At 53.3% G+C, this 121,896-nt stretch overlaps 1 protein-coding gene across 1 annotated transcript; it reads right to left on the bottom strand.

Annotated features, from left to right (window-relative positions):
* Positions 1–4,172: 4,172 nt before the first annotated feature.
* Positions 4,173–65,683, bottom strand: FOXP4 (forkhead box P4). Its single transcript, XM_083878442.1, has 17 exons — positions 63,968–65,683; positions 43,723–43,936; positions 33,199–33,288; positions 25,086–25,208; positions 23,334–23,420; positions 18,021–18,168; positions 17,113–17,317; positions 16,755–16,859; positions 13,904–13,991; positions 12,295–12,378; positions 11,323–11,524; positions 11,147–11,223; positions 10,928–11,029; positions 6,652–6,773; positions 6,487–6,553; positions 6,004–6,170; positions 4,173–5,027 (listed from the first exon to the last, which is right to left on the bottom strand). The coding sequence occupies exons 2-17, from the start codon at positions 43,918–43,920 to the stop codon at positions 4,883–4,885; spliced, it is 2,010 nt and encodes a 669-aa protein (XP_083734568.1). The 5' UTR covers positions 43,921–43,936; positions 63,968–65,683; the 3' UTR covers positions 4,173–4,882.
* Between the last annotated feature and the right edge of the window lie 56,213 nt (positions 65,684–121,896).

The raw sequence follows: 121,896 nt of genomic DNA, 5'->3' as shown, positions 1-121,896 counted from the left end.
GGAGGGGACACAAAGTACCTGGGCTCAGGTGGGACCTGCAGAGGTGACCAGGCTGAGAAAAGGGAATTAAATTTACCCCTGAGTAGCAAACTTGGGCACGTTTCCCTTTTTGGAATCGTGGAATTCCCTGGGTTTGGGGATAGGGGGAAAAAAAAATATAAAAAAAGGCATCACCTGGAGCCACTGGGCTTTTCCAAACCTGTGCATTAAGGGAAAAGAAAACTCCCCTCTCCTTTATATTTATATATTTATTTTTATATATATAATATATAGGGAGTGCTCCTGGGAGCCGGGATGGGGCCAGGGAATGTCAGGAATTTTGGGGAATTTTTGGGAATTTTTTGGGAATTTTTTTGGGGGAATTTTTGGAGTAGAGGGGAAGGAGTTGGGGGTTCCTCATGGGTTTGGGGGTGATGGGGATTTTGGGTGAATCTGTGAGGCTTTGGGATGAATTTTGGGGGGTGTTTGTACCTCTGGAAAAGCTTAAAAATAAAAATCACACCCCGAGAAAGTGGAAAAAAAAAAAAGGGAGAGGAGGAAGGGAAGGAAAAGGGTCAGGAATGGGAAAATTAGGGAGCAGCTATTGAATCCCCCCCCCCAAAAAAAAAAAAAAAAAAAAAAAAATCAGTGAGGGGGATGAAAAACAGGGCTGGAAAAAAGGGATAATAATTCCCAAAATCCTGGATGGAGGCAGAGGTTCCCTGTGGAGGGTCAGGGGTGGCCAAATATCCCAAAATCCGGCCGGTCCAGCCCTTCCTGCTCCTCCTCCCCAGGAGTAAAGCAGCAATAGGTGATAAAACCCCCGCGGTGGCTGTAAACTTGTTCCAACAATGATTTAAATTAAAGAGTGGGGGGACAAAGGGAAAAAATGGTAAAAAAATAGGGGGGAAAGGGAAAAAAAAAAAAAAAGAAAAATGGGAAAAAGAAAAATGGAAAAAAAAAGAAAGAGAAAAAGGAAAGAGGGAAAAAGTGCAATCAAGAAAAATGGAGGAAAAAGGAAGGAAAAAAAAAAGAAAAAATAGGAGGAAAAGAAAAGAGAAAAGAGAAAAAAGAAAAAAGAGAAAAGATAAAAAGAGAAAAGAGAAAAGGGAAAAGAGAAAAGGGAAAAGAGAAAAGAGGAAACAAAAGGGAAAAAGGAAAAAGGAAAGAGGGGAAAAGGGAATAAAGAAAAATGAGGGCACAAAGAAAAAAGGAAAATAAAGGGAATAAAGAAAAAATAAAAAAGGAAGAGATAAAAAGGGGGAATAAGGGCAATAAAGGGAAAGGAAGAAAAAAGGAGAAGAGGAAAAGGAAAAAAAACGGGAAAAAGTGAGAGAAAAATAAAATGCAAAAAGAAAAAAGTAAAAAAAAAAAAAAAAAAAAAAAAAAAAAAAAAAGGAAAAAAGAAAAAGAGTAAAAAATGAAATAGATGGGGAAAATCCAGGAGGCCTCGCAGCTCCTGGGGCAGCACAAGGGGGGCTCGGTTGGTGCCCCCAGCCCGGGGAGGGTCTTTGGTGTCCGGCAGGGCCCGGGAAGGGGCCGGGAATGCCCCGGGAATTCCCCGGGAATATTCCTGGAATGCACCGGGGCTGTCCCAGAGCTCGGCACCGGCAGCCGCGGGCGCGGGTGACACCTACAGGGGGGTCCGGGGGAAATCCCGGGAATCGGGCCGGGAAACGACCCGCTGCGGACACAGCCAGCCCGGGGACACCCCGAGGGGACACAGGGGACACAGGGGGACACGGGGGAGACACCCCACAGGGGACACAGGGGGACACAGGGGGTGGCACAGGGGGGACACAGGGGGGACACAGAGGGAGACACAGAGGGGGACACAGGGGGGACACAGAGGGAGACACAGAAGTGGCACAGAAGTGGCACAGGGGGTGACACAGGGGGGACACAGGGGGGACACAGGGGGTGACACAGGGGGTGACACAGGGGTGACACAGAAGTGGCACAGGGGTGACACAGGGGGGACACAGGGGAGGTGACACAGGGGGTGACACAGGGGTGACACAGAAGTGGCACAGGGGTGACACAGGGGGGACACAGGGGAGGTGACACAGGGGGTGGCAGAGGAGTGACACAGAAGTAGCACAGAAGTGGCACAGGGGGGACACAGGGGGGACACAGGGGTGACACAGGGGGGGACACAGGGGGGACACAGGGGGGCACAGGGGGTGACACAGGGGAGGTGACACAGGGGGTGGCAGAGGAGTGACACAGAAGTAGCACAGAAGTGGCACGGGAGGGACACAGTGGGGACACAGAGGTGACACAGAGGGGACACAGAGGGGACACAGAGGGGACACAAGGACCCCCCAGTCCCTGCAGCCACCTGGAGGATGCACGGAATAAGGAGAAGGATGAGGGGAGCCCAGGCTCACCCTGGGGACACCCCACAGCCCCAGGAGCCCCCCGGAGGGTGACAAAGGTGACACTCGGGGACAGGGACACACCTTCCCCCAAGCCACAGCTCTCTGTGGGGGGGTTTTCAGCCCAAAACGTGGCTCCTGTGATGCCAACAGTGACACAGCCCCCCAGGAATGTCACACCGGGGATGGAGAGGGACAGAGGAGACCCCGGGGTCACTCTGCAGAGCCCAGAGCTGCCCCCAAAAACCAGAGCAGCTCCGGGTCCATCACAGCAAAACCCTGCACGACCCCGCTGGGTGCAGGACAGCCAGAGCCAGCCCGGCTGTGCCAGGGAAAGGGGTCATTCCCAGGGAAGGGGGTGATTCCCAGGGATGGGGGTGATTCCAAGGGAAGGAGGTGATTCCCAGGGAAAGGGGTGATTTCCAGGAAAGGGGTGATTCCAAGGGAAGGGGATGATCCCAGGGAAGAGGATGATTCCAAGGGAAGGAGGTGATTCCCAGGGGTGATTCCCAGGGAAGGGGGTGATTCCAAGGGAAGGAGGTGATTCCCAGGGGTGATTCCCAGGGAAAAGGGGTCATTCCCAGGGAAGGGGGTGATTCCAAGAGAAGGAGATGATTCCCAAGGATGGGGATGATTCCCAGGGGATGATTCCCAGGAAAGAGGATGATTCTCAAGGAAGGGGGTGATTCCCAGGGATGGGGATGATTCCCAGGGAAACAGATGCTCCCAGAAAAGGAGGTGATTCCCAGAGAAGGGGGTGACTCCCAGGGAAGAGGATGATTCCCAGGGAAGGTGATGCTCCCCAAAGCCACCACAGGACACCGGGAATGCCACGCTGCCCCCCAGGAGGAGCCTGGCACTGTGTACCCACATCACCACCCCAGAAAGAAAGAGCAGGGAGAAGAGGGGTGTTTGGTTGTGTTGTTCTTGTTATTATTAATTTCTTTTTTGTGTATTAGGTTTTTTTGTTTTGTTTTTTGTTTTTTCTTTTTGGCATGAATACCATCTGTTCACCTGAACTACGGACCTTCTGTCTCTAGAAATCTTTTGGTATCTTCCCATCTGGACGCAAACAAAAGGATGAGGAAAAGAAAAAGATGAAAAGCAGAATATCCTCCCCCCTCCCACCATCACCAGCAGCTCAGGGGCCAGATTTGGTCACCACAGGGATCCTCCAGGGCCAGCTTTGGTGACCCCCAGGTCCCCCGCAGGTGCCTGGCCGTGGGGATGTTGCCCCTTTGGTCCAGCAAGGCCCTGCCCCAGCTTTGGGGGCGGAATGGGAGGCACAGGGAGCCTTTCCCTGCAGTGAAAGGGGAGCAGTGGCCCCTGAGATGGCCAGCAGGATGGAGGGAGCTGTGTCCTCACTGCCAGCACTGCTGGGGCTGGTCAGCACTGCTGGGAGTGGTCAGTACTGATGGTCAGTACTAATGGTCAGCACTGCTGGGGCTGGTCAGCACTAATGGTCAGTACTGATGGGGGTGGTCAGTACTGATGGTCAGTACTGATGGTCAGCACTGCTGGGGATGGTCAAGCACTGACAGTCAGCACTCATGGTCAGCACTGCTGGCAGTGGTCAGTACTGATGGTCACCACTCCTGGGGGTGGTCAGCACTGACGGTCAGCACTGATGGTCAGCACTGCTGGCAGTGGTCAGTACTGATTGGGATGGTCAGCACTGATGGTCAGTACTGATGGTCACCACTGCTGGGGATGGTCAGCACTGGTGGGGAAAAGCAGCACTATTGGTCAGCACTGGTGGTCAGCACTGATGGTCATGGTCAGCACTGATGGTCAGGACTGCTGGGGATGGTCAGAACTGATGGTCAGCAGCCCCCCACCACTGGGGCTCAGGAGGGTAGTCAAGCTGTGAGTCCACCCTGCTGGCCAGGCAGAGGTGACAAGGGGACAGTGCCCCACCACCACTCCAGTCCGTGTCCATCCCAGCTCCGTGACAAACCCGCATCCAGCAGAGGATTCACCCCCATTTCTGCCGTTTCTTCCCCCAAATCCGGGTGGAGGGCAGGGCCCACCATCCCTCTGTAGTGCAAAACCCACCGGGGGACACAGAGGTGACAGTGGGGTCCTGCCACTGCCCCCCCAGGGCTCAGGCACCAGGGGGAAGAGGGGACAGAGGTGGCTTCCCTGCAGGAAGGAAGGAGGGACCATTCTGGACAGCAACAACCGACCTACCATCCTCATCCTCCAGTCACTAACCAAGGGAGGAGGGCAGGAAAAGTCCAGCTCTTGGGGTTTTTGCTTCTCGTGTCGTGGCGGGGCCAGTCCATCCCCCGGGGCAGTGGCAGCGTGAGGGACACGCCAGCAGCAACCAGGTTGGTGTCATTGTCATTGTTGTCCCAAGGAAAAAAAAACAAACAACCTTTTGCTTTGTGGAAGAAGTGCCTTGAAAGAACCAGGAGAACGCCGAGGTCACCTTGGGGAGGTGTGGGCGCTGCTGGGTCTCCGTCTGTCTCTCCGGGAGGGTGGGAAGGGTTTTCCCCCTCGCTGGGGGGAGGAGGAAGGAGTCCTTAGGACAAGTCTTCCACCGGCAGCTCCTCCTCCAGGTCCCTGTCGTCGGGGATCGTCACATTCTGGTTGGTGGTGGCCATCAGGGACACGGGCCTGCTGTCGTCCTCCGCCTCGGCTGGCTCCTCCTTCACGTGCACGGGGTGGCTGCGGGGAGGGGGAGCCTTCAGCCTCGGGGAGTGGCTCCCACCACCCAAAACCCCTCGAAATTTTTGGTCCAGAATGTCCCTGACCCTGGGAACAGGAGCCAAAACTCTCCCAGATCCAAGAACCCTCCTAGATCTGAGAATGGGAGCCAAAACCCCCACTGCCCAAGAGACAGGATCCCAACAAGCAGCTCCTGGTGGCTGTGGGGAGGGGGAGCCTTCAGCCTCGGGGAGTGGGTCCCACCACTCAAAACTCCTCCAAGTTTCTTGTCCAGAAGCCCCCTCTCCCTGGGGATGGGAGCAAAACCCTCCTTGTCCTGGGAACAGGAGGCAAAACCCTCCCAGATCTGAGAACAGGAGACAAAACCCCTGTCATCCCCTGCTCACAAGCAGCTCCTGGTTGCTGTGGGGAGGGGGAGCCTTCAGGCTAGGGGAGCTAATCCCACCACCTAAAACTCCTTGAATTATTTGTTCCAGAACCTCCCTCACCCTGGGGACAGGAGCCAAACCTCCCCATCACCCTGGGGACAGGAGACCTAACCCCCCCTTACCCTGGTGACAGTTGCCCAAAATCCCCATCACCCTGGTGACAGGAACCCAAAACACCCATCATCATCCTGGGGACAGGTGCCCAAAACCCCTGTCACCTTGGGAACAGGAGCCAAAACCGCTCATCACCCTGGGGACAGGAGCCCTAACCCCTCCTCACCCTGGTGACAGTTGCCCAAAATCCCCATCACCTTGGGGACAGGAGCCCAAAATCCTCCTCACTTTGGGGACAGGAGCCCTAACCTCTCTCACCCCAGTGACCAGAGTCAAAACCCCCTATCACCTTCAGGACAGGAGCCCAAACCTCCCATCATCCTGGTGACAGGAGCCCAAAACCCCCCTCACCCCAGTGCCAGGAGCCCACAGAGCTCCCAGTGCCCTCTGTGCCCCCTCCCTGAGCTCCCCGTGTCCCTGCCCTACAGGCTGACCTGTACTGCTGTGGGGACAGGCGGGGGCTGTTGCTGCCGTTGCTGTTGACCTGCTCCACGGTGCTGCTGACGTCGTCGTGGCCCACGTGCAGCATGGCACTGGCCGAGCTGGTGTTGATCATGGTGGGGCTGTTGAGCAGGGGGAAGCTGCTCTCTGCCAGCGCAGCCTGCGAGCACAGAGGGACATGGGATTTACGTTGGAAGGGCCCTAAATCCCATCTCATTCCATGGGAAGGGATGCCTTCCACTGTCTCAGGTTGTTCCAAGCCTGGCCTTGGACAGGGATAGAGCAGCCACAGCTTGTCTGGGATGCTGTGCCCACCCTCCTCTTCCATACATCAAACCTAAATTTCCCCTCTTTCACCTTGAACCCGTCCCACTTGTCCCTCATTTCCTGATGAGATGCAAGGCCCCAGTGGAGAGCAGGACTGTGGAGGATTTATTGTCCCTGTGTCCCTGCCAGGAACAGGGCTGTGTCCTTACCTGGTAACTTGCATTAAGTGCTCCGTAACCGAGTCCTGAAATCATATTTTTGACTAAGGTGGGACTCCTGCAGGGAGACAGAAAGCAGAGGGGATGCAGAGCTGAGCATTTCCAGCCTGGGGACAGCTCTGGGGCTGTGTCCCTGGGGGGGGAAGGAGCACCCACCCTGTCATCTTTGGTGGCCTTCGCTTTTGGTACTCGTGCTCGTCCACGGTCCACACGGCGCCCTTGACGTTCTCCACGCGCACGAAGCACTTGTGCAGGCTCAGGTTGTGGCGGACGGCGTTCTGTGGGGCACACAGCCATCCTCAGCCTCCTCTTCCTCGCCCACGCTCCTCCCTGCCCAGCCCCACAGCTCCTGGGGGTGTCCTGCCACCCCAAAGCCCCCCTGGGTGTTCCCATTGAGTTGTCACAACCCCAAATTGCACACAGGGCATGACCCTGTTTGGAGGAGCCTGGGCTGATGCTGAGGAAGGTGGGGACAGGGTGGGACAAGGGACACCAGCTCCACTGCAGCTCTGGTGATGCTCAGCAAAGGCAGCTCCTCTTTCCCTTTCTTTTTCTTCCCCCACCCCTCCCCTCCCGTTTTTGGTCCTTTCCCTCCCTTTCTTCTTTACATCGACCATCTTTACATTTCTAAATGTAAAATAAAGAGACACACACGTAGGCAGACAGCGCAGCCCCGAGAGATACCAGCTCCCTTTTCCCCTTCCAACTCCCTGCCATTTGCTACTGCCCCTATTTCATTACCAATTTTAATTTGCCTCTAATTAAATCCTGTGTATTTTTCCGACTCACTTGCTAATCCATGAGGGAGGCAGGAGGCTGGAGTGGAATCTCTCCGAGCTATAATTACAAAGGGCCTAATCACGCCGGGGCTCTGCCTTTGAATAAATTTCCTTGCATTAAGGTTCTCAGATTCTCTGCCTTGCAAATGAGAATGACCCCAATTTCAGGAAGTTGGCCTCGGAGGGTTTTTTTTTCTCTCCTTTTTTTTTTTTTTTATTTCGAGTCCTGATTCGTGATGAGAGACTAATTCGTTACGCTAAAACATTAACAGCAATTTAAAAGGTCGAACGGGGGCTGTATAAACAAAGGAGCCTGGCCAGCACAACAAGGCAAAAGGAGACACAAGGACTGAGCCCCCCCCACGCCACCAAGTGCCAGAGTGCCCAGAAACCCAGAAAATGGCACCAGCATCGCCCCTTTGGCTGGGGATTGGAGGAGAGAAACAAACAAAGATGGGCTCTTCTCTTGTCATCCATCCATTCATCCATCCATCTGTCCGTCCATCCGTCCGTCCATCCGTCCGTCCATCCGTCCTTCCTTCCATCCATTCACAGATTCATCCCTCCCTCCATCCTTCCACCCATCCTTCCATCCTCTATCCATCCCTCCATCCATCTATTCTCCATCCATCCACAGATCCATCCCTGCATCCATCCGTCCATCCATCCATCTATCTATCTATCTATCTATCTATCTATCTATCTATCTATCTATCTATCTATCTATCTATCATCCCTCCATCCTCATCCATTGATCCATCCTCCATCCATCCATCCCTCCATCCCTCCATCCATCCATCCATCCATGCCACGGTGCCAGTGTGACACGGTGACAAGCAGCAGGGACAGCCTTTGGCAGAGCCAGCCCTGGGGACACTTTGTGATCAGCTCCCAAGGTCCCTGTGGAGGGAGATCCAATCCAGGCCCAGTCAGTGCTGCTGGATGGGATTTTGGGGGAACCCCTGGGTCACAGCAGGACCCTGGTTCAGCTGACCCTGCCCCTCAGGGGACACTTGGTCCTGTGTCACTGTCACCCAAAGGGACACACTCCATTCGGGCCATGCCCTGGCACAGGGCCCGTGCCACCCCTTGGCCCCAAACTCTGCACTGGCATCACCCGGACAGGGGGTCGGGATGCAGAGACACATCCCAGGGACCTGGAATTCCAAGAGGGACCCCAGGGAACAGGACAAGCCCTTGTCCCCAACTCTGTCCTCACCCCAGGGCCGGGTCCTGTCACTGCCCCTGTCCCCTGTGAGCACACACAGGGTGTCCCTCCCTGGCCAGGCCGGGTCCTGCCCACTCTCCCTCATTCCATTTGTCCAAACAAAGCCCTGGCTGCAGGCAAAGGCAATTCCTCCCTGCCCACAGTGTCCACGTCCCCTCTTTGCCCTGGTGACATCCCCCTGCTCCCAGTCACCGGCAGGGATGAGCCTGGAAAAGCTCAGGTGGGGATAAAATAAATCCTGGCAGTGAGCAGGGACGTGCTCCTGCATCCCTGGAGCCCCATCCCTGTGGGATGCCCCATCCCTGTGCTGTCCCCAGGTCACAGAGGAGGTTCCCAGGCCAGATCCCCCAATTTGGGACCCCCCCCCCACAGCAGAGGGGACATGGTGTCCCCTGCCTCAGCCTGAGGTGGCTTTTGTGTTCCCAGCCAGTGTTTGCTCAGAGCCAGGCCCAGCTGCTCTGTTTGCTTCTCATCTCTCTCCTCTAATGATGTTTGCTCTGCACCCTCCACCCACTCCCTGGGCCCTGCTGGGGTCTCCCTGTGCTTTCCCCACCTTGGTCCCCACCATTCCTGTCCCATTCTGGGGGGAAGCTACAGGAAATGAGGGAAAAACCCCAGAAAAGTGGTTTTCAAGGAGAGGAAATTATTTTTTCCTGTATATCCTTCTCCTTCAGAAGCCTGGCCTTGGACACTGCAAGTTGTGAAGGGAATTATTCCACCCCCCTCCAGCTCTTTTTAATCCCCTGCCATCCCTTTTTGGTGGCAGAAGAGGAAAAAAAAAATAAAGAATAAAAAAAGGGAAGCAGAAAACTGAGGGATGCCCTCCTCCAACTCTGTCCTTGCTAACACAAGGCATGTGGAAACTGCAAAAAAAAAAAAAAAAAACCACTCCAAAATATTTATTCCTTTCAGCAATCAAAAGGCAGGAAAAAGGCATTTTCACCTGCCATATATCTCATTGCAGAGGGGGAAACTGAGGCTCTGGGAGCAGTGATGGCCACAGAGGGCTCTGCCCTATTGCTGCCACCCTGTCCCCAATCCAGGGTTTGCCAAAATTCCTGAAATCCACCCAAAAGTCTCCCATGGAGGCAAAGCCTGGATCTGCAGCAGCGACACACGGGGGCCCTGAGCTCCTGGAGAATGGATTCCTCCTCCTCCTCAAGCCTCTGCCAAAAGCTCCATCTCACTTGCACCTTGCTGATTTTAATTATTTTTATTTGAACTAGCAGGTTTTCCCCTCTGCCACTTCACTCCTCGCTGCCCCTGAGCAGGAGGGAGCTGAGCTGCCTTCTCTGTAAATACGTGCAGCAGGAAACAATAAATAAATAAATCTCCCCTGGTCCAGGCAAGAAGTGAATCACAGAACTGCTCCTTCTGCACCTCCCCTGCTCCTCTGAGATGGCTTTTCCCAGCTCTGATTTCTAAAAAAACAAAGGAGGAGCAGCCCCAGCACTCCTGTGCTGCCCCAAAATTCACTCCACCAGCCCAGGCTGGTGACAAAACCTCCTCAGTGACAAAAATTTTTGCCTGTGAGAGGGGTGGGGGGACATGGTGGGGACAGGCAGCTGCGTGTGGGGTGGCAGAGGGGTTGATTGTCCCTTTGTCACCCCCTCTCATCCCTCCCTGCAGATCAGGACCTGCATTTCCCAGCCACCACCAGCAGTGTCACCTGCCCCCAGGTTATCATTAACCTTATTTGCTATTCCCAGTCTCTCCTGCCTCTGCCCTTTTTCCCCACAGAAAATCCCTGGATTTTACCACACAGCCCTTTGCTGTATCCCACTGCAGGGATGATCCATCCCCACAGCCCAGCCAGGTGTTTTGGGGGGACAAAAAAAGGGGATTTGATCCTAAAATCAATTCCTGCACCGTTATAGAGCTGGGCAATGAACTGGTCCTTTAGCACAGGAGCATCTCCTGCAGCAGCCAGGCCTGGCTGGGATGGGGTGGGCCAGGATGGGATGGGGTGACCTCAGGGTGGGCTGGAGTGAGCCTGGGGTGAGCCTGGATAGGATGAAGAGAGCTCAAAGTGGGCTGGGGTAAGCCCGGGGTGGGCTGGAGTGAGCCCAAGGTGGGATGGGGTGAACCCAAGGTGGGATGGGATGAGCCTGGGGAGAGCCCAGGTGGGTTAAGGTGAGCCTGGGTGAAATAAGCTGAGCCCAGCTGGGCTGGGGTGAGCTCAGGATGGGATGGGGTGAAGTCTAGGGGGAATGGGGCAAACCAAGGTAGAATGGGGTAAGCCTGGGGTGGGCTGGAATGAGCCCAAGGTGGGGTGGTGTGAATCCAAAGTGGGATGGGGTGAGCCTGGGGTGGGCTGGGGTGAGCTCAGGGTGGGATGAGGTGAGCCCAGGTGGGCTGTGGTGAGCCCAGGGTGGGATGAAGTGAGCTGGGGTGAGCCCGGGGTGCCAGGCAGGGCAGCTCTCACCTTCCAGGTGGCCGTGTTCCTCCGGAAGTAGGCGAACATCCGCGTGAACCAGTTATAGATTTCATTCAACGTTAGCTGCCTGTCGGGGGTCTCCAGGATGGCCTGGAGAGGGGACAAGGCTGTCACTTGTAGGGTTTGACATCTGAGGGGCAGGGATGGGGTTCAGCAGGTGGGCTGGGGTCCTCAGGGAGAGATTTTGGGGCACAGAGAGCCTCTCACCTGCCGGATGAGCGAGGCGTACGTGAAGGGCGGCCGGACGTCGGCGTTTTTGTAAAACTCGTGATTCTGTGCAAGCTCTGCAGGGGGGGACAACAAATTTTGGGGGGATGGTTTGGAGTGAAGATCCCCCCACTCTGCCCCTCACCAGAACAGCTGAGCCCAACCCTGGAGCTCACCTGAAGAGATTGGGGTGCAGAACTTCTCCGAGTTCCTCCTGCGGATGGGCCCCACGTTGTGTAAAGTGGAAGAGCTGATGACGGAGGGGCCCTGCCGCAGGGGGGTGATGGGCGCCGTGGCCGAGGTGGGGGGATGAGGTAAACCGTCGGGAAACGTGTCCGAAGTGCTCTTGGAGAGGCTGGCACTGGAGACCAGGTTCAGCTGCACGGACAAGGCAGGGAGGGATGGAGTTGGGAGGAATGGGAGAGACCCGGGAATGGTGCTGGCGGCTCCCAAGCAGGAGGGGACGGGGTGGAAAGGGGGAATTTGGTGGGCTTGGAAAGGGTGGGGTGCAGGCAGGGGGTGGGGAGGCAACTGTGGGATGGGGGTGGACCCGTGGGATGGGGATGAACCTATGGGATGAACCCATAGGATGGGGATGAACCTGTGGGATGGAAATTAATCCATGGGATGAGGGTGAACCCATAGGATGGGGATGGACCTGTGGGATGGGGATGAACCCATAGCATGGGATTGAAACCATGGGATAGGAATTAACCCATAGGATGAACCCATGGGATGGGGATGAACCCGTGGGAAGGGAATTGACCCATGGGATGGGTGTGAACTGATGGGATGAACTCATAGGATGGGGATGCACCCATGGGATGAACCTGTGGGATGGGAATTAACCTATGGACTAGAGATGAACCCTTGGGATGGGGATGGACCAATGGGATGAACCCATGGGATGGGGATGGACCCATGGGATGGGAATTAACCCATGGGATGGGGCTGCACCCACTCCACATCAGAGCTGGTGGAGCAGCTGCATTTCCCTCCTGCTGGTGGCACAAGGGACCAGCTGTGCCAGAGGGTGGCCAGGGCACATCCATCCCATGGAGCCTCCCCAGGTGACCGTGCACGGGGCAGGGAGGGGACAGCAGCCGTCGGGGTGGGGACATAGAGGGCAGGAAGGGACTCACGCTTACAGGCTGGCTGAAAGGCTTTGGCTCTGAAGGTCTCATGTGAAGATGGGCCATCATTGCTTGGAGACGCTCGCTCTCCTTGGCCAGCTGGGGGAGGCAGGAGGGTCAGACAGTGCCAAAGCCACCACAGGGGTGCCACCAGCCCCCAAACCTGGTCTGGCCAGGCAGCAACCCCCAGAATGTCCCCCCAAGTGTCACCTCCTGCCTGATACTGCTCCCAAGACCCCCAATGGGGCTGTGGTCCTGTGGGGGCTGCTAAACCCACTCTGGGGGGGCACAGGGGCTGCTCCACTGCCCCACAGCGCCATTCCCAGAGTCACCGTCCCTGTCCCCTTTGCCCTCCTGCTGCTCCCCAGCAGCCCCCTGTCCGTCCGTCCATCCATCCGTCCGTCCGTCCGTCCGTCCATCCATGCATCCATCCATCCCCCCGGCATTCCCACATCGCTGTAATTGCTCCCGGCCCCTGCTCACTCCCCGCCGTGAGCACCAGGGTGAAATATTCACTCTGGCACCAGGAGAGATTTTGAGGCCGGCGGAGCCGATGGGATCTGACACCCCTCTGCCTTCCCGTCACCTTCCCTTTCCACCGGGACCCCTCAAGCTCGGGGTGGGGAGGGGTGTTCCCCACGCTCCAGCCGAGCCCCCACACCGAGCTGGATGAGGAGAGGGTTAAAAGCAGGAGGCAGAGCGGAGTTTGCAGCAAGTTTGGAGCTGGGCTCGGCTGCTCTGGTGCTGCCGGTGCTCATTAGAGCTGACAGCTCTCCCCCCGTGATGCAGCCGGCACAGCGGGAGCTCCGGCTCCAAACTTTCTAATTGGTGGCTCCGTGGCAGGTTCCTCTCTGCACACACAGCTCTGCTCTCGCCCTTCAGCTTTTTATTTTATTTTATTTTTTTTTTTATTCCCTCCTCCCCTTTTCCTTTCCCTTTCCCCTCTTTAAGCCCCAGTAATTGCTTTCAACCTCTGGTCCTCAGAGGATGCAGCCTCCACACCCACCCAGGTCTGGTTGTGTCCCCCCACCCCACAGCCCCTGTAAGGCCCCCAATTCTGGGTGGGGAGGGTCCCAAGGGTGCTGCACATTTGTCCTGCTGTCCCCTGTGGTGTCACACTGTCACACCCTGGGGGTGACCCCCCTGTCTCCCCAATCCCATTTTCCAACCCCTCCATTTCCTCCCCCTTTTCCCCTCCCCTCCCTTTCTCCATTAACCGAATTACAGAGAGCACTGGGGGCTCGGAGAGGCTGGGAAAAGCGCTATTTAAAGAACTGCCTTGCCAAAAATAGAGCCTCAAAGTCGGGCTCCCAGGACCACACTCAGCCACCAAAATAAGTGGCCTGGTTTCCAAACAGCCCCATGGCTCCCAGGGAGGTGGCACAGCCCATGTGGGGACAAACTCTGCTGGCAGCACCTGTGGCATCTCCTTTCACCCACATTTTGGGATGAGAGGGGAATTAGTTTGAGGACTTGCAGGATTCCTGTTTGGGGAGGGTGTTTAAAACGAGTCCCCAGGTGGGGACAGTTACAGTCCCCAACCCTGTCACCCTCTCCTGAGGGGAGCAGCCAAAGCACAGGGTGACAAAGAGGTGGCTTTTTGGGGCTGGGGTGAAACACCCACCTGTATCTCCAGCTGCTGTACCACTTGCATCTGGACTCGACACTGGGCCGTGCTCCGGTCGTCAAGTGCATGTTCTGTGTTGAGGTGTCTGGGGAGGAGAACACGCAGCCTTGGTTAGGCCTGGGCATGCCCAGAGCTCAGCCCCTCTGCTGGGGCCACACCTGGGATCAGCCCTGACCTGCAAAGTGCTCAGGGATGCTCTGGAACTGCTGCCCAAAGCGGGGTGAGCACGAGGGAAACTGAGGCACGGAGGTGACTGAGCAAACCAGGCTGTGCCAACACCCCAAGTCTGGGCTGGAGGGTGGCTGAGACACTCAGCCCCTCTGCTGGGGCCACACCTGGGATCAGTCCTGACCAGCAAATTGCTCAGGGATGCTCTGGAACCGCTGCCCCAAGTGGAGTAAGCATGAGGGAAACTGAGGCACGAAAGTGACTGAGCAAACCAGGCTGTGGCACCACCCCAAAGCCAGGCTGGAGGACACTCAGCCCTGCCCGAGGCAGCCCTGGGGTGTTTAGGAGCAGCCTCTGGCAGAGGGAAAGCCCGTGGATTTTCCTGGAGCAGGCTGCTGGCAGGAGGTGCCAGGAGGACCTGAGGAGCAGGTTCCCAGGACAAAGGCAGCGTCATGGGAGGTTGCCTTACACGCTCCAAGGAAAGCCCTGAGGGCAGAGGGTGGCATTTCCGGGCTGTTCCCCATCCTGCCACTGGTGTTTGTGAGGTGCTTTGTTTAGGAAGCACCAGGACCTTTGGCTCTCACCACCCTCCCTCCTCCTCAGGATGGGGAAGGGCTCCTGGTGACAGGACTGTTGTCACCTGCTGCAGAGCCAGGGACATCTTGGCATCACCTCACCCCCAAACCCAGCAAAGCACCAGCCTGGGGACGCAGCCAGCCCTGAGGATGTCACAAGGCCAGGCCATGTCCTCACTGGGGTGGGCACAGACTGGGGGGGCATCACTGGAGGAGGTTTGGAGGGGGATTCTGGGCAGTGTCACCCTTGGAACACGCTAAAAGGTGATGCTGGGGGGTCCCCATGTGCCAGATGTTCCCCAGGACTGAGGCTGAGACATCCCAGGAAAAGGCCTCAGGAGCCCTCCCCAGGCTGGCTCTGGATGTGGAGGACAGCAGGAGTCTCACCCTGCAAGAGCCTTCCAGCCCCAGCGTGCACAGACACGTCAGGGAACCCGGCCCTGCTGCCAAACCCAGCCTGGGCAAAGCCCCCGGAGCTCAGCCCTGCTCCTCTCCCTGCACGGCACAGCCCGGGCATGGCTGCTGCTCCAGGGGAATAAAATAACAGAATAAAAGCTACTGGAGCCAAACGGGGATGGAGCCATTTCCCACTGACCCTCACCCTCATCAACCACAGCTCCAAGGCCACGCTGCCCCCTCCCACCCCAGCACAGACCACCCGAGGTGCTGCACTGAGGGGCTGCTCACAGGAGGCTCCAAGCTGCTTGTTCCCAGCCTCCAGCTGGGCTTGGCCTTTGGGAGCTGCAGGTTTTCTGTCTGTCTGTCTGTCCCACACCCCAACACGTGCCCACATGGGCAGGGAGGGGACAGAAACCCTTCCCCAGAGCTGCTGGGAGGTTGCCCTTGTGCCCAGGGGGGCAGGAAGGTGGGACAGAGGGACTCTGGCTGGCACAGCCCTGGGCATTCCCTGCCAACTCCAGCTCCCAGCCTGGAGCTTGCTCATCTGCCCCGTGCCACTGGAACATGCCCTGCCAGGCAGGAGGAGATGCCTTATCCGGGTTCACCCCATGACTCAGAGGAAGGAGAGGACACAGGAGGCTGAATCATCCTCTCAACTCATCCCTGGGGGGCTGCCTTTGCACCTCCTCATCCTCCCGGGCCTCTTCCCTGGGAAAGAGTGGCTTGGCACAGTGCAAGGGATGTTCCCACCAGGCCTGAGAGCGTGGCAGAGGACAGAGGATGAGTTTGGAAAACCCCAAAACCCGCCCGCCAAGTGCGGTGCTCACCGAGCAGACAGCCCAGCCGGGGAGGCGGGGGAAGGAGCCCGCCAGCCCGTCAGCTCCTTCTGATGTCTTTGCTAAAAATCCTGGCTACAAAGAGATCTAATTGCAAATGAACTAATTAAGTAAACCTCTGACGAAGCGTGAAAACAATTTGTTTGACCCTGACGCTAGCAGAGGGCTCTCCGACAGCAGAGTTAATCAGTCAGCGCCGGAGCCCACAAGCGGTGTCAGCGGTGCCATCTGCCATCTGCTGCCTCCCCCCAGCAGGGCTGCCAGCCCCCCTCGCCTGCTGCTGCTGCCTGCCCGGGCTCTGGCCTCCTCCACATCAGTCACTCATCCAATGGTTTGCTTTGGAAGTGCTCATAAAGCTCATCCCATTCCTGCTTTGCCATGGAAGGGTCACCTTCTGCTCCAAGGCAGCCCAGCCTTGGACACTTCTCCGAGGATGGGACAACACCAGTGCAACCCCTGATGTGTTTTCTCCTTCTCTGTGTGGTCCTCCAGCTCTGGGTGCACATTTTGGGATGTCTGAACCAACTCTCAGGATGTTCCTGGGAGTGTGGTCACCCAACTTCGGGTACACATTTTGGGATGTTTGAAACAACTCCCAGGATGTTCCTGGGAGTGTGGTGACCCAGCTCCAGGTACACATTTTGGGATGTCTGAACCAACTCTCAGGATGTTCCTGGGAGTGTGGTCACCCAGCTCTGGGTGCACACTTTGTGTCTGAACCAACTCCCAGGATGTTTCTGGGTGTGTGGTCACCCAACTCTGGGTGCACATTTTGGGATGTCTGAAACAACTCTCAGGATGTTCACCTCCACCAGCTCCATTCTGTCCCAGCCTGAGACAGAAAAACCTCCCCCAAAAGGTGACACTTACTTGACAAACTGCCCCAAGTCCTCACAGAGGGTTTCGCAGCCAGGCCACTTGCACTCTCCGTGGCCGTAGAGCGGGTGGGAGCCGGGGGTCTCTTCGTGGGAAGAGCTGCACAAGAGGGAAAGGGGCCTTTAGATGGGGCAGCCAGGATGCTCCAGCATTCCCAGGCATGGGGACAGCCCTGGGGCACCCATGGGAGACCCCACAGTGACACCCCCTGTCCTCTGTGGGTGCAGCAAAACAGTGCCAGGCCTCTTTTATGGGATGGGCAGAAACCTCCCCACCCCTCCCAGCCCTGGGGGTGATGGATCCCGGCCCCTTCCACCTCTCCAGGAATAAAAACTCCAAGTGCCAGCTCTACCTGTCCCTTCTCGGCGTGTGCATGGTGCTCTGTCCATTGGGCAGAGGGTGATGGGAAATGGGAGGCGAGACCTTGGCGGCCGAAAACGAGGTAGAGTTGGAGGTGTTGGTGGTGAGGTCAAGACCTTCCTGCTTAATGCTGTCCTCGACGGGCTGGGTGGCCGTGACCTCCTTCCAGAGCTGCTGGAGGTCTGAGGGGCAAACAGCTGTAGCACAGGAGAGAGTGACCAGAGTCAGCAGGGACACGAGGCAGCACCCCAGGGCTTCCTCCCTGACTCCCCAAATCTCACCCAGCACTGGGAGAGCGTCACCTGGAGCTGGGCAAAGCAAGGGGAGGCTGCACGGCCCCGTTGGGAAACCCAAACCAAGGAACCTGCAGCACCCACAGAGCTGTTCCCAGGAGGGAGGAGAGTGTGGCCTCCCAAATCCTGGCACTCCTCTGCCAGAGGAAGAGGTGCCCCAAATCCTGACATTCCCCTGCCAGAGGAAGAGGTGCCCCAAATCCTGACATTCCCCTGCCAGAGGAAGAGGTGCCCTAAATCCTGACACTCCCTTGCCAGAGGAAGAGGTACCCCAAATCCTGGCATTCCCCTGCCAGAGGAAGAGGTTTCCCAAAATGCTGGCACTCCTCTGCAAGAGAAAGAGATATCTCCAATCCTGGCACCCCCCTGCCAGAGGAAGAGGTGCCCCAAATCCTGGCACCCCCCTGCCAGAGGAAGAGGCACCCCAACACTGCACCCTCTGCTGCAGGAACCCGCAGCCCAACCCCACACGGCTCCATCCACTGACACCACCACCCTCCAAACTTTGGGGGCACCACAAAACCCTCCCCACATCCCCTCCCCAGCCCCCCTCACCCCTCTCTGGCCACGCTCCATCCCAGGACCCCCCCAGGGCTGTGTCCCTTACCTTGGGGCAGGCTCTGCAGGGGCACCGTGCCCTGCCCCGGCGGGAGGCTCACCAGGCCCTGGCGCTGCAGGTTTAACAGGTGCTGCTGCTGGAGCTGCTGCATCTGCAGGAGCTGCTGCTGGAAGGCCAGCTGCTTGTTCCCCAACGGCTGCCGAGACAAAAGGAGGGACAAATCCCAGCTTTATTCCCGGCCTGGCGGGGCAGGAGGGGGTTGGAGGCCGCGGCGAGGGGCGCTGGCAGCCCGGGGTGGTGGCGGAGGGGACAGTGGGGACACCAGGCTGGGCTGTGCCTCCATCCCCACTGCGGGGCCTGCTCAGCTCCCGGCTCCGCCGGACGGAGCCTTTGATCTATCGGAAGAGGAGGGGAAGGAAAGGGAAAAGGGGATGGGAAAAATAAAGCGCTGGAAAGAAAGGGAAAGAGAGGAGCTGGGGGTTTGCTGGGAGCTGCGCCGGGGGGAGCCTGCAAAGCTCAGCTGGGGGGGGGTCCCACGAGGAGGTGTAAAAAAAAAGGGGGGGTCCCAGCAGGCAACAGGCACAGAAGCATCGTGTAAGGCAGAAAATAATCTCTCTTTGTCAAAAATTACCATTAAAAGCTCATTCTTAATGAGGGGATGAAACTGGTGCAGGGCAGGGGGTGCCCAGTGTCCCCAGCCCGGCCCCCCAAGTAGGTGACTGTCCCCCCAACCCCCCCAGAGCTGGCCAGGCTCTGACCGGCATCGCTGGCCCTAAACTAGTTAGGCAGGATGGGTCCCCGGGGAGGCGCCGAGAAATCCATGAGAATTAAGTGAAGGGGAGAGAATTCAATTAGGGCTGGGGACAGGCAGCTGCTAATCCGGGCCGGCCGGGAGAGGGGAGCTGCCCCGGGGCTGCCCGGCCTCATTAGTGGGGCAGGCGGCTCGGTGACCCCGTGAACCCCCCAAACCCCCCTGTTTGGGCAGACGGTGCCGGCGGGGAGCCGGGCTGGGGCACGTCCCCCCCTCACTGCACTCTGCAGCCACCCCCCAAAGGAGCCTTTCCGTGTTCGTGTTCCCACTGAGGAGCACAAGAGCTCTGCAGTCAGGACTGTCCTTGTTTTGTGAGCGTCATTGTGGGGATTCAGCCCCCCCCAGGCAATGGGAATTCCAGGGAACTGGTGATGCCTGAGGCTGCATCAACAGGGAACAGCAGACAGACTCTCTGTGGCAATCCCAGTCCATCACTGAGTTTGGTACAATTCTAGTTCACGACTGAGTTTGGGGCCACCCCAATCAATGACAGACTTTGGTACAATTCTAGTCCGTGACTGAGTTTGGGGCCACCCCAGTCAACGACAGAGTTTGGTACAATTCTAATCCATGACTGAGTTTGGGGCCACCCCAGTCCAGGATTGAGTTTGGGGTCAGCACCAGGGTCTCACTGGATGCAGGTGGATCCCTGTGGATGCTGTTGAGACTCAGCCTTGGCTCCAAACCCCCCTCTGGAATATCAGACATGACCATGAATCCTGTCTAGGCTACAGACGGGGTTTAATTCCAGTTTCTCAGCCTCAGAGAGCTGTGTGGACTCTCCCTGTCCTCTCCATCTCTTGGCCACAGCGGAATTGCCTCCCCAGAGTTGGATCTGGATCCTCCCTGGCTCTGTCTCATCCCTGCACCTCTGAGGGCTTAAAGATCAAGGCACAAATCAAAGCAATTCCTGCTCAGTGAAGAGAAATCCCTGACTCTGAGCCACGAGGGCTCCAGGCCACGGGATCAGCAGGATGGAGGGAAAAGGGCAGGACCAGGCTGCAGCCCCAGGGCTTTAACAGCGGCTCCTCTGTCCCCCAGGGTGTCCCCTCCTGGCGAGGGGCAGCTCTGCCACCGTGTGGGATGGACACACTTGGTTAGAAACAGCAGCTGGGATGGGAAGGGATGGGAAGGGATGGGATTCTCCTCCTCTTCCCGGCCCCACCACCGCCCTCCCCGAGGGCCCCGGGGCAAGCCCGAGCTCTGCTCCAACACAGCCTCATCCACGTCATTTCCAGGCTGTGCTGCTGGGAGTGGATGAGGTCAGGAGGATCCCTGGGCACGTTGCCTGCATCCCACAGCCCAGCCAGGCTCTCCTGAGCTGGCCTGGCCACATTCAGACCCCCTGAGCCCCCCTGGGCAGTCCTGACCCACATGTGGCTCTGGCAGGGATCCTGTTGAGGCTGGTGATGTGAAGGCTGAACCTGCATCTTCACGTGCCTCAAGTCCATGTCCCTGCAGCTTCCACAGAGCAGGGACAGGAGGAGCAGCCCCAGGAACACAAATCCAAGCCAAACCAAGGCCTGCTCCTGTGGGGGGAAGCCAATCTGCCACCCCCAGGGAACAGCTGTGGCACCACAGACCTCTACACCCCTGAGTGATGGCTGGAGGGATGCAGAGCCACCCACCAGCCCATGGGCTCCAAGCCCAGCTTTCCCTGGAGAAACCAGGCTGGGGAGAGCCTGGATTCCAGCCCCAGCTTTCCCAAAAACCCTCACACCCCGGTGATCCTCATGACCCGCAAAAGCCACTGCCAGAGGAGCTGGCTCTGTGTTGTGGCTGAACCCTTGCTTGGCTCCCCCAGCTCATTCCCAGCTCATTCTCAGCTCATTCCCAGCACATTCCTGGGCCATTCCAAGCCCATTCCCAGTACATTCCCGGGCCATTCCAAGCCCATTCCCAGCTCATTCCTGGGTCATTCCAAGCCCATTCCAAGCCCATTCCCAGGTTATTCCAAGCCCATTCCCAGCTCATTCCTGGGTCATTCCAAGCCCATTCCAAGCCCATTCCCAGGTTATTCCAAGCCCATTCCCAGCACATTCCAAGCCCATTCCCAGCCTATTCCCAGGCCATTCCCAGTACATTCCCGGGCCATTCCAAGCCCATTCCCAGCTCATTCCTGGGCCATTCCAAGCCCATTCCCAGCCCATTCCCGGCGTGGGGCTGGGGGTCTGCAGCCTCAGCCCGCCGTGCATTAGACGCAGCTGAGTGGGTGCAGCCACCGGGGCAGGAGGCGCCGTCACTTTGATTTATGAGCACATCAGGAGGAGTTTGCGCCGTGACACGCGGGACTGACAGCAGCACTTCATTAAGCTGACACCGGGGTTAGGCGCCAGCAGCCCCCCCTCCCCACCCTGCCTGCCTCAGGAGAGGGACAATCCCCACCCTCAGCAGCTTTGGGGACACACCGAGACCCTCCCAGGGGGTTTTGGGGTCTCTGCACCCCTTTGCTGCTTGGAGGAGCATCCTGGGGAGAGGAGGATGGGGGACATGAGGGTGAGAGGCTGCACCACAGCTCCTCTGTGTGTTTTCCCCACACTCAGGACTCTGCTGGAGGTTGTGGGGTGGCCCTCACTCTCCAGAACAGGAAAAATGCTCCAGGATGGGCTGGGATGTGCCACAGCTCAGCCCCATCCTGGTGGGATGAATGGATTCATGGATCTGCCCCTTCCTCATGGATTCATGGATCTGCCCCTTCCTCATGCCCCCAGCGTGGTGCAGCACCCATGGACACAGAACATCCCTCATCCCAGGATGCTGCTGACAGGTTCTTTCCACACATTCTCATCCTTTTGTCTGTCCTCCCCTTCTCTGGGGCACCCCCCAGCTGTGCTCCTCCTCGAGATTCTGCCTCTGCTCCCAGGGAGATCAGAGCTGCTCCCCCTGGAGATTCTGCCCCTGCTCCTCCCGGGGATTCTGCCCCTGTTCCCGGGGAGATCAGAGCTGATCCTCCCAGAGATTCTGCCCCTGCTCTGGCTCCATCCTGGTGCTGCCCCCACTTGTGGATCCCACTCCGAGCTGCTGACTCACGGCAGCGCAGAGAGGAGCCCTTGGAATCAGGCAGAGGGGAAGCAGAAGGTGCAGAGTTTACAAATCCTGCAGCAGGGCCGGAATTAAATCCGGCCATGGGTTTCCATGTAAGATCCAAGGGCAGCTCTGTGGAGGCATCCCAGACACTCCAGCTCTTCCCTGAGTTTCAGGGAAATCACAGCATCATCACCATTCCCAACAGGCAAACACCAACACAACAGGAACACCAACTACCCAAATTTCTGGGGTGAAACCAAAGCTGATCCAAGGATTTTGAGGACGGGAAACACTGACATCTCCTTGCTGGAACCCCCTCAGTGCTTTTCCCCAGCTGGAAAGCTGGACACACACCCCTCCAGCAGCATCCAATACCCCTTCCCCCCTCTGCTACACTCTTTTCTTGTTGGATAAATTTCCCATCTCCTCTGTACCATTTAATTAAAAGTTAACACGCGTTTTTTTAAAGTGGAGCCCGCTAAGCAAGCGCTTTGTTAGAGCTTAATTATATGCCTGCTCGGTGCTGCAAGAGAACATCGGCAGGGCCAGCAGGAAAAGTCCTTGAGGAAGCTCACATTTACACTTCCCCCATTTCCCCGGAGCACCAGCAGCTCCTGGAGATGGCTCTGATAACCCTGACCCTGTAAATTCACCCACATCCCACCCTGAGAGCCTGGCTGAGGCTGCTGCAGTGACCCTGAGCCACTGCAGACACCCTGGTCCCCTGGTGTCAACATGGCTTTGACAATGAGTCCCCCCCTGTGTCACCCCAACACACAGTCTGAGCTTAAAATCTTCTCTCTGTGCCAAAAAACTGAGTTTGAAGTGCTGGGTGTGCATTGGGGTGCTGGATTTTGGGAGGAGTGATGGGTACAAACAGGCCCTGCTTGCAGCAGGGATGTGGAGGGAGTGGCTCAGGAACGTGTCGCCGGTCACTGGGAGCCCATGGAAGGACACTCAGTGATGCCAGACATGATTTCTGCAAAAATGCACTGCAGAAAACCCCATGGTAAGCATTTTGGGAAGAGAGAGGGGCAAAAACTCCAAAGGAAAAGGAAGGGAGTGGTGCTGTCTGCTGGTTGGGCTCTGTCCCCAGCCTCTGTGTGACCAGCATGTCCCCAAAACACATCACAACCCCTTGGGGGGCATCACTGCCTCTTGTTGTGCCCAAGCTGAGCCTGGCTGGGCTCAGCCTTCTCTGATCCCACCGCGGGGGGATTTGGGGAGCCCTCACTCTGTGCTGGGGGCTGGGACCTGTCCCTGTCCCCAGTGGCCCCTCCAGTGCTGGTGCTTCACACCCCACACCTTGTGGATGCACCAGATCACAGAGAGGGAGGAAGAGGAGGGGGAAAAGGAGGAAGAACAACAACTCCCAGTGACTGGACTGGTCACTCTGGCACCTCCAAAGCAGGATGTCCCCCTGTCCCATCCCTGTGGGCTCCCTGGGCTGCTGGGGCTGCCCCACACTTTGTTTTGTGCTGGTCCCCAGCTCGGCTGGCCCGGCGCCCTCCAGGTGAGCTCACCTCTTTGGGTTGCTGCTTTCCGGCTTGCTGCTGGGTCAAGAGCTGCAGGTGAAGCTGCTCCTGCTGCTTCTTGTAGTATTCCTGCAGCTGGGAAGGGGAGAGAGGAACGGGATTAGCAGGAGAACCACCCTCTGCCCACCTCACCACCCTCTGCCCACCTCACCAACCTGTTCCCATCTCACCTCCCCATCCCAGCACCGAGGCTTTGCCACAGCCACAGCAGCTCCTGGCACTGTCCCCTGTGTCACCTGGTGCAGGGTGGGAGGGAAAGGACCCACCAGGGCAGTCAGGGCAGCAGAGGAACCCATTGCCAAGGGCTCTGGATCCTCACGGCCCTTGAACCCCCCCAAACACCACTCTGCTGTTTATTTTAATGCCAACCCACTGCCCCTTTAGAGAAAAGCAGGCTGGGGTGCTCTGGCACATCACAGAGCATTTCAGGGTGGTGAAACGCCAGTTTTGGCATGGTGAGACCCCAAAACACTCCTGACAAGTGCTGTGAGAGCCAGTGGGGTCTCTGCTGGGGAGGACCAGGAGCAGCCAAACCCCCGGCCCATGAGAGCTGAGGGTTCAGCCCTGCACTCCAAACAGCCCCTCAAATCAAAGCAGAGGCATTTGCTGGGCCATTAAAAGAGAGATAAACCCCCTGGATCCACAGGGAGCCACCAGAGAGTGTCCCAGTGTCCCCAGGGAGAACTGGAACCTGCCAGCCCAGCCACCAGCTCTCACCCCGGCCCCTAAATAAACTGTGTGTGATGAATTTGCTGCGTGCAGGGAGGGGGGGAAAGGCACTGGGAGGTCAGCGAGACCCTCCAACCCCCTCTCAGGGGCTCAGGAATGTCTCTGGGGCTGCCGGGAAGCCTTTTATCAGGCCGGGGCTGCAGCAGCCAGCGGCTGTTTGTGCCGGAGAACAGGTTTGGAGGGGCTGGGTGTTTACCCCCGAGCCAGCCCGAGCCAGGGCGCTGCAGAGTGGCCGGGCTGGGAGCAGGAACATTGGGTCAGGGGTGAGAGGTGTGATGTTTGGTTTGCTGCCGGTGGAGAATGTGAGCTATTCCGGCCTGGGTTGTTTAATTTGCAGTCAAACGTGTTTCTTTATCCGGCTCCAAAGAGGCTTGTGGAAGGACCCACCCAGGGTAGTGTTTACCCTTTGTTCTTTCCCTGGGGCCAACCTTGAATCCTTATCAGGCTGTTTGGAGTAAACAGGTACTGGAGGCAGGAGGAAGGGTGTGGAGGATGCTTGTGGGCTTTCTCCCTCTCTCCCTCCTTCCCGCCGGCGGGAGCTGTTTACCCAAGCAGACCTGTGTTGTTTTGGAGTGGAAATCTGCTTTTTTTTTTTCCCTTCTCCTCCCCATCTGACTAAAAATCTCTGGAAAAGTCGAGCAGGGCCATGAGAAACAAACCTCAGCTCTGGAGCTGGACACAGGACCTGCCCAAAGCCCAGCAGTGGACACAGGGGGTCTGCTCAGGGTAAGAACATCCACCCCGAGCCCAGCTTTTCCCAGGAGCTGGGGCAGCCCCAAATCAACCCTTGAGCAGGAATTTTGTGGATTTTGAGCCCCTGGCTGAGGGTGGCAGCACCAGCACTGTCAGCACCCGCAGCTCTTTTCATCCTTGGACGTGCTGGGAATCCCAAAGGAAATACGTGACAGCAAAAGGAGGAAAAGACCCATTTCTCTGCCTCCAACCAACTCCAGCATTCCCAGCCCCTCGGTGGGAATTTCCTGGCTGGATTGAGCCCCAGTGCAGCGTTACCTGTTGCAGCATTATCGCCTGCTGCTGCTGCAGGAGGGCCTGGAGCTGGGGCGGGGACAGGATCTGCTGCATCTGCTGTGGGGTGATCATCTGCGGGGACATCATGGCCACGGACACGGGCACCTGCCAGGACAGCGAGGACACGTCACCACTGCCAACCCTGAGCTGCAGAGCTCACTCTAAATGCCACCAGTGCCTGTCCCAGAACATCATCCATGTCCCCCTGTCACCTCTGCATGGTCACTGCTCTGTCCCCTGGGACATGGCAATAACAGGGAGAAGTTCCCAAGGTGCAGAGCTCGCCCCAAATGCCACCAGTGCCTCCCCCAGAGCATCCTCCATGCCCCTCTGTCACTTCTGCATGAAGACCCTGGTCACTGCTCTGTCCCCTGGCAGGGAGATGTTCCTGAGCTGCACAATTCGCCCCAAACACCACCAGTGCCTGTCCCAGATCATCCTCCATGTCCCCCTGTCACCTCTGCATGGTCACTGCTCTGTCCCCTGGCAGCAAGATGTCCCCAAGGTGCTGCTGGCACCAGGATGAAGCTCCCTGAGCCACGAGCTCCCTTCCCCAAGCTGAGGGCTCCTCTTGAAATGCAATTCAGCCGGGGGAACTGGGCATCAAACCACAGCTCCCTCCCCTGCTGGGAGCCTGGGAAGGGTGGAGGGAAATGCCAGGGAAGTGGGAAGATACCGATCACCCAAATAACTCTGCAGAGCACCGAGGAAGAGGTTACGGGGTTCTCCAGACACATCAAAGCTTTACCTCCAGCTGACACCAGTAACTCCTGTAATTACTGTGCCAAGAGGAGGGAGGGCCGAGGGAACCTGCCAGCCCCTGCCTTTGGTTATCAAAACACGGGTGCACGCCCCCGGCAAAGCTCCTGGGAAGGTGTCAGTGATGGATCCCAGCCCTGCTGGGTCCTGCCCAGGTGGAGCAATGCCCGGATGGAGCCATCAGGAGCTGCCTTGTCCTGGCCTTTCGCTGATCCCACTGGCCCAAAGCCCTTCCTGAGGCTCTGGGCAGGGTTAGGGCCTCACTGTAATTTATTGACCCTCCTGGATGCTTCATATTCCTGGGAAAGCCAGTAAGAATTGCTGGTCAGCAGCAGACAGAGGCTCTTCCAGGGGATCCCAGGAAGAGGCAAAGCATGTGGGATAGGGCAGAGCACCAGCCAGGGTCCAGCTGCATGCCAAGGTCCTGCCTCTGATCCAAACCAAACAACTCCTCAGCCCCTCAGCCCAGATCTCAGCACCTCACAGAGCAGACAAACCCAGCAAAGCCCCACTGAGAGCCTGGCTCCTGCCATCCCCCCCTGCCCAGGACCCCCAGTGACGCCCAGACTGCCCAGTCTGGACCCTTTCCAGCCACTCCAGCAGGGATGGGAGCACAGGGTGGCCCTGTGCAGTCCCTCCCATCTGTGCTGGCTGGTCCAGCTGACCTTCAAGGGAGATTGCAAAGCCTTATCTATTTACTCAGGCATTCTGCTGCAGGGAGGCGCGGGACACTGTTTGTCACCAGAGTTTCCCCCTGCAGCCACCTCTGTGGACGAGCTATTGATTAACTCCCCTGACTTCTGGAGCTCGGGAATGAGCCCCAAGGACCCAGCAGAGAGCCCTGAGCCCCAAGGACCCAGCAGAGAGCCCTGAAACCCTTGTGGGCACCAGCACCCAAGAGAAGAGCTGCAGTTTGGGCACCCAGGTGCTCCCAGCCAGCTGTGGGTGAACATCTGGGCGAGGAGAGCGAGATGCTCGCCCAGGAGCTCCGCTAATTTCCCTCTGCCAATTCATCAGCCGGGGCAACGTGCTTGGAATGAGAGCCCCTAATTAATTGCTCCTCCACATCCTCCCCCCCCAAAGCCCAGGCCGGGCGGGCTCGCCGCCCCCTCCCGCGGCCCCTCGAACACGTTTGCTGGCATTTTCAAATCGGAGGCATCCTAATTACCGGAGAGTTATAACACCTTCCATTTCTCGCCCAGCGGACTGACACCCTGTCAAGAGCAAAGAGAATTGCCAGAGGTTTTGACAACACTAATTGCCCCTATAATCTAAAAACACAAAGGAGAGGCGATTAGTCGAGAGGGCCCCAGCTCTCGATCCGACACGAGGTTTTCACAATGTTACAAGAAAACAAAAGTGACGCTTTTTAGAGTTTGATGGCTGCTAACAAAAGCAGAATTATATTTTCATACAACCTTTGTCTGCATTAAATGGCTTTTTTTTTTTTTTTTCATCCCCCTCCCTCTCCTCTCGCCGTGCTCGGATGTGGAGCTGACACGGAGAAATGGTGGTGGATCCTTGTGGGGGTGAGTGGGAATGGGGTGAACTTGAGAGGAGCATCCTCTGCTGCTTCCTCAGTCCCAGGGAAGAATTTCCCTCCCCACAGTGTGGAAAATGCTCCTCTCCCAGTTAAGGTTTCCAGGGAAAGCAGGAACTTTTAGTAAAAGAGGAAATTCCCACTTACAGGTGGTTTTGTTCCCATTAATCCCACGCCCTGTGCTGGGAATGTTCCAGCACTGCCTTGACCCCAGTGTGGGCCAGCAAACCCCAGTGCTGGGGGCTCCCTGTCCCAGGCTCTGGTGACAGTGACAGCTGCCTCTGCTGGGGACAGGGAGAGCTCCAGCAAAATGAGACACGGATGGAAATGAGGTTGGAAATGTCCATCCCAACTTGGCCAAAAGCCCCACAGGGTGGCTCTGGGACACCCCTTCCCCTGCAGCCATGGCCCTCAGTGACAAGTGACCCAGGGCAGGGAGAGAGGCCAGCCTGGCATCCCTGGATAACAGTGGGATCTGGACAGCAACTGCTCCAAAATCTGGGATGTAGGTGGTCAATGTGAGAGATTAGGGGTGCCAGCTGTGAGGGGTGAGTGTCACTCAGCTGCCAGCACCCCTGGACACCAGAGCAACACAGGGACTGTGAGGGATGACTGTCACTCAGTTAAGGGGTGAGTGTCACCCAGCTGTCCTCACTTCTGAACACCAGAGCAGCACAGGGACCATGAGAGGTGAGTGTCACCCAGCTGCCACCACCCCAGGCACCGCAGCAGCCGGGAAATGTCCTCAGAGCCGGCACATCCCTGGGGAAGCAGGTCCCGGCAGCAGCAGCAGCAGCAGTTGGGGACCAGCCCGACGCGTCACGAGCTGGCATCTGCCAGACACCGAGTCAGGAAGGGTTTGACTCACGCCTTGGCCGGCTGCCACCCCGCAGAAACTGCTTACTAACAGCTCTGGCTGCTCCCAGAAACACCCGGCGCTGCTCGGGCCGGCCAGCAGCATCTCCAGGGGCAGCTTTTCCAGGCGGGCCCGGCTGTAATCCCCGTGCCAGAGGACGGGTGGGTGGAAAAGCAGGCAGGTATTCCAGGGAATATTCCCTCCCTGAGCCAAAGCCAGATGAGGGAAGCAACACTTGGCTGAGTGGAATGAGGCAGGATGGGGAGTGAGGCTCTTGAGAAATTTTTCCTCGATTTTTTTAAATTTTTTTGGGTTGTTTTTACGGGAAGCAGATTGAACTCCCAGGGAAAGCCAAGCTTGGCCTTGGCTCGCAGCTCTGTCATCAGAGGGATGGTGCCCTCCTGACCCCGGGGACAGCTGGCTTGGCACAGCCTGGGGACATCCTCTGTCAGCCTCCAAACATCCCTGCTCTGGCTGTCACCCGGGCCGGGAGGTCACTGCAGGAGCCACAGTGTCCCCAAGGGCTGCACGTCACCGCCACTACGGGAAGGGGCAGCTCCTGCTCCACGCCTCAACCACACAGCCCAGACCTCAGTCCCTCAGTCCAGGATCTCAGGGCCTCAAAGTGCATGAGAACCTCGTCCCCCCCATCCCAGCTGGCTCTGGATCATTGGGATGAGCACCTCTGTGTCTGTCCAGAGGGTGCCTCTGGTTTCTTGCAGAGCTCAGGGCTGCACATCCCTGCTCTGATCCAGTCTTGGGGTTTAACTCCCAGTTAGAAACAGCAGGAAACACGTTTGTGCTGTTTTTCCTAATTTTAACTGCTCTTTTCAAATCCAAACCCAATGGAAACAAACTGAGGATGGTTGGGAACAGAAAGGGAGAAACAAACACCAAAAGCAGCTTTGAGTTGTGCTGTTTTAGGGGCAGGGGATGAGCAAATCCCACCCCAGAGCACCCAATTCTCACAGGAAAAGAACCACAACCCTCCCTGGCACATCCCAGCCTCCCTTCCTGCACCCAGCATCCCTGGGTGAGCTCCAAGGCCCAGCTGGCTCAGACAGTCTGGGAGTGCTCCCAGTGCCCAGGGCCAGGCAGTGATGCCACTGACACCGAGGTGACCCCAGCTGTGGCTTACAAACCCCAAGGGGTGGCACAGGGGCCACCCAAACGCCGCTGTGCCACCTCTGGACCTCACTGGGCTGGGATGAGGCAATGCACTAAAATCTGCCCCAGGGTCAGAGGAGAAATGAAGCTCAGCCCCACGTGCCAGGCTGGGTTTTGAGGCCGTGGGTGGTTTTAGGAACAATTTTAGGATCACTCTGTACAGCACCAAAGGCTCGAGTGTCCCCTGGGTGAGCAGGTGAGGGGACACCAGCCTGGAGGACACCAGGCCCTGATGTTCAGCCCCGTGTGAAGAAAAGGAAGAATCAATGCCCTGCATGTTCAGCCCGACGTGTATCCTCGTTAGAGCATCCTCATTAGCACATCCTCGTTAGCGCAGCCTTCCCGCTGGGGAGGCTCCAATCACACCTGGCTGGGCTCCAGTCCCTGCCTGGGGACAGTGGCAGCAGAGGTGACAGCACTGAGCCCCCTCCTCACCCTCCCTGCCCCTCCAGCAGCACCCAGGCAGGGTCCCTACATCTCCCCCATGGGCACAGGGTGCTGGCACAGCTCTCACACCCACAATTCTACAGGGATTAAAATGATTTTGCTCCTCTGTGAACCAATTCCAGAGTGGGATGTTGACAGTGGCACCAGGCTGGGGGCTTTGGGATGGAGCAGGGACAGACAGGGATTCTCCACAGGGACACAGGGATGCTCCAAGTTCAAATGGAAAAAAACCTCACTGTGAGCCCAGGCCGACGGGGCTGCTGGATTGTTGTTTTTTTTTCCCGGAGAGGGAACGCAGAAGGGCTGGTATTGATCTGTCTTCATTACCCATTTCACTCAAGTTTCAAATCAACAAAATACACTTTTCTGCTCCGCTGCCCTCCCCGCCGCAGCAGACAAAAGAAAAGCAATTTCCCGCAGTTTGCTCCAAACTCCTCTCCTCCCTTCCCCGGGCGCCCTCCAGCCCCTCTCCCCTTCCAGACTTGATCCCAGCAGAGTCTGGGGGACCCCCAGGGCTCCCCATCATTCCCTGGAACCTCCAAACCAGCACTGACACCTCGGGGTGCTGCTTTTCCAGCACCTCCTTCCATGGGTTTTGCAGGATCCCAGAGGGATCTGCTGCTCCCACCATCCCAGGACAACAAACACCCTGCAGCACCAAAACCCCCCAAAAGCAGCATTTTGCCAGTGGCCACCAAGTTTCCAGGAGTTTTAAAGTTGTAAAGAAATAAACCTATTTTTAAATGATTTAGAACTCCCCAAGGTGAGTTTTTTGGGTTGTTTTTTTTTTTTTCCTTTCCTGCAGCTGTAACTGGAGTGACAACATGAGACTCTCCACACACACTTCCAGGCATCTGTGGGAAGAGGGTCCCTACTCCAAAAGAAAAAAAAAAAAACAACAAAACCCAATCCAAGATGCTGCTGAGCCCAGCAGCTCCCTGGTTCTTTTTAAGCACAGGCCATTGGGAATGTAATTAATATTCCCGTTGGCTTGGTGCCCCAAAAACATCCCATCCCCATCAGCAGGGTGACAAAGGGAGCACGGGGGTCGCCAGCTCTCCCTGCCAACACTGGGACCCTCCTGCTCATTCCCCCAGGATTTGGGGTCCAGGAGCTGTCTGGCACAGAGGTAAGGGGAGACAAAACTCTCCATCGATGTGGAAATCCATTCCCAAGCTTGGGGGGCTTGGTGCCCCAAAAACATCCCATCCCCACGAGCAGGGTGATGAGGATAGTGCATGGCATGGGCAAGCATGGGGGTCTCCTGTTCTCCCTGCCAACACTGGGACCCTCCTGCTCATTCCCCCAGGATTTAGGGGCCAGGAGCTTTCTGGCACGGAGCTGAGGGGAGACAAAACTCCCCACAGATGTGGAAATCCATTCCCAAACACATCCCAGTCCCATCAGCAGGGTGACAAGGAGAGCACAGGGGTCGCCAGCTCTCCCTGCCAACACTGGGACCCTCCTGCTCATTCCCCCAGGATTGGAGGCCAAGAGTTGGCTGGCACAGAGCTGAAGGGAGACAAAACTCCCCATGGATGTGAAAATTCATTCCAAAACTTGAGGGGCTGCACATCCACAGGCAGGGAGCCAGGCTGGCACCCCAAAGACACCCCAATTCCCAAACATTCCCATCCTGCCGCACTTCCTGCTGCCTCCAAGCCAAGGAGGGGCTGTGCTGGGACCCAGCCTTCCTCCTCCTCCTCCTCCTCTTGCAGCCGTCCTGGCCAGTCTCATCCACACCACGGTGCCTTTAGATAAACTTCCTTTCAAAGGAGTCTGCTTAATCCCCTATCTCCCCTCGGTCAGATCCAGCTCCAGCTGCCGGCGGGGCCGCGGGGGGAGGCACTGCTGAGTTATGAGCTATTTCTGACTCACGTCTACAACTTTCACAAGTCCTTTTTGCAACACGGAGAGAGAGAAAAAAAAAAACCAAAAGGGAGGAGGGAAGGGAGGGAGGAAGGAGATCCAGTTCACTCCGGCAAAAGCCGCTGGCCAGATGGGCAGGCGAGGCAGGAGGGGAGGCTGGGGAGCAGCAGGGAAGGAGGGGAGGACAGGATGGGATGTTTGGCCGCATCCAGCCGGGAATACCAGGCAGAGCAAGGAGGGATCAGCAGCAGGAGAAGGAGGAGGAGGAGTGCAGGGACACACACCCACGGAGGGGAGCGAGGCGCCGGTTACCGGAATCTGACTTCACCCTCGCCGCCTTTGTCCTCTGCAGACATTTTCCATGCAGTGACTGCATTTCCTTCCTGCCGGCACCCGCTGGAAAAAGCCGCCTGTTTGTGCCGTAGGAGCCCTGACTAATTCCCACTGCTCCCACCCAGCTGCTGCTTCCCAGCCCGGGGGGTTCTGGGTTCTCCTGACCCCTGGGATTTGATTTTTGGATGGCTCAGAGCCATTCCCTGGCACTCCAAGGCAGGAGAGGATCCCGGGATTGCCCATCCCAGCCTGGCTCCTGCTGCCACCAGGCTCAGCCTGGCACAGGCAGGACCTCCAGCTCTGAGAGCGCTTGTGCTAATTACTTTCCTTTGTTAATTAAACCCACGTGGCTCTAATAAGGTAACCTGCTGTTCTCCGATAAATTTAATTAGCCTGAAGGGAGAGCCCCTCCGCACAGCTATTTAAATTGTCACTTCCCATCGCTTGGGCTTTGCTTCTCCCTGCCTCCCCCTCTCTCCAGATTTCACCCCTCTCCTGCCCATTTTCTGCCCTTGGCAGAGAAGGGGAGCGAAGGGGAGGTTCCCCATCCCTCCAGGAGCAGGATGTGCCCACCCAAAGCCCATTTTCCTGCCAAGTGCCACAAATCCCCATCCCAGCCGGGCCTCTATCCCATCCTGGAGGACCTGCCCAAAGGATTGTTCCCTTTCCCAGCCCTGTGCCACCCTCACAGCACCCAACATCCCATCCTGGGATGCTCCAACCCGGGAAAACCCTGTCCCAAAAAGCGATGACACACAGTGACCTGCCCTTGCCAACCTTTCCCCATTCCCACATACACACACCAAAAAACCTCCTAAGAAACTTCTGGAGGTTTCCAGAGGATTTAACTCCTGGAATGCTCCAGCCATGGAGGTGACAGGGGGTTTGTGGTGTCCCAGCATTTCCTGGGAGGGGGGTGACAGGGGACAGTGGCATTGGGGTGACAGGGGACAGTGGGGTGACAGGGGACAGTGGCACTGGGGTGACAGGGGACAGTGGCATTGGGGTGACAGGGGACACTGGCACTGGGGGGACAGGGGACACTGGCACTGGGGGGACAGGGGACACTGGCACTGGGGGGACAGTGGCACTGGGGGCACAGGGGACACATCCTCAGGGCTCACCTGCACAGCTGGCTGCTTGCCCTCGTTGCTGCTGGGGGAGCTGAGCCCCGTGGCCTGCTGCAGCAGGAACTGCCGAGCCACCTGCAGAGCCTGCAAGAGAGAGACACAGGGGTGGGCGTGAGGAAGGCTCCCTCCTCCTCCTCCTCCATGGATTTCACTCAGGGATGGGTTTGATGCACCAACAAGGCAGCGCTCCCCAATGCTCCCTCCTGCCACACCAGTTTGACCAGTAACATCCCATTAGAGACCAGCACTCTCCCAGCCCTCGTGGGGACAATCCTGTTCTTTTCCAAAAATCCCCACCAGGTCCAGCATTGCCCTGTCACAAAGGTCATTCCCAAACCCCAGCCTTGGCACAGACGCCCAGAGAACTGGATGATTTATTCCAGAGCCATCACCACCTTCCTGCTGCTGTCCCGTGTGCCCAAAAGCCACTTGTGGATAATTAATTTTATTAATTGGAGCAGCACAAAGTTCCAGTCACCAGCCAGGGTTGGGTGAAGCCAGTGCAGGATCCCAGCCTGAATCAGCCCAGTGGGTTTGATGGTGATCTCAGCAACCCACACAAGTGACCACCATGAAATCTGATTGTTTTTAGGGGGGTTTGCTTAGAAAAAGTGATGAGTTTCTTCAAGGTTTTTTTTTTTTACAGGTGTTTTACTGAGAATCTCACAAAAATAGGGGAAAAAAATAGAAATGGATAAAATGCAGTTGTGAAAAAAAACACAGGTAGAACACAGTCACTGTGAACAAAACAGGGAAAATTAAGGAAAATTCTGTGAAGAGATGAGGAGGAGAGAGGAGTGAGTGTGAGCTGAAAAAAAAGAGCTTGGGAGCCAGAAAGAGGAGTAAAGCCCTGAGGAAAACAACCCAACCCAGTGCTCCCAGACCTGTTTGCTCATTTTTTTTTCTGCTTTACAAGGATTCTTTTCCTTCCTTCTGGGGCTTTATGGGCACATTTCTGAAAAATCTCCACCCTCCTTTCCCACCCTCCCAAATCCACACACAGCTCACCTGTCGATCCAAACCAAGGAGCCCCACAAAACCCCAGCCCAGAGCCCCTCCTCAAATGGAGCATCCCTGAAATCCCATTTCAGGTCCTCCCTGTGCTCCTCTGCACAGGGAACTCTTGGGAAGAGCACACAAAAAGCAAAGGATGCCCCAGCTTTGCCACATCTTTGTTTTGGTGGAAAATCCATCTGAAAATCCAACTCTGTGGACAGGCACTACGAGGGCACGTGGAAAATGAGAGGGAATTTCCAGTTGGAGGCTGAGAGAAAAACAGATTTAACAGATCCAGCTTTACTTTATAAAGAAATTTTCATTTCATAGCAGAAGAATAGAAATTGTGATTTCAAACCAAACACCTCAGACAGAGCACTGGGCACTCTTGGCTGTATTTGTCACCATCACACAGCCCCAAGGAAATCAAAACCTGAGGAATTTCGTGATTAAATGGATCCTGATTTCCTATTCCTGTAGTGAATTACCAGGGATTGTGCACCCATGGCCACCTCCAAAAGCCACCCAAGCAATAACTCCCAAAACTTCCTTTATCCAAACAATTAAAAATTTGGGTCCTTGAGGAAAAAATGCAACAATTCATCTCTGGGAATCACTGATGGAACAATCCCATGGTCCAGATCCCGGAGCTGCCTCAGCCCCAATGTTTCTCCATGGGCATTTTTATTTTCCCTGTTATTACCAGGGATAAATGTGCACAAAAAACACCCCTGTGACAGTTATGACAGCTCAAGGCCTGATATTTTAATTACTTTTGGAAATGAAAACAGTAATTCCAGTTAAAAGCCGAGGTGGAGGGATCAGGCCTGAGACACCCACCAGGAGGGTGCTGGAGCACTGGGCTGCACCCCACACCAAATCCCTGAGCTTTGGCTGCTTTTCTAAGTGTCTTTTGGCAGAATTTTGCACGAATTTGGCTCCTCCACGTGCAATTCCTGCAGCATCTCACAGAGGAGACTGAGGCAGAGCAAACCCTTGCCCCAGCCTGGCAAAAATCAGGATGGAAAACACAGAGGGGAAAAGCCTCAGGAACAGAATTTCAACACACAAGAAGTGCTGGACAAAACTTCTCCATGAATTTCTCCTCCCAAAGAGCCAAAGTCTGGCTGGCCTGGGGGTACCAACGAGCCCCCAGTGCCTGCCCAGCCCAGCCCCACCTCAGGGGGGAATTTAATTCACTCCCCGCTGGCTCCCTCACTTTGGTGTGCTCTGAAGCACGAAATTACAAAGATTTACAGGGAAAAAAAAAAAGAAAAAAAAAAGAAAAAAAACCAACCCCGATGTGGCCTCACAATTGCACACAGGGGCCTCTCTGGAGCTGCCCCCTCCCTCTGCCCCCTGAGCCTGCAGACAGGGATGGGAACCTGTTGCAAAGCTGGATGGAGCCTGTGGAACAGCCAGGATGGAATTTTGGGATCCAGAGCCACCTGCCAGCTGCATTTGTTGCCCTCACAGGGCAGGAGGAGCAGCCCAGTGGTCTGGGGGATGAAGCTTTTCCATAGGAAAATGTCACTCAAAGCCTCTCCTTTGGGGCTGAGGAGGTGGGAAGCAGAAGGAAGAGATTCCTTGTGGGGGTAAATGGGGTTTTACCTCTGTCAACCAGAGGAAAAAATTATTTCTAGATAAAAAATCAACTTATTTCTATATAAAAATCAACCCATATCATGCTTCTTGGTGTTATCTAAGAGTCATCAGCACATCACCCAGAATTTGGAATGAATTCCTGGTGTCAAACTCCCTCTGGTCACCAAATGATGCCAGAAAAGGTTTGTGGTGTCTCAGACTCAGCCAGGGCTGCTGGGGTTGGGCTCTGCCCTCCCCAGGGGCTGCACATCCCAGGGCGAGGAACAGGACGGGGACCAGAACTTCCCTGGGGTGTGGAAACACACCTGGGATTGCAGGAGAGGTGGGAGATGCTGGGAGGGGGTTAATGAATCCCAACCATGCTGGGATTGATCCCACCCTGCCAGGACCTACAGGGATGCTCATCCCTCCTCTCAGACCCCAAATCCCTCCAGTTCTCTCTCATCCCCAACTCCAGACACCCTCCAGCAGGGGAGCACCCCCTTTTTCCAACTCCCATCCAGCATATTTGAGGATTATTCTGATTTTTTCCCTCTCCTAATCATGATTATCCTGATTTTTCCCCCTCCTAACCAGGAATACCCTGATTTTTCCCCCTCCTAATTAGAATATCCTGATTTTTTCCCCCTCCTAATCAGAAATATCCTGATTTTTTCCTCTCCTAATCACGATTATTCTGATTTTTCCCCCTCCTAATTAGAATATCCTGATTTTTCCCCCTCCTAACCAGGAATACCCTGATTTTTCCCCCTCCTAATCAGGAATACCCTGATTTTTCCCCTCCTAACCAGGAATACCCTGATTTTTCCCCTCCTAACCAGGAATATCCTGATTTTTCCCCTCCTAACCAGGAATACCCTGATTTTTCCCCTTCCTAATCAGGATTATCTTGATTTTTCCCCCTCCTAATCAGTATTATCCTGATTTTCCCCCTCCTAATCACAATTATCCTGATTTTTCCCCCTCCTAATCAGGAATAACCTGATTTTTCCCCCTCCTAATCACGATTATCCTGATTTTCCCCCTCCTAATCACAATTACCCTGATTTTTCCCCCTCCTAATCAGTATTATCCTGATTTTCCCCCCTCCTAACCAGGAATACCATGATTTTCCCCCTCCTAATCAGGAATATCCTGATTTTTCCCCCTCCTAATCACGATTATCCTGATTTTTCTCCCTCCTAACCAGGAATATCCTGATTTTTCCCCCTCCTAATCAAGAATACCCTGATTTTCCCCCTCCTAATCACAATTATCCTGATTTTTCCCCATCCAGGGCTCCACACATCCACCCTGCATATACAATTCACTCCTCCAGACCCCACAGAAGGCAGATTTTGACTGATTTTTCATGCTAAACACCACAAATTCCTTTTCCTGCCAGCTGGAAAAGCCCAGGGAGAAGAGAGGGCAGCTCCCAGCCCATGCAGGGTTTGCTGTCTCACACCACACCTTGGATTAATGTGGGATTAATGTGGGATTAATCCTCCCCCCTGCCTTTTTTTCCTCCTCAAAACCTGTCCCAGCACAGCCTCTCCCAGGCCTCCTGATTGGGAAAAAAATGAGTCAAGAGCTCCAAAACAGAAGTTTGGAAACGTCCTAAAAGGGTCATCCTAAAAGGAGCAGGCACAGCCTTCCCCTCCAAAAAATCAACACAAAATAATCCCAGGAAAAAGGAAAATCTCACCTGGGATATTCAAAATTGTCTAATTTATCAGATTATTTTACTTTATGAGGATGGAGTTTTTAATTCCAGCTGGGAAGAGCTGCCCAAAATCAGCTGAGGGGTTTTCCACCTGAATCTTTAGAGATTTAGATGGTGTTTTACCTTCCAAAAAGAGAAAAAAAAACACCTGAAAAATCCTATTAAAGCAAAAAATTTTGCATAAAAAGAGGGAGGAAGGGGAATTTTTATCTTTCCTTTTGGAAGGCAGGGTGGAAAGAGGTTGGGAATTAAAAAAAAAAAAATAATTAAAAAAAAGTTTTAAAATTAAAAAAAAAAATTAAAATTTAAAATTTAAAAAATTTAAATTTAAAAAATTTAAAAATTTAAAAAATAAAAAAATTTAAAATTTAAAAAATTTAAATTTAAAAAATTTAAATAAAAAAAAATTAAAAAAAATTTTAAAAAAATTAAAAATTAAAAAAAAAATAAAAAAAAAAGTGAAAAAAAAAAAGGATAAAAAAAAGAAGATTTTTTACACTAACCTCATAAAAAATGACATGGTCACATTCCAGAATTAGAGCCATTAAAACAACACCCAGGGATGGATATTTTTAGCTGGATATTAACAGTAAATGATGCCATATTGAGGAGCACTCACTTCCACCAGCCCAGCCCAGCCCTGGCCTCGCTCTTTAACCAGAACCAAATGGCTCCAAGAGATCCAAATGAACAGAAAAAAAATATGACACAATTCCTCACAGGAAAATGAATAATAATAATAAAAAAAATAGTAGTTTTTACACCCAGCTTTGTGTCTGGGCCCAGCCCCAGCTGTTCTGCCCTGCTCTGGAGCTCCTGGATTTTATTCCTTTGCTGCTGAGTCCTCACAGGAAAGGGGTTAAATCCTGCCCAAATAATTTGGGGCACAAGGAATATTCTCCTGAGAATCCCATCCCGTGGAAAAAAGAGGGGAAAAAAAAGGGGAAAAAAAAGGGGAAGAAAAAAAAGGGGGAAAAAAAAACAAGGGGGGAAAAGGGGAAAAAAGGGGGGGAAAAAAAGGGGGGGAAAAAAGGGGGGAAAAAAGGGGGAAAAAGGGAGGAATAAAAAGGGGGGAATAAAAAGGGGGAAAAAAAGGGGATAAAAAAGGGGGAAAAAAAGGGGGGAAAAAGGGGGAAAAAAAAAGGGGGATAAAAAAAGGGGGATAAAAAAAGGGGGATAAAAAAGGGGGATAAAAAAAGGGGGATAAAAAAAGGGGGAAAAAAAGAGGGGGAAAAAAGAGGGGAGAAAAAAAGGGGGGGAATAAAAAGGGGGGAAAAAAGGGGGGGAAAAAAAGGGGGGAATAAAAAGGGGGGGAATAAAAAGGGGGGGGAATAAAAAGGGGGGGGAATAAAAAGGGCGGAAAGGGACAAAAAAGAGGGGGAAGGGAGAAAAAAAAGGAGGGGAAGGGGGGAAAAAAGAGAGGAAAAAAAGAGGGGAAAAAAGAGGGGGAAAAAAGGGGGGGGGAAAAGGGGGGGAAAAAAGGGAACCAAAAAAAGGGGGGGAAAAGGGAGAAAGAAAGGTGGAGAAAGGAGAAAAAAAAGAAGGGAAAACCTGAGAAAAAAAGGGAAAAAAAAGGGAAAAATGGGGAAACAAGTGAAATAAAAGGGGGAAAACAAGGGAAATAAAAGGGGGAAAAAAAAGGAAAAAGAGCTCCTGCATTTGTCCTCAGCAAAAATATTAAATATGAATCAGGGAAGTGAAGAGAGAGAGAGAGAGAGAGAGATGAGTTTCATTTAAGTGCTCCGGCCTCGTTTTTATCTTAAATACCCTAATAATAGAGGATTACACAATATATTTGAGATGTGATCACATGTTTTATGGAATGGTATCTCTCCCAGGGCAGCAAAGTGCCTCTCCCTCCCCCTCCACACCCTTCCCCAACTCCCTAAAAAGTCCCGTTTGCTCCTTCTCCAAAACGAGTTTTATTTTGGTTTATTCTTCGCAGTTTCTTTGCCGGCTGCCTGCAGCACATTGAGATTTTTTAGGTGTTTTTTACACCGTAAAACAACCCCAGAGGATCAGGATTTTCCTGCTGGCTCCTTTTCCATGGATTGAGAGGTGGATGGAGCTCCCGTGGGGTGCCAGATTTGGGGATTGTGCCCTTAGTTCTCCCTGTTCCATGAGGTTTGCACAGATTTGGGTTCTCCATGTGCAGCTCCTGCTGTGTCTGCAAGGATCCTTTTCCATCCTTTTCCTCCATTCCCTGCACCCCAAACCTGCAGTGACCCCATGGACTTAAACACCAGCTGCTGCCTAAAAGTTAGAATTTTTTTTTTCAGGAATTCAGCAAAAAAAAAAACCCAAAAAACAAATCATCCTGGAAAATCCCAAAATTGCGGCTGAGAAATTCTTGTTATTCCCACTCCCCTAAAATCCCACCTCCATCACCCCACTGCCCTCATTTCCTTCCTCCACTGGGAATTCCGGGGGGATCCAGCCCTGGCAGGGAGGGATGGAGGGAGGGAGGGGGTGTGTCTGCAAGGATCCCTTTCCACCCTTTTCCCCCATTCCCTGCACCCCAAACCTGCAGTGACCCCATCTCTCTGCACTCCATGGATTTAAACACCATGGAGAGTTTAAACCCCAGCTGCTGGCTAAAAGTTAGAAATTTTGTTTTGCAGAAATTCAGCAAAAAAACACCCTGGGAAACTCCAAAATCGTGGCTGAGAAATTCTTGTTATTCCCACTCCCCTAAAATCCCACCTCCATCACCCCACTGCCCTCATTTCCTTCCTCCACTGGGAATTCCGGGGGGATCCAGCCCTGCAGGGAGGGATGGAGGGTCCTTTGCAGTGCTGGAGGTCCCTCCACGTTCCCACAGCAACGGTGGGCAGGGAATGAAGGAGGGGGGTCCTGGGCCGGGGGCTGCCCCCCCGGTGCCCCCCGGTGACCTCTCCCCTCCACCAGCCCTGGGACAAAGCCATTGAGGCTTTTCAGCCCCATCCCCAGCATTGAAATCCAGGGATTTAACCCCAGCCGGGAGAGGGATAAAGGGGAGGGGGATGTCCTTTCCCCACCCCCAGCTCTCTCCCCTTCCAGGCTCTCACTGTCCCAGGGCTCTGGGGTGACACACCGGGGGCTGTGGGACAGCTCAAGGTTAAAGGGTTTGGGTTTGGATGGATGGATTTGGGTTTGGATGGATGGATTTGGGTTTGGGTGGAGCACAGTGTGGTCAGAGCAGATTCCCAAGGATGGGATGCTCACAGGATGTTGCGCTAGGAGCAAAAATCTTAAATAAACCCCTCACTTTTTGCCTTTAAAGTACATTTTTTTTCCTTCCCCGCTTTGGATTTCAATGATTTCAAGGTCAGAAATCTGGAATTATTGCTGCTCCTATTCCCGTTTTCCCTCTGAAATCCATGAGGCCCCACTGGGATGCTCGGGATTGGCGTGGAGATGGATGGATGAATGGATGAGGATGGCGAGGAAATGTCGTGCTCTGGAGTGGAGCAGAGCTGGGTGAGCCTGTCCCAGCAATCCAGGCTCTGGGACACCCCAAAACAAGATCCCTGAACACCCCACAACACCCCCATCACCTCAATATCCCACCCTTGGAGAGGAGCTTTAACCCCAAAATTCCTGGCCAGGACCTGTTTGGCTTCACCTTTGTCAAAGCAGCAAAGTCACAAACACTAGAAAAGGCCAAATCCAGCCAAAAATGGGAGCACGAAACACAGAAACCCCCCACAGACACAGAGCTTTAGGGGATGAGACATGGGCTCCCCAACATGTGACCTCCCCAACGTTCCTCAAGGGAATTTCATGAAGTTCAAGAAGGAGGATTGAGTGCTGACGCTCCGGGATGAGGGAGTGAGCAGAGTCCAGCCATCTGAGAACCCAGGGAGAACGCTGGGTGCTCCCAGGGATGGAGCAAAACCTCCATCAGGCACCTAATTGTGCAAAACTCCCTCTGTGGGGACATTTATCCCTGACCCAGCTGGTGCTCCGCGAAGCAGGAAGATGGATAATCCTTGGGGTAGCTCCTCTCCCTTTTCCCCAAGTGCTGGAGGTGCCACTTGGGTTTTTTGGGAGTCCCTCTGCTCCTCTCCCTTTTCCCCAAGTGCTGGAGGTGTTACTTGGATTTTTTTTTTTTTGGAAGTCCCTCTGCTCCTCTCCCTTTTCTCCAGGTGCTGGAGGTGTTACTTGGATTTTTTTTTGGAAATCCCTCTGCTCCTCTCCCTTTCCCCAGGTGCTGGAGGTGTCATTTGGGTTTTTTGGAAGTTTCTCTGCTCCTTTCCCTTCTCCCCAGCCACTGGAGGTGCCACTTGGGGCTTTTTTGGAAGTCCCTCTGCTCCTCTCCCTTTCTCCAGGTGCTGGAGATGTCATTTGGGTTTGGTTTTTTTTTGGAAGTCCCTCTGCTCCTCTCCCTTTCCCCAGTCACTGGAGGTGTCACTTGGGGTTTTTTTTGGAAGTCCCTCTGCTCCTCTCCCTTTTCTCCAGGTGCTGGAGGTGTTACTTGGATTTTTTTTTTGAAAGTCCCTCTGCTCCTTTCCCTTCTCCCAGGTGCTGGAGGTGTCACTTATTTTTATATATTTTTTGGAAGTCCCTCTGCTCCTCTCCCTTTCCCCAGTCACTGGAGGTGTCACTGGATTTTTTTGGAAGTCCCTCTGCTCCTCACCATTTCCCCAGGTGCTGGAGGTACCACTTGGTTTTTTTTGGAAGTCCCTCTGCTTTAATAATCCCACGAGCCAACCACCTTCCCACCAAGGGAACAAAATCAAACATCAGCATCCACCGGGAGCATCGGCAAGGACGCAAAACCCGATTTTCTGGAGGAGATCCCCCATTTCACAGCCACAATCTGCACCTTTTGGGCTGGAGGGGAGCACGGATCTCGCGTTATCCGGTGGAATTCCAGGAGGGAGAGCAGGCAGCCCCTCGGAGGGGCACTGGCAGAGGCATTACACGGATGATTACCCTTTGGATGCGGGGAGCAGGGGCTTAGCGGCGCGCGGAACCGCCTGTTATCCAGGTAATGGATTTACAGCACTCCCCACTAAAAGTATCAGACACAGCAATTTTTTACAGCTTTCACGCTGGAATTTATGGCTCAGGGAGGCGATCTCCGTACGAGGAGAGGGATCATTGCCTTATTTAGTAGCCGAGCAGGGAAATTGATGGGGGTTTTTGTGGGGTTTTTTTTTTGCCGAAGTTTGTTTGGAAAGGTGAGCTGCAGGCACGTCCCCGGGGCTGAGAGGGGACGTGGGTGGCAGGGGACACACAGAGCTGTTGTGTCACTGTCACATGTGTCCTGGGCCGTGTGGGTGAGGTTCAATCTGCAGGAGCCCCAGGGAATGGGAAAACTGCTCCTGGACAACCAAAATCCTCTCGGGGAACCCTTGCTCTGCATGTTACAGCCAAGGCTTTTTGGTGTCTCAACCCCCTCAGATTGATGAGGGGCAGAGCTGGCAGGACCTTCCCCCAAAACCAGCAAATTCCAGAGCCACAGGGATGGGTGGGCTCTGCTTCCCAAGGGACACTGTTTTCTTGGGGCAGCACCTGCACCCCAGCTCGACCAGGAACAGCCAAACCTGCTGGAACCCAACCCTGAGGGGACAAAATGGGGCAAAACCCAACGGTGCTGTCCCCAAAACCACATCCTTGAGGGACCCTGCTGCCTCGTGTAAGACTGGATGGAAGGAACAGTTTGGAAAGAACAGTTTGGAAGGAACAGGTTGAAAGGGACGGGCTGGAAGGAGCAGGATGGAAAGGGACACGATGGAAGGAGGAGGATCGAAGGAGCAGGACGGAAAGGAACAGGATGGAAGGGGCAAGGTGGAAAGGAACAGGTTTGAAGGACCAGGCTGGAAGGACCAGGCTGGAAGGAGCAGGATGGAAGGAGCAGGATGGAAGGAGCAGGATGGAAGGAGCAGGATGGAAGGAGCAGGATGGAAAGAACAGGATAGAAGGAGCAGGTCAGAAGGAGCAGGTTGGAAAGGAGCAGGTCGGAAGGGACAGGCTGGAAAGGGACAGGTTGGAAAAGGGACAGGCTGGAAAAGGGACAGGCTGGAAAAGGGACAGGCTGGAAAAGGGACAGGCTGGAAAAGGGACAGGCTGGAAAAGGGACAGGCTGGAAAAGGGACAGGATGGAAGGGACGGGTCGGAGGGGACAAGTTGGAAGGGACAGGTTTGAAAGAGTAGGTTGGAAGGGACAGGTAGAAGGGACAGGCTGGAAGGGAGCAGGACAGAAACAGACAGGTCTCCTGCCCTACCTGCTGCTGCTGGAAGTGCAGGAGCTCCACGGGGCTCATCTCTCCGTTGGCCTCGGCTCCAGCAGCTCCGTCTCGGCCGCCGCCCCCGGGGCCTCCCCCGCCGCCGCCGCCACCATCGGGCTGGTTGCTGAGGCTGCTCACCCCGTTCTGCGCCGACGGCGTCGAGCGGATCGTCTCCGAGGCAGATTCAACCATCATGACTCGCTAGCAGGACCTGAAGAGAGGGGAGAAGAGTGTGAGAATGGGGGCTGAGATCCCCAGCTGTCCCTGATCCCGCTGGGATGGGATGTCAAACGCTGTCGGGTTTTAGTTGTATTTGATTCACCCCAAAAATTAAGTGTGATGCTGCTACAAACACGCTGTGCATCTCTACGCAAAGCAAGAGCAACAAATTCCTCAGGAAAAGCCACAATTCCAGCTTTCCCTGAGCCTGGTGCAAGGCACAGAGCTACAGGAATCCGTTTGTTTTCCCCAAATCCCAAAGTATTTCATGGCGAGAGCACGACCGAAGCCCCAGGGAGGCTGCACATGGAGCAAAGGGAACCTGCACCTCAGATTCCACCCTGAAAATCCCAACAAAAGTCAAAACACTCTCTCCAAGTGCTTTGTCTCCCAGCAAACCAGCACTTCCCAGCAGGAAAAACCACCTGGCAGAAGGTGCTAGGTTGAGGAAACCCAAAGGAACAGCACAAAGGGAACATGTGCCTCGGATTCCACCCTGAAAATCTCAACAAAAGTCAAAACATTCTCTCCAAATGCTCCATCTCCCAGCAAACCAGCACTTCCCAGCAGGAAAAACCACCTGGCAGAAGGTGCCAGGCTGAGGAAACCCAAAGGAACATCAGGCCTGGGATGTGGAAACGAGAGCACGGGTTGGAAAATCCTTCCTTTCTCCCAGTCTCTGGATGAGCAGCAGGTTGGTGGTTGTGAAGCTGAAGGTGCCTTTTTTTTTTGGGAGAAACCCCTGGATTTGGGCTGGCAATGGAGGAAACGGGACCAGCACACCCAGCACTGGTCTCTGCCACGTCCAGCTGGTGCCACATCCAGCCCTGACACAGAAAAGTAGAATCCACTAAGGAATGAGGGTCTCTCCTTCCTTCCCCAACACGTTTTCCTCCATGGAAAAGCAGTTTTAGTTCCACACCCCTCCATCCCACCAGCACTCACCCAGCACCACTCGATGAGTTTGTAACAAGATGGGAACAAAACCAGAGGGATGGGATGAAAAAAAACCACCACCTCCCTTTCTCCTTCCCTTCTCTTTTTTTTTTTTTTTTTTTTTTTTTCCTATTTCCCCCCTCCACACCCCAAAAAGGCAGCGAGACAAACCAGGAACAACATAATTGCTGAAATGTGGCGTGTAATAATCGCTATTCAGGGGCTGATCATTCATATTAAACAGGGAGCAGCGAGCTGCTCATTTGCATGTTGGAGATTATCTGCATTTCAAAAGTCATTTCCGCAGGGGATATGAGTGACATCCATTCCCAAGGGGAGCTCCTGGCTCCCTCCCACTGTCCCAGGGCTCTGGGGGTGACACACTGAGGGCTGTGGGACAGCTCAAGGTTAAGGGATTTGGGTTTGGGTGGATGGATTTGGGTTTGGATGGATGGATTTGGGTGGAGCAGCTTCCCAAGGATGGGACGCTCACGGGATGCTGCGCTAGGAGCAAAAATCTTCATTAAACCCCTCACCTTTTGCCTTAAAATTACATTTTTTTTTCCTTCCCCGCTTTGAATTTCAATGATTTCAAGTTCAGAAATCTGAAATTATTGCTCCTCCTGTTCCCATTTTCCCTCTGAAATCAACGAGGCCCCACAGGGAACTCTTCATGTCTGACACTCCAACAGCATCACCAGGGCCAGGAACTCGTCAGGATTCAAGCAGGGATTTGACTTTTACACGGAGAACAGGAATATCCAGAGTTACAACAGGAAGTATTAAAAAAGGCCAAAAAAAAAAAAAAAAAGAAAAAAAAGAAAAAAAATGGTTTTGGAAAGGATATAAAACTTTCCTGGCTTGGGGCATAAACTGGAGTTTAACTGTTGGGAATTAGGAGGAAATCTCTGCTGGTGGAGCAGCCGTGGGCTCGCTCTGGTGGTTCCAGCCCCTGCCAGAGGCGGGATGCTGGAGCAGATTCCTGCAGCCCGGGTGATTCCCGGAGCTGGGGACACTGAGCCAGCTGAGTTCCCTCTCCAAGTCCTGTAAAACTCCACTTCCCGTTCCCAAACCCCTCCGGGATGCTGGAGTGTCTGGGATCCCAACAACGCTGCTGCTGCTGCTGCTGCGAGGGAAGTCATAAAAGAAAGTCATCATCATAAGAATGGAAATATTTCCATTCCTATAAAAAGTTTTACAAAACCTTAAAGAAGAAAAAAAAAATAATAAAAGGAGGGGGTAAAAAAAAAAAAAAAAAAAACAAAAAACGAAGCCGGTGTCTGCGAGGTTATAAAGTGGATTTAAATGAGGAACAAGCACTTTTCCAGGCAGGAGGGATCTGGGATGAGCTGGAGGATGCACAGGAGCACACGTGCGTCAGTTCAGACACCACCAGTGTTCCAGGGATTCTCCACACTCGGCATCCAGAGGGGCTCGGCAGGATCAGACCTTCCCCCAGGCAGGGAGACAGGGATGGGGTGTCCAGGCAGCCAGAGGGGAGATCCAACAACACCCACATCACATCCAGCAGGGAAAGGCTGGGTTTGGTTAAAAGGGGGAAGGAGGAGCCCCCTCCAACGGCAACAGCAACAGAAGCTGCACAAATGGATCGTTAATTACCATTAATTACCATTTCAGACTCCGCTGCTGAGCCACCGCTCTGCCTTTTTTATTCCCCCCCCTTTTTATCCAACCACGCACCTTCCACAGGACAAAGGGAAAGGAAACGGAGAATTACAAACGGAGCGACGAATCCCCCCCCTGCCTTGGGCAGGACCATATGGCAACGAGGGTGTATTAATTACCGCAGCTTTTAATTAACAATTGCTTCATCTGAGCAGCAACATTTCCTCGACATCCCCCGACTCGGCGCTAACCCGGCGCGGAGCACGAGCCATCCCATCCCAGTCATCAATCCCAGTTTATTGACATCCATCCATCCATCCACCCCTCCCCGCAAACAGCCCCGGCGCGATCCCTGGGTTTTTTTTTTTTTCAATTAACAACTCTGCACTCTCTAATTAGCGCAATTAACAGGCTGATGGATGCCCGGAGCTTGGCTGGGAGGGAGAGGGTTGGAGGGATGATGCTCCCACCGAGTGTGTGTCGCGATTTCCCGTGGGAACACCAAGTGTGTGTGTCCTGCCCAGGGAGCCTGGCACGGCCACCGAGCCTTCCAGAAGGGGAGGATGGACATGGAGGTGACCAAAATCATGCACTTGAAGGAATGGGTGTGGGATTTTAGGAGCAGCAAGAGCACACGAAGCAGTGATTTCCTCCAACAAAAAACTCCCAAGGAATTTTAGGACAGCTGGATCCATCCGAAGTGATGCCGCTGCTCCACCTGATTCTACAGTCACAGAAATTCAGTGAAGGAATTCACTGGGAAATTCAGCATTTCCCAGCCCTCAGGACATGCTGGAACAGTCACAGCCTCCTCAGAAACCACTGCCCCAACACCCCAATTTCAGCAGCTTTCCCTATTTTTCATTATCTTCAGCATCACAACCCTCGGCAGCTCCGAAATTTTGGGCTGCTCTTCGTGGGCCACGCACAGACCCAGTGTCACACCCAGTGTCACCTCCACCCTGCTGTCCCTGTCCTCGAGTCCCCATCCCCGACCATGGGTTTCCCCAGCCACAAACTCCAAGATCTCCTAATCCATCACCCAGGAGGGAGGGATGAGTTAAAACAGCAGGAAACACCGCTGGGAAAAGTCTCCCACCACATCTCCACGAGCTGGGACAGCACAGGTGACACGACACAAACCGACACTGAGACCTTCCAGATGACGTTTCCACCCTTCCCACCACATCCCAGCCCCAAATCCATATTCCAGAGCCTTTCTCCCAGCTCCAGCCTTGCCAGGGCGTGGAGGGGAGACCATCCTGGTGAGGATGGAGGGGAACAGGCAACCTCTCCCTGGATACCGTTGGATCCTGAAGGAGCACAGACCCATCAAATCCCCCCAAAACCCTTGGAAATCTGCAGGATGCTCCTCTGCACAGCTGGAAGGAGAAGAGGGCTCGGGAAAGCTGAATCCCAGGCAGTGGATCTGCTCCCAGCTATGGAAAGTTGAGCAGCCTGCCCGTCCTGCTCCTGCTCCGGCACCGCGAGGCTTTAGGAAGCGGCTGCTAATCCTAAAAGGCTTCGGCTGGAAGAGAAGCAGCAGCCCGGGATTGCTCCGAGAGTGGCTTTTTACCCTTTAATTAACACATAAACACATGGAAATGTGGAAAGGGGATTAAAATAAAAGTCTGGGGGAGCTGAGAGGGATCCGGAGCATTACTGTAAATTAGAAGATATTTAAGGAACCAGGGACTGGCTAAGCCCAGGCACCGCTTTAATGGGATCTCACCTCTGGGCACTTTCATCTCCCACTTTCATCTCGCTCCCAGCGACTTCTTTGGGAAGAGCCAACCTGCAGCACTTCACCTTCACCCCCTGGCTCTCCTCACCTGCCTCAGTGACAGCCCAGCCCAGCCACACACCAGGGACTGGCGGGCAGTGAGGAGCCTTTGCTGCTCCACAAAACCAAGCACAGCCAAGTTCTCCTCTCCCAAAAAATTTGTGATCCTTGGATTGGCTCACTCAGACAGCTGGAGAACACTTGTGAGTGTGAGGACTCCAACATGGCATTGTACCTGATTATCCCACCAGCTTCTCCAAAATTTGTCACCTTGGAGCATCCTTTGCTTTCCAGAGCTGCTCCAAAGTGCAGCCAACCAATCTCAGCCCAGGCATTCCCAGGGACACCAACACCTGCCTGGCACCTTTCCCGTTCCCTGCCAAGCTTCGAGGAACACAAAACCCCTCCTGGAGTGGGTGTGGGACAGGCTGGAGGTGGCCAAGGCGGTGTTGGGACAGCCAGGCTGCTGCTGCTCCATCCTGCCTTCCCTCCTCGCTGTGTGCTCTTGAAAAGATTAAAAAAAAAAAAAAAAAAAAAAAAAAAAAAGGAACCCCACTCCATCTCATTAAGAAAGTAAACACAAGAGCCGTCTAAGTGTCTAATTAAGCTTCTAATTAGTCCCTGCTTGTTACTAATGCAAATTAGATTACGCCGCTTAACTACAGCATGTCCACAACACCCTTGTTAATTGCGGCCTTTTGAAATTAAATTACTCCCTAATTAGCATATCAAAGCCATTGATTCGGAGCCAGGAAAGATGAGGGCAGGAGGAAGCCGAACGCCAAGTTTTGTTAATCAGGGACATCTAATTAAATAGTGACGTGGAGCACGGGGCTCCCACCTCGCTGCTCCGGAGCCACCACATGTGGGGGACCCTGAGCGTGAGGTGGGTCCTGCTGGTCTCTGCACCCACCACGGGTCACTGCTGGGCTGATGGAGCAGCCTGGTGGGCCGGGATGTAGGTGCCACTGAGCCAGGGTGAAGGTTTGGTACCTGTATGTGCCACTAGATTGGGATGCAGGTCTGGTGTCCATGTCCCAGTAGGTCAGGATGGAGATCCTGCACCTGTGTCACATCAGGTTGGATGCAGGACCAGTACCTGGAGTCCCATCAGGTCGGGATGCAGGTCCAATATCTGCATCTCATCATCTCAGGATGCAGGACCAGCACCTGTGTCCCATCAGGTCAGGATGCAGCTCTGGTACCAGTTCCTCATCAGGCCGGGATGCAGGTCCAATATCTGCATCTCATCATCTCAGGATGCAGGACCAGCACCTGATGTCCCATCAGGTTGGGATCCAGGTCCAGTACCCACATCCTGGAGGGTTGGAATGCAGGTCTGGTACCCATGTCCCAGTGGGTCAGGATGAAGGTTTGGTACCAGTGCCCCATCAGGTTGAGATGTAGATCCTGCACCCCTGTCCTGGTGGGTTGGGATGCAGATCCAGGCACCTGTGTCCCATCAGGTGGGAATGCAGGACGAGTACCTGGTGTCCCACGAGGTTGCAAGCAGAACTAGCACCTGTGTCCCAGCAGATCAGGATGCAGGTCTGGTACCCAAGTCCTGGTGGGTTGGGATGTAGATCCAGAACCTGCATCCCATTATGTTGGGATGCAGGTTTGGCACCTGTGCCCCATGAGATGGGGTTGAAGGTCCAACACCTGTGTCCTATCAGGTGAGGATGCAGGATGAGTACCTGGTGTCCCACAAGGTTGCAACCAGAACCAGCACCTGTGTCCCAGCAGAGCAGGATGCAGGTCTGGTACCCACGTCCCAGTGGGTCAGGATAAAGGTTTGGTACCACTGGACCATCAGTTTGGGATGCAGATCCAGTTCCTGTGTCCCAGTGGGTCAGGATGCAGGTTTGTTACCCATGTCCCATGAGGTTGGGATGCAAGACCAGTACCTGGTGTCCCATCACTCAGGATGCAGCCCTGGCACCTCTGTCCCGTAAGTTTGGGACACCCAAATCCTCCAGGCTGCCCACTGGGAGCAAGGCTGGGGGCACACCCCAAAATCCAGGAAGCCCCCATGGAGCTACATCAGCCACCACAGTGCCAGGTCCAGCCCTGCATCCCCTAATCTCTCATCCCCCTAAAAACCTGCACTTTTCTTCTGCCCAACACCATCCAAATGGGAATTTAAACATCCCAAAACACTCTCTATGCACATGGATCAGGGTCACCCTGTCCCCAGCCCCCCAAATCCCTGGTGACCCCACACAGGGGCAGGAGAGGTTCCTCAGCTGGAAAAGCCTCTCTCACCTGTCAGATCCCAAATCCAGCTGGGCACAGGGACAGTGCAGGGCACAGGGGAGGTAACAGTGGGGTCCTGACACCAAATCACCCCTTAGAGCACCGGCCTGGGGGGACACATCCCCTCACCATCCCTGATGTCCTTGGATGGGACACCCCCATCAAATCCCCACCCCAGAGAAAACCAAACCCACCTCTCTGCTCTCCAACCCCAAATTCCCACCTGGACATCAATAACGGAGCCACCAGGGAAGAGACCAGATCCAAAGGCAGAACCACTCCAAGGAGAGTGAAAGTGAAGCCTAATTTTGAAGTTATTTCAATAACTTCCTGAATGACCCAGTTCTTCCCATTTTATAACTTTTCCTCTCTGTTTTCTTTTTTTTTTTTTTTTTTTTTTTTTTTTTTTTTTTTTTTTTTTTTTGTTTAAAGAGGTGGGAAGGGAAAAAAAAATAAAGGGACGAAGATTGGAAAAGTTTAATAGAGGGAGAAAAAGTCTATTAAAAAAAAAAAAAATAAGGCAGGCAGCCCGTCTCAGGGGAAGAGCTGAAATATTAAAGAAAGGAAAATCGCTTCTCCGGCTGCCGAGCCAGAGCAGAATGGAGAGGCTGGAAGAGAAGGAACGGGGCACTTTTAATTGAAAAAAGGGAGATTCAAATGAAATATCCAATATCCCCCGTTAAAGAAAGGAAGAAAGACGGACCTTGGCCGCCGAGAAATTGCTTAAAAAAGCCCCAACTTTTCTTTCTCTGCCCCTTTCTCGGAAGTTATAGGAAAGAGGGATGAGAGAAAGGAAGGGATAAAAAAGGGTCTTTCATCCGAGAGGAACTCGGGGGGAATGAAGGAGGAGGGCGGGCAGAGAGAGAGAGAGAGAGAGCAAGTTTAATTCATTTATTTTATTTTATGAGATGAGTAAAAAAAAAAAAAAATAATATATCTAAAATAAAATTTAAAAAAAGAGAAAAGGCCGAGTTTTATAATGTCCCAGTGTTTGGAAGCAGCTGAAGGGAGCGGAGAGGGGGGAAAGCAACTAAGAACAGAAGGGCCGGCTCCAACCACCCGCCGCACGAGCCTCTCTCCCAACGAGATTCAATTAATTGATAACAAGAGGCATCAAATTAATTTTTCAAGGATGTTAGATTTTGATGAAGGAAAAAATCTCTCTGATTTTAATCGGGGCGGCGTTTAAAAGGCATAAATGAATATCCCTTTCTAATCATCTGAGGCGCCGAGGAAGCACCAAGCGGTTAACGTGGAAATTCAAATCGTTTAATTAGGGGGGGGTGGGAGGTAAAAAAAAAAAAAAGAGGGGAGGTGGCCCTGGTGGGGGAAGGGGACCCGGGGTTTCTTTATGAAGAAATTATATTTTTTTAAAAAAATTATATTTCTTTCAAGCGTCTTGGCTCTTCTCCCCTCCCCTGTCCTTCTCTCGGAACGGAGCCGCACTTGGAAAATTGGAAAAACGCATCTCGGAGCTTTTTTTTTTTTTTTTTTGCTTTTGAATAGAGACAGTTCCCCAGCACAATCTAATTAACAAAAATGATAATGAAGAGGGTGGGGGAAAAAAAAATTCAGAGGGAACAAAATGAAAAAGAAAAAAAAAAAACCCTCCAAACTCCCGGGGAAAAATAAAACCAAACGCACGGGATAAGGTGAAATTCCCACCACGCACAACTCCCGTTCATCGCTCTGTGCTTCCACACGGGATGAGGGTTTTAGGATTTGGGATGAGGGTTTTAGGATTTGGGATGAGGGTTTTCAGCACAATCCCCCCAAAATCCCATTAAAATAATTATCAGCATTTCCCATCCCTGGGGTGGGGTAGAGCTGCAACCAGCACGGCATCACCTACACCAGTTTTCCAAAGGTTTTTCCAGCATCTCCCCGTAAATCCAGGCTCGTTTTGAGCCTGTCCCACATGCCCCGTGCCCAGCTCACACTCACACACTGGGGACACATCCCCCTGGTGCAAATCCCAGCTGGAATTCCTGCTGCAGCATCCCAGAGCCCTCATCCCACCCGGAGCACACGGAACAAAATCTCCTCTGTGCCTCCCATCCACAGCCAGGACAGTCCCACACCCAGAGCCTGGGACACCTGAGGAAGAGGAGGGATCTTCCTCTTGGATGGAGGCATGGAGAACACTGCCCTGTGGGAGTGAGGAAGAGCAGGGACATGGAAAATGTCCTGACTCGATCCCTGGGAAGGCAAAAGCTCCCGGGAAAGGGGAGCGATGGGGGAAGCACTGAAATCAAAATAGACCCCAAACTCCAGGAGCTCCCCCAGCCCCATCCCCTCAGGAGAGGCTGCAAAGGGCAAGGATGGAGCCAGGGAGGAGGAAATGTCCTGGAGCAGGTGAGGGACACTCTGGAATGGGATGAGGAGCAATGCCAGGGCTGGGCCTCCCACATCCCACCCTGAGAAAAATTCTCCAGCCGAGTCCGTGGGAAATCAGACTGGAAGTTGCTAAAAGTCTCTTCTGGCCTTCAAATAATCCAGTGGGGACGAAAAAACAGGCATGGTACCTATGGAGCAGGAGGGAGGAACTCGGATGCCACAAGTTTTCCCAGACTCCGTCACGTCTGTGCAAAAATTCACCCGGAAAAGGCTCCGGTTAACGCGCTCCCCGATGCTCTCCACGGCAAATCCCAGTTCTGTGCAGGAAGAGGCCTGCTTTCCATCCAGAAATTATGCTGCTCACGAGGAGGGAGAAGAAAAAAAGCAGTGTGGGGGGGAGAACTATCCTTGGGCATTTTCAAACTCTTGGTCTGAAGTCCATTTTCCTTCTCATCCCAACCGGAGGCAGCATGACCCGAGGCTGGCTCCTGCCAGAGCCCAGCTCCACACCTCCAAACAGCTTCCCTGGTTCTGTTCCTGCACAGCTTGGCTTCTCCAGGGCCAGCCTCAGCATCTGCTGTTCTTCTGGGCACCTGCCACCCCCATGGAGCAAACCCAGCCCTGCAGATGAACACGGCTCCCGACAGCCGGGCTGGGAATAACCCCGGCTGGGAATAACCCCGGAGATTCTCCAGCACTTTCCTGGGATCTGGGAAACGACGTGTTCCCGCCCTGGGAATGCTGCTGGGTGCCCACTGAGGGGAGTGGGGTGCTGCATTTCACATCTGAGGTGTTGGTGAGAGAGGCAGGAGCATCCTGAGGCTGCGGGAAGCGCTTCCCACCTGTGCTGAAGTCAAAAGGTCACCGGGGTCTCCTTGTCGGTGTCACCTGGATGAGCCACGTCCAGCCACCACATCCTCTTCCCAGGAATGTCCCCCTCTGTGGCTCTTCCATGGGGAATCCGGGAGGTGCTGCCTGGCCCGGCGTGGATGGATCCCTCAGGGATGGCAGCAAAACTCTTCCATGGCTCCAGCGTCCCTCTGGATGGACCCAGGGAAGGGATCTGGTCCCACACCATCGCTCTGGGGTTACGTTCAGAGTTCCCAGGTCGTGCTGATCCATCCACAGCTCAGCCACAGCAGGGCACGGCATCTTCCCAAATCCAGCACATCCCTGCTCCGTGCATCGGGACACAGCTGGGGAAGGGGGAGGTGAATCCATGTCCTGAATCCCTGCTCATCCCAGACAGCGTTTTCTCCTGGGAATGTGAGATCCTGAAGCCCAATTTTAGGGTGTCCCAGGCTCCAGGTGGCTGCTGCTGCTCCAGGAAGGCCCTGGCAGGTTCCCACTGTGCCCTGCAAACCCCAGGGATTTATCCCCAGGAATTGAGTTCCCTTCACCTCTCCTAAAAATAACCCACATCCTGTAAAATTATTCATTAATGATTCACCAACTGCTGTCACCCTCCTGGCAGTCCTGGGGTCCTGTGAGCACCTCTGGGTGCTGGGACAAGGAGGGGCTGGAGTTCCTTTGTGCCCACCTGGTTCCCAAAGTGTCCCCTGCCTGAGCAGGACTTACCACAGGTCAACTGAAGCTGCTTTTTTGGGGGAGATCCCAAAAACCCCCAGCCAAGGGCTCTGGCACGGGGTCACAGGTGAGGGTGCCCACCTTGGGCTGGGTGCTCACCCCTCTGGGTGCCACCTTTGTCCCAGGGCAGCCACAGCACAGCCCCCACTGATCCACAACCCAGTCACATCCTCTGCCTGCACCTCCTGTGAGACAGGGGCACACAGAGCTGTCCCCAAACTGTCCCTGGGTGGGCAGAGAGTGCTGAGATCACCCTCTGCAGGACATGGTGTCACAGGCAGGTTTCCAGGACAGGGAATGTCTCCCCTGTTGTCCCCAGACCAAAAATCATCACATTGTGGTGAGGGATACAGAACCAGATACAGGGATACCAGGATCCAGAACCCGATACAGGGATACCAGGATCCAGAACCAGACAAGATGTGAAGAGGACACATCTGGGGACACCAAATCCCTCAGGGACAAGAGCCACACCCCTGGCCCCGTGTCCCTCCTGTCCTCTCCAGCCCCAGCACAGTCCTGCCCACTGCCAGGAGTTTTCAACCCCCAATAATTATTCCAAACCTCCAGACAAACCCAGCAATTTGTGCTCATCCCCAGAATGATTCCTGGAGCGTTTGTGTTCACAACAGTGCTTGGAAAAGACCCAGGCTGCAGTGGAAGAAGCTGTGTGTCCCCTCTGAGGGGACAGGGGGCTGTCCCTCCATCCTTTTCCCAGAGGGATGGGCACAGCCCTGCCTCTTCCAGGTGCTCCATCCCAAATTTAGAGCTGGAAATTCAGCAGCAGCAACACTCCTGACACATCCCCTGCTCCAGCACAGTGGGGACACAAGGGACCAGCCAGCCACAAGGGACCCCACACAGAGCCACCAGCAACCCCCAAACCCCCTCCCACTGCATTCCCAAACAGAGCAGACTCTTCCTCAGGGAGAATTTTAAACCCACAGAGCAGGGGGATCACTCCAGCATTGCCCCTTCCCAGCCACAGCCCGCAGGAAACCTGTGGATGCTGGAGGGATGAGGAGAGGGTTGATCCATTTGGAGCCACGGCTCCACTTCCCCAGGAAAAATGGGATTTGTGCAGTGGGAGCCCAGCAGAATCAAGGGAAAGACTTGAAGGGATTTGGGAACAGGTTCTGCAGTGTATCCTTTTATAAATAAAACCTGGGTTAAAAGGGGAAGCTGGAATAACCCAGACAGGGCTGTGCTGCTGCATCTGGAGGGTCCCGAGTGTCCCTCAGGCTGCAGAGCCCAGCCCCAAGATCCACCCCCTGGGAAAGAGCAGAGCTGGACCCTGCAGCCCCCAGCACCTCTGGGTTTGGCTTTGGGAAAGTCAAATCCCCATTCCAGGCCAAATCTCACTCCTGTCTTCCGTAGCTTTGGAAAAAGGGGATGAAGTGAAGGTTGTGCCGTGCCACGGGAGTGGAGCTCAGCCCGAAATCCCTTCCCGGGGTTTCTCCAGCATGCTCACACTCCCACCTCTCACAGGATGGATTTTTGGACATTTCCCTTCACCTGCTTCTCTCGAGAGCACATTGAGGGAATCTCCCTTCCCCAATATGCACAAAAAGCCAAAATGACGGAGATCTGCCCCAATTTCTCCTCTCCTTCACCTCCATGGGGGAACACGGGCTCTGTTCTGCTGCTGAACCCAGACCCCCTGCAGACCCCGAGTGCTCTGGGGTCACAGGGACAGTTACAGAGAGGCAGAATTGAGGATGAGAACCCCAAACTACGAGTTCCACGAGGCTCAGACAAACTGGGAGCGATGGGATGAGCAGCAGCATCACCCTCCTCCTCCTCCTCCTCACCCCCAGCTTTACCCACCCAGCAGGTGACAAGGGCCCCTTTTTGCTCTCCAACTGAGGAATTCCTGTCGATTTTGAGGGTTTGATTTATTAATGGGGAACATGTGTGGCAGCCGAGGCTGAGCACAGGGCAGGGCAGCAGGGGACAAACCCACAAACCCAGCCCCACATCCCAGCAGGACCCTGCTGCAGAAATGCAGGATAAAAATCCATCCAGGGAGCTGCAGGAAAAGCAGGTTGGGGTGTAAAGGAGAAATGTAAATTCTCGGGGAATAATCCCAGAGAAAGGCAAAGCTGGAGACTTTATAATCCCACCTGAATCCACCTCGGTAAAAATCCAGGGGTTTGCAGCTCTGCCCGGCCCAGCACATTTCCAAAATTAACATTTCCTGCCTCAAAACTTGTGAGATACCTCTCCCCATGCCTTTATTTGCTCTTCTGTCTTTAATTGCCTGGTGATGCCGTGATTCTCTTCCTGATCCAGGTTTCCCCACGCTCCAGGGAATTTCCCTCCCAGTGCCAGCTCTGGCAGCATCCCCAAGGAAGGACCAACCTGTTGGGTGCCAGAAACCCTCCAGAGGGCACAGAGCTCCTCAGCACCTCCCTCCCTGCTGGGACAAGGGGGACACCCTGGCATGTGGCACCCACAGGGGAGCTCTTCTCCCTGCCCAGCACAAAGTCTCTGCCCAAAATTCCTGCCCAGATCCCGGCCCAGTTCAGCCCAAAATTCCAAATCCTCAACGAGGAACTCCAGCTCTGCCAGGTATTTCCTGCCACAAATTGTCCTCTCACTCTGAGTGGCTCCACCAACCCCGTTGTGACCACCCTGAGCCCCAAAAGCTTTTCCTGAGGCTGCAGTGGGGCACCTTCCCTCCATCCCCTGTCATTTCCTGCCACCCCTGCGGGGCACTCCCCTCTCCCAGGTGAGGAATCCCGGAGCTGAGGAAGCCCCACAGGCTGTGGGGACACTCCTGCTCCAGGAGGATCCTCCCAGCAGCTCCAGGGCTGTGTGGGCAAAGCGGGATCCCCCGTGCTGGAACTCCCATCCCAAGGGATGTGCCGTGATCCCGGCATGGGATAGGAGGTACCAGCAGAGCCATGAGCTCAGGGCCAGCTCCAGGAGCTGTCCGTGTGCCCTGGAACACAGGCAGGAGGGCACTGGGGACACTCCTGGCCATGGCAGACACCCAGGAGAGGCAGGAATCTGAAATCCAAGAGTTTTCCAGATGGAGAAAACTGGGAATCCGGGATCCCGGCTCATCCCTCGCTCCACAGCACAATCCTGGCCTCGTATTCTACAATATTCTGTATATTCTCCAACCTCGAGCCCTCCTCCACTATTCCAAGGCATCTTTTCCCAATCCCTGGCAGCTTCTCCCAGGTGGTGCCATCCACACCCTGCTGCAGCCAGGCCCAGGTCCCCAGACTCACAATAAGCAGCAGAAATAAAAATCACTCACCCAGAATCTACAGGTTGTGGAATAAAGCAGGACTCGGAGGAAGCAAGGGAAGGGTCGGAGGGTTTGGGATCGGAGCTGACAGATCCCGAAGGAAGCTGGCAGTGGGATGCTCAGCCAGGAACCTGGAGTGGCACCGTTTGTGTGCCTTTATCAGCCCTGGAGCAGTGAAATCCCTGTGGATAACCCCAGCTCTGGGCAGGGGCTGCTGTTCCATGAGCACCTGCTTGGGGCGAGCGGCTCATCCCGGCCACGGATCCATGGCTGAGGGAAGGGGAACAGCATCTCCCTGAGCTCCTGAGCTGCCAAACACAACCTGCACAGCACCCAGAGCACAAACCCATCCCACTGCAGCTTCCTCCTCTTTTTCCTCCTCCTCCTCCTCCTGCTGGGGCCATCCCGGAGCTCCCCAGCCCCATCTGCCCATTCCAGCTCCGCTCACATCGGAGTTTTTCCAACGAGGCAGAAAAAAAACACTCCCAAATCCCCTCCAAATCATCCCCCACCGTGGGATTTTTTTACCTTCTCTACCGCCTTAAATTTTTCTCTGCACTTTTCCACAGTTTTGAAATGAATCTTCCTTTGAATCATTTCACCACCCCGACTTCTGCCTCTGACAAACCCAGCGCGGACGAGCCCTGAGCTGAGCAAGGTGAGCTTTCCTCCACATCCACCCTCTGCTCCTTATTCTCCCAGGGAAAAAAAAAAATGAAATAAAAAAAAAAAAAAAAATCCTTGGATTTGGTGCCAAGCTGGCTCCAGGATCCAGGAGGAGGGACGGCTTCCGCCGGAACACGCTGCCAACGGCTGCTGCCAACCTGCCGGGGCACGGGAGCCGCTGGAAGTGTCACCCGGGGCTGGGATCGCTCCACCCCAGCCAGACCTCGGCACCACAGCCTGCAAACACAGCCTGGCTTCTCCTTTAAAAAAAAATAAATAATAAAATATATATATATATAAATGCCAGGAGAAAGGATCCCGACTCACTCCAGGCTCGTTTCCCTGCGCATCCCGGTGCCAACGCCGTGCCCGTGGCGCAGGAATCTCTTAATGACTTCCCCCTCCAGCTCAGCCCTGCTCCAGCAGGATCCCTACGGAATAAATCGTGGTTTTGGACCTCTCCTCTGCCTCTCCTCTCTCCCTTCTCCCTGATGCCATTCCACTTCCAAACTCATTTTTGTCACGGGCGACGCGTTTCGTGCTGGAGCCTCGCCTGAGCCGTGCCAAGAGCCGTTTAAATTAGGAAAAGTTTGTAAAAAACAAAAACAAACCCTCAAGCACTGTCTTGGCTGGATTTTATCTCCCAAACACTTGGAGAAGGGGGGAGGAAAAAAAAAAACAAAAACCAACAAACCAAAAAAAGATTAGGAAGTTTTTCAAGCTGTGCCCGGCCCCATCTTGATCTACAAGTTCTGTTTGACTTGAAAAGGTGCAGCACGGGGAGGTTTTGTAAGAGATAAAATGGGTGCAAGTCCTTGCCCTAAGCTGGCCCAGGAGCCAGAGCTGCTGGTCACAGCCCCAGGGGCCACCCCAAGGGCCACCAGCCCTGTGCAGGGCCATGTCCCAGCCCCTGGGGTTATTCCCAAGCCAGCTGCTCCCTCTGAGTTTTTATCAGGTGCATCCAGCAGTGGCTCACAGAGGATTTTTTACACCTTCCAAGGCAAACACATGGAAATTCCGAGCTCTGAGTGGTTTTATTTTCTCCCTTTTCCCTTTCCTCTCCCTCTAGCAGAGCTCATCCCTCTGTGGGGAGATGCCCACGGGGCAGGACCGAGCTGCCCACCCTGCAGAATTCCCCCGGCCGTGCTGGAGGAGCTGCAAACCAAAGAGGAAGGGACGGGAAATTTTGAGTTCCCACTCCCAGAAGTGGCAGGTGACACCGAGGCGGGAGCAGAGGAAAAACCCAGGGTGGCCCTGGAGGAGGAGGTGGAAACCCCCCCCGCACCCAAAAATGGGGATCAACCCCTGAAAACCCCCAACCCACCTGCCAGCCCCATCCCAGCGCTCTGCTGGGCTTCAAACCCATGGGGATGAAGAGGAAAAAAAAAACATTCCAGCTCTTCCTTCCCAAAAGAAGAGAATTTTCCCAAATCCTTCAGGCTCCCAAAGCCCAGCAGTGAGGGGGAAAGGCAATGGGCCATAAATGTGTATGAGTTATAAACCCAGGGACCTCCGGGGCTTCTCCTCCCGCCTTTCCCCGGTGGGAAGAATGAGCCTGTTCCCTTTGCCCCCCACCTTGCTGCCACAAAGGCAATCCCAGCCCCACAACTCTCCCCCTCCGGCCCCACTCCCCGCCGGACAGACAAGAAAAGAGAAAAAAAAAAAAAAAAAAAAAAAAAAAAGGATGATGTGGGGGGAGAGAAAAGGAGGGGAGTGGACAAAAAAAAAAAAAAAAAAAAAATAAAATCAAAGGAGAGAAAACCCTGAAAGCCAAAGCCCCCCGGCCCCTCCCCAGCCCCACAGCGAGACACAAACATCAGCAGACTCAAAGCATCCCCCGAGCCAGCGGCGGAAAAGAAAAGCTCCCGGGCTCTCCGGGCAGCAACTTCACAACTGAGTGCACTCGCATTCCTGCCGGGTTATTAGGAGAGAAAGGCCGAGGGCCCGAGGAGATATTTTAGTGTCACTTGATTTTATACATTGCACTGAATTTTTTTTTTTTTTTTTTTTTTGGGTTGTTGTGGTTTTCCGAATGCTCCCTGCTCTTCCCTTTCCAAAGGGGATGTAAAACCTACAACTGCCTGATTTCCAGGCAGGACAGCCGGGGCTGGACACGGCTTTTACAGATATTTGGGATATTATCTGTTCTCCGGCCCCTTCCCCACCTCCCCCAGCAGCAACTTTAATCCGTTTTTATTCCACCTCGCTCTGTTTGCTCCCAGCCTTTCCCCCCTCCCCATTTGCAGCCCCCAGCCCACCCCTCACCTCCTCCTTCCCTGACACATCCCGGGGCTGCAGGGCTTGGGCAGGGGGGATTTTCCACACTGATCCCCTTCTCCTGCACTTTACCCCCCATCAAATCCAACTTTGTGCTGCTCAGGCAGAGCCACTTTGGATTTTATATTTTAACCTCTCGATCCGGCCGGGAACGGACTCATCCCACACTGAGATTCCCATAAAAAACGGGATTTGGGATGGGGGAGAGCCACAAAAATAACACTGTCCCCACTCCCCAAAAAATAATAAATTAAAATTACACCTCAAAATAGACGGGGAGCAGCTCAAAGCAGCAGCTCCCAGCATTTTTTGGGAGCAGCTCAAAGCAGCAGCTCCCAGGATTTTTTTGGGAGCAGAGGGCTGTGGGATCTTCTCCACAGCCCCAAATCCCACACCACAAAGGGCAGGAGAAGCCGGAGCCTCCCAGGGCTCCACAGCCCTGACAAAGCTCCCTGCCTTGGCACAAGGAATTCTGCCCCTTCTCCTCCACATTTTTCCCCTTCCCCAGTTTGATTTAAACGACCCGAAGGAGGAAAATAAATTAAATAAAAAAGGGGGAGAGCAGAATAATTTTTCCAAACCTGATTTTTTCCTCCACCCACCCCGCTCCCGGAGCTTGTTAAATTTATTTTTGACGGACGTTAAAGGTGGGGCGGCAATTAAAAAAAAAAAACTTAAAAATCCTTTAATTTAGAGTTAAAATTTTTGGGAAAACCTTGAGACTTTGCTGTGCTTTCATGGAGGATATGGGGAGGCATGAAAGGGAACACCCGGGTCACGCAGACACACGTTGGGTTGATTTAACATCAAATCCCCGGCTCTCCACGGAACGTATTCCCCGCGTAAATTTTTTAACACACCGGCAGAAATTTGTAAAAAAGTAAATCCTCCTTCTGGTTTGGGTTAAAAACAACCCAGGCTTTTAATACAGAAACTAATAACAGTTTTATTGTCTGCCCCACAGCTTTACGACGCTGGCGGAGAAGTGAGGTCTCAATCCGATGGAAGTTGGGGTGGGAAAAGGAAAATCTTGGGGTATCGACTGATGGGGAGGGAAGAGCTGCCTGAAGCTGAGGAATGATCCCAGGCAGGAATTCGGACATGAATTCCTCCAGGACTATATTAAGAGCAGCAAAAAAAAAAAAAAAAAAAAAAAAAGAAAATAATAATAATAATCTCAGCGCAAGTTTTCCGAGCAGGCACTTCCCAACCACGACTCCCGGGAAAGTGAGGTTTGTGAATTATTCCCATTTTCTCCTCCGCACGTTTTTTAATTTGTATTAAAAAGTGCACAGGAGGGAGAGAGAGAGAGAGAGAGGGGGGAGACTCACACAGCCCTCGGCTTGTTTGGATTTTAAAAGGGGGGAAAGAAAAACCAGCATCGCTCCCAAATGGGGAAAAAAAAAAAAAAAAAAAAAAAAGAAAACCCAATTACGCTCCACTTGTTCTCTCCCATCCGCGCCTGCCAACTCAAACCAGATTTCCTACACCCGGAGAAACATCCAGAGCTTCCCCAAAGTGCCCTTTCCTCCCGGACAGGGGGAAGAGCAGAGACAGAGGCGCGTTTGTTTATCCCACGGAGTGGAGCTGGGGAAGAATGGAAATCCCTGAACTTTGCCAGGAGAGCATCGCAAACGCCGGGCGGACAGCGGGGTGGGGATGGTGATCCAGAGCTCTGGGTGAACCAACACTCCCCGTCTGCCCGGGAATTACAGAACTCCCAGAAAATGATGCTCCTCAATAAAATCTCTTCCACACTCCCCGTCTGCCCCGGAATTTTGGAATTCCCACAAAACGATGCTCCTCAATAAAAAACTCTTCCACACTCCCCGTCTGCCCGGGAATTTCGGAATTCCCAGAAAACGATGCTCCTCAATAAAAAACTCTTCCACACTCCCCATCTGCCTGGGAATTTCGGAATTCCCACAAAACGATGCTCCTCAATAAAAAAACTCTTCCCAACCACGTTACCACCAGCTCTCCCTGGGTTACAGACAAAACCCTCCCCAAATCCTTGGGAAAACCCCCCAGAAACTCTCTACCCCTCCAAAAAAATAATAATAATAGTAAAAAAAGGCGCACAGAACCCCCACAAACTTTAAAAAATCCCCATCGGCGGGGCAGCCCCTCCGGAATCCAAACCTGCGCGGTTTTCTCGGGAATATTCTCCAGCTCCATCCGAAGCCGTGCTGCCTGGTCCTCCTCTCCCCTCACCTTGCGCTCTGCTTTAGGGGTTTGGATTATTTTTATTTTTATTTTTTTTTTCCCAGGGCGGTGCAGGAGCGATGTGCTGGGCTGGGCTGGGCTGGGCTGGGCTGGGCTGGCTGCAGGTTGTCGGGGACGGTTCGGCGGCTGCTGCTGCTGCTGCTTCTCCCAGGAATTGCAAAACTTGGGGCAGACTTAGGGATTTCTCTCCAAAGAGGGAATCGCACCCCCTTCTCAACCCCCCCCTCCTCCTCCTCCCCGGGACCAAAGAGCGGCGGGTCGAGGTTGAGTTAAAACGTGATGGAGGAGGAAAAATAAAATAAAATAAAATAAAATAAAATAAAAATTAAAAAAAAAAATTAAAAAAAATTAAAAAAAAAAAAAAGAAAGAAAGAAAAAAAAAGGGGAAAAAAACCCAAACAACCCACCCAAACAGCCGGAATTAAACCAAAACTGCCGGAGAGAAAGGGAAAAGATGGGGAGGAAATGGGAAGCACCAACAAAAGGAGCGCTGGGGCGGCTGCAGGGACCCCCCTCCCCTCCCTCCCTCCCTCCTCGCCCCGGTGTGTTGTCCCCATCGGGGGGCGCGGGACCCCCGGGCCGGGGGCGGCTCCGGATCCGGCACCGGCAGCGCGACCCCCCCCCATCTCACCGAGGGGGCTGCGACCCCCCATCCCACCCCTTTTTCCACTCCTGGCTGCCCAAAAATCGCCTTTGGGAGGGAGCGGCGGCTTTTCCCGCACACACACCGCACACACACCGCGATACTCGGGGCGCACCGGGCTGGGGCACCCCCGCACCCCACCCTGGGGTAACCCCGCACCCCGGGGCGCCCCATCGCCATCCCGGAGCCCCGCCGGGCCCGTCCCGCCCCCCAGCGCCGGCCCCGCTCTCCCTCCCTTTGTCCGGGGCCGAAACAAAACTTCCGAGCGAGCGCGGCGGGGCACGGCCCGGCCGGGGACACACACACACACAGGGGGGACAGACATGGGGGGACACACCGCGCCCCCCGCACCTGCCGGGGGGTCCCGCCCCGCTCTCCCCTCAGGGGGGGGGGATAAACCCCCGCCCCGCTCCCCGCCGTGACCCACCTGGCTCGCTGGGAGCGCCGCGCTCCGGGTCGGGCATGAGCCGCTCCTTCCTTTCCTTTCCTTCCCTCTCTTTTCCTCTCCTCTCCTCTCCCCAGCCCGGCCCGGCCCGGCCCGGCCCTCCCGCACCGGCTCCGGCTCCAAACTTGGACGGGGCGGGCGCGGCGGGGCCGGAGCTCCGACTCAGCGCTGAGGGCTCAGGGCTGAGGGCTCAGGGCTCAGGGCTGAGGGCTCAGGGCTCAGGGGCGGCGCGGCATGGCCGGGCTGAGGGGGAAAGCTCCGTGCGGAGCGGGGCTGGCAGAGCAGAGCAGAGCAGAGCAGAGCAGGGAGCCGGGCGGGGGCAGGCGGGGCCGTGGCCGCGCTCAGGTCCGGCTGGGCTCGGGCTCGGCTCCCGGCGGTGGCTCACAGCGGAGGAGGCGCGGGCGCGGCGATGGCGCGGGGCGGGCGCGGGCCGCCCTACCATAGTTCATCTAAAGCAGGTGCAGCCGCTTTCCCCACCCCTGCTCCGCTCCCCCCCCCGCCCCGCCAGCCAGCTCCGGGATTTTGGGTTCTTTTTTTTAAATTTTTTTTTTCCTTTTCTTTTCTTAATTTATTTTATTTATTAATTTTTAATTTTATTTATTTATTTATTTAAAATTTATTCTTATTTTAGTGGTTTTTTTCTTAATTTTTTTAATTTATTAATTTTATTTATTTATTTATATATTTAAAATTTATTCTTATTTTAGGGTTTTTTTCCCCTTAGTTTTTTATTTATTTATTTCATTTATTTATTTATTTAAAATTTATTCTTATTTTAGGGTCTTTTTTCTTAGTTTTTTATTTATTAAATTTATTTATTTATTTATTTATTTAAAATTTATTCTTATTTTAGGGTTTTTTTTCTTAGTTTTTTTATTTATTAATTTTATTTATTTATTTATTCATTTATTTAAAATTTATTCTTAGTTTAGTGGTTTTTTTCCTTAGTTTTTATTTATTAATTTTATTTATTTATTTAAAATTTATTCTTATTTTAGTGGGTTTTTTTCTTAGTTTTTTTTTTTATTAATTTTATTTATTTATTTATTTATTTTTAAAAAAATATTATTTTAGGGTTTTTCTTTCTTTTTAATTTTTTTTATTTATTCATTTTTAAAATTTATTTAGTTAGTTAGTTAATTAATTTTTTAAAATTATTATTATTATAGGTTTTTTCTTTCTTTTTTTAAATGTTTTTATTAATTAATTTTTAAAAAATTATTTATTTATTTATTTTAAATTATTATTATTATAGGTTTTTTCTTCCTTTTTTCTTAATTTTTTATTTATTTTTTAAAATTATTTATTTACTTATTAATTTTTTTTAAAAAATTAGTTTTTTTCTTTTTAAAAAAATTGTTTATTATTTTTTAAATTTATTTATTTAATTAATTTTTTGAAATATTGTTATTATTTTAGTGGGGGTTTTTTGGGGTTTTTTTTTTGGTTTTTGTTTTGTTTTTGTTTTTTTTTAGAGCCCCCCGCTGGATGGAGGCTCCTATTCACCGCCCCCCCCAACACCTCACCCCGGTGTCCTTTTGGGGGGGAGGGCGCGTTTTGCTCATTAATGCCGCCGCTAATTGGTTTCTGCCGCCTTCGGTCCCCCCGGCGCGCAGCGGGGCCCGTGGGCGCGGGGAGGGGAGAAAAGGGGGAGCGGCGGGGAAACTGAGGCACGGGGGGACCCGGGACAGGAGCGGCCGGGGGGGAAAGAGCGATGGGGACAGTGAGTCCAGGGCACGGGGCACAGACAGGACATGGGGCTGAGCCTGGGATACAGATGGGGACAGCGGGAGGGGGGGCTGGTGACCCCCAACAGCCCCAACAGCCCCACTCTGCTCTGTGACACCCCTGTGACACCCCCTGAGACACCTGTGACACCCCCTGTGACACCCCTGTGACACCTGTGACACCCCCAGAGCAAGGACAGGGCCTCCAGAGCCCCGGGGGGAGCAGAGCTGAGCTGGTGACCCCAAACACCCCCCTACTCTGGTCTGTGACACCCCCTGTGACACCCCCTGTGACACCCCCTGTGACACCCCCTGTGACACCCCCTGAGACACCTGTGACACCCCCAGCTCTGCTCTGTGACACCCCCTGTGACACCCCTGTGACACCCCTGTGACACCCCCAGAGCAGGGACAGAGTCCCCAGAGCTCTGGGAGGAGCAGAGCTGAGCCGGTGACCCCCAACACCCCCAGCTCTGCCCTGTGACACCCCCTGTGACACCCCCTGTGACACCCCCTGAGACACCTGTGACACCCCCAGCTCTGCTCTGTGACACCCCCTGTGACACCCCTGTGACACCCCTGTGACACCCCCAGAGCAGGGACAGAGTCCCCAGAGCTCTGGGAGGAGCAGAGCTGAGCCGGTGACCCCCAACACCCCCAGCTCTGCCCTGTGACACCCCCTGTGACACCCCCTGTGACACCCCCAGAGCAGGGACAGGGTCCCCAGACCCCCAGGGGGGGCACAGCTGTGTCAGGGTGCTGCACCCAGATATTGCCCCCAAACATCTGCAGAGAGGCCCCAAAACTCCCCGAGGAGGCTGGAGCCAATCCAGCAGCCAAGAGCTGCTCCCAAACCCTCGCCCAGCGCTGGGGACACGGGTCAGGGTGACACAGGAGGTGACACGGGTCAGCTGGAGCACAGGAGGGACCAGCCTTGCCTGCCTCGGGGCGTTGATTTTGGGGACTGAATTCCCACCTGCCTCAGGCACCTGCACAGGCTGGGGATGGATGATCCCACTCCCACATGGAGGAGTTTTCCAAAGCCAGTTATGTCTTGATGGCACCACCAAAGAGCAGCCACTCTGTTCCTTTTTTTTTTTTTTTTTTTTTTTTTTAATTCAAAAATAGCTCTTTTGAAATTTCCGTTTTACGGACAGCTAAAGTAGCTTTAGGAGGTGAAATTGGAATGAAAAGTATTTCAAAGCACCTGGATTTTTTTTTTCCCCTACAATTAAATTTTTTTAAGGAAGACTGTTTATGGTCAGTTTGGTTTGTTTTTTTTTTTTTTAATAATCTATTATTGAATGAAAAGTTAGGGGATTTCTGTGAGATGGGGAAAGCTGGTTTTCTACAACTACAGTCTGATGGCCCTAGGAAAAATCCAACTGGTTTTGTCCCCAAAAATCTTCCTTCAAGGGGACAAACAGGATGAGGACAAGGGCCAGGCTGGCTCCTGGGCTGTGCTGAGCCTGAAACTGAGGTCCCAACCCACCCCTGTTGGAGTCCTGGGATTTTCCAGAGGGCTTGGCTTGGCTTCAGTCACCTCTGGAGCTCCCACTAGGGAGCCTCTGCTGCAACCACTTCTGCAGAGCCGCTCCTGGGGGGAGGACTGTGGTGGAAGAGGCGCCCCAGGCCCTGTTTCTCAGCAGATCCGTTTCCTGCCAGCACCTCCTTTCATGGCAGGACAGTGTTCCCTTTCCCCTCCTGTGCCATGGAACACCAGGGAGAACCTCTCTGGTTCTGGGATCCCTCTGCTTCCCATCCCATTGTCCACGGGACTCCTCCACCAGGCCAGGCTGCTCCAAGCCCATCCAACCTGGCCTTGAGCTCTTCCAGGGATGGGGCAGCCACTTCTCCTCACTCCAGGCCTTGGTCCAAACTCTGTTCCACTGCTCCTGGAGCACCTTTAGCCATGAGGGGCTCTGAGGTCTCCCTGGAGCCTTCACTTCTCCAGGCTGAACGTTCCCAGCTCTCCCAGTGTGGCAGGGGAGAGGCAGTTCTTGGATCAACCCCTGGTGGTTCCATCCATTCCCTGCTCAGGACTCAGAGCTGTGGGACACCCCACCCCATTTTTGGGGGTCCCCACATGGGAAGTGCAGCAGTTTTTACCCCCCCAGTTCAGCCCAGCTCCCTCCTGACACATTCCAAACCCAGGGAGAGCTGGAAGCTCCCAGACATTTGAGAGTCCCACGACAAACAGAAATCCCACTTTTATTCCATCCCAAACTGGCATTTTCTGACTGAAAAAAACCAGCTTTGAGTGACAAGCCTCGTCCAACCTTCACTCACCCTTTTCCCTACATCAGAGGAGCCCCTTTGAAGACGTCAAATCTCATCAGAGCAGGAAGGAGCTGCACCAAAGGATGTGGGCAGCCTCCACCGAGGGGAGATTGTGAATTGAGAGTGGCCCCGAGATCCCTCTTTGTTCAGCTGTGTCAGCCTGGAAATGAGGCAGAGCTGGGTGAGGATGGATCAGGGTCAGACAGGGCTGGTGCAGCTCCTTCCCTGCTGGGGTTTGGTCTCCTCACTCCTGGAAAACCATCAGGGATGCTGCAGGGAGGAGGAAATTCCCAGGAAGGAGAGCACAGGTGCTCCTGCAGCAGTGCTGAGCTCCCAGAAGAGACACATGGGGAAAAAAAAAGGAAAAAAAGGGAAGGGAAAAAAAAAAACCCCAAAACTTTTCTTTTTGTTCTGTGCCAGGTAAAGCCTCAGGCGTGGATCACCTCCAAAGGGTCCAGCAGAGGCAGGAGGATTTGGAGCTCTGGGATGAAACTCTTTGTGTGGATATAAAGCCCTGAGCGAGGGCTCAGCCCCAAGCCCAGAGTCCTTCAGCTCTTCCAGGAAAACTCCACCTTCCACCACTTCCCAGCTCATCCTCGTTCTCAGTGTCTGCAATCCACCCCCAAACTCCCAGCTCTGGGAAATTGCTTTTCCTAAGAAAGTTGGGGTTTTGTTTCTCCCCCGGGGACTGTCTGATGTCGTCACCAGGATTTTGAAAACCTTGAAAACCTGAATGTTTTCAGCCAGAGGACGGTGATTCCGTGTTTGCCTGGAATTGGGACAATCCCAGTTAACAGAAAAGCTGAAAACTTCCATGGAAAAGGTCAGTCTGGATTTGTCCTGAATCCCACCCCAGGAAAAGCAGCTCTGAATCCCCTCATGTGAAGCATCCTCATCCTTCCAGAAAAGTCCTCTCCAGGATGAATCCAAAGCCTGTTTGCCACAGTTCTGAACTGGCATTTCTGGCAAATGACAAGTGGAGAACATCTCCTTTGATTTCTCTTTTTTCTTCTGTGGGAAGAGCAACTTCAGGAAGAAAATCTGAGTTTTCTGAGTTGTGCTCGCTTGAAAAATCAATGTTTGGTGATGGGAACAAAACCCCCTGAACTCTTCTGCTTCCTGCCTTGGCTCGGATTCTCTCCCTCCCTCTTCCAAGGCAAAATAAAGGGAAAAAAAAAAAGCACATGGAAATATGAGGAAGAAGAGAATTGGGGATGGGGAGATGAAGAGAATTGGGGATGGGAAGATGAAGAGAATTGGGGATGGGAAAACACAGAGAATGAGGGAAGAAAGTTGTTTTTCCCTTCAGAGCAGTGTTTGGGGGATGCTGTTGTGCCTTGACACAGCCAAACCCCAAATCCCCATCCCTCCCGAGAGGGAGATTTCAACTGATGAGCAAAAAATCCGCTTTTCCACCCGAATTACCCCATCAATCCCCACCCCAGCCCCCTGTGATGCCCACAGCTCCTTCTCCTTCCTGAGGATCCAGGTCTGAACCCCCAGGGCTCATCCCAACCCCAAACACCTCCAGGGCATCACCAGCAGTGCCGGGAGCAGGATCAGCCCTTCCTGGGGCAATCCCTCGGCTCTGGGGGCTGCACCCCAAGGGCTGGAGAGGCCAAGGGTGTCCTGCAGACACCCCTCGAGGGTCAGGGTCAGGGTCAGGGTCAGGGTCAGGGCCAGGGCCAGGGCCAGGGCCAGGGTCAGGGTCAGGGTCAGGGCCAGGGCCAGGGCCAGGGTCAGGGCCAGGGCCAGGGCCAGGGTCAGGGTCAGGGCCAGGGCCAGAGCCAGGGTCAGGGCCAGGGTCAGGGCCAGGGTCAGGGTCAGGGTCAGGGCCAGGGTCAGGGTCAGGGTCAGGGTCAGGGCCAGGGCCAGGGTCAGGGCCAGGCCCAGGGCCAGGGCCAGGGTCAGGGTCAGGGCCAGGGTCAGGATCAGGGTCAGGGTCAGGGTCAGGGCCAGGGTCAGGATCAGGGTCAGGGTCAGGGTCAGGGCCAGGGTCAGGGCCAGGGCCAGGGCCAGGGCCAGGGTCAGGCTCACAGGGTGTTGAGCACACGCAGCAATCCCAGCTCTGCCCGCAGCTCTTGGACCCCGCTCGCCTCTTGCGTAAGGCCAAGGGATGATGCACCGAGTTCCTGTAAGTGAGGAAAGGCTCCTGGCTGCCCGGGAAAGCCGCAGGCTGCTGCCTGTCCAGGGGCTGGCACTGCTCCCCTGCTCCAGCCAGCGGGATCTGGGACCTTGGGATAGAAACCTCCCCAAAATTCCCCGGGCAGGGGGAGCCCAGTGTTCCCAGGGCTGAACAGAGAGGGGATAGCGAGGAAATAATCAGCAAGCAGAGCTCAGGGGGGTTTTGAGGGGGTTTTATCACTTCAGATCCTTGGCTGGTGGCTGTGCCGTGCCTCAGTTTCCCTCATTGCACACTCAGGTTTTAGGGAGCTGCAGGTAATGGATAAGGGAGGGGAAACCCCAGTGCCTGAGTGCTGCTCCCACACAGGGACATGAGGATGTTTGGGGTATTTTGGGGTCCCCAGATGTCCCTCTGTGCCTGCAGAGCCCCATTCCAGGAGAACAAGGAGCTGCAATCCCCCAGCCCAGGTGGAACTCCCCAAGCTTTGCCAAGCCCAGCTGTGCCACCCTGTCCTCATCACCACCCGCCGAGCTTTGCCTGCTGGATTTCCCACCCCTCTCCTCTTCTGTTTTTAATAATTTCCCTGCTTTTCCAAGAACATTTCTCATCTGGATCAGAGCTGGGCTGCCGTGTTTGTTTGGCGTTGTTTCCCCTGCTCTCCTTTCAGGAGATGTTCACCCTGCAGGGCCAGGAATTACTCACGGTGTAAGGCTGGAGGAAGGAGGGAGGAGGAGAGGCCACATTCACTGCTTTGTCTGCAATTGTTCGTTTCTCACCCTTTGATATGGCTTTGGGTTTTGGGTTTTTTCCTCCTCTCTCCTCTCTCTCTTCTCCTGCCGGTGTTCTCTCTCCTGCTCTGCTCTGAGGTTGGGGTTGGAGGATCTGCTCCAATCTGTGGGGTGGGAAATGTTCTGGGCTGTCACAGAGGGGTCCCTCACACTTGAACCAGTCCCTCTCCTTGGGAACGCCCTCTTCCCACTCTTTTGCCCATTTCTGCTCATTCTCAGCCCAACTTTCCCCCCATTTTTGTCACAATGTCCCCACATATCACCAACCACTACAACACCCTCCAAGCCCACCCTGCGTCCCCTCTCAGACCTGCTGTGTGACAGGTTAGAGGAGGGGAAAAAAAAACAGAAAAGCCATCAAATCCTCACTCCAGGCTGTGCAGAGGGAAGGCTGGCAGTGGGAATTCCTGTCCTGGCAATGCCAGGGCACATCCCGCTGTTCCAGGCGCGTGCCTGGGAAGACTCAACAGAAAAGCATTCGGGACACACACACACACAGGGCCCTGCCCCTTCTCCACTCGCACCCGCGGCAGATCAATGAATATTTTAACAAAGAAATATTACATTAAAAGAGTTGATTGCTTAATGAACTGTCCCTGTGAGCCATCAAAATGCAATGGGCTTTTTTTTTTTTCTTTTTTTTTTTTTTTCCTCTTTTTCCCCTGCCTTTAACGAAGGCGAAGATTCATATCACGAAGAAGTGGCTTATCAAATTACCGTAATAGCTTGAGTAGAGCCAGCCTGGGGAGCATCCCAGGGGCTGCTCCCACCACAAATGGGACTCCACAGCCCCCATGGGTGTCACCGAGCCAGGTGGGTCCTTGTGTCCCTAAAACCTTGGGAAAGTGGGATGCAGGTTTGCTTCCCTTTGGGCTGCCAGGGTTTGAAGGGGAAAATAATTCTCCATGCCTTTTCTTTCCCCAAGCCAAGAACGTTGTGATAAAAGGACATTAAAAGGCGTTTCTGGTGTCTGAGGCCAGGAATTGCACCAGGGCTCCTCTGCTTGGCTCTGGGAATCACAGAACCAGGGAAGGGTTTGGCTTGGGAGGGAAACCTCAAAGTTCTTCCAGTTCTGAGCTCCTTGAGGTGATTAAAACAGAAAAGAATCCAAAAATGTCATCAGTGTCTCTTTCCAGCCCTGGGTGCTGTGTGTGAGCTCTGAGGAACCATCACTGCTGCTGCTCTGTGTCCCCAGACGTCGTGGTTTGAAACAAAACGAGTGAGGCTCCAAGTCAGAAATACAATTTAATAAGAAGAAAAGAAAAAAAAAGTAAAATAAAATAAAATAAATGCAATAATACAAAAGACAGAGTCAGAACACACCCTGAGCAGGGTGGGGGGAGCAGTCCAGGTGAGGGGCTCTTCCTGAAGCAGTGATCCCACAGAAAGGTCTGGGAGCTCTGCTCCTCTGGGAATCCAGTGGCTCAGGGCTGCTTGTCCTGTCCCAAATCCCAGATTCTCTCCAGGTGGGAATGCTTGGCTCCTCCCCCTGGGCATTGGGAGCATCTCCCAATGGGATGAGGAGTCGTGCAGTGGCTCCTTGATGGCCCATTAAACAGAGAGAGCTCCTGGAGGGAGTTCCCTGTGAGTCCTGGGCAAGGCATTGATGGGCCATGAGCAGAAGAGCCCAAAGGAGGGGCCTGGGAAAACACTGCCCCACCTGGTTCCAACAGCTCATGGGGATGGAATAAATACTTTGTGCACATCCTACACTGCAGCCCAGGACAGCAGAGCTGCCAGGCAGGACAGGGGCTCGTCCTGTGGCTGCTTTGGGAAGCTCCCACTGCTTTGCCTTGGGAAGTTTAATGAAAATGCTCATCCCAGCCTTTCCTGTCGGCTCCTCCAGCTCCGGGCTGGGCACGGCTGGAGGGATCTGGTCATTAACAGGCGGGAAATGAACAATAACCTGACAAGAAACGACCAATTTTCCATCAATTAGAGCGGAGCCTCTTTTTGTCTTTTAGTAAAATTAAGTTTTGCTGACTGGTGATTACTTTGGTCTGGCGACAATTCATTAACGTTTACACGGGGAGAGGATGCTAATGGCCAGGAGGAGAGGGAAGGTGCTGCACTTGGGCAGAAATGTGGGCTTGTGTCAGAGTCCAGAGCATCCCTTGGGGATGGAAAAGTCACAGATGTCGGCAGAGATGTCTGGGACACGAGAAAGAGGGTTTGATTCTCGGCCAGGGGGTCTGGGGTCTGTCCAGGGGGGTTTCAGACCCCAGCACAGAGCCCAGGTGGACGCAGGCTTTGATTTCAGCCCATGGGAAAAGCTTCCACCACTGAAAAAGGAATTGCAACCCACCTTTCTGCAGGAGTTTAGTTATCACAGGGTGGAAAATTCTATAGTTTTAGGTTTTTAGCATGGAGGTGAATAAAGAGCAAGACAGAAGATTCTGAGCTGTGTCCTGAGTTCTTCTTCTTCTTCATCTCCATCTTCTGCTGTGACAGTGGCACAAAATAATACAGAGGGATTGGGTCAGAGCAGAGGTGACCTTGTTAAGACAGTTAATAAGTATTGGTATGAATGTAAATAATAGATACATGATAAAAATATTAAACAAAGCAAGAAACCCTGAGAAACAACGTGAAAACTCCGCTTTGTTCTTGGGTCTGGCAGAAGGGCTCTGAGAGGGCAAAAGACTCTCAACTGGGTGAAAAAAGACTCTCAGCTGGGTGAACAGCAGAACCCCGAGGGGCCTGGAGAAGCCCTGGAGGTCAGGACAGGCCAGGGAAGGAGGGAAGCAGCCCCCAGAGCAGGGCAGCAGGAAACCCTCCCACCCCTCCTGGCAGGAACACAAAAGTGCTTTGTTTGGGGCTGGAATTCTGCTCCTTCCCCCGCTGGGGCTCTGGGGTTGGAGGACTCTGCAGCATCCCTGGGGCAGCTCCGGGCCAGGGGCACTCAGAGACACTCCTGGGAGTTTGGGGACAGCCTGGGCAGTGCTGGGTTGTGCCCCTGGGGTGGCTCCTGGCCCTGCAGAGGTGCCACCAATGGGGACAGGGTGGCAGCAGAGCTCTGAACGTGGCACCAGTGAGACACAGGGGTGGGCAGTGACAAAACCAGCCAGGGAAGTGACCACCAGCACCTGGAATCACCCAAACCACGCACAATCAGCCCAAATTTTTGTTAGAGAGTGAAGAGGGAATTGGTGCTGGGTGTGAATATTTGTGAATGTGTGGACAGGTGTGTGTGCAAGGCAGGGGAGCTTTCAAAAAATCAAGTTATTCCCTGGATCAGAGCTGCCTCTGCTGCTGGATCAGGCCTCTCCCCATCCGAGAATTCATCCCCAAAAGCAAAGGCAGAGGTTTCTCAAGCTGCTGCTCCCCTCACACACTCCTGGGGGTTGGACACATCCACACCTGAGGGGAAAAAACAGAAAACCTCCTTCCCACAGGAGCCACCTCAACCAACCTTTCCCCTTAAAAAAAAAAACCAACCTCCTGGGGTGTTCCCAAACCCCAAAACTTCCCCTTTTTTTTTGCACGAAGTCCCCAGCGTGGCAGAGAGGAGGAGCTGCCATGGAAGGGAGCAGGATTAGCTCATCCCCAGGGCGATTGGGAAAGCTCAGGGAGCATTTCCTGGAAGAGGCCTGGGATTCCCTCAAAGGGCTCTGCCTGTGGTGTGGGGAATGTGTTGAATCAGAGGCACAGCAGAGCTCTCCCTGCCCACACTCCAAACTCCTGGGACATTTATTTCCCCAAATCCCCATCCTGGATGGCTGGGCTGGGCTTGAAGGATGTGAGGGTTTGGTGGGGAAAAAATCAATCAGGTCGTCACAAGTTTTTCTGTTTTCTCCCCCCAGGTTCAGGAAGGGTGAAATTTGCAGTTGGATTTTTTTTTTTTTTTTTTCACCAGGATGGGTAACACAGGGATGGTTGGCTCCCTGTGCTGTTCTGTCACTCCATTTATAATTTTATTGGGGAGGGGATTTCCACCAAACCCCATAAAAAAACTGGGGTTTCCCATCAGAAAGCTTTTCAAGTTCTTTCATGACCTTTGTTCAACAATGACCTAATTTCAGTCAAAAACTCTGGCACAGCCTATTCCTGAGGTGGGAGGAGAAGTGGCATTCAAAATTGGGTCAGTTTTCATTAAAAACTCTTCCGTTTACTAATAGTTTTTTGTGTGTCAGAAGGACTGGGATGGGCTCCAGACGCCGGCTGCCCTTCTTCATGAAATGGGTTCGTTTTCCTGGGAAATCAACTCTCAAGGACTTTCTGGCGCTCACTGAAGACCTTTCTCCTCCCAGAAGTTGGGATGGGTTTGGTGTTTCTGTGGTGCCTGGAGGGGTGTCGGGTGTGAGAATCCAGGTGGGATGGGGATGGTTAAAGCTGGGCCATGGTGGCTCTGTCACCTGTGTCACCTGTGTCACCTGTGTCACCCACCCTGGGTGTGCAACACGAGCTCTGAGCTGCTCAGGGAACCCAAATTCCATCCAGGAGAAGACGCAGGATGAAAATATGAGAGCAATGGGGAGAGTGGAAGGTCCCAAACCCTAATTCTGGCCTAATTCAGAGCCTAAACCAAAGCCTGGCCTGATCAGAGGGATCTGAACCTTCGAGTCTGATCCCCCTCAGGCCAGGGAAGGGAAATTCGGGATTGGGGAGCAGCTGCTGGGCAGCCCCGGAGGGTCCCAGGGATGGAGTGGAAAAGGGATCGTGGCCTCGGCTCTACCCCTACAGCGCCAAAATTCCCTTTTGGGATCTTTTCCGGAGGATGGACGCGCTCAGACTCTGAGACTGAACCCCCTGAGAGCCGAAAACCAGCGGCAAAACTGGCAAAAACCGGGCGAGGTGGGGAGGGAAGGGAAGGAAAGCGCAGCCAAGAACAGGCGCTCGCTCTGCTCGGACCCGCTCCTGCCTCTCAAATGTGCAAATTATGCAGCCATTTCACGGGACACTTAGGAGTCAATTTGCAACGCGGCTCAGGGGGGAAATTGGGCACATAATTCCCCTGAACAATAAGCGGAGCGGCCGCTTAATTTAACTCCGCGCCTGGACCTCGTTAGCGCGCGCCGAGGGGAGCGCTGCGGGCCCAGGGCCATGTGTGTGCATCCCTGGTGGCCTTCAGCATCTTCATCATCATCGTCATCTCCTTCATCCTCATCCTGCATCCCCCGGCGGCCTTCATCATCCTCATCATCGTCATCTTCATCCCCCGGCAACCTTCATCATCTTCATCATCATCCTTATCATCCTCATCCTGCATCCCTCCTCATCCCCCGGTGGCCTTCCTCATCCTCATCATCATCCTCATCTCCTTCATCCCCCGGCGGCCTTCCTCATCCTCATCATTGTCATCATCATCATCGTCATCCTCATCCTACCACATCCCCTGGCGGCCTTCCTCATCATCAACATCATCCTCCTCCTCATCATCATCCCCCGGTGGCCTTCCTCATCCTCATCATCGTCATCATCCTCATCATCATCCTCATCATCATCCCTCCACATCCCCTGGCAGCCTTCCTCATCCTCATCATCTTCATCATCATCGTCATCCTCCTGCATCCCCCGGCGGCCTTCATCATCCTCATCCTCCTGTATCCCTCAGCAGCCCTCCTCATCCTCATCATTCTCCTCAGCCCCTGGCATCCCTCCTATCCCACAGTGGGCTTCCTCATCATCCTCCTCATCATCATCCTCATCCCCCTTCATCCTCCTCATCCCCCCACATCTCTTTGCATCCCCTGCATTCCCTTCATCCCCTCATATCCCTCTTCATCCCCTTCATCCCTCCTCATCCCCTCACATCCTCATCCCCCCACATCGCTCTGCATCCCCTGCATCCCCCCCACATCCCTCCTCATCTTCCTCATCTCCCCACATCTCTTTGCATCCCCTGCATCCCCTTCATCCTTCCTCATCCTCCCACATCCCTCCTCACCCCCTTCATCCCCTGACATCCCTCCTCATCACTTTGCATCCCTCCTCATCCCCTTCATCCCTCCTCACCCCTTTCATCCCTTTGCATCCCCCTTCACCCCCTTCATCCCTCCTCATCCTCCTGATCCTCCCGTCCCCCGGTCCCCCAGTGATGCCCGGGAGCAGCAGGGTCTGGCCCGGGGGGTCTCAGCAGGTCCCAGCCCGGGGGTCTCGGCAGGCCCCGGCCCGGCTCGCACACGCTCCGGCAGCCTCGGCACAGTGGCAGCAGGCTGTTCTCATTACAGCCCAATGAGGCTGTTTACTCACCCAGCTGGAGACAGTTAGAGAGTGATAAATAATGAAAGAGAAAACATGATTTTCCCCTCTGTGGTTTCTATTTGTGTAACCATATGTCACAGCTCAATACGGCCGCGGGTTTTTTTTTCTTTTTTTTTTTTTTTTTTCTGCTTTATTCAGGAAAGAGTTGATTTTTTTTTTCTACAATGCTGCGATTTTTTTCCTCCTTGACTTCTCTTTTTTCTTTTCCTTTTTTTTTTTTTTTTTTTTTTTTTCTTCTACCGCGACAGAACTATTTCTGTTTGTTTTCTTGTGAAACTCGCTCGGACTCCCGACTCCTCCAAGTCTGGCTTATCCCAGGAACTGCTGAGGTTTGATAGGACCGTGCTGAGCTTCTTTTCAAATACCTGTCAGGGGCTGCGGGGAGAAGAACCAGCTGAGGACAGCGAGGGGCTGGGCCCACATCTCCCCGGCTGGAGCGATTCCTGCGGGAATAAAACCCTCTGGAGGATAAAACTCTCTGGAGCTCTCCCTGGAGGGTTGGATCAGGGATAACGGAGGGTTGGATTGGGGTAATGGAGGGTTGGATCAGGGATAACGGAGGGTTGGATGGGGATAACGGAGGGTTGGATGGGGATAACGGAGGGTTGGATCAGGGATAACGGAGGGTTGGATGGGGGATAACGGAGGGTTGGATCAGGGATAACGGAGGGTTGGATTGGGGATAATGGAGGGTGGGATCAGGGGTAACAGAGGGTTGGATCAGGGATAACGGGCTGGTTTTGTATCTCGGGATGTTCTGTGAGGGTAATGGAGAGTCCCTGGTGTTATTTGCGGGTGGGGAAACTGAGGCACGGCGCGCTCCATGGAACCCGCAGCTCTCGGGCACCTGAGCGATCCATCCCTGGGATGAACTGGGAAGGATCTGAGAGGGATCTGAGAAGGAGATCTCGGCTCCTTCCCCGAGAAAAGGCCCTGGCAGGGCCGGGAGAGCTCCGGGAGAGCTCGGGGAGCGCATCCCGCCCGTGCCCCGGGGAGGGAGGGAGGGCAGGTCCCTGCACGGCCCCTCTCCCTCCCCGCCAGGTACCGCACACCTTCCTGCCGCAATTATTCCCCTGCTTCCCCCCGGCCCGTCTCTTCTCCTGCCATGCCCCCGCAGCTCCTGGCGCGCTCCGGGGATGAGTTTCCCCTCCTGGGGCCGTGCGAGGTGTGTTTTATCCGCCCCGGCAAGTTTTCTCCGGCTTCACAACATCCTCTTCCCCGGGAGATACATCCTTCTGGGAGGGCGATTATCGCGGTGACCTCACCCGTGTCTGCGCCATGAGCTCACCAACGTTCTGGGGAGCTGTGCCCGAGGGAGGCTCATCCCGAGCCCCAGCCCAGCTCTGAGGGAACTGGGAATTAACGGTGGCACAATTCCCAGGGGCCAAGTCGGGTACCCGGGTGTGGGGCAGAGCCCCAGAGGCGCCGAGCCCCCCAACGTCCTGACCCTGTTGTGGGTTTGAGCCGTGGAGTTCATGGAAATCACCTCCCAGAGATCCCACCCTGGCCTTGAGAGTGTTTTCCAAATGTTCCTGGAGCTCTGGCAGCCTCAGGGTTGTGCCAATTCCTTGGGGAGCCCAGGCAGTGCCCAGGAGGGCACTTCCCCCTCTGGAGGAAGAACCTTTCCCAGTATCCATCCTAAACCCTCTAGCACAGCTCCAGCCCTTCCCTGGTCCCTTTTGCCCTGAAATGTCACCAAGTGTGTCCCTCACACACAACTCCTGCAATGGCCCAACCCTGGTGGGGTTTTCCAAATGCTCCTGGAGCTCTGGCAGCCTCAGGGTCGTGCAGGTTCCCTGGGGAGCTTGGGCAGTGCTCCATGTAAGAACCTTTCCCAGTATCCATCCTAAACTCCCTGGCACAGCTCCAGCCCTTCCCCAGGTGCTGTCCCCGGTCCCTTTTGTCCTGAAATGTCACTGAGTGTGTCCCTCACATGGAACTCCTGCAATGAGAGTGTTTTCCAAAGGCTCCTGGAGCTCTGGCAGCCTCAGGGTCGTGTCCATTCCCTGAGGAACCTGGCCAGAGCTCCAAGAATCTTTCCATGTAAGAACCTTTCCCAGTATCCATCCCAAACCCCCCTGACACAGCTCCAGCCCTTCCCTGGGTGCTGTCCCCGGTCCCCTTTGTCCTGAAATGTCACCGAGTGTGTCCCTCACACTGCACTCCTGCAATGACCAGCCCTGGTGGCTCCAGGCCCCATCCCCTGGTGTGGAAGCACAGCGTGGCCTCAATGTCTGATCCCCCCAGCACCCCAAAACCTGGGCTGTGTCTGAATCACCTCAGTTTAACTCAGCACACACACCTCCTGCTGGGGCTGGTCCCTTTTCCAGATGTGCATTGATATTTCCTCCATTTCTCAGGAGGTTTTGTGTGCAGCAGTCACAGCCTGGCACACACAGAGCTGTTCCCACACCACTCTGGTGCCCACACCTGCTCTGTGATGCTCTTCACTGACAGATTTTGGACCAGAACAGCCTTTCTGCATCCTCACTGTGGTCCCACCAATGATGCTGTTGTCCAAAACGTGCCCAAATTCACCCAAAATGCTGGAAAAAGCAGCTGTTCTCCACACTGCAGCCACCCCATCCCAGCAAAACCACCTCAGCTCGGAGTCTGAGCCGTGTGCTGAGTGCTGAACGCTTTAATGTTGATGGATTTGTGCCTTTTTAAAAGCAATTAAGTGAGTAAAATCAGGATCTCCTCGCTTCAGGTCACAGCAAGCTCTGACTGCAGGGCTTGAGCTGAGGGCTGGGGGAGATGGACCCTGCTGGTTCCCTGACCCCATTCGTGGCCCAGCATTTCCACACCCCAAACCCTCTTATTTCCTCCTCTCCCTCCTCTCTCCCTGCCAGCACCACAAAACCAGGCCTGGGAATTCCTGGCAGGTTAATTGGGGTTATTTCATATTAAAGCCCCTTTGCCTCTGGATCCAAACCTGCACAGCTTCACTGGGTGTGATGTGTCCTTCCTGCTCCTCTCCCTGCACTGGGGGATTTGTGCCCTGGAAAGGAGGTTGGGATGTTCCCCTTTTCCTCCCAGGTCACTGTCCTGATGTGGGACGTGGTGACAAACCCCAAAACTCCATGGGGTGAGCCCTGCAGACCAGGCTGATGGCACTGGGGGGATCTAAACCCCTCTGGACACAAATCAAATTTGTTTTTGATTTAAAATTCCTTTCCAAGCTTGTTCCCGTGTCTGCAGCACTTCAGAAACATGCCCACCTTTCCTGCCATAAACCCACAGGCTCAGAAAATCCAAATTTTAGCTGATCCCAGATCAGCTGGGACAAACTGCAGGGAATATCAACCCAGCTCCATCCTGGCAGCGCTTCTACCTGCAGATCCCTCATCTCCAGGCCTCCAGCCACAGCATCCAGCTTTTCCTCCAGCTTTTCCAGGGCTTTTTTCCACTCCTGGCTGTGCAAACACTCTCCAGCCCCTCCATTCCCCCTCCCCTCGGCAGTGCCTGGGTTAACGGGAGGCACTTGGATAGAAAAAAAATCCTTTTTTTTTTTTTTTTAATTGTAGCAGCAGATAGGGAGAAGAAAAAGCGTTGGGCTCATTTATCTGGCTCACAGTGTCGCTAATGCCCTCGGCTTGAGGCCAGCGTGAGAGATTGGGAGGTAAATCGGCCAAGTCATGCTGTACAAACATTTCAAAAAAGAAAGATATTTCCAGGCTCCCTCGCAAGAATCCAGCCCTCCTCCTGCTGGGGGACTGCAGGGCTTGGAGCCCAATTCACCTCCGTCTTGTGGGTGTTCAAAAAGCAGAATTTCACCCCAAAGCAGCGCTGGAATTTTCTGGGGATGCTCTCACTGAGCATCCCCAGGGATATCCTTGTCTGGGCACTGGGCACAGTTGGGTTTTTAAATAATAATGGATTTAAATTTCCCAGGGACTGTGTATTTTCAACAATATACACAGAGATTTCTTTATTGCTCACAACATTTTAATGGATGGGTCCTTTGTTATTTATTAAAGGCCCATTGAAAATGTCTTTCCACTCTTGTTCCTGTTTCTGGAGCAGTTCATTAACATCCCCACCTTTCCTGCCATAAACCCACGGACTCAGGCTCGTAAAATCCAAATATCTGCCAGTAAAGTCCCTGCACAGAGAATAAAACCCCACTCAGAGCCCACATAAGCCACGGGACAAGGTTTGTGCCACCTGTGACCACAGCGAGGAGAGAGGGTGACACTGCTGGGGTGTCCTGGCAGGGGGACAGACCCTCCCTGGGACCTCACAGCCTTTTTTTTTTTTTTTTTTTTTTTTTTTTTTTTTTTTTTTTTTTTTCCCAGCTTGAAGATCCTAAAAATTCTCTGTGCTTTACCAGGGGCTGGGTTTGGGGTGTTTTGTGGGGGGTTACAACAGCAGGAGCTGCTGATTGAGATCTCACTCTGTCAGTTTTTTACTGGGAGAGAGGGGAAGGGGACACAGAGCTGGGGAAGGGGACACAGAGCCCAGGGAAGGGGACACGGAGCTGGGGAGGGGACACAGAGCTGGGGAAGGGACACAGAGCTGGGGAAGGGACACAGAGCCCAGGGAAGGGGACACGGAGCTGGGGAGGGGACACAGAGCTGGGGAAAGGACACAGAGCTGGGGAAGGGACACAGAGCCCAGAGAAGGGGACACAGAGCTGGGGAGGGGACACAGAGCTGGGGAAAGGACACAGAGCTGGGGAAGGGACACAGAGCCCAGAGAAGGGGACACAGAGCCCAGAGAAAGGGACACAGAGCCCAGGGAAGGGACACAGAGCTGGGTAAAGGACACAGAGCTGGGGAAGGGACACAGGGCCCAGGGAAGGGACACAGAGCCAGAGAAGGGGACACAGAGCCCAAAAAAGGGGACACAGAGCTGGGGAAGGGACACAGAGTCCGGAGAAGGGGACACAGAGCTGGGGAAGGGACACAGAGCCCAGGGAAGGGACACAGAGCCCAGAGAAGGGGACACAGAGCCCAGAGAAGGGGACACAGAGCTGGAGAAGGGACACAGAGCTGGGGAAGGGACACAGAGTCCGGAGAAGGGGACACAGGGCTGGGGAAGGGGACACAGACCCCAGGGAAGGGACACAGGGCCCAGGGTGGGGGTGAGGAGCTGTTGTCCCCCCCAGGGCTCAGGGAACGCTGCCGGGGAGCTGCAGTTCGCCTTGGCCGGGTTTTCTGGAGGAAACCTGCCCGGACAGGGACTCTGTGACTCCCAGCCCGGCTTTTCCCGCGGGCAGAGCTCTCTGGATCCGGGTTTGGGGCCAGCCCGGCTCTGGAGGTGCAGAAACCCCGCAGCATTCCCTGGGACGGGATGTGAGCGAGGAGATTCTCCCTTTGGATTTTCTCCCTTTTTCCTTCCCCATCTCAGGGGGTCAGGGCGGGATGGGCTCAGCCGGGATCTCTGCCCCATCACCGGGGTGTGTGTTCATGTCACACACCCAGGGACACCCCAGGGACACCCAGGGACACCCCTCTGCCCCCCTGCAGTTTATCCCGGGCCGGGGCAGGGGCAGGAGGGGTCCTGGCAGCCCCTGGCCCGGGATGGATGGGGCACAGAGCCTCCCCAGTCTCTGATCCATGGATGCTGAGTTGGGGAAAGGTGCCGGTGTCTCATTGTCATAAGGAGCTGACAGAGAATTTGGCAACACAGAGCCCTGGGGGGACGGTTTTACACCCCTGGGCACCAGTGCCAGCTCCAGCAGCGGCGCCCTCCTGTTTCCCCTTTCCTCTTCCCCTTCCTCATTTCCCAGTTCCCTTCCTTTTCCCTTTCCCCTTTCCCATTTCCCATTTAAATTTGCTTTCCCAGTTCCCTTCCCCATTTCCTAGTTCCCTTTCCCTTTCCCATTTTCCCCTTTCCTCTTCCCTTTTTCCTTTCCCATCTCCTTTTCCCCCTTTTCCCCTTCCCTTCCCTTCCCTTCCCTTCCCTTCCCTTCCCTTCCCTTCCCTTCCCTTCCCTTCCCTTCCCTTCCCTTCCCTGCCCTTCCCTGCCCTTCCCTTCCCCATTCCCTTTTCCCTTTCCCCTTTCCCCTTTCCTCTTTTATTTTTCCCTTTTCCCATTCCCTTTTCCCCTTTCCCATTTCCCCATTCCCCATTCCCCATTCCCCATTCCCTTTTCCCTTTCCCCTTTCCTCTTTTTTTCCCTTTTCCCATTCCCCTTTCCCCTTTTCCCTTTTTCCTTTGCCCTTTCCCCATCCCATTCCCATTCCCCATTCCCCTTTCCCATTTCCCCCTTCCTCTTTCCCCATTCTCCATTCCCCATTTCCATTCGCATTTCCCTTTCCCCATTCCCCTTTTCCCTTTCCCATTTCCCCATTCCCCATTCCCCTTTCTCAATTCCCCTTTCCCCTTTCCCATTTCCCCATTCCCATTCCCCATCCCCTGCCCATTCCCTGTTTCCCCCTCCCCCTGTTCTGTCCGGACCCCCATTCCCCTGTCCCCCTGCTCTATCCCCATCCCCATCCCCGTCCCCCGTTGTCCCCCCGGGCTCCCGGCGCTTTGCTGGAGGGCACGGAGTGAATCACCGAGCCCGGCAGGGATCTGGGAGCGCTCCTGAGGCGTCCCAGGAGGAGGCAGATCTGAGGGAAGGCAGCAGTGAAGATGCCTGCAGCAATGTCAGTGCTAGAACAGCCGGGCTGACGGGATTCAGAGCGGGATTAACGCTGGGATCAGGGATGGAGGGGAAATGAAAAAAGGCTCCGGCTCTTCAGGCGTGTCTGCGCCGTGTTTGTGCTCCTGTGTGCCGGGCAGGGGCGAGCTCCGGGCTCCCAAAGGCTCCTGGAGGGGCCGGGGCTCACCTCGGAGCTCCCTTTACTGTTTCCCTTTCCCTTTCCCTTTTCCCTTTTCCCTTTTCCCTTGTCCCTTGTCCCTTTTCCCTTTTCCCTTTCCTTTTATCTTTCCCTTTCCCCTTCCCCTTTTCCCATTCCCCCTTCCCTTCCTCATTTCCTATTTCCCCTTTCCCTTCCCCTTCCCCCTTCCCCTTTCTCTTTGCCATTTCCCTTTCCCATTTCTTCTTTCCTTTTCCCTTCCCTCTTTCCCTTTCCCTTTTCCATTTTTCCTTTTCCTTTCCCCTTTCCCCCTTCCCATTTCTCCTTTCCCTTTCCCTTCCCCCTTTACCTTCCCCCTTTCCCTTTCTCTTTCCCCTTTCCCATTTTTCCTCTCCCTTTCCCTTTTCCCCTTTCCTCTTTCCCCTTTCCCCTTTCCCCTTTCCCATTTCTTCTTTCCTTTTCCCTTTCCCATTTCCCCTTTCCATTTTCCCGTTACCCCCTTTCCCTTCCTCATTTCCCATTCCCTTTTTCCCGTTCTCCTTTTCCCCTTTCCCTTTCCCTTTCCCTTCCTCTTTTCCCCTTTTCCCTTTCCCATTTCCCCATTAAATTAGATTTTTCAGGAGGAGGCAGTGGGGCCATCCTGCTGTCCCTGGATCATCAGGGAGAGCCAGGGCAGACCCAGCCCTGCCCCGTGGGAGAACACACAGAGGACCCCTGGCTCTTCCCTGGACATCTCTGCCTTTCCCCAGCAGTTTCCAAAGTGTCAGAATTTCACTTCCTGACCAAACAATTCCCACTTTTGGGCCAGGACATCCCTGCCTCCCTCCCGGGCTGGGGCACCACGGTGGAGACTGCAAACTCCAAATCCCACATCCCAAACTGCAACTCTGCAAATCCCTTTGCTCCAGGGTGGTTTTATCACCCAAGGAAAGGCAGAGCAGCCTCTCCCCGAGCTCCAGAGCCTGTGGAAAAAAAATCAGGATGGTGGGAAGCTCAAGGAGAGTGAGAAGGGAGCAGGAAAAGCCAGGCCAGAGCTCATTTAGGGGCAGGACTCTGGGAGCTGTGGCAGGCAGGGAACACCTCAGTCCCCAAGGCCACTTGTCACCCTGTCACAACTGTCCCCTGTCCCCAGGGAAGGGGCTGCTGTGTGTTTGCACCCCAGCAACCCCAAATCCTGCTCTGGCTCCTCCCTGCTCATTTGCAGCCCCCAAAGCCTTGGTGCTGCTGCGTTTTCTCCTGGGAGAGCTGAGGAAACGGGAGCCAGAGGACACCCAGACCTACCTAAAACTGCTTTTCCAGGGAGAAAAAGTCCCACCCTCTTCAGAGCAGGCTGAGAATCCCTGGCTGGGCTGGGGCTGAGCCATACCGGGGCTGGAGGGCTCAGATCTCAGAGAGGGAATCTTTGGGGTCTCTCATGGGGCAGAGGCCCCAAACACTCCCCAGAGCAGCTTTAACCCCCAGGCTCTGCAGCCTTCAGGCGAGGCTTGCAGTCAAAGCAAAGCTGCTCCTTTTCCCTCCAGCCCTTCCCGGCCTGTTTTCCCCTCTCTTATCTCCACACAGCCCATGAACTTTCTCCCAGTGCTGCCCACCCTGCTCGGGGCTCCTCTGCTCGCTCTGGTCCCTGTTCCCATCCCAGCCATCCCTTCCCCACTCGGCCTCTCGAGGAGGCAAAGCCCCGAAATCCCTGGAGCTGATGGATTCCACACTCCAGCCTCCTCCTCCTCCTCGCCACCACTCCACCTCTCTCTCATCCCAAAACTCCCTTTTTTTTTTCCTGCTGGAGATACAAAGGCACCAACTTCTCCTCCCCATCCCTGTATCCCCTTCTCCCCTCCCCTCAATTCATCCAACCCTCTCTTTTCCATGCAGTTTTTTTTCCCCTTCCTACCCCTCTCTCCATTTATTTTATTTTTTTTAATTATTATTATTATTTAAGTTTTTCTTTTAACTTTCAAGGTCACCACGGACAGACAATGCCACCAGTGCCTGTTTGATATGTGAGCGCTATTGGCGTCCATTGCCACGGTTTCCGTGGTAACACAGTAACCATTAATTTTCAATTAAAGTAGACAAAAAGCCCGATGACAGCTCCAGGTCTGCTGAAGATGTCAAGAATCCGTATTAATATACAGCAAGAGAGCATAATTGTGTGTCCATCTTCCCGAGCAACGAAAATGGAGGGATAATTACCAGCTAGAAAGCCACTCTGTAATTTTGTTCTTACTGTCACCACAACCCTACATATTAGCATAAATTAAAAGCAGGGTTTATTGTTACCAAAGTGCATTGATATTTCCAGCCTATTTTCTTCCTTTTAACTGTTTGTTGTTGATGGGTGACTCCTGGACACTCTGTGGGTGAGCCCAGGGGAGAGTCCAGGATGTCAGGAAGGAAAAGGATGAAGATTTTTGCGGTGCCACCCAGGTGGAAGGAAAGGAAGGGAGAAATGCCAGCCGCGTGTGTGGCACTTTTCCATCCTCCACATCCACCAGGATCCCGACTTTTCACATGGTGGGGTTTCAGCACAGAGCTGGAAGTGCTGAGAGTCCCCGACTGCTCCACGCTCGGTGACAGCCCAGCTGAATTCATGAATTTAAGTGAATGGAAAAAAAGTGGGTTCCTTGTATCATATCCAGGGAAAGCTGTCCTTCAAACGGGAATTTAGTGTAATTACCCTTGAGGGAGCGATCCTCAGGCAGTCAGTCACAACACTGACCCGTGCTGGGATCTGACAGGGAAATTACAGCCTGTGTGCTCAACAAAGGGCCTTCCTTCCTTCCTTCCTTCCTTCCTTCCTTCCTTCCTTCCTTCCTTCCTTCCTTCCTTCCTTCCTTCCTTCCTTCCTTCCTCCCTCCCTCCCTCCCTCCCTCCCTCCCTCCAAGGGGACAAGAAATGCTCAGGTGTGAAGGGAAGGGGTGGCTTCAGTCTGTGGCTCACACAGGATGGGAACAGGCTGGAAAAGGAACTGAGAAGCTCCAAATTCCTCCCTGAGGAAAGGAATTGGATGAGGATTGGGATGGGAATGGCAAAGAGCAGGAGGGAGGTGGCCTGGCACAGGGCACAGGGGGCTGGCACGTCCCTGTCCCCCTGCAGGAGCCAGAGCCACCACCAGCTCTGTGCTCTGCTGTCACCCTCAGGACCTCACACAGATCCAAGGCTGAAGGGCAAAACTTCCTTCTCAAGTGGAGAAACTTCTGCATTTCCTTCTCACAGACCAGGAGGGGCTCTCAGATCCATTGGTTTGAATCCACAGAGGCTCAGGGGGTGAATTCCCACTGGGAAATCCGATCACAACATCCATGATTAAAGGGGGGGGCGGATCAGTCAGGATAAACTGATACTGAGAAAAATACAGAAATAGATCATTAAACATTCCATTTGTAAGGATGATGGCCAGGAGATGGGTTTGCCTGGAGTGCTGCATCCAAGGAATTCTCTCCTGCATGGAGGAGCTGGCACAGGGACAGGGGTGACACAGGGACAGTGGTGACACAGGGACAGGGGTGACACAGGGACAGTGACAGTGGTGGGACAGGGACAAGGGTGGCACTGGGACATGGGTGGCACTGGGACAGGGGTGGCACAGAGACAGTGGTGGCAAAGGGGCAGGGCTGGCACAGGGACAGGGGTGGCACAGGGATAGTGACAGTGGTGGCACAGGGACAGGGGTGGCACAGGGACAGTGGTGGCATAGGGACAGGGGTGGCACAGGGATAGTGACAGTGGTGGCACAGGGACAGGGGTGGCACAGGGACAGTGGTGGCATAGGGACAGGAGTGGCACAGGGATTGTCCCCAACCTGGCTCTGGGGAGATTTTTGGTGACAAATCAGGCTGGACACCTGGGGAGGGGCTGCAGATGTCCCAGATCATCCTGATAAAGGAATGACAACCCAGGGAGCTGCAGCCAGGCCGGAGGGACAGGAATGAGAAGAAAAAGGATCAAATAGAACTTATTTTTTTGGAACAGGCTTGGTGCAACAGAGGGAACTGTGTGTGAGCACAAACTTGGGGTAAAAACCAGTTGGGGTGAAGTTGTGGGGGGCTTGGGTGATGCTGTGGGGCTCTGCCAGCCCTGCCTGTCACCCAGCCAAGGGACACCAGTGACCTCGGGGAGTCCAAAGCTGAGCAGGAAAACCACAATAAGAGGTTTGGGGAACCCCCAGGAGGGGCTGGAGGAGCTGGGGCTGCTCAGTCTGTCCCATAAGGGTGACAGAATAAATATTTATAATAAAAATAAAAGGTGTGCACAGGGATCAGCTGCTCCCACATTCCCAGCACGGGAGGAGCAGGGAGAGGCTTCTCCTGCAGTTTTGGGATGGGAAAAGCTTGGTTTGGAGTGTCCAAGAGCGTTCACAACCTTTCACAAGGTGTTAGAGGGAGGTGTCAATGCCACCTGTGAGGGACCCGACCCCCTGAGCATCCCCAAATCCATCTGAAATGGGAATTTCCATAATTTCAGGATGCTTCCATAGCCAAGATGAGGGAAGGGGCTCTGAATGTTATTCACATCCCCAGCTCAGCTGGTGGGGCAGGAAAAAAGCCAAATTCAGCTCCTTGTCCCACAAGGGTCAATCCAGATCGAGTCCCCTCTGTCTGCACTTCCTCCCCGGGCCAGAGGCTGCTCAGCATCCACTTTTTGTTTGGTTTAGGGGGGAAAAGCCATTCCCGGTGATTTACAGGGCAGGACTGCAAGGGAAGGTGACAGAACCGGCTTTTCTCCAGGAAAGTCTCTGCTCTGGTGGGTTCTGCCGGCCCGGCCAGGGCTGACTGACCCCCAAATCCTCCCCCTCGCTGCATCACAGGGATGTGGGGCTCAGGGATTCAGGGATGTGGGGTTCAGGAGCTCAGGGGTTCAGGAATGTGGGGCTCAGGGACACTGGGATCAGGGACACAGGATTGTGGGGTTCAGGAGCTCAGGGATTTGGGAATGTGGGGTTCAGGAGTTCAGGGATTTGGGAATGTGGGGCTCAGGAGCTCAGGGATTTGGGAATGTGGGGCTCAGGGATAGTGGGATCAGGGACACAGGGTTGTGGGGCTCTGGGATCAGGGACACAGGATTTGGGGCCGCAGGAGCTCAGGGATGTGGGACTGGGAAGTGTGGGGCTCAGGGACACTGGAATCAGGGACACAGGATTTTGGGGCTCAGGGACACTGGGATCAGGGACACAGGATTTTGGGGCTCAGGGACACTGGGATCAGGGACACAGGGTTTTGGGGCTCAGGGCCCCGTGGCTGTGGGGCTCAGGTGTTGCCTTTGACACCCAGCTAACCCCAGGCCACTCCATGGCCAAGGACACCCTGGGCTGAGCTTCTGCTGCTGCTTCCCGGGATGTTCATCCCTCCTCCATCCCATCCCATCCCACCCCATCCCATCTCATCCCATCCCATCCCATCCCATCCCATCCCATCCCATCCCATCCCATCCCATCCCATCCCATCCCATCCCCGGCGCGGGGCTCATCCCACCACAGCCTGTCCGGGGCGGGGGATCCCTCAGAGCCCATTTATCTCCCATTTATCTCCCGTTCATCTCCCGTTCCGTGCCTGGCACGGCCATCCCACCATCCCACCTCCCCTGCAAGGGAAACACCATCCCCGACAGCCCCGCCGGGCTTTGTCCCCAGCGCTGACCCAGCGACACCCAAACCCTCCCCAGCCCACGCAGGCAGAGCCAGCAAAGGGTCAAAAAAAAAATAAAAAAAAAATCTCCCAGCCCTCCTTTCCACCCCCCTGGATATAAATACCAGCCTACCAGTCGACACAGAGTACATACATCTTAAACAAACACTTGGCCGGGCTGTTTATCTCCACAGCCTTTAAACAAACTCTTTCAAAGGTTTCTGCTGATATGAGAGATTTACTGAAAACCATTCGCCCTTCTTAAAAGCCTCTCAGTTTATGCTGCTCCGGGTGAAACGAACGGTGTTTGAGCCTGGAGTTTTCTGTCTTCTGACCGCATGTTTATCCGAGGGGCCACCGCTGGCTTTGATACGAGGGCAGCACGGACACAAATCTTTACGAGGGAAAATATAAAATAAACTCCCCGAGCCGGGGTGTGCGTGTGCGTGCGTGTGGCACGGGTGGAGGGGAGGAGGAGGAGGAGAAGTTCTGTCCTTGGCAGGGTCGCTGAGGGTGGAGAAGCCCTCCAGGATCATTGAGCCCAAGCCGTGCCAAATCCTCACCTTGTCACCCCCAGTCATTCCTTGGACGCTTCCAAACCTCCCTGGGCAGCCTCTTCCAAAGCCTGAGCGCCCTCTCCATGGAGAAATTCCTCCTGAGATTCCCTGCTCAGCACCTCTGCTCTGTGGCTCCAGTGTTCCCAGCTGTTATCCCACCACGTCCATCATTCCCGTGAGTGAGCTCTGTGGGGCCACCTGGAATTGTGGGTTTTGCTCAGCCCTGAGCGACAGCCAGCTCAGCATTCCATGGACGTGTCACTGTCACTGTCACTGTCACTGTCACTGTCACTGTCACTGTCACTGCAGCCAGGTCACGGAGCAGCTGCCATGAAACACCAGGAGAACTGAGGGACATCAGAGATACTGCCAGGGCAGTGAGGGGGAGAGTGAGATGAAGATGAGGATGAGGATGAGGAGGAGGAAATAAGGATGAGATGAGGGTGAGGATGAGGATGATATGAGGATGAGATGAAGATTAGATAAGGATGAGGATGAGGATGAGGCTGCAGATGAGGATGAGGGTGAGGATGAGATGAAGATGAGGATGAGGATGAGAAAGAGATGGGGATGGGGATGAGGATGAGGGTGAGGATGGGATGAGGATGAGATGAAGATGAGATGAGGATGAAATAAGGATGAGGATGAGACGAGGATGAAGATGAGGATGAGCATCAAGATGAACATCAGGATCAGGATGAGATGAAGATGAGATGAGGATGAGGATGGGGCCTTAGCCCAGGCACTTTTTTCCATCTTGGTGCTTTTTCAGCCCCATTTCAGAGGTCGGCACCATGAGTCAGAGGAAAATGATGAGCTCAGGGACATTTTGAGAAGCCAATGGAAGGAATTGGACCAGAGTTTAAGTGCAAGACAATCCCACCTCAAGGAAGCTGTTTCTGACTCCAATATCAGCTGGAGAAATGCAAGAACAGACTGAAAGTGCTCGTGGAGGAGCTGAGCAGTGCAGTGGGAAGAACATTTGCCCTCAGTGATTGGAAATCACCCCTGGGGTGGTATCTTTGAGCTTTTCCTGGGGCTCTTTGCCCTGTGCCCACACAGAGCTCTCTTGGCAGCCCTGCCACAACTGCCAGGAAAACCTGGAACAAAGACACCCCCAGCCCCAAAGCCCCTGAACCTGGAGACAGGGCACAACATTCCCTTTCCCAAGGTTTACGCCACTTGCCCGGTGTTTTCCCAGGCTGAGCCCTTGAGGTGCTCCGAGCAGGGATCTGCAGCTCTGCAGCATTACGTGTCATTCCTTGTTTACTGTCCTCCCTCGCTGATGACACACTCAGGCAGGGACCTGTTTGTTGTCACCGTGACACCCACGTCGGTAAACAAGGCGAGTTTACCCAGCCCTCAATCACGGAGCTGTCGATGGCAGGGCCTCTCATCCAGCCTGAGGATGCCAAGGTCTGACTCCCAAATTCATCCCCCTCGGGGTCCCTCCCTCAACCAGAGGACGAGGGGGCTGCACTCACATCACCAAAAATCAGCAGGCTCTGCAGGGAGGAGTTTGCAATCAAGCTCCTGAAGGTTTTGTTTCCTTTTACTGCCATGTGGATATTTTTCTCCTCTGGCTGCCTGATCTCCCAGGGTTTTGAGCAGGAACAAAGCCAGGGGACAGGTTTCACAGTGAACTGCAGCCACCAGGAGACTGGTGGTGACACAACTGCAAAAGCCACTCTCAGAGCTGTGTCCTTGCTGCCCTGCAGAGCCAGAAAACCCCAGCAGATTTATCCTGGAGAGCCACTGCAGCACCGTGGCCTGGCTTTGCAGCGGTTTGGAAGGAGCTGGAGGCCCCACATGGGATTTGTGAATGCTGGCATTGATGGCACAGCTTTTCCATCCCCTCCATGGCCCCTCCGCTCTGGGAAGGTGAAGCTTTGGGTCTCTGGTGAGCCCAAGCTCTGGGGTCATGGGGAGGAAGAGGAGGAGGAGGAAGATGAAGGTTCCCAGATGTGGAAATGGGGGCTGTTCAGGCTTCTCCAGGGTTTTGTGTGCTCTGCATTTAGGAGAAACCCGGCCAGGCAGAGAGCAAAGGTCGGGGCAGAAATGCCGGTATTTATTTATCCAGGAGGACTCTGCAAAGAACAACACGTATTTGGGAGCCTTTCGAAACAACAGAACTCGCCCCACGGAGCTGCTAAACCAGTTTGGTGGCGACACCCCTCTGCACACGCTGGGCAGGAGCAGGGACACGGGGAGAGGCAGCTGGAGCCAGAGCACCACATCCCACCCGGGCACCACATCCCACCCGGGCACCACATCCCACCCGGGCACAACATCCCACCCGGGCACCACATCCCACCCGGGCACAACATCCTACCCGGGCACAACATCCCAGCTCCCATCTCATTCCCAGGAATCCCCCCAGCACAGGGAGGGGTCCCATTCCTGGGGTCTGGACTGAGTAAAGGCCAAGCAAAAGGTCTGGCACTGGGGTGAGGGGCAGGATGAACTCAGTTCCAGGTGTAAACCAAAGGAAAAAAGCAAAATGTTGCTTTCCCAGAGGGAAAAACCTTGGAGCGTTGCCCTCAGGCTTTTCAGAGCTTGGATTTATGGAGTTTGTTTTCATGGGGATCCACGAGCGTGGGGTGATTGGGATCTCTGTGCCAGACCCTGCCCCAAATCAGTGGCCACTTGTGAGAACTCATGGCCCTGATGTGGAGCAGCCTCTGTGAGGGTCACCTGGGTCTGAGAGCAGAGCCCTGAGCCTCAAAATCCTGTGTCCCTGATCCCAGTGCCCCTGATCCCCAAAACCCTGTGTCCCTGATCCCCAAAACCCTGTGTCCCTGATCCCAGTGTCCCTGAGCCCCAAAACCCTGTGTCCCTGATCCCAGTGCCCCTGAGCCCCAAAATCCTGTGTCCCTGATCTCAGTGCCCCTGAGCCCCAAAATCCTGTGTCCCTGATCCCAGTGTTCTGATCCCCAAAATCCTGTGTCCCTGAGCCCCAAAACCCCGTGTCCCTGATCCCAGTGTCCCTGAGCCCCAAAAATCCTGTGTCCCTGATCCCCAAAACCCTGTGTCCCTGATCCCAGTGCCCCTGAGCCCCAAAAATCCTGTGTCCCTGATCCCCAAAACCCTGTGTCCCTGATCCCAGTGTCCCTCATCCCCAAAACCCTGTGTCCCTGATCCCAGTGTCCCCGAGTCCAGCTGTCACCAGGATCAGGATAAATGCCTGATTTTCTCCCATTTTAGTTCTTTGTCCACAATGCCAACAACCACAGCAGGAGGGACAAAGCAGGAGCCAGGCACACCTCGGGCTCCCAGAAGTTTCTGGCAGCTCTAAGGGAAGCTGTTCACGACAAAAGGAATATTTTCCTCTGAAGGTCTCTCTGCTGGCCGGGTCCTGCAGGAGGGTGGGATTTGCACCCACCCTGATGTTTCCCTGGCTCACCTGGTGGTGGCTGGGCCACTGGGCACCACCCTGGGTGCTGTTTCCCCTGGCTGCTGAGGCAGCACAATGCCCACAGTGGGCGATTTTTGGGCACTGAGTGAACCAACCCAAGCTGGGCATGGCCCTTGGCTCTGCCTGAGCTGTGCCTGTAAAACCTCAGATCAACCTTCTCTGTCATTTTTTTGGGAGAGGGATCTCACCTAAAAAAATGAATGACCAACCTCAACACAGCTTGGGAGGAAAAAAGAAAATCCAAGCAAAATCTCTGACCCAAACAGAAGCTGCCACAGCGTCCGGGGGGCTCAGCAGCTGATTTTTCAGATGTCTCCACCCTCCTCTTTGGGCTGCACCCCCTGTGGGGGACTCAACCCAGCCCCTGTGACACCCCCAGGGTTGCCATTAGGGCCAGTCCATCCCCTGTCCCCCTGTCCCCCTGTCCCCTGTCCCCTGTCCCCCTGTCCCCCTGTCCCCCTATCCCCCTGTCCCCCTGTCCCCTGTCCCCTATCCCCTGTCCCCTGTCCCCCTGTCCCCTGTCCCCCTATCCCCCATCCCCTATCCCCCATCCCCTGTCCCCTGTCCCCTGTCCCCTGTCCCCCTGTCCCCTGTCCCCTGTCCCCTGTCCCCCTGTCCCCCTATCCCCTGTCCCCTGTCCCCTGTCCCCCTATCCCCTATCCCCTCTCCCCTGTCCCCTATCCCTGTCCCTGTCCCCAGGGGTGGTGACAGCCCTGCCACGGTCAGAACGGGGGCAGCACCGCCGGGCCCCCCTGAGCACAGAGCGAAGAGAAGCCTTTTTGTTCACATGTGTTGGCTCAGCTCAAATAACCCATCGGGGACCCGGGCTGCAGGCTGGAACGGGAAGAAACTCTCTCCAGATGAAAGGATGTCAGAAAATTGTATTTAGTCAAAACTGCGTGTGTGTGTGTGTGAGTGTGTGTGTGTGTGTGTTAGAAAGGGGCGGAGGGAGGAAGGGGCCGCCGAGGCTGTTACTGTGACTGACTTTCTGACTTCTTAACTTGTCAGCATATCCTAAAGTTAAAAATGCACATGCACACAGGCCCGCAGCCAAGGAGGCTGTCTAGCCGCAAATCCAGATGTGGGGGCCAGGCCGCTCCCGCCAGCCCCGCTCTCCCTGAACCGACTTTCAGACTAAACAATTGTGACTTGGCTGTGAGAGCAGCGCAATTCCAGATGCTGCTTTCCTTGCACGTTGTTTTAATTGGGCTGGCAGGCGCAGGGGCTCTTTCAGTGAGAGCAAAGCTTCCCCACGGGACCGCGGCGTTTTTGGCAGAGCTCCCACGCTGCTACCTTAAGAGAGAGAGGGGGGAAAGGAGAGGGAGAGAGGAGGGGAGGTGATGGTGGGGAGAAAAAAAAAAAATAAAATAAAAAATTGCCAGCGACTTTTCCCGAGGTGTTTACGGCCGGGAGCGGCCGCCGCGCCGCCGCTTTATCTGCTGGAATTCTCACCTGGTTTTTTCCTCCTGGATTTCTTTTCGGGGGGTTCGGGTTGTTTTAAAAACAAAGCGAAGTGCTCGGGATGTAGGGATGGGGCAGGGTGGGGATTTCAGCCGGGGGGCAGCAGGGCCAGGACAGCCCAGTGGTGCTGGGGGCACGCAGGGTCTGCTCCTCACCAGGGGCAGCGTCCAGGGAGGGTCCCCAGGCTGGTTATTCCCATGGAATTTCCACAGGGATATTCTCTATCCATGCTGGCCATTCCCATGGGATATTCCCCATCCACACTGGCCTTTCTCATGGCATTTCCACACTGGCCATTCCCATGGCATTTCCTTAGGGATATTCCCCATCCATGTTGGCCATTCCCATGGAATATTCCACATCCACACTGGCCATTCCCATGGGATATTCCCCATCCACCCTGGCCATTCCCATGGCATTTCCACTGAGATATTCCCTATCCACACTGGCCATTTCCATGACATTTCCACATTGGCCATTCCCATGGCATTTCCATAGGAATATTCCGTATCCACACTCACCATTCCCATGGCATTTCCACGGGGATATTCCCCATCCACCCTGGCCATTCCCATGGGATATTCCCCATCCACCCTGGCCATTCCCATGGGATATTCCCCATCCACTCTGGCCATTCCCATGGGATATTCCCCATCCACACTGGCCATTCCCATGGCATTTCCACTGGGATGTTCCCCCATCCCTTCCCATGTGTTTGACGCACCACACCCACACTGACCTCAGATCCAGGGGTTCACCTTCCCCCCGTGCTGGCAGAATGGGACACTCTGGAAGTTCAAATCCCTGCAAATCCAGCCCTAAGGAATGTTGGTGCTGAGGGAAAACCCCAAACCTGGGTGGAAACCCCTTGTTTTGTCCTGCCCCGGCTCCCCCCAAGAACAAACCCACCCCAAAAGGGTTAAATCAGCTTTTTGGAATCCCTCATTGCCATCCCTGCTGCTCCCCTGCTCCTCCCCATTCCCCCACAGCAGCCCCGAGGAGAGGCCTCCCCACTGTGCCCCTGCAGGGCATCCCAGGGGGTGAGACCCCAAATGCTCCTTTCCTCACCCTGACAGACCCTAAATGCTCCTTTCCTCACCCTGACAGACCCCAAATGCTCCTTTCCTCGCCCTTACAGACCCTAAATGCTCCTTTTCCCACCCTGCAGGAGGGTGAGACTCCAAATACTCGTTTCCTCACCCTACTGGTGGGTGAAACCCCAAATTCTCCTCTCCCCACCCTGCCGGGGGGTGAGACCCCAAACTCTTTTTTCCTCACTTTGCCACAGGGTGAGACCGCACATGCTCCTCTACCCACCCTGCCAGACCCTAAATGCTCCTTTTCTCGTCCAGATGTGGGATGAGACCCCAAATGCTCCTCTCCCCACCCTATAGAGGGATGAGACCCCAAATTCTTCTCTCCCCACCCTGCCAGGAGGATATGACTCCAAATTCTCCTCTCTTCACCCTATAGAGGGATGAGACCCCCAAATTCTCCTTTCCTCTCCCCACCCTGCAGTGGGGTGAGACCCCAGATCCCCCAGTCCAGTCCCCGCCCTGCTGGGGGTTGAGACCCCAAATTCTCTTTTTCTCACCCTACTGGGAGATGAGACCCCAGATTCTCCTTTCCTCACTTTGCCATAGGGTGAGACCCCTGTACCATGGGGTGAGACCCCCAAATGCTCCTCTCCCCACCCTGCCAGACCCTAAATTCTCCTTTCCCCACCTGCTGGGGGATGAGACCCCAAATCCCCAGTCCAGTCCCCGCCCTGCCGAGGGTCAGACCCCAAATCCCCCAGTCCAATCCCCACCCCACAGTGGGGTGAGACCCCAAATCCCCAGTGCATCCCCCGCCCCGCCGGGGGCACGGCCCGGGCTGTGCCAGCTCCCGGTGACTCAACAGAGCAATTTTCTCCTGGGCCGGGCTCCTCTCCCGAGGCTCCCGGGCCAAGGGAGGCACAGCCGCCGCCGGGACGGGGTTTTAAGGTGGACTCTGACAAAAACACAACCCGGAGCCCCACGGGGAGCAGGGGAGGGATGAGGGGAGTGCTGAGCTGGAGCGCCCAACCCGCTCCTGGCAGCCCTTGGCCGTTTCCAAAAGGTTCAGGATGCAAAAAAATAATATTTTTTTTAAAATTATTTTTATTTTTGGAGGGGGTGATAAAATCTCAGGGAATGATGCCTGGGTTGAGCATCCCCTCTGCTGGGATCTGCCCTCACCACCATCCCCAAAACCCCGAAAACTCCCCAAAATTGGGGTCTGGATTGCCCTTGGATGCTGGAAAAATTCAGGAAAAGCCAATCCAGCACTTCCAGGAGCGACAGGTACTTCTGATCCATGAAAAACAAAGGCAAAAAAATTTACTTTTGGGGTCGGGGTGGGGAGGTTTAAAAGGCAAACAGAGCAAGGAACTGAAAGTGCTGCCCCAAGCCCAGCCCTGGGCCCAGAGCACTGGGAATGTTAAAAAATAATCAGGAAGGTTTTCTAGACAGAAGAAAAAAAAAAAAGTCCCAAACACATCCTTGGCCTGAGCCCTTACAAGTCCCTTAACTCTTTTTTTTCCCCCTAAATGGAGAGGGAAAATACTGGGGTTGGGATTTTTTATTTTTCTTTTTTTTTTTTTTTTGCTTTTTTGGGGGGGGTTGTTTGTTTGGTTTGTTTTCCAACCTTGGCCTCATTAATTCCCAAGCAAAATTCCCCCTCAATGAAAGGCAAACATGGAAAGAAAAACAAACTATTAGAAAAAAAAAAAAAAAAAAAAAAAAAAAAAAAAAAAAAGAGAGGAGGGAGGAAATGTTATTTAAAAAGTTACCAGACCACATCATTTTCCAATGATATTATATACTCCCGGCAGTATCCAAAATATATATGGGACTGGGGCCAAGAATGTAAAAAAAAAAATTAAAAAAAAAAATAAAAAAAAGGAGGAGAAGAAGGAAAAAAAAAAAAGGAAGAAAAAACACCCAACGTAGACACAACATCTGGACAGAGGCTGAACAAAACCTCCATTTATCACACTTAATCCTGCAATGAAGCAGTCAACAGTTTACTTCTGTTTTGCTAATTTAGCTGCTTTCATGCTGCCGAGGTGGAAAAGCCAGAGGAAAAGAGCTCGGAATTAAGTGTCACTTTGTGGAGCTCCTTCTCCTTTTTACTCTGTTTCAGGGAAGTTTCTTCTCCTTTATTATTATTATTATTATTATTTAATCCTGTTCTTTTATTAATTTTGCTTTCCCTCCCCCTCCTGATTTTTTCCCCTCTTTTTTTTTATTTTTATTTTTTTTTATTATTATTATTTTTTTTATTTTATTTTGTTGGTTTGGTTTGGTTTGGTTTTGCTTTTGGTTTTTGGGCTTTGGTTTGGTTTTGCTTTTGGTTTTTGGGTTTTTTGGGGTTTTTTTTGGTTTTTTTTTGTTTTTCCTTTTGGAAAATCCAGCACCCCTGGGTGCTCACAACAATACGAGGAATTCCCTAAATTCTTTCCCAATTTTCACCCAACCTGCCCCAAATCCCATAAAAGATCCAGCGCTGGTGGGATTTAAATCCCTTCCCTTCCTTCCCTTCCTTCCCCACACATTCCCCTGCCTTTTCCTCCAGGAAAACTCAATTTTTCATAGAAAACCAAACTTACACCAGGGCTGGGTGTAGTTCCAACCAATTCACTTCCAAAAAAAACAAAAAACAAAAACAAAAACAAAAAAAATGGGAAACCCAAGAATGATCCGGGAATTTTGGGGCTGATCCCTCATTTTCCCCGGAGGAAAAAAACTCCCATTTCCAGGCGAGAAACCCCCATTTCCTGCCCCTATTGCAGTGCAAATGGGAATTCCCACAGCGAATTCCAGGGGTGGAATTTCCCTGTCCTTGGGAGAGGCTCTTCCTTCCTTCAGCTCAGCAGCAGCAACACCGGGGGGGTGTTTTGGGGGCTGGTGATGAAAACCCCAACAAACCACAACCCCAACCACAGCTCATCATCCCATCCCATCCCATCCATCCCATCCCCATCCCATTGATCCCATCCATCCCATCCCATCCCATCCCATCCCATCCCATCCCATCCCATCCCATCCCATCCATCCCATCCCGTCCTGTCCCATCCCATCCCATCCCATCCCATCCCCATCCCATCCCATCCCATCCCATCCCATCCCATCCCATCCCATCCCATCCCCATCCCATCCCATTCCATCCCATCCCATCCCATCCCATCCCATCCCATCCCATCCCATCCCACCCATCCCATCCCATCCCATCCCATCTCATCCCATCCCCCGGGAGCTCCCGAATCCCCAGGATTCCCATGGATTCAGCAGCCCAAACTGGGAAATTTTGGCTTTTGGAGCTGTTTTACCCCCAAAAATGGGCTCACATAAGAAGGCTGAGTTGTCCCAGCCTGATTTTGTACAAAACCCCATTTTCTGTTGAAATTTCCACCGCCGCGATGGGAAAAGAGGGAAAAACCTCCCAAAAATCCAGCTGGAGCAGGGAATTCACCCATATTTAGCGAACACAAACTCTTCTGCTCCTCTTGGAGCTTCTCCTCCAGCTTATTTTTGTTGTGTCAAGAGTGAAAGAGACAACAAACATCCCTCCTCGGAGGTTTAATTAATATTTGTTAAGGCCGGAATAAACGACGTCTCCGGAACTGCCTGGACGTGGAGGCAGCCCTGGGAATTGGGGTTATTTTTGGGGTTGTCTGGTTCCCTGCACTTGATGTGGGGTTTTTTTTTGGTGTGTGTGTCAAAGGCTTGTCTCAAGATTTAAAACCGGTTTTTAAGAGAGGAAATAATTAAATAAGGAGTGTAGAGGTTTGAGAGTGTCAAAGGCTTGTCTCAAGATTTAAAACCGGTTTTTAAGAGAGAAAATAATTAAATAAGGAGCGTAGAGCTGGCAGAGAAAAATCCCTGCAGAGGTGGGAAATGCCCAAAGCATTCCTGGTTTCTCCTGGAATTCCAGGAGTTCCAATGTGGCACGGGCCACATTCCTTGTCTAGCACCCACATCCATCCCAGAATAGATAAGGAATTGTTTATCTAATCTTTTCTAATCTAATCCGGGCTGGTTGAGCAGGAGAAAGAATGGATGGAGCTTGGAAAAAATGGGAGTGGGAAAGTGCCAGGATGGGTGGTACCTCCATCCCGGGGTGAATTCCATGAAAACACCACACCAAGGGACAAATCCTTTTTCTGATCCCTGAAGCCCTTTTGGGGTGAGTGCAGGGTCAGGGCTAAATGTAATTAGGATTTCCTGGATAGCAATAGGATGGATTTTCCCTGTCTGTAGGAGGGCAGAGGGACACGGCTGAGTGGGAGGGAGATTCCATGGGATGAGGATTCCATGGGATGAGGATTCCATGGGATGAGGATTCCATGGGATGAAGATTCCATAAGATGAAGACTCCATAGGATGAAGATTCCATGGGATGAAGATTCCATGGGATGAGGATTCCATGGGATGAGGATTCCATGGGATGAGGATTCCATGGGATGAAGACTCCATGGGATGAAGATTCCATGTGATGAGGACTCCATGGGATGAGGATTCCACAGGATGAGGATTCCATGTGATGAGGACTCCATGTGATGAGGATTCCATGGGATGAGGATTCCATGGGATGAGGATTCCACAGGATGAGGATTCCATAGGATGAGGATTCCATGGGATAAAGATTCCATGGGATGAAGATTCCATGTGATGAGGACTCCATGGGATGAGGATTCCATGGGATGAGGATTCCACAGGATGAGGATTCCATGGTCTATGGAATCCAGGCAGGCCTTTCCCTTTGGAGGTGTCTCTGCTCACAGGGTCCCTCCCACACCAGAGGTTTGGTCCCCACTTTGTATCTCTGGACCCAAACAGGGGTGGCTCAGTGGGTTTGGCTCCCCTTGGTGCACCTGTGGTGGTGTCCCCGTGTCCCCAACATGTCCTCAGCCAAAGTGTCACCCCCTGCAGGAACCCCCCGGGCTCCTGTCCCCACCTGCTTTGGGTGTAAAGGCTGGAAAAATACTCAGAGGCCTTTGGGCTCCCTCTGAAAACCCTCAAAGCAATATTTTAAAAAATAACAAAAAAACAAATAAAAACCAAAAAACCAGGATACTTTTCTATCCCATTGTTGTGGGTTATTTTCTTATCCCATTGTTGAGAGGCATTTTTCTATCCTGATGTTCTGGGTTATTTTTCCTTCCCAATGTTGAGGGATATTTTTCTATCTCAGTATTGCAGGATACATTTCTATCCCGACGTTTTGGGATATTTTTTCCATCCTCATCCCCATTCCCATTCCCATGCTGGTTCTAATTCCCATTCCTGTTCCCGTTCCCGTCCCCATTCCTTTCCAATTCCCATTCCCATTCCCATCCCCATTCCCATCCCCATCCCCATTCCCATTCCCACCACATTCCCAGGTCTCTGCCATGCACAGCCCCTCCAGTCCTGGTCGGGCACTCCGGGGTCACCCCTTCGTGTTTAGTGCAGGGAAGGAGACCATGGCAAACATTCCCAAACATCCCCAAACACTCCCAGACATCCCCAAACATTCCTGCTCGCCCCCTCAGCCAGCCCAGAGCTCTCCTGGGAATGGGGCTGGACCAGCACCTGGCCCTGCCACAGGGGATGGAGCCTTGGTGGCCCATTTGGGACCTTGGTGGCCTTTTTGGGGTCTCTTTTAGGGCAATGAGGTTTGGGGGATTCAGGATCAGCCTTTGGATGGAGCCTGACCACACCAGCGCCTTCCTGTGTTTCTCCAGGACCCCGATCCTTTTACCCCTCACACTGCACCATCAGGGGCTTGTGCCCCACAGCTCCCTCCCCAAAAAATCCGTGAGCGTGGGGATGTGGGATGGGGCAGGTGAATCCCCAAAAAATCCCTCTCCTGGGGGGCTTTTCCCCTTCAATCCCTCCTGCCCCATCGTGGTTTGTAAAGCCCCAGGAGCCCCAAGCTCATCTCCCCTTCCCTTGGGGCCAGCCTGGAGCTTTCCATGGGGAAACCCGCACAGATCTGGCCGGGATGGGCCGGGGAGGGGAGGCCAGGGCAGGGGGTGTCCGGAGAGGTCAGAGGGACAGCAAACATCCCGGCTGCTGCACAAAGAGCCCCTTCTGGCAGCGGGGCTGAGCCCTGGGGGGATTGGGGAGGGGATTTGGAGCTGCCCGAGAGCAGCTCAGCGCCTGAGGAAGTTTGGGAGCATCACTCCATGGGCTGGGGAGCAAGGGATGCTCAGCTGGACATTGGGCACTCCCCAAATCCCAAATCCCAAATCCCAAATCCCAAATCCCAAATCCCAACTCCACCCTGTCACCAGGCAGACACCAAAAGATCACACTCACACTGTCGAGTTGTGAGAACGAGAAAGAAGGACGTTTATTTGGGAGTTTGACTTATATCGTTTCTGGAGTTTGGTCAGGGATTGGGGAACGAGGTTGGCACCTCTCTGACCCCGCTGCTCAAACCAGAAACCCATCAATTTGTCCTTCCCCCAGGAAGAAACGCACATCATTTTATTGTCCATATTACAATGCGTAAAAAACTCCAATACAGAAATACAAAACACCAGAAGGCTTAAAAAAAAAATCAGAGCGATTTTGACTTATATAGTTTTTGGAGTTTGGTAAGGGATTGGGGGATGGGGTTGGCACCTCTCTGACCCCGCTGCTCAAACCAGAAACCCATCAATTTGTCCTTCCCCCAGCAAGGAACGCACATCATCTTTTTGTCCATATTACAATGCGTAAAAAACTCCAATACAGAAATATAAAACACCAGAAGGCCTAAAAAAAAAAAATCAGAGCGATTTTTCCTTTTCCCTGCGTGGACAAAAAGCATCAGGAAGGAGCGGGATGTGTGTAACTCCAGCAGAGCTCAGCTGGCAGCAGCTCCTCTCTGGGCGCTGGGAAGGGAATTTGCTCCAGTGCCGCTCACCCAGGAGCGCACAGGGAGCGGGGCCGGCTGGTATTTACCGAGGCCGAGGGGCTGCTGGGGCGAGCGCTGAGCAAACAGAGCTCCCGGAACAAAGGAAACCTTCACAGACACACTGAGGGGACAAAGAGCCACCCAAGGGCTCTGCCCGAGGCCACCTGTGGCAGGGATGGAGCCGGGGGGATGCTCAGGGGCTGAGCCCAGGTGGGCTTGGGGACACCTTGGTGAGATCAGGGGGAAGGCACAGAGTGTTTCCCTGGACCTCTTTCCCTCACTGGGCTGTGCAGACTCTGCACTTCCCCAGAACTCTCAATTTCGCTGTTTTTCACTAAAAAAAAAAAAAAAAAAAAAAAAAAAAAAAAAAAAAAAAAAAAGCAGAGCCACTTGTGCTGTGGCCCCAAGGGACACTCACAGGCTGGAGCATCCCTGAGGATCCCAGGTCTGGCCAAGAGCACTGATGGTCCCTCCTCCAAAGCCTCCTCTTTGGGGTTGTTGCCTGGTGCAGTTTTCTTTTTTCTTCTTCTTTTTTTTTTTTTTTTCATATTTAATATTAATGGTAATGACTGTGGCGGGGAGATAATAAAGCTCCCAGCCAGATTAGAAGGGGGTCGGCTCTTATCTGGGCCTGTTGAAGACTCATGTCTTTCACCTGCTCCTTTAATATCCCCCATCTTTCATTCCTACCGCCGAGCCCCCTCCCACTGTCCTAGAACAAAAGGGGTATTATTGTCCGGGGTCTTTTCAGGCTGGAGCCAGGAAGACCTCCTCCCTCCCCCAGCCGCTCCCCGAATGTGCAGCAGTTTGAAATGAGCCTTTTTCCTTCCCCGGCAGGAGATTAGCTCGGTTTGACAAGGCGGTGAACTTTAGGCAGGGTGAAATAGGGTCTCCTTGGGGAGCGCGGGCAGTTCAGCCCTGACTAATTCTGACAAAGAGAGGCACCGCCAAAAAAAAAAAAAAAAAAAAAAAAAAAAAAAAAAAAAAAAAAAAAAAGGAAAAAAAATTAAAATAAGAAAAACAAGCGGAGAGCTGCAGGAGAGGAGGGGAGGCTCGGGGGAAGGAGGGAGTGTGGAGGCTGCAGGGAGGATGCAGGAGGGATGGGAGGCCAAAGGGCACGTTCCCGACTGGGGCTGGGCTGGGCTGGAACTCCAAGTTTTGTTCCTTGGTGGGGGGAATCACCTCCCTGGGCAGCCCCAGGGTGAGCACAGACAGGATTCAGGGGGATCCTGCTGCTCCACATCCACTTTCTCCCCAAATCCCTTTTTCTTTACCATTTTAAATCTGCCCAGGAACCCTTTTTTACCCTGAACCCTGTGGCATCAACACCCCAACCTCACTTTCAAAACACAAACCAAATCCTTGAGCTGGTGTGGCTGAGCTTTAAAAAAAAAAAACAAACACCAATAGCCCCAAATCCCAGGAAGTGAAAAATGAGGATTTGAGTGCAAAGAAAGCCAAGTACTCCCATCTGAAAGTGCTGCTGGTGCTCCACATCCACTTTCTCCCCAAATCCCTTTTTTTTACCATTTAAAATCTGTCCATGAACCCTTTTTTATCCTGAACCCTGTGGCTTCAACACCCCAACCTCACTTTCAAAACACAAACTTCAAGCTGGCATGGCCGAGGTTTAAAAAAAAACACCCAAACCAATAGCCCCAAACCCCAGGAAGTGAAAAATGAGGATTTGAGTGCAAAGAAAGCCAAGTGCTCCCATCTGAAAGTGCTGCTGGTGCTCCATGTCCACTTTCTCCCCAAATCCCTTTTTTTTAACCATTTAAAATCTGTCCATGAACCCTTTTTTATCCCAAACCCTGTGGCTTCAACACCCCAACCTCACTTTCAAAACACAAACTTCAACACCCCAACCTCACTTTCAAAACACAAACCTTGAGCTGGCATGGCTGAGGTTTAAAAAAAAACACCCAAACCAATAGCCCCAAACCCCAGGAAGTGAAAAATGAGGATTTGAGTGCAAAGAAAGCCAAGTGCTCCCATCTGAAGGCGCTGCTGGTGCGTCAGAGGCCGCGGTTTGTGCAGGGACTTGTGGTGGTGACGTGCCCAGGTGGGGTGTGGATGGAGCCTGACGTAGGTGAGGGATTAGAGGAGAGATTGGCAGAGGGGAAAGGCAAACTGTTTCCTGTGGCTCATCCAGGGGTGTCTTCCACCACCGAAAAGGCTTTGAAGGGATGCAGGGCAGGCTGTGGGTGAAGGGAGCGTGGCCTGCGGGGCTGGGAGGATCCAGGCACGGCGTGTTCCAGCGCTCGGGGCACAGGAAAGGGAACCTTTCCCTGCCTTGCCCTTCACCTGGGCCCTTCCCCAGCACGGCCCACGCAGGAGGTGCCTCACACTGATGGAGAATCCACTTGGGAATATCCTGTTTTCCTGTGTTTTCCTGTGTTCTTCTGCAGCTGAGAAACTTTTCTGTCCCATCAGAATTTGAAACTGCAAATATTTGGTGAAAAGCTGTGTGAAAAGCTTGCCCCAGCCTGCCCACAGAACAGGCACAAATATCAAATATAATTGGGATTTTTTTCAATTATTGTAAATATTTATATTGTTATATTTAGGATTATATTTGTCACACTGTGCAGGTGTCTGACACCTTGAAATTCCTTTTCCAGGAGGAAAAGAGGAGGAAAAGGCTGCACAGGAGAGGGCTGGCGGAGGCCAGGACAGACTCAGGGTTCTTTGGTCCCCACAGGAAGGGACTGTCACGCTTGTCCCCGAGCACACCCTGATCTGTCACTTGGGATGTTCCTATCAGAGTTCTGAGCCCAGCACAGGCTGCACACAGCACACTGAGGCTGCTGCCACCCATCCCTGCCAAAATCCCTGCCCAAATCCCTGCCAAAATCCCCTCCTGGCCATACACAGAGCTGTGTCCTCCTCACCCAGCCCTTGTCCCCTGTGTCCCCCCAGCAGGTGACAATGACAACACCGTGTCATTGATAAGCCCCAAGCCCCACCGTGCCCACCCCTGCCCTGCAGGACATTTCCTGCCCCCGGTGGCTCAGCAAACCCCTGAAATCTTGCCTGTCCTGCCAGGAGATTCCTCCCCTAATGCTCATTAAGCCGCTTGCAAATCCCCGGCTGAAGGCGGCTGCACAAGTTTAATAAAGCCAGAGACAGATGCCATCAATCATCTGGGCCCGCCACACATCTGGGGGAAATCCAGGGCCATTCCTCCCCTTTTCTTCTCCCCACCTTTGTGTCCCACAAGGACACGGCCCAGGAATTAGCAGGAATCCCAGGATTCCTGCCCTGCTCAGTGTCCTGTCCTTGTTCCCCATGTCCCAAACCCTGAGTGGGGTTTCCATCCTGCTGCCCTTTGGAATGTCCTACAGTGGGATCTCAGCACCCCCAGCCCGGTTTTACAAAGCAGGAGAGGGATGAGGATGAGGCAGGGAGGGAGCAGGAGGTGGCACTTTATTGTACTCTGATTTTTGGCATTGCCTCCTGCGGGGAAGCAGCAGGAAGATGATCCCTCAGCAGGGCTCAGAGTTTTGGGTTCAATTCAGATCAGGGCTCCCCATCTGGAACAAATCCACACCTTTCCCAGCGGATTCCATCAAGTGGGAGACAACACTGAGGGAGCAGATGTTCCCTCTGGAGGAGCCAGGATCCTTCTGGTCCCGTTTAGGGAATGCAGCAACCTCTGCTCTGCCTCAGGGAGGGGAGAGCAGCTCCCATTTATTTGTTTTATCAACCTCCCGCCCTTCAAAATTCAGGATTTCAAAGCAGAGGTTCATCAGCTCCTCGTGGTGGGATGGAGCTCACCCACACTCTGCTCCTCCAATTCTTCGTTGTTTTCTTTTTTTAATTATTTGCAGCCCTGATAGAAGGTGAGAGACAAGGGAGAAGACTGGGGAGTGTGGGCTGATTAATTAATTAATTAAGCCAGAAATTCCAACAATTAATGACCCAAATTTCCTTTTCAGGCAGAGCTAAGTTGTGCTCTGAGGAGTGACAAAGCTGTGTGGATGTCACAGAAAATGCTGCCTGCACCTGCTGGGTTTGGATTTTCCAGCAGGTGGAAGAGCCAGTGGGCATCGATTTTGGATGAGTTGAGTTTTATTTCTCCAAATCTCCAGGCTGAGCTGGTGTCACCAGGAGGACGTGGCCTCCTCCAGGCCCTTCCTGCTCCCTGGTGACACGGGCTGGGCAAGGAGAAGCTGCCTGGGGTGGGAAAAGTGGGAAAAGTGGGGAAAGTGGGAGAAGTGGCATATGGAGACCCTCATCAGCCTAAAACCAGGCCAGGCCACATGGTCAGACAGATGTGACCCCTGAGGCCACCCTGAGGATGACAAAGGGACAACGAGAATGTCCCATTTGTGTCTCAAACCCTCCTGAAAGCCACGAGTCCACCTCTCTCTGCCTCTGACGGGGAAATTCCCAATGGGAATTCCTCAATTTGAGACCACAGGGAAACCAGGAAAAACAGCCCAGCAGGAGCCACTGCTTAGCTAAAGCCGGCTGCTAAATCAAGTGGTCTTTAAGGGTTTAGTGAGGCTCTTCCCCCTCCACCCCCGGGGCTGGGGCTCTGCTGTCCCCTGGGGTGTCACTGCGGGTGACAGACACACGGAGCTGGCAGAGCACAGAGCTCCAGAGCCCCAAGCCCTGCTGGGTTTGGCAGAAAGCTGGATGCCTATTTATTAAATAAAATAAAAAAGAGAGAGAGAAAAAAGGAAATAAACCAAGAGCGAGACGGGAGGATTTGGTGCTCTGAGCTCTTGATGCTGCAGCACAAGGATGGGTTATGGATAATGCAGCGCCGTGGGACGGGAATAATGCACGGGGTTTATTTGGGGTTTGTCTCCAGCAGCGGCACAGGGATCCAAAAAACGTTGGGTCTTGTTGGGGAAGATGAATCAGGGAAACCTTATAAATATGATTGCTTAGCAGAAGATGCTGAAAATATGAAACCTATAATCGAAATAGAATTATTTGAGTTGTAGGATACCGAGTCTTAGTTACTCTATAACCTGAAGACAACAGCCTGGGCAGCTGAAGGAGAATCCCTTTGGATTGAACAAGACCTTTCTGCTGGCTGAGGGATCCAAAGGTCAATATAGCAAGAAAAAAGTCTAAAGAGTAGTTTTTGGAGTTAAATATAGAGTGAATTCTTCCTCTGGAAGGGAAAAAAGAATTCCTGGCTTCTTTTTTGAACTCTTATGTGTAAAGACACCTTGGTTTTGCTCCGTGGAGTGGTGGCAGGGGATGCTCAGAGGCACCAAAAATGAGTTTTTGCTGAGGCAGCCCCTTGGGTCTGGCATGATTTGAATCCCAACCTGTGTCCAGTGGGGTGAAAAAAGGGGGAATCAGGGCTGGTGGGTGAATTCTCAGATGGGGAATCTTGATCAGGGAGGACTCAGCATGGTGCAAATCTGGCTCGGGGTCTGTCCTGCTCTGATTTCACCGGATTCCCACTCAAACAACCCCGAGTTTCCTGTGCAGAGCCCCAAAAATGAATTTCTGCTGAGCCACCACCTTGGTTCACGGTGCCTGACATAATTTGAGTCACAACCTGTGCCCAGCAGGGTGACAAAGGGGAGCTCAGGGCTGGTGGGAGAATTCTGAAATGGGGAATCCTGTTCAGGAGGACTCAGGATGGTGCAAATCTGGTTCAGAGGGTCTGTCTTGCCCTGATTTCACAGGGTTTTGCCTCAAACCACCCCAAGTTTCCTGCCCAGAAGCCCCAAAAATGAACTTGTGCTGAGCCAACCCTTTGGGTCACTACACCCAACACATCTCAGGTCCCAACCTGTGTCCAGTGGGGCAGAAAAAGGGGAAATCAGGGCTGGTGGGTGAATTCCAAAATGGGGAATCCTGTTCAGGGAGGACTCAGGATGGTGCAAATCTGGTTCAGAGGGTCTGTCCTGCTCTGATTTCCCAGGGTTCTGCCCCACTGGATTTCGTTAGCGCTGCCTGGCGCTGTTGGGATGAGCACAGCCGGGTTTGTGGCATCGCAGACACCGAGACCTGCTCACAGCTCATCTCCCTCACCTTTTTTACCCTCCAAGGGAACAGGGAAAGGTGCAGAAAAGCCCCGGAGGCCTCGCGGATCCCGGGAAGGGCCGCGCTGATCCCGCAGGAGCCGCTCAGTCCGGCCGGGCCGGGAGCCAAAGCTCCCCATGTGGGATCCATTATCCACAGAGCCTTTCCAGGGCCTTCTCCCGCTGCCACTCGCCCAACCCCGCCCGGGTGGCAGCGGGCACGGCACAGAGGTTTGCACAGCTGGAATAAATTGCAGGGAGGAGGAGAAGGAGGGGTTGGAGAGAGACAAAAACCAACATTGAACTCAAGGAGGGGAAGAAAGACAGTATTAGGGGAGGTAATGGGGAAAATGTGTGTGAGACGGGGGGTTTTATTTACACGCTGTTTGTTTGGGGTTGCCCACACACGGTGAGAGCTGGGCAGTGGTTGGGCTCCAAAAAAATCCCAGCAGGAGATGGGGGAAGAGAAGAAGAAAGAGGGGGAAAATAAGGGGAAAATGGAAATAGGGGCTGCAGGAGGAAGAAGTGGGGTGTTAGACAATGGTGTGGTGTTGTTTTGGGGAGAGAAGGATCATGGAGATCTCTGGGACTGGACATTTGCTGTCCCCTCTGGAAAACCACCGAGTTCAGCCAAGCCTCGTGTTGCCCCATCAGCCTCTGTGGCCACTCTGGGGAGGGATAACCCACCCCAGAGCTCCCCAGGGACAGGTTTTATCCTTCTCCCCTCTCCCCCCCCACCCCATGCCATGAAATATTGGAATTAATATAATAACACACCTTAATAATATTATCCCTGGTCGAGTCCATAAAAGTCCTCTCTTGCATTACGGCATTTGAGAGACTATTAAGTTTTAAGGCCACGAGACCTCCGTGAAGGAGAGGAGTCATTTCCATTTTTTCCCCCTCTCTTCCCAGGGCACTGGGGTTTATGGGGCACTCAGGAGCTGGCATTGATGCCACCACGTCCAGGGGGTCACTGGGGTGCCAGGACTGGGGTCACAGTGTCCCAGCGTGTCCCCAAGGATGGAGCTCCCAATAAAATTATCTGGGAGTTGGTTGATGCTGTTTCCTGGCTCTTGGCTCATCCCAAATCCCAAGTTTTGCTGCAGAGAGAGGTGTTTAGGGAGAAGTGAGGAGGTGATTTTGCCTTTGTGGAACAGGTGATGGGCCTGAGACCCTCCTCAGCACCTGGAGCAGGAGCGTGGCTGTGCTTGCAGAAGTGCAGAGAGGGTGGAAAATCCATAATTTTTCACCAAAATGGGGACAATGACAGTGCCCAGCACAGCCTGGGGACTGTCCTGTGAAACACAGCGAGGCTGTGGACTCTCCTTTGCCCTTCCTGTCTGCTCAGCCCCACTTGGGAGTAAAAAACCCATCAGGACTCAAATGATCCTTGTGGGGCCAGCAGAGTCTGTGGGTGACAGTGGTGGTGACACTGTGGTGACACCTGAGTTCACAGATGACCCTCATGGGACCAGAAGAGTCTGTAGGTGACAGTAGTGGTGACAGTGGTGGCAACTGAGCTCACAAATGACCCTCATGGGGCCAGCCAGGAGCTGTGGGTGTCAGTGGTGGTGACACAGGGGTGGCACCTGAGCTCACAGCTGGCACTTGTGGGGCCAGCAGAGTCTGGGTGACAGTGGTGGTGACACAGGGGTGACGCTGGTTCACCAAGAGACACTTGGACAGGGAGAGGAGGGTGCAGAGCTCACAGGTGAGAACATGGGATGGTTTGGGGGCTCCCTCCTGACTTGGGAGAGCTGCAGGAATTCCAGGGATTGTCCCCAAGGAGCAGGGAGGGGTGACAGCCCAAACCTGATGTCACCAGGAGGGGACATGAGGACTTTCTGTGATAAAAAGGTGAAGTGAGAGGCTCAGATTAGTGGGAACAGCCCTCAGTGAGCCAAAGCAAGAGGGGAAGCACAGGGAATGAGGAGAGGAAAGGGGGATGTGAGAATTCTCTGCCTTTATCAGGAATTTTGTGCTGATTTGGGGCAGCTGGATCGATTCAGACTCACAGGTTCTGCCTCCATGAGGGCAGCAGGGTTGTCTGAGATTTACCCTGAGCCCAGAGCTCTGATTCCCCATATTTCAATCCATCCCATCCCAATCCAAGCAGGAGCTCAGCATCAGCTCTGGGATCTGAGACTTCCAGCTCCTCACCTCTGTGTTGAGCTGCCAAAAAAGGGACTACCTTTTCTTTTATTTTATTTTCTTTTTTATTTTTAATTTTTTTCTTTTTTTTTTTTCTTTTTTATTTTTTCTTTTTTTTTTCCTTTTTTCTTTTTTCCTTTTTTCCTTTTTTCTTTATTCTTTTATATTTTTTCTCTTTTTCTTTTTTCCTCTTTCCTTTTTTCCTTTTTTCTTTTTTCTTTTTTTTTCTTTTATTCTTTTTTTCATTTTTTTCTCCTTTTTTCCCTTTTTTCTATTTTTCCTTTTCTTTCTTTTTTTCTTCCCCATTCTATTTTTTCCCTAAAGAACAATTTCACCAAGCAAAACCAAACCAATTCCACCCAAACCAAACCAAACCTTTCCACTATCCAAAATGACTTTGGGAACGGAACCACTGAGGGCTCAGAAAACCATCAGACCAATTAAAAAAAGCAAAAAAAAACCCCTTTTCCCATTTATTATTATGTAAAATCTCCTGCTCTTTAGGGCAATCTCATGATTATGAAGGGGTCAGGGGAGCTGATTTATGATTAGAGAGCTCTTGGCATTGGCAATATTGTATATGTTTTAATTTTGAACCTTAATAATCCATCCAACGTGCAGCGCTTGATGGTGACACTCATTTCTCACGGAGCTCTTTGCCAGGCTCTGCACGGCCACCTTCACCTCCTCTCCAGAGCTCTTCCCCGTGCCAAAGTCAAACACAATCCAACTTTTTCCACTGGAATCAACCTCCCCAAAGACCCCCAGGGTGGGTCTCTTGTCACCATCCAAAGTGACAAAATTTCCTGTTCGCACCAAGGGGAGGCTTCTACTCAGAGGAAGAGAAAATCTGGTGTTTTAATGGGTTTCTTTTGGTGAATTCTTCCTCTGGAAGGGAAAAAAATAATCCTGGCTTCTTTTCTGAACTCTTATGTGTAAAGACACCTTGGTTTTGCTTCATGGAGTGGTTGCAAGTGATGCTCAGAAGCACCAAAAATGAGTTTTTGCTGAGCCACCACCCTGGTTCGCTGTGCCTGGGGTGATTTGGGTCCCAGCCTGTGTCCAGTTGGGCTGTAAAAGGGGGAATCAGGCCTGGTGGGTGAATTCTCAGATGGGGAATCTTGTTCAGGGAGGATTCAGGATGGCATAAAGCTGGCTCAAGGTCTATCCTGCTCTGATTTCACAATGTTCCCACTTAAACAACCCTGAATTTCCTGCCCAGAGCCACCAAAAATGAGTTTTTGCTGAGCCACCACCTTGGATCACTGTGCCCGGTGTGATTTGAGTCACAACCTGCGTCCAACGGGGTGAAATACGGGGAATCAGGGCTGGTGGGTGAATTCTGAGCTGGGGAATCTTATTCAGGGTGGGCTCAGGATGGTGCAAATCTGGTTTAGGGTCTGTCGCATTCTGATTTCACATTTCTGCCTCAAACCACCTTGAGTTTCCTGCCCAGAAGCCCAAAAAATGAATTTGTGCTGCGCCAACCCCTTGGGTCACTGCGCCCAACACGTCTCCAGTCACAACCTGTGTCCAGCAGAGTGACAAAGAGGAAATCAGGGCTGGTGGGTGAATTCTGAGCTGGGAACTCTCACTCAGGGAGAACACACGAGGTCCAAATCTGCCCTGGAGGCAGCTCAGCCTCTGTCCCGCTCTGATTTCACACCGTTCCCACCCCAAGAACCCCGAATGCCCTGCCCAGGACACCCTGCTGTCCCCCAGGGCTGTGTCCCCTGTCCCTGTGCCACCCCGAGGTGTTTATTGAATTGTTGTCCCCTGCTCCTGGTGGCGGCGTTTCCCTGCCATTAAACCCCGCCAGCCTCGCTCTGACTGGGTAATTTAAAGCCATAGTTAAATTATGACTTCTCCGAACCTGTTGTGGCACTGACGCATAACCCTAATTAAATGATCGCATCCATTCCAAAGCCAGTCTTTTCTCCCCTCAAACGTTAATTACAACATAAGAGGCTTTAATGGCTCGCCTCACCTCCAGCTCCTCGAAAGAAAGGTCATGCGATTAATTTTCGTCATTAATCTTTTCCCAATGTGGACATTGTGCTGTCACTGGAGCCTATTAAACCCCCTTTGTCCCCCCCTCCCCTTCTTCTGCCTTCTCCCCCCTTCCCTTTCTCCCCCCCACCCCCCAAGTGAATGAGAGAACAAAAATATTTAAGCTCCACTTTGGTTTTGGTGCCTTCTTGGGGCTCGGGATGAGCTTGGGACATGGCCCGTGTCCCACTGTCCACCTGAGAGCAGGGGGGACACTGCCCTGCAGCACAGGGGATGGTTTGGGGGTGATAAGGAAGATTTAGGGGGTGGTGGGGATGATTTAAGAGTGGTGGGGATGATTTAGGGGTGGTGGAGATGGTGTGGGAGTGATGGGGACGATTTGAGGGTGGTGGGGATGATTTGAAGGTGATGGGGATGATGAGGATGATTTCCAGGTGATGGGGATGATTTGAGAGTGATGGGGATTATTTGAAGGTGATGGGGATGATTTGGGGATGATGAGGATGATTTAGGGGTGGTGGGGATGATTTGGGAGTGATGGGGATGATTTAGGGGTGGTGGGGATGATTTGGGAGTGATGGGGATAATTTGGGAGTGGTGGGGATGATTTGAGAGTGATAGGGATGATTTGAGGGTGGTGGGGATGATTTAGGGATGATGAGGATGATTTAGGGATGATGAGGATGATTTAGGGATGATGTGGATGATTTGGGGTTGATGGGGATAATTTGGGAGTGGTTTGGACCCCCTGAGAGCTGCCTGGGGCACTGGGGTGGTGACACCAGGGCACCTCCTGGGTGGTGGACACTGCTGAGCCTTTGGTGGGGACAACTGGACGGACCCAGAGGCAGGGGATGGCTGGAGACGGGGACAAGGGACAGCAGGAGGGCCTGGCCATGCCCGGCCAGGGTGGGCACAGCTCTGGGAACCCAACCCAGACCCCTCCTCATGCCTGGAGGCGGCTGCAACCACCCGCTACTGTGGGACCTGTTCCCAAACCCCTTTTTGGGGTTTTCCTCTTTCTTTTCCAAAGGAAACGGGCATTTTCCAACCTCCACAAACCCTCCCTGAGTGCCTCAACCCCCTGAGCTGCTCTGCTTTGGGAGCTGGGCGGGCAGGGGGGGCTCGGAGCGCACACACACGCGTTCACTTAATTCGCTGTATTGTTTCAGCTGAAACCAGGGCCCTGAATAATTCCCTTTTTATCCAGGCTGACGTAATCGGGGGAACAAGTTGCTGCTGGGTGTGGAGGGGGCTGGCAGGACTCACAGCACCGTTAGGAGTGGCAGCTCCAGGCACGAACCACACCGGTATTTTTTTTTTATATATATATATATATAAAATAAAGTTGGTTTTTTGCGCTATATGGTTAATAATGTTGTGGTAAGGATATAGGATATAAGTTTTTTTATTTATTTCTGCTTTTAGAAAATTAGGCGTAGTGGTAGTAACTGATGTAGTCTGCTTAAACTGTCTGTTTGGTTGAAATAACATCCAATGAACGTGTAAAGATATTGATACACCAACTATCAGCATCTCCCACCTGAAGAAAGCACAGACCAAGGCCCAAACTGGAGGTGATGATGAAGACACAGCCAAGAAACACAAATGCTCTAAAAAAGCAGATCCAAAGAAGAGCAGTTCCTAAAATATGGAAACTAGTTTATGGAAAAATATGAATATTCACAAACTAATACAACAGAAAGGGTATTTAAAGAATATCTCTGATATAGCAAAGTGTGGACTTGGCTGAACGTTGAGTCACCTGCCCGACCATACTTGGCTTTTTTTTAATCTCCTAATTGTCTTAATTTTTTTTATTAAACATATTTGTTAAAAATTTACCAAAAAAAGTGAACCTCGTTTTTCACGTCGGGAATCCGCGGGATCCGACGCTGTCCCAGTTTGAACGGGCTGAGAGCTCTCCTGAAGGGTATGACCCACTTCCCAGCCCTCCCTCCAGCTCGCTGACATCCTTTTCTCGCCGTTCCCAAAAGGGCAGCGGCTCGCGGGGGAAAAAAAAATCCTGGAGTGTTTTTAATAAAGAGGAGACAGATGGCGAGTCACCTCCTCCTCGCCGGGGAAATGCGGGAGTGGGAAGTGGGAAAGGAGAGCAGGACAGGGATGGGATGAGGATATTTGGACTGGGATCTTTCCCTCGAGGCTCAGCGAAGTGGCTCCTCAAGGATCTCCCTGGGTTTAGACATCAAGGATCTCCCTGGATTTGGACATCTGAGGATGTGGATCCCCACCCGTCTCCCTGCAGGCTCTGGCGGCTCCTGGGGCAGGATTTGGGCTCTTTGTGGCTCATCCCTGTCCTTTGCTCCAGGCCTGGGGTGAGCCAGGAGAGCAATCCTCTTGCCACAGGAATTGCTGGCAGTGAGGGCAGGGAGAAGAGCTCGGGATGGGGCTGGAATTCCATCAGGATTTGGGAACTGGACTGAGCACAGGGGCTCAGTGGTGGCAGCCACATAAAAACCCCTCTGGGCCTCTTCCCATCAGGGAAGGGTGAAATTCCCAGGAATGGGTGGTGGGTGGGCACACAGCAATATTCCTTCCCAGGATGGGAAGAGCTGGGCCAAGCTGAGCACAGAGACCTCAGTGCCTCCCTGGTGGTGGGAGCTCTGGGGCTAAAACCAGCTCCAGGAGATGCCAGGGAATCCTTCCCACCCAAACAGGCCAGGAAAAAGTCCACAAAAATCGAGGGAAATCAGGGAAGTGTCTGAATTCATGGCTGGGTCTTTGCTGGTGTCTCTGGGATGGAATTACAGGGAAAAAAAATTGTGACAGCAGCGTCCTGAGCTGGGGGAAACAACTCCAGACCTGCTGGGATTAACAGACCTGGCCTGATTTCACTCCCTGGGCCCTTTTCTCACCTTGAACGGTGCTAAAAATCACCTAAATAAGAGAACAGCAGCCAAAATATGAATCCAGCACGAGCTTCAGACACCACAGCCCTAATTAATACATCCCTGACTGCCACTTTATTGCAGGAAAATAAACAGCTGATGGATAAAGCCTTCCCAGAGTCTCCTGTGCCCTGGAGCAGGGGAGCACTGCAGAGAGTGACTGTTCAATTCCAGACCCAGTACAGAATATAATTGGGATATCCTATAAAGAGAGTGAAAAAAAAAAAAAAAAAAAGGGATTGGGATGAATTTCTTGTGCTCCTCACGAGCTTTATGTCCCCAAAACGACAGCCTGGGGACTCAAGCCCCGTTGATCCTGGCACAGACAGGTTTGGCACGATAAAATCCTCATCAGGATTTCGGAGGCTCCAGGTGCTCTGGGCTCAGACGGTCCTGAGGGTTCTTTTCCCAGCTCTGGGAAAAAAAATAAAAATCGCTTTTCCCAGTGATTGGGAACACTCAGGTCTGGATTCCTGCTTCAGGGGGTGCAGTGAGGACCTGACCTGGCTCTACTGGGAGCACTGGGAGCACTGGGAGCTGTACTGGGCTCTGGGTCTCTCTGCACATCCAGGAACAGCGATTTGCCTTCGTTTTCCCTGATCCTTTTTCCTCTCTCCAACTCAGGACATCATTCCACCATCCTGGGATCCTCTCTTGGGGCTCTAAACCTCCTGGAGGTTTGGGGAGAAGGGCAGCAGGGCCAGTTTAACCCTGGGCTGGTTGAAATATGACTTTTCTCCCCGGATAACCCCAGTGTGGGCAGCGGTGACACCCCGGGATGGAAGGCAGCGGATCCCTGCCAGGGCTCCTGCCAAAACCCCGGAGAAGGGAGACAATGGCAAACCCCTCCGGCTTCCCCCGCTCCGGCTCGGACACCCGTCGCTTTTTTTTTTTTTTTTTTTTTTTTTTTTCCCTCCTCTTTGTCCCAAGGACATTGGGGACATCACGTCCGCAGTGCTCCGCGTAGCAGGATAATAATAATTAATAACCATTAGCAACAATAAGGATAATACCAGCGCCAGGCCGGACTGACTGTGCAGAAGAGACACTTTTTTTTTTTTTTTCTTTTCCCTCTCTCCCCCTCACTTTAATGAAAACAATGATTTGACTTTGAAGAAAGTGACTTTTTTTTTTTTTTTTTTTAAGTGAAAGCGGAATCCGCTCCCCTGCCCCCCCCCCGCACACTCCTTCTTCACCCCCTCCCTCCTTTTTTTTTTTTTTCCTTTTTTTTTTTTTAACTCTCCTTTTTTCTTTTTCTTTTAATACTCTGCGTTCTATCATGCAAATCCCCTTTCAAATTATGAGAGTATTAGAGCCATCAGCGGTAATGTCACCGCCACAAAATGAGAGCAGGGACTTAAGCACCTAACGAACAATGAAATGTGCGAGCCCTGGGACAGGACAATTAAGAACTGGGCTTAGCCAGCCAGGGAAATTTATTGCTATCAAATCCATATTTCTATTTTCCCCCTGAACAGTAACCTATTTGAATATGATTAAAGGGTTTCATTAGAGCTGAGAGAAAGGCCCGTGTCCCGCCGTTCCCTGTGAGCTCACAAACACGCGTGCTTTGGGGAGGAGGAGGAGGAGGATGGGGAGGAAGGAAAGGGGACAGGATGAGCATGGGACAGGTGGTCAGGGTCATCAATCCAGGACAGGACAGGACAGGGCTCTTCCTGCATCACCAGGGAGCTCCAGAGCTGCTGGAGAAGGTGGGGAAGAGGAGACAGCACCCTCAGTTCACTGAGGGGCATCCCAGGCTGCTGTAGGAAACAGGGAATGCAGGGTTTGATCCTGCATCCCACCTGCTCTGTGCATCCAGAGCTCACTGAGGGGTGCCATGGAAAATGGAATCCAGGGTTTGATCCTTCATCCCACCTGCTCTGTGCACCCACAGTTCACTCAGGAGCATCCCGGGGTCCGTGAAAAACAGGGAATGTAGGGTTTGATCCTGCATCCCACCTGCTCTGTCCATCCACTTCCCAACCCAAGGGTGCTGTGGAAAATAGGGAATGCAGGGCTTGAGCCTTCATCCCACCTGCTCTGTGTATCCACAGTTCATGGAGGGGTACCCCGGGGTGCTGTGGAAAATGGAATCCAGGATTTGGTCCTGCATCCCACCTGCTCTGTGCAGCCTCTGCTCACTGGGTGCCATGAAAAACAGGGAATCCAGGGCTGGATCCTGCATCCCACCTGCTCTGTGCACCCACTGGTCACTGAGGGGCATCCTGGGGTCCGTGAAAAATAGGGAATGTAGGGTTTGATCCTGTGTCCCACCTGCTCTGTGCACCCAGAGCTCACTGAGGAGCACCCCAGGGTGCTGTGGAAAATAGGGAATCCAGGGGTTGATCCTGTATCCCACCTGCTCTGTACACCCACTTCCCACCTCGGGGTGCTGTGGAAAATGGAATTCAGGCTTTGATCCTTCATCCCACCTGCTCTGTGCACCCACTGGTCACTGAGGGGTGCTGTGGAAAACAGGGAATCCAGGGCTGGATCCTGCATCCCACCTGCTCTGTGCATCCAGAGCTCACTGAGGGGCACCCCAGGGTGCTGTGGAAAATGGAATCCAGACTTTGATCCTGCACCCCACCTGCTCCTGCTCACACCGAGCTGTGGCTGCTCCCCCTGGGGTGTCACCGTCACCAGGGATGTGGGGACAGGCACAGACAGGGGTGCAGACAGCGGTCCCTTCCTCCCTCACCCACACCCAGGGAGGAGCAGAGGTTTGCCCAGGTGAGCACTGGGGAACACCTGAACCCCAAAACAGTTTCCTGGTTGATCTCTGTCCCTCACTTTGTGTCCTGGACAAGTCCCTGTCCCCAAGTCCACAATCACTCGAGCTCTGCAGCCTCACCCTGCTTTTATCCAGAGCCCACCACCAGTTTTTTATCACTTCAGAGCTCTCACCCCCCGAACATTCCCTATTTTGGTGGCGAGAGGAATCTCAGCCTCTGCTGCTCTATTTATTTACTCGCTATTCCCACCCCACAGTCCATCCATCACAGGAGCCCCAGCTCCTCCACGGAACAGCTTTTGGTGGCATTTGCAAGCTCGATTGAGCTGTTCCTCTTCTGCAGCTCAGCTCCTGGTCGTGCTGCAGAGCCCACGTCACCCGGGCTGGGATGGATGGAGCGAGGCAGGGGGAGCGGAGGGGAAGGGGAGCTGCTCTCTGCAGCTTGGCAGGGCTGGGGAAATGAGGCACAAAAGTTCTGGGGAGAAAGAAGGAAGGAGAGAAAGAAGGGAGAGAAAGAAGGAGAGAAAGAAAGAAAGTAAGAAAGAGAGTGAGAGAGAAAGAGAGAGAGAAAGAGGGAAAGAGAGAAAGAGGGAAAGAGATAAAGAGAGAAAAGAAAAGAAAAGAAAAGAAAAGAAAAGAAAAGAAAAGAAAAGAAAAGAAAAGAAAAGAAAAGAAAAGAAAAGAAAAGAAAAGAAAAGAAAAGAAAAGAAAAGAAAAGAAAAGAAAAGAAAAGAAAAGAAGAAAAAGGAAAGAAAGAAAGAAAGAAAGAAAGAAAGAAAGAAAGAAAGAAAGAAAGAAAGAAAGAAAAGAGAGAGAGAAAGAGAGAGAGAAAGAAAGAAAGAAAGAAAGAAAGAAAGAAAGAAAGAAAGAAAGAAAGAAAGAAAGAAAGAAAGAAAGAAAGAAAGAAAGAAAGAAAGAAAGAAAGAAAGAAAGAAAGAAAAAGAAAGGAAGAAAGAAAGAGAAAAGGAGAGTGGATCTGCCCCCTGTGAGCAGCTTGATTAATCAATACAGGCCCTCCTTGCCATTGGTATTTAGTCCAGGAGGGAACAAACAGCACAAGGATTTGTGGCACTGGCTCACTGCTGGTGTTTCTGGAGGAGTCTGGCCCACAGGGATGCCTTTCCCACCTCCCCAGAGCAGGGAGAGCTCATTTCCCACCTTCCCAAGGCAGAAAGGGCACATTTCCCTCCACTCCAAGGCAGCTCATGCCCAAGTTCCATCAGGGTTTTTTTTGAGACTATCAGGATTTTTTGGAGAACGTCAGGGTTTTTTGGGGAAAACATCAGGGTTTTTTTGGGGGAAAGTATCAGCATTCCGGGCAGCATTTGGGAACCCCTTTAAGCCCCATTAGAGCCAACGGGACTTACAGACACGCTTAAATTTAAGCAACCGCTTCAACACCCGCCCGAGCGATGCCGATGCCGACACCGACAATTAGCGCTTCTCTGGCAATTCCTTCACCATGGATTTAAGGCCTCGGTGAAACCGTGAAACCTTCTCCATCTCCCTGGTGCCACCTCGGGGGATGCAGTGGAGGATTCCCGGGATGCAGTGGAGGATTCCCGGGATGCAGTGGAGGATTCCTGGGATGCAGTGGAGGATTCCCGGGATGCAGTGGAGGATTCCCGGGATGCAGCCCAGGATTCCCCATGGGAACCACACGGGTCCTTTTCCCCATCCCGGCCAGACGAGCCCATCTGTCGCTTTTGACTTTTTTTGCTTTCAAGAGTTTGAACTTTTGCAGCCTGATTCTCACACTGCTTCATGTAAACAATGTTGTATTCTTAGAATTTATCTGTATGTTTTGCATAGTTGTTCTCTGAGAGATAATTTGATTGATGGTCATAGTAACTAATAGAGTCAGGAGGTTGGAACCTCCTCGGGCCAATCCTGGCCCTCTGTACAAAGTGTATATAAGTAGAATTAGAATCAGATAATAAAGAACCTTCCATGTTTGACCTGCTGCTGCCTGCTGTCCTCTGGGAGGGTCCACACCATGTCACAATGTGTTGCCCCTCTAAAGGCAATGGTCACACCCATCCCTGGTTAATTAGAGCTGCCCCTGTAGTGGTTTCCGTGGATGGCGGGGACAAGGAACTTTGCAGACTTGAGATGTTCTAGAAACATGTGGGTTTATTACAAGGGTCGTGGGTAAAGAGGGATTTGCCTTCAGCCACCAGCCTGGGCTGGAGCAAAGCCCTAGAAAGAGAAAAGGAAGAGAGAAAGTAGAAGAGAACTAAGGGGTAGAAACGGGGTAAGAGCAGGGGAAAAGCGTGGGGAGAAAAGCTGGAGCAAGAGAGAGAGAGAGAGAAGAGAGGGGAGAAACAACAGCAGGAGCGTAAGAGAGGGGCGAAGCAAGAGAGCAATCACTTTGTTACAATATATTATATTTCTTTTTGTGTTGAATATTCTAATTTACAGTGACCAACCCGTGTGAGATACAAAACCTACAAACTTTACATGCAGCCTATAAGAACCATTACCATGTCATTTTATATTCTAAACTCTAAAGACGACTTTTCTTATCTGTTTTCTCCCTGATGCCACTGGCAGGGTGGAAAGGAAACATTCTTGAGTTTTTTGTTTTCCTGTCTTTTAACCCATCTCCAGCTCATCACCGTTTTCCTGCCTGCCATGATCACATCTCCAAACTGGCTTTCATTCCTATTTCACTCACAGGCTTTTACATCTGCAGTATTTCTTACCTTACAATCAAATCTATAAGCCCTTCCTGTCCCATCTTTCCCAGCATGTCCCCTAATGAGGCTGGGGGGACACACCGGTGGTGGCAGCTTTGTGTCCCCTCCAGGTCACCCCCCGAGCCCCCCGAGCCTCCCCCCTGCCCACCCCCCAACCCCGGCGAGGCATCGCAGCTCCTTTAACGAAACGGAACTGCTGCCAGATGAAATATATTACTATTAAATACTTAATTCTTCTAGTGAGCGGAGAGCAGCCAGTATGAATACGATTATTAAAGAAAATTACTTTGGCTGATCAGATATTTCTGCATACTAATTTCTGACCCTTCTTTCCTCTCTGCTTGCTTCTCATCCCTTAGAGACCAGGACAGATAAAATTCCATCACAAATAGCTGATTACTGGGGCTTGCATTAAAATCAAATTTTTTTTTTTTTTTTTCCTCCTCCTGGCGTTAATGTCCTTGCCTAAAGTAGAGGCAGCAGCTGTCAAAAAAAAAAAAAAAAAAAAAAAAAAAAAAAAAAAAAAAGGGAAGAAAAGAAAGAAAAAAAAAAAAGCCTCGAGATTGGTCTAG

This window comes from Zosterops lateralis, assembly GCF_965231275.1.
Source record: "Zosterops lateralis genome assembly, chromosome: 26".
In the NCBI taxonomy this organism is placed as follows: domain Eukaryota; kingdom Metazoa; phylum Chordata; class Aves; order Passeriformes; family Zosteropidae; genus Zosterops; species Zosterops lateralis.
Note: the sequence above shows the minus strand (reverse complement) of the source record. Positions and strands in the feature narration are given on the sequence as shown.

Bases quoted from the DNA above. Each gene is read 5' to 3' on its own strand.
- FOXP4 (XM_083878442.1), bottom strand. From the start codon at position 43,920: ATGATGGTTGAATCTGCCTCGGAGACGATCCGCTCGACGCCGTCGGCG. The intron at 13,992-16,754 runs GTAAGTGTCACC...TCTCCTCCCCAG, and splicing joins GACTTGGGGCAGTTTGTCAA to ACACCTCAACACAGAACATG. The intron at 6,171-6,486 runs GTAAGGACACAG...CTGTGCTCGCAG, and splicing joins CACTTAATGCAAGTTACCAG to GCTGCGCTGGCAGAGAGCAG.